Source organism: Rhipicephalus microplus, chromosome 2 (assembly GCF_043290135.1).
Source record: "Rhipicephalus microplus isolate Deutch F79 chromosome 2, USDA_Rmic, whole genome shotgun sequence".
In the NCBI taxonomy this organism is placed as follows: domain Eukaryota; kingdom Metazoa; phylum Arthropoda; class Arachnida; order Ixodida; family Ixodidae; genus Rhipicephalus; species Rhipicephalus microplus.
Window position 1 is genome coordinate 124185992 of NC_134701.1, and position 144179 is coordinate 124330170.

General features: G+C 47.7%; 1 protein-coding gene and 1 pseudogene across 1 annotated transcript; both read right to left on the reverse strand.

The window, feature by feature from the left end:
- Positions 1-2640: 2640 nt before the first annotated feature.
- LOC142785977 (uncharacterized) lies at positions 2641-74403 on the reverse strand. Its single transcript, XM_075883908.1, has 4 exons — positions 74264-74403; positions 25515-26091; positions 9771-9977; positions 2641-3405 (listed from the first exon to the last, which is right to left on the reverse strand). Exons 2-4 carry the CDS (start codon positions 26061-26063, stop codon positions 2662-2664), a joined length of 1500 nt encoding a protein of 499 aa, XP_075740023.1. The 5' UTR covers positions 26064-26091; positions 74264-74403; the 3' UTR covers positions 2641-2661.
- On the reverse strand, positions 46221-47599 carry LOC119169765 (uncharacterized; annotated as a pseudogene).
- Positions 74404-144179: the final 69776 nt, after the last annotated feature.

Consider the following 144179-nt stretch of genomic DNA (forward strand, 5'->3'; position numbering starts at 1 on the left):
ACGGCATTGCGTACTTCGTCCCATTGCTGTCGAGCTAGCGTTTCACTATGCTCATCTATCTGCCTATTAAGTTCAGCAATTTTTTTGCGTAGGCGTCGGTTTAGTTTCTGCGATTTCGATTGAGCCTGAACCGCGTTTTTAGCCTCCAGAAGGTGGGCTAATCGACTGTCCATGCGCTCTATCTCTCTTTCTGTCTTCACTTCCTTTGTGGAAGCAGCAACGTCTTCTTTGAGGCGAGTGATTAATTCGTTTAACGAGTTGTATTTATTCTCGTCTTGCTTTCTAATAGCTCTAAAAAGGTCCCAATCTGTGACGTGAAATTTTCTGAGCGGTGGTGACGAGATTCTTATCGCGAGGCTGGTAATGTAGTGATCACTACTAAGATTCTCTTGTAAGTTAGTCCATATGGGTTCCTCTGCATTCCTAACCATGGTAAAATCTGGTGTGGTATCCCTGCTGACCGAATTGCCTATTCTGGTGGGGTATCGTGGATCAGTGACCAATGTTAGACCACAAGAGCCAGCCCGTGTCCACTCCTAAAGCCGGAGCCACCGCGTCCAGGTTTGTCAATGGTCACTCAGCCGTCAACGAGTTGGTCAGACCGAACTGATATCTCGCGCTACTTCGCCACTCAACCGTGTTCGAACTGAATAGCTTGCTTTAGTTAATTAACCCGAACTTCAGTTGCCGGTCAGCACTCACGCCGGTGCTAAAAGGAGCAACCTCGTACCATACAAAATCTCGAGTGATCGGTTCACTAGAGATATGAAATAAGCTCCAGTCTCCTTCAGAGCATAGTGCACCGTAATCAATTTCTCAGAACGCGTGAGCTCCGACGAGAACTGCCAGCGCATGCAACACAAGTTTACTTACGCTGTACTGTGCACCATCCGTGCCTGTCGGTTGTCTCTTTCGGGCATTCTCATGCGAGTCGCTGGAACTTCACTGCTGGCATCAACGCCTTCGCCTTCATACACATTTGAAGTATGGCACTACAACACAACACAACCTACCAGCCTTCTGTAGAGGCGCAATCACAAACGCAGGACGTTTCGCGCGCAGAGTAAGATACCGGGCAAGCGCGACATTACCAGCACCCGAAGGGAAGCTGAGAAAATGCATACCCGCGAATTTTTCTTCCAGGCCAGAAACGAGCGCAAGTGCTTAAGGCTGAACTTTACCAGCCGATTTGTATCGTCGCTGAACTTCTCGTTTCTCGCATTCAGTGTCACTTCCCGAACTTTGCTGAGCGTGTTCCTTCCTAGCAATGGGAAGTCACCCCCTTGAAATACACTGCCTTCACATGCTGGTGGGTACGCCGTAAGGTAACGCCGTAAAGTAAAAACGCCGTAAGGTAACGCTTTATAGGTGTTCTCTGCTAACGCTTGATGATTACTTCTTGAAAGATGACGCTTGCCTCGGTGCCCACTCGAAAAGTGGCGAAAGGGCTACAGCATGCCGAGGAAACGGTTCTTAGCTGTATAGCTTTGCACTGCCTCAATACGACTAGTGTGCTGAAAAAAACTCCTGAAGACCGATCGGAGCATAATGTACGCTATGCGCCGAAACCGCGATTCATGACAACGACACTGGTCTTTACGTGTTTAACGTAACGTGTCCGTTCGTGTCTGTTTAACGTGTCCGTTCTCTCTACACCAGGAGTTGCAGGACAACGAGACTAGACCACATTTGCTGATGAAGCCATAGAAACCAGGCGCTAACTATGCCTTTCCTTCAGTTAGTAAATGCTAATTGAAGTTCCAACCTCTCTGGCCAGAAATGTTTCCCTGGCCATTCCAAATATCAAGACAGAGCTCTCTGCAAGACACGTGCGAAGGCTGCAGTCAATTTGAAGTGATCCATATTCATCATCTTAGCATAACTCACTGAATAAATCAGCGACTTGTGTATTGATGCGAAATACTTCAGGGTGAGGAAATATGTGGAACCTCATTTTAAATAAACCAGGACCTCTAGTACGAAAAACTTAGTGTGATTTCAAGGGAGAAAGCGCACACGATAGCCTGTCGAAAACCATGTGTAATCGTTTCATGTTACGTTTAAGCACACCATAATCTCTTTTACCGATGTCTCTGTGAGAATTAGGGATGAATGGACATGAGCGGCAGCAAAATATTTTTTAGTAAGACTCCCAAGAAGTCAACCCATGAATTAAGTCGTTGAACATGTGAAGAATCTTCTGAATAATGTAAATAGGGGGTAGTATAATAAATATAATACATAGCACAATGTTTGGCGAATTAAACGAAAAATGAAAACAAATGCCGAAACATCGATCTTTTCACCACAGCTTTGGCATGCGGTTTGATTGCATCCATTGAGATGTTATATGTATTGATGCTCTAAACTATATACATATATGATAGGTGTAACATTAAAGGAAACACTCTTGGGTGTAATTTGCGAACGTACGCCTCCAGTACACCTGAAAATGACAAATGGGTGTACAAAAGGTCTAATTGCATAAGTTACACTCGTTTGGATAAGTTTGGCAGAAATAATAGGTGTAAGATGGGTGATTTATTGAAAAATCTATCCTTAAGTATGTGAAATGGTTTGCAGCGTGTGCCCTTCAGGAACTCAAGAGAATGAACGAAAATAGCAGTTTGCCATGTTGCGAGAAGTGCTAACAATGTGTGCTTAACAAATGCTGCACGAGAAGTCACCAGAGTGACCGATCAAGTTGCTGGCTACTGCGCTTGCCGCTTGTAAGCGGCTTGGTACGTTCGTGCCATGAACCGCACAGAAGACGCAAGCATCCCGCGAGTAAAACACGCGGCCACGCGGAACGTAGTAGTTCTCGAAAAACAGCTTCAGGTCGTAGCTGTCCGTAGCTAGATGCCGCAGTGCAGGTAGCGCCCTCAACACGTTGTGTAGCGACTCTGGCTCGAGCGCCATTGCGCGCACTGAGATGTCCGTGGACAGCCGCAGTTCTTCGAGACATGGGAAATGTGCGCGTTTCCGAACGCATAGGTGCAGAAACTGGCAGCAGCTTCGATCGTTGTATAACTGCACCTTGCGAAGCCTGCCACAGGTGGCCAAGAAGAGCGAGTCGAAGACGGCATCGGCCATGCGGATGTATAGTTCGATACTTTCGAGTTCTGGGAACGCACCGGCTTCCACGGGGCAGTCAGATGGGTCCCACTTGCAGTAGGCGAGACGAAGGCTTCTGACTTTCGGACACAACGCGGCGATGGTCGAGAGCCGCACACCACCGCAGTACTCTAAAGCAAGCTTTCCGAGTCGCGGCCAGTTTCCTAGGAGCTGTTGAAGTTTTGAATCAACGTTGGCCCAGGCGACTGGAGGAGCGAGTGCGACCAACAGAGTGTCGACGTGCTGGAACGCCGCTATCTTGTCCAGGGCTTCAACCGATCTTGTGAGCACCTGCGAAAATAATGCCGTTGTTGTAATATTTCAGTAGATTAGACAGCATGCGGGCACAATCACTAGGAGCACCCGTGAGCTTCGCCTTCAAGAGTACAACGCAGTAGCATAATTAGGCCTAGTGCGCATCGCCTTCCCAAATGTCGGTTTACTTTTAGTTCTTCGTGCATGCATGCCTCAATCATGCTGTAAGGAAACGACTGACCTTGCGTGTAACATTAGTCCGTCCAAAGTATCCTTCAATGTCTACTGCAAGTACAGTAGGCATTGTATACATTGCATACGGGGCTAATTACAGTGTAGTGGAGTGGACCTACTACGCCATAATTATTCTATTTGCGAATCATTGAAAGGTTCACTATGCATTCGAAAGGCAACACACGAAGCTATGCACTTTTACTTTGTAAATGTTTTGTTTACGACGACGAATAAATATATTAGAGCTTTTGTAATGAGTGGGCCTTGAATACCCACTTGTTGGCAGTATACATGTCTTGACACCTGGCCCGATTCTACATTTCTCGCATGCAATATTACATGTGTTAATTTAACCGTTTCACATGACACAAAAAGCAGCGATTTTCCGGCTGCGAATTCGCTCGCAGCGAAAAAAAAGGGCAGTTCGCTCCCACCGCAGCGGTCCGCGGCAAGCTTCCAACATGTTGGAAATATTCGCTCCGATCGCAGCGGCGAGAGCTATTTTTGGTCGAGACCAGTCGAAATAGGGCTAGTCCGGCCAAGCCGACGAGGTTGAGTCGACGTGTTTGTTTTCGTATTTGCCGATGCTGTGCAAAATGAATTCTGACTGGAAAGTTTTCCTGAATGACGAAATAAGCAAGCCCTTCGTTACCGTTCACGGTAACATTATGATACCATAATGTACATATTAATACATTACATTTGTGTCTGTCACAATGAATGGTGTCAAGAACTCACCGCTCCAGTCGCAGAGCGAAAATCGCGGACCGTTCGCGGTCCATGTAAAACGAAACCGCCATTAGCGACGATTGCGAACAACGCGAATGGAGCGAACGGAACGATTTCTTTTGCTGCAATCGCGGCATGTGAAACAGCCTTAACAGCCATTCCGCCACATGACATTCGTATAGTTTTTAGCGTTAAAGGGCCACTCACCAGGCTTGACAATTTTGAGCTGACAAGCGCAATGCGTAGATGAGGCGTTCATGATCACGTCTACCGACATTTGCAACGTTACGCGCCGCGGAAACGGGTCAAATTTCAAGATGAACGCTGCTCCTCCTTTTTGCGGGCGCGCGCCCAGAGAATGAGGGCATGACGTGCGCGTATGAATGGCCCTACGTACACGGCAATGCAGTAACGTTGGTCCTCTACGTAGAGACGACTCTGCTCTGACGTTGTCAGCACTATACCACGTGACATGGCAAAAATTATTTAACACGGCATGTGTAGTTTATGTAATTTTTCGCTTGAAAATATCAATAAAACTCTAGATAAATAATGAGACGCAATAAGAGAATGTAAGCGTCCTTTTCCCGTTTTTCTCCCGCGAACTGCAACGAGATGCGGGGCTAATGTGCGTTCGTGTCCCCGCGGTCAGAGCACGGAGCAGACGTGCGCCGTGGAACGCTCCTACACATTTGCGCACTCATTGTGCTAATCTATTCTACCGCGTCGAAGCCAGCGTTTTCAAACCATTCCGCAGAAACAGGCAGTAGACCTCAAAACAGCGCTGATAAAAAAAATGGCAGCATATCCACGGGGTGAATGATGGAGAGTGGGGCAAAGCATGCGTCCATCCATTCGTTCTTGCTTCCGTCCGTCCATGCGTCTGCGTCTGTGTGACCGTCCGTGCGTCCATCCGCCCGTCCGTGCGTGTGTATATTCGTGCGTCCACACGTCCATCCGTGCGTCCGTCCCTGTGTTCGTCCATGCATCCGCCCCTGCGTCCGTCCATGCATCCATCTATCCGTGCATCCATCCATGCATCCATCCATGCATCTGTCTGTGTGTCTGTTCGTTCATGAAGTAAACACTCCAAGTACCACCATCTCGCATCTTTTCATCATATATTCCCCATATAGAAGCACTGCCATCCAGCGGACATTTCAGAGACTGAACAAGAGGTGGCACACGCACACTTTCTCACGGCTTGCGCTTCGGGTCTACTTCCCACCTCTAACCACCTCGAGTTCATGGTATAGGCTAGTTCACTGTATTCATGGCAACGCGGCCCAACGCTCGCTACACCTTTCTAAAACCAAGGAGGTTACGCCCAGCGAGTATAACCTGGCAACCCTTTCTTGTCAGATAATGCTGAATGTACATGCCAATGGCTGCTAATAGGGAATGAGAGGCAGGAGAGTTCGGCTTTTAGTTAACGCGCACGCTGCGAATTTTCGATTGTTCAACAACGCACAGGAGAAATCTTCCTCCGGCGCCACCTTGCAGGTCAAAACGTAAGACTGGTTACGCACTACAACGAGGGACGAACAGGGGTCGCTTTAAGAAGTTTCGCCCCTAAAGAAAAAAAAACACCGCTCGCGTGCACGGGGGTTTGACTTGTTCGGGTACATCATGCGCACGTGATCTCTTGGTCGGAAACCGGGTATAGTAGGGAAAGGATTTGGCTTGTGAAGGCTACGCGGAGGAGCGGCAAGAGATTCAAGCTCGCCTCCACTCATCCTCGTTCCGCACCGTTCTAAAAAAGTTTTCTCAGCTCGTAATGAACCGATAAAGAAAATGTGGCAAAATATTCCGTATCGGACACCCAACAACTTCTATGGTCTAACTAAAATTTCGTATGGGGCCTGGTGAGTGACCCTTTAAAGAGCTCGTTTCACAGAAATTCTGGCGTTGGCGTCGTTGGTTGTGAGCGAAAAATCAGCCATCTTGGCGTGAGCCAAAAATCGAGAAAGATGCAAATAAAATAAACAATTAAAATTTCGTGTCTTTTGAGGGGGTTCCAACCCGCGGTTAGCGGGTCTTCTAAAATTTCATAATAGTCTGTTTACACAACTAATCCTCTCGTTTATCTAAAAAATAGGCATTCCCAACTCTTAAAAAAGCAATGACATAAAATTTACTCATGTCAAGACTTTTGCGTCAGCGAGTAGCTATAGACCTCGTAGCAGCGATTCGTGACCTAAAACGCAACTGAGGGATGAATTACTATCACTTTTATTGAGTTACATCACTGGTATCTAGCACTTTTCAAAACGGCCGGCAATCCCGCCATTTTTAGCGCTGGGTGCACCAGCAGTGGCGCTACCTCGCGGTCACCTCCAGATCACGCTTCAGCTGACCACTTCTCCACAGAAAAGAGTGACATCAGGCTCAGCTGCTTCGCAAACATTTCGTGTGCTAGGCGCACACATTCAGTCATGCCTTGTCAACTGCATTGCTGTCGTCACCCTACAAAGTGTGGACTCGGGTTCAATACGATAGTCTGGAGCTTGGAATCTCCGCAATTCGCGATGTCGCGAATTATTTTTTGCTTCGATTGACCTTTTGCAGAACAGTGATTTTGAAATAGATGCCGTTTCAAGCAGCAATGCAGAGGTGCCCGAGGATGCACGCTTCTGCCATGTTCGCTCGTGTGTCTCAGTTAGCTATATTGGTGTGTTTTGGCGTGAAAAGCATTCAGGTATACACAGAGGAGTCAATGCATGTAGCTATTGCGAATGAGCATCAGCGGAGAAACAGAATACGTTTCCTGCTTGTCAGGTTCCTTTTTGCGCCTCCAGATGGCCCCACCCATCCAGCCTCTCGCGATTAACATGGTATTACCACTTTTACGTGGACGCCAAGTCTACAGATGAATTAAAATTCAACGATACCTGCGTGTTACTTGTTAGCGATATCTTGCTACACGCTGTTTCACTTTTGATAGCTTGTGGTCGTATTTATGTGTAACACATACGTGACATGAAAAGATAACCTCATTGCGTTTTTCTGTGCTTCGAACTAGACGACTGCAACTCACAACGATTCCCCGACATGCTGCCCAATATTCATGCTGTTTTCTTTCGCTGTCCAATAAAGGTTGTTTTTATCTTGATAATTTCAAGAAATAATTCGAACCGGTGCGACGAAGATCAGACGCGATGAGCGAGTGGATTTCGGCGCTTCGGTGCCAGTCGGCGCTACAGTAAAAACGCTCGGATCGTTCACGTCATCGCTACTAGGGCATCATCACTCAGGATAGTATTTGTGCAATGTATCACACCGAACACGTAGCACTAGTGTCGATGTCACAGGGCAGTCTATTTCCCGTTTTTTCTCCTTAGCTTTTCTACGCTGTTTGACATCAAACTAAAAAAAATGCCGCCATATCCACGAAGTGAATGATGATGAGTGGGCGAAGCTCCGGAGGTAAACCTGGTAAACCATGAATCCTCCGTACATTTTGCCCACTCGATTTTATTGCAACGCTCCCCCTAGCGTACGTCGCCGCACTATATCGAACGATGACACGCGCCATATGTGGCATCATTCATATCTTATAACACCTCGCATCTTTCATAATCAACTACACGTACCGCCGTCTAGTTTATAACGTCTTGCATCTTTTGGACGGACGGACGGTTGGACGGATGGATGGACGGACGGATGGATGGATGGACGGATGGATGGATGGACGGACGGACGGACGGATGGACGGATGGATGGATGGATGGATGGATGGATGGACGGACGGACGGACGGATGGACGGATGGATATGGCTGTACCCTTTAGATCGGGCGGTGGCTAGCGTAATACTTAGAACTGAACGAGAGGTGGCTACATACAGGGGACGCACAGCCCACGCCTTAAGGAGCTTCGCTCCTAATAACTTCGACGCGACAGATGCCGTTCAAATTAGGCCAAGAAGGGCTATGGATATCAAGCGATCGAATGATGAGCACATCTCGATCTTGAAATTTGATGTCAGCGCTCCTTTAAAGGCGAAGCTTGAGGGTCCCACAACTTGAGGGTCCCACAAAATACAGCATGTCGCATTTCGCGCCGGTTGCCGTCGGGCCGCGCCGACGGACGCTTGTCGCGCTTGCCGTCAGACTATAGAGTGCTAGCGTTTCGCTAATGTAGCGTCACTGTGCCCAGCGTGCGCGTGCGTCAACGCTACATTAGAGTATATAGGGCCCTTCATGATGCGCTGCACATATACCAAATTCGGTGTTACGTAACATCAATGGATGACGAAATATATGACTGGTGGAAACATGATAATCTTGACACGCGTGTCATGTAAGAACATGACAACATACCACGCTCATAGCGCGCTCGCGGGCGTTTCGCTAGCTGTACATACACTAAATTTTGGTATCACGTGACGTCAATTGATGAAAAAGGTAAACAACACATCCAAACATGACAATCATGACACGGAAGTCGTGTGCGGCCTAATTTACTTCCACCTCGTAACGCTGTTCTGATTTTAAGCGACATCTGAACCGTTCTTACTCGTGCTTCGCATATCATCGATTCCCACTGAACGTGAAATCTGCCCTTTTTTTCAATTCAGTTTCGAAGAAGAGGGCAACTGAATGCCACGCCAATGACCAGGTTTAGATTTTCGCTCGAGTCAGAATATTTTTATAAGTTATTTTATTGGAATCTTTTCCCATTTTTCGCTGACGGACATGATATTTCGCTCACAACCAAGGAGGCCGACACCGCAATTTCCGCGAAACGAGCTCCTTAAAGCTATTGTGTTAATACTGAAATTACTGAGAACGAAATGGCTATCGTTCAATTGTCGCATACTATGCAGGTGCTGTATTTCACTTAACGCAAAGGGTGTCTCCTAGAGATACTGACGATGTTTACACCTTTTATCCTTTATATGGAAGTAAGATATCTGGAAAGTATAGAAGAAATGATTCCATCCTCATCCTTTTCTATTTATCATTACGCTTTTCTCACAGGCACCTCGGGGACACCCTGTTATTATAACGGCATTTTGCAGTCAGTTGTGGCTGGAAAGCTTACACCGGGTCGTGACGTCACAACGCAATGTGTGGTCATGTAGTGGCAATAGAGTGTGATCGTTTATTTACGTTCCGTTTCGCTGCTTTGACTGCTACGTCTCTAAACATGTCCTGACGAGTTGCAACAAACATGTGCAAGGTGGAGCGATCGCAGGAATATCGATAGCAGAAGTGCGACGTTACAGTATGAAATAACCTTTGCAACAAAGTGAGACCGACTCTTTGAAATGTAACGTTACAGTGGCTCGACTCGCGAGCCAGAGAAGTGCTTCGCATTTGCAATAGAATTGTTCAAAATGGTCACCTAAAAAAGAAATCATGACGCGTCACTTGCAGATGCCGAAGGCATGTTGAGGAATTCAAGCGTTACCAAAATTTGGAGACATGGTGCACACCTCTAAGTCTTCGACGAGCGGGAATGTGCTCCCAGCGAGGGCGACGTCATCTGGTCCCGCCGGTGCCGTCTCCCCGCAGGTGCCACCGACCTCAGCGTACAGTGCGAGGTGCGTGAAATCATTCGCGGTCGAATACGTCCTCGGTATCGGCAAAGCGTCCAGCAGCAAGAAGGCCTCCAGGACCACGTGGGAGTCAATGCGCCGAAGCTGCGGAGTTGCACATATACTTGATTGTTATTATCATTAATATTATTACTATTATTATTATTATTGTGATAGCGATCATATGAACACTTTCGGCTGCATTTTGCCGCCAGCGTCGGCGTCGCCGTAACTCGCCGTATATGTATACGTACCTATATACATGAAAACGTGAGAAGGAAAAAAACCCCAGAAAATGACCTTGGCGCGCGGAATTGAACTTGGGCCCTCTGAATAGTGAGTGCGAGGCGTTACCACTGCGCCACCAAAAAGCACGCCCTTCAACGTTCAAGCAAGAAGCTATTTATATCTACGGCTTACCGCTGGTGACAGGCATACCGGGGGGGGGGGACTATCACGTTTTCAGCATTACTAACAAGATGGCGCAATGAGCGCGCGTCGCCACATCGTCACAACGCGGTGGCGCGCGCTCTCATTTCCCACACGTACTTAGCCCCGCTGAGAAGAGAGGGTGGACTCAGTCGCGCGCTTTTATCTCATGGTGGGGAAGATCGTACGTGTTGGCTGGCCTTTCACTTTCACCGGAACAATTCTGTTGTAATTACCAGGCACACAAAGGTCACTGGAATTGTTGCACAGCCTCCGTTTGCGAAAAGGGCTGCTTTTCACACACAGCGAAGTAACAAGTGAGACGCTTATCTGCGTTCATCTGTACCTGTGAGTACGTTTCGTGCATCATTTGGACGTGAGAAACGCGGGGCACGTTTCGATCTGCTTTCTATTCTGCACGTAACTTTCTAATTTGTTGCTACCGCGTTCATTGCTTCGCCTTTGCAGCTATGCTGTGGCTTTTTATCATTATTATTATTATTATTATTATTATTATTATTATTATTATTATTATTAATATTATTATTATTATTATTATTATTATTATTATTATTATTATTATTATTATTATTATTATTACGAAGATGAGTCCGGACATTACTGCTACGGATATAAAAACACATTACTGCAATTTATCTGTCTCACATCTCTTTCCGGCGCCTTCAAACTAAAGAAATGAAAAATAAAACATTAATCGCATCAATGTAGTTCAAGAGAGGACTGGCCTGGACCCTGCTCCCGGACTCAGTTGGATTGCAATGCAATACGTGCCCGTTCCACGAGTGTCCACTGGTCCTCGAGAGCTGGGCTCGACAAACGCTCCCCCCACCCTCCCAAGTTGGCTGCGTTGTTTGCGTGATGCTTCTATTAGACTGGCAGGACCAAGCCATGTGAAACAGGTCAGCGCTACTGTCACAGAATTCACACGTATTGCACTGAATTGTTCTGGGTCTATTTTGGTCATTATGACCGGGCTCCTGTGCGACATGATTTGGAGCCTGCGCAGACAGGTCTACTCGGCTTTAGCAAGCCCCTCAGTGGGATGAAGCAAAGTTCCTCTTCGTAGGCGATATAGTTGCAGTATACTGTAACGAACAAATACAGCGCCGGAAGCTAAAACAGCTGTTTATTAATGGCGAACTTGTGCCCGTCAACTAAATACACAAAGGTTGTCAGCTCGCTAGTCAAAACCTTGTCAACTTCTTCTCTTGCGTCTCGCCTCGAGCTGCTCCTCGAAAAACCACCAGCGTTCTTTTTACAGCACGTGGTGTTGTGACACGTGCAGCCAGCGTTGCATGGCGCGTTTAGCTTGGCGCGTTTGGCTTGTCAGTTAGTGTGGCAGGATTCATAAGAGCAGGAAGCGGCGCAAGACTTCGGTAGGTGCCTAACAACACGCGGCATTAGTCCCCCTCCCGAAATGCATCGTCCCAATGCGTACGCGGACGTCGAACACTTTTGTAAAGGAGTATTTATCTGATGTTTGAGCACATTTATCAGTTGTCTCGTTCAGTGCCTTTCGTAGTACGGTTTCATTCGAACTACATGTACGACTTCTGGGCGATTCCTGCGTCTGGTTGAGCACACTTGCCCTTCAGGAATTCGTAGCTTCGCCTGCCTAACCAGCGAAGTACTTTGTAAGGGCCGAAATAGCGCCGCATCAGTTTTTCCGATAGGCCAGGTGCACGTATAGGCGTCCACACCCACACTTTGTCTCCGTACTGTACATCTCTCCGCTTCAGATCATAGCGACTTGCGTCGAAGCTTTGTTGCAAAGTGATACGATGTCTTGCCGATTGCCATGCCTCTTTTGCCATTTCTATGTAGTCGCTGATGTGTGGGTCACTCTCATTCGAATCGTTGACAGGTAACATCGCGTCTAAGGTCGTTGTGACCGTCCGACCATAAACAAGTTGAAATAGCGTGAAGTGTGTCGTTTCTTGTACTGCGGTATTGTACGCAATCGTAGCATAAGGCAAAATACTGTCCCATGTCTGGTGCTTAACGTCCACATACATCGAGATCATGTCGGCGAGAGTTTTATTGAGCCTTTCGGTTAATCCGTTTGTTTGCGGATGGTATGCTGTAGTCCTTCTATAGTCGGTGGGGGTGTGCTTCATAACAGACTGCATCAAACGGGCAGTAAATGCTGTTCCTTTGTCTGTAATGACAACCTGCGGTGCGCCATGTCGTAGTACAATCTGAATGAAGAAAAACTGGTCTACTTCGTTCGCCGTTCCTTTCGCGAGAGGTGATGTCTCAGCATATCGAGTCATGTAGTCTGTTGCTACAACAATCCAGCGCTTTCCCCATGAAGAGAGAGGAAATGGACCAAGAAAATCCATTCCCACTTGCTGAAATGGCCCTCTTGGTGGCTATATTGGTTGCAACAGACCCGCTGGTTTCGATGGTGGTATTTTGCGTCTCTGGCAATCCCGGCATGACTTAACATAATGGTGCACCGAATCCCTTAATTTTGGCCAATAATACTTCCGGCGAATTCTGGCCAAAGTGCGAGTACTACCCATATGGCCAGCCGATGGGTCGTCATGACACGCTTCTAAGATTTCTGCTCGCATTGATGATGGTGCAAGAAGCAGAAACGTCTCACCGGTGTTTACGAAGTTGCGCTTGTATAGGACGTCGTTCCGGAGGACATAGGATGTCAAACCACGGACGAAAACTCGTGGTACCTTAATTCGGTGACCCTCCAAGTATTGGATAAGCGGGCGTAGTTCCGGGTCCATTCGCTGAAGACGAGCCATCTCCGACACATTCAGAACTCCAAGAAATGTGATGTCTTGTTCTTGGTCAGATGATGGAGACTCAACAGGTGCACGAGACAGGCAATCCGCGTCATAGTGCTTGAGACCGGACTTGTAGACCACAGTGATGTCATGTTCCTGCAGACACAGGCTCCATCTAGCAAGTCTTCTTGAAGGGTCCTTGATGTTTGCCAGCCAACACAACGAATGATGATCACTGATTGCTCGAAACGGTCTGCCGTAGAGGTATGGGCGAAACTTGCTGATGGATCATATAACTGCGAGTCACTTTTTCTCTGTCACTGAGTAATTGGACTCAGCATTCGATAGAGTGCGGCTCGCGTAAACAATGACCTTTTCTTCTCCATTCTGCCACTGAACGAGGATGGCACCGAGACCAACGTTACTCGCGTCGGTATGTATGTTTGTATCGGCCTCTTTGTCAAAATGGGCAAGAATTGGAGGAGTCTGCAAACGGCGTCGCAACTCTGAGAAAGCCGCTTCTTGTTCTTCCCGCCAAGAGAATGTTACACTTTCTTTCGTTAGCCGTGTCAAAGGCTCAGTGACCTTAGCAAAGTTTTCAACAAAGCGTCTGCAGTTGGCACATAGTCCCAGGAATCGTCTGACGGCCTTTTTGTCTTGCGGTTTCGGAAAATTTTCAACTGCTGCAATCTTTTCCGGGTCTGGGCGGACGCTTTCCGCACTATGTACCCGAGGAACCGAAGCTGACGAAATCGAAAGTGACACTTTTCAGGTTTGATGGTCAGTGCTGCCACGCGAATGGCATCCAGTACCATTCTCAGTCGGTGGATGTGCTGCTCGAAGGTAGAAGAAAAAACCACTACATCGTCAAGGTAGACGGACACGATGGCCACTTGAGTCCAGAGAGCATACTGTCCACCATCCTCTGGAAGGTAGCGGGAGCAGAGCACAAACCGAAAGGGAGCACTTTGAACTCGTATAGTCCGTCTGGGGTCATGAACGCCGTCTTCTCGCGATGTCGTTGGTCCACCTCGATCTGCCAATATGCACTTTTCAAGTTCAATGATGAAAAGAATTGATCATTGCGTAACTTATCCAAGGCATTATCGATCCGTAGAAGTGGCTAAACGTCACGCTTTGTGACTTGGTTCAGCTTTCTGTAGTCAACGCGAAACCGCAGTGTTGTCCTTCTTTTTGACTAGCACTACCGGTGATGCCCACGGACTGTTGGATGGCTGGATTACATCATCGTTGAGCATTTCCTGCGTTTGGTTCTTGATGGCTTCCCTTTCTTTTGGTGCTACTTGTTATGGGCACTGATGCACATGTCTCACGTGTTCTTCGACCATGATACGGTGCTTTGCGACGGGAGTACGTCCGACTTTCGACAAAGTGGAGAAGCACTCGGCAAACTCTCTGATGAGGTCAGCAATCTGTTGCTTCGGAGATGACGAGAGCTGTCTGTCAATGTCTACATACTGGAGTACGTTATCTGCTGTCTCTGAAGCTTTATCAGAAGTGCAAACATCTGAGATTTGCACGCACTCATGCAGCGATGCTACGGATGTTCCCTTCGCAACATGCTGAAGTTCATTTCGAAAGTTAGTTAATAGGCCATACGCACATTCATCACGAAGGCTCACCAGGTCTCTTGCCACGCGTAGTCCTTTTTCTAGTAGCAGTCCGATGTTTCCGTCCGCTAATCCGTCACAGTCACGGAGAACTTCACTCCTCACAAGAACCGTCACACTGGAACGTGGCGGCACGGTTACATCTTCGTCCACAATGCGGAGAGGTAGAACGATTGGTTTCTCCGCATGACAGAAGGTGACGGAATTTTCCGTAGAAAACAAAACCTGGGATTCTTGCAAGTCGATGACTGCATTGTTTGTTTGCAAAAAGTCCATGCCTATAACAGTTCCCGGGAACACTCAGGAAGCACAATAAAGCTGCCGACATACACAAATCCTGTTATTCCTATCCTTGCGGTGCGTAACCCCACGGGACTAACTAAGTGCCCTCCAGTGGTACGTATCTGAGGTCCGGTCCATTCAGTCATCACCTTCTTAAGCTTCTTTGCGAGAGCATTACTGACAATGGAATAGTCTGCACCAGTGTCTATTAGCGCAAAGGCCTCTACGTCGTCGATCGTGACTAATATCTCGGAGGTAAAGTCGCTACTACTGCACTTGTCCGTCGTTGCGCAACTGCCACCGCTCTGTCGGGCTAACAATGGAGGGTCTTCAGTTGTCAGCGTATCAGCGGCCTCACCTCCAGAGGTCGCTGGCTCTAGTTTTCCAGCCGCGGGCTAGGTGAACGTGATCTTCGGAGATTTGATGACGGACGAGGACTCGGCGACCGATAGCGCATCGGTGCTGTCGAACGCGACTCCCGTTGTTGCGTGTCTTGAGGTGAATAGCGTGAAGACAAGTCTTCTTCGATTTCGTAGAGCCGTTTACCGTTCCGTGGGCATGATGCATTGACTGGAAAACCACGCAGTCCCGCTCAACGATACTGGCACGCCTGGTAAAGGCGACCTGCTTCTCCGCAGTGGTAGCAAAGGGGCCGCCGGTCTACAGTGCGCCATACATCGCTCTTACGTGGTCTTGCTTCCGGCATTGGTAGCGGCGTACTCGGAGAAAACGTCGGAGGCATCACAGCAGTCACAGCCGTCCGATTCTTGCGTCCGAGGTTCTGTCGTGCAGCTTGCGCGTACGACAAGTGAAGCGGAGGCTCCGGTTGTGCGCGCTGTAGTACCTGAGGTTGTGGTTGAAGAACCGCTTGCCGCACTTCTTCGCGCACAACGTCGGCAAGTGAGGACATCACTGGATGAGCTTGAGTAATTTGTATTTTTTGAAGTTCTTCCCTTACGACAGCCCTCACCACTTCACGCAAGAGGTCAATGTTACTCGTGAGGGTTGTCGACGCCGCGTTAACAGATGAGACACTTACGTCCCTGTTGTATTGGCGCACGCGCTGCTGCAGGGTCTTTTCTATTCTTGTCGCCTCTGATCTGAACTCGGCAAGAGAGCGGGGTGGATTACGCACTATGCCTGCAAAAAGCTCATCCTTCACTCCACGCATCAGGTGCCGCAACTTCTTTTCCTCAGCCATGTTCGGGTCGGCCCGGCGGAACAGTCGGGACATGTCTTCAATGTACATGGCGACGCTCTCGTTGTTACGTTGGTTTCGCGTCTGAAGAGCGGCCTCTGCTTTTTATGTGCGGTCCGTGTTTGGTTACGTAGCAAGAAACGCTCTTCGAGAGTCGTCCCACGACAATAGGGAAGCTTCGTGGTTTTCGAACCACGTACGCGCCGAATTTTGCAGTGCCACGTAGACGTAGCGTATTTTTCTGTCTTCGTTCCAACCGTTCAGTTTGGCAACGCGTTCGAAACCGTCGAGCCAGCCCTCGGAATCCTCGAAAATATCACCGTGAAATACCTCTGGTATGCGGGGCAGGTCCAAGACGATATGAGATGGAAATGAAGTCGCTTGTGTAGCCATTGCAGGAGCTCCGGAATTTACGTCTTCCACTGGTCTCGAAGAATCGAAGAGGGCACCAAACTCGGGCTGCTCACCTCGTAGGCGACAACTCGTGCGTTGGTGTACGGAAGTCCACAGCGCTGGCTCCAACCTTCGGGGTTCTGGGCTATGTTCCCTATACTGAGATGGGCTTGGAATCATACGCAGCATCCCCACCAGTTCGTAACGAACAAATACAGCGCCGGAAGCTAAAACAGCTATTTATTAATGGCGAACTTGTGCCCGTCAACTATATACACAAAGGTTGTCAGCTCGCTAATCAAAACCTCGTCAACTTCTTCTCTTGCGTCTCGCCTCGAGCTGCTCCTCGAAAAACCGCCAGCGTTCTTTTTCTAGCATGTGGTGTGGTGACACGTGCAGCCAGCGTTGCATGGCGCGTTTAGCTTGGCGCGTTTGGCTTGTCAGTTGGTGTGGCAGAATTCATAAGAGCAGAAAGCGGCGCAAGACTTCGGTAGGTGCCTAACAACATGCGGCAATATCTTATGTGTGTTGTACGTTTTAAAATACGTCAAGCAACACTGATGTATTGTCAAGTTGTATGTCGCATTTCTGTCAATGTATTTCTTTGTTTTCACTCCTGCATGGGCCCGAGAAGGACCTGCAGTATCTGTAAATAAATAAATAAATAAATAAATAAATAAATAAATAAATAAATAAATAAATAAATAAATAAATAAACAAACAAATAAATAAATAAAATTCATGGGTATGTTGTAGCCGGTATTCCTGGTTAAATGTCTTGGTCTGAGGGGTCGGCAGACAGAGCCCAGGGAAGGAATGCTTGGGCTGAGTTGTGTACTAGCTCGTTTCCAGCTACTCCCTGGTGACCTGGCACCAAGATGATGCACCCCGCCGCGGTGGTCTAGTGGCTAAGGTACTCGGCTGCTGACCCGCAGGTCGCGGGTTCGATTTCCGGCTGCGGTGGCTGCATTTCCAATGGAGGCGGAAATGTCGTAGGCCCGTGTTCTCAGATTTGGGTGCACGTTAAAGAACCCCGGGTGGTCAAAATTTCCGGAGCCCTCCACTACGGTGTCTCTCATAATCATATGGTGGTTTTAAGACGTTAAACCCCACAAATCATGGCACCAAGATGAGCTGCTTTTTCATGGTTTGTGCTCGTGCCTATTTCAAACCTATTCTTTCTACATCGTGATAGACGAGAAAACATTGCAGCGCCTGAACGACTCTGCGACGTGGCTTCTGGGATGCTTCTTCAAGCATTCTCGTGACATGCTACACAATAACTTGATTCATCCCTCCTAGCTAGTGGTTGATGTTGAAAATAACGGGAAACGTAGACATTTTCTACCAGAATGCTTATGGTCTGCGTACAGAGACAAAAGAGTTTCTCGCTAACGTTATTTCGTCTTCTTGTCCTTTTATCGGTATTTACGAAGCCTGGCTCCACCTGAAACTCCGTCTTTTGACATTTTTCCTCGACCTTCACCACCTTCAGCAGTGACCGAGACTTGAGTGCAACCAAACTGAAGGGCGGTGTCGGGCTGATTGCCAATAACAGTTCACTGAAATCCATTAGACGAAAAGACCTGAAAATTTTCGAAGAATCAATCTCGTTCGGAATCGGCATAGAACGCCGGGAAAATTTGTTGGTTGGATGTTTCTATTTACCACCCAGCATTTCCCTTGCTTCGCTACATGATTTTTAGAACGCTCGTTTGTGCTTAAAAAGATGTGTTTTATATTGTAGGCTTATAATCTTGAATCATTATCGTTTAAAAAAAATCAATACTTGGCCTCACACCTTAATCTAACACTGTTCATAGCTCCGCTATGCGGTTCACAGATTCCGTAGGTAAGTTTAAATCGCGGTAAGACAATACGCAAGAATATACAAACTCCCGCACACACCAAGCGCATCACCTGTGTGCGTGTTTATCCTCTCCTTCTCTTTTTCAAATTTTGAGAGACAAAAGCGCAGCATGTGCGCAGGTTAAGCGTTTGTTTAGAGATCAAATAAGGTATTGATTTTTTTGTATGCAGCATTTTCCGATAGTTCGTGTTCTCTCGATCATGGGCTTGGCTATCAGCCGTTTCTGATATGATCATCTCATCTATATCAACGTTTCTGGTCATCAGAGTGGTTAAGCGACATACACATAGTTATTTCGAACAGCGCAAAACCTGATGGGACCGCATAGCACAAGCGCTGACTTCCAACAAGATTTTGTAGAGCGAACGCGAACCATTTCCACGCGTGCTGTTGTGATGAGCTCGGTTTGAACTCCGAAACACTGTGAGCAATACTCGGTGCATGTGACGCCTCCGAATTCGAGAAGTTACTCGTTTGTAGTATATATTAGACCCTTTAAAAATCACTCTGGCAACATGGCTTTTCCTCCTTATCTTGTTCACTCGTGCAAGCTGGCGGACTGTGTGTACCAGTGACGCCGATGAGTGCTCCCTGCAGCTCACACGGACGCCGCTTGCGTTTGAAATTTGAAAAGGGTCTATTTTGTCAAGATTGCCCGCAGAACGCGAACACTTAAGATTACTCTACAACTTGCACGACCATCGGTGATAAAGCTGCAAAGTTCGACGTGTGACGTATAAAAGACGGTGCGTCTGAACGATGATCAGTTGATCGACGGTCGACGCACTGATCACCGCTATCAGCGCCAGTGGGTCGCTTCAATCTGTCTTTCTGTTTACCGGCCACAAGTAAGGCCGAAGAAATTGTTTCATTTTATACAAGCTGTCTCTTCCATCATCAGGGTGGCGACCTCGTAACAGCATATAGGCAGAAGAAGAAAAGCGATGACATGCGATAAGTACTATACGAAGGGTGACTAGACGTTGCAGGCTGTTGAAGGTTTCAATCGTGCAGATATCTGATTTTCTTGTTAAGTTACTGTCAAGTAATTGCACACCGAATTTTAATCAAGTCACCCTTATCAGAAAGCATGCGGACCAGCGGGACCAGCGCACGTGTGAGATTATTGAAGCAATCGCGATTATCAAGCGGGGTTCTTCTTGCATCAGTTCACCGTTCCCTTCATCGAGTTGCTTGACAAGGAATTCACATATATTCTGGATTACAAGCTTTAACAGCCAGTAACGTCTAGTCATCCTTACTATTATGTTTATCACGTGTGTTCTGTTGTGTAGTGTTCTTCTGCCTATATATTTCGAGTTCGCGCATTAAAATCCTGCTGCAAGTCAGCGGCTGAGTTGTGCAGTCCTATCACAGTGCCGCTTTTGCGCTTTTTTTTAATAACTCTATATCTCGCCATTTCCCGTTGCCATGTTTTATTGCTGTCTTGTCATGAACGTACCACCTTCATTTTGATTATAGAAGCTGAAGGGTTGCGCTGCTAAGCACGTGAATCCAGGTCCAGTTTCCGGCAAGGAAGAAGTGAAAAGTTCGGAGTGGGCGTTGCGCAATGCGAAATAAATAAATAAGTAAATAAACATCATATATCATGAATGCACGGGCCAGGCTCTGCATGCCCCCATTTTCCAGACAGGGCAAGGTATCCTAAATGTCCTTTTTTTCTTTGTAGCGTGCAATTAAACATCCCAAGTTCATCATTTCCCAAGCACCCCATTCTTAGATTGTACAACTATTTTATAGCTATGCAGTGATTCACTGCTAGTGTCGCACAGGGTAAGCCAAAGTTGGCTAGGCGAACGACTGACTGCGGGAGGAACTCTTGGACGACTCCTCCAAATGGGTGTGAGCCAATAACCCCAGGAGCATCAGTTACGTTCCGTTTTGGTTCTTTCCACTCGCCTCTCGCTTGTTGCGTGACATTTGCTGCTGCCGCCAAGGAAGCTGAAGACGAGAACTTTTCATCTGCTGGCACCTTGAGGAAACGACCGCTCCGACATCATCTGGATATAGAGACGTTTATTCATTTTTTTTCTCTCTTTTTTTCACTGTCCCTGCACCCCTGGTTTTATCCCCTGCCTCCCCATTCAACCACTCTTACAGTCCAATCGTAACGCACCACTCTTACAGTCCAATCGGAACGCACGGATGTGTCTCTCCTCGCCACAACCTCAAAGACCCACCGCCTCTTGCCCACTCATCGGTTCTCCGCCGTCGCTCAGGTTTTTTTTTCACACTGGTTCCCGGAATGATCGACGATGGGCGTTGCCAGGTCGTGGAAAAGCGCCTCCGAGTAAGTTCCCGCGATGCCGGGCTGACAGGCCATCAATACAATTGGCCCGTGCGCCAATGCCGTCGCCTCCGCTGATTCTGATTGTCCGGCGGACGCGTACGTGTACCTTCCACGTGTACCTTCCACGTGTACCTTCCACGTGTACCTTCCACGTGTACCGGCCACCTGCAGCCTGGCTTGGTCTCCTGTAAAGCGCCATAATTGAACCCCTTGGGGCACGGGAGCTGTCGCGTCCTTTGTGGCCAGCAGACAGTCATCGTCCCGCATTCCGGTGGCCCTGCTTCCTTGTTGGCGAGGGGTCGCCGGCCGCGGGGTGGGTAACATAAGGTATTCGGGGAACGCACGAAGTTCGAGCCCAACACCTCCCCTCCAACTGTGTTGCACTGTATCTATGACATGCGACACAAACACAACCGCATATGCACACATGTTCACTGGCTCGACACGTGAGGCACCAACTGTCACTCGTACCTCGTTGACTCCGTCGCGCGCACGCGCTAACAAAGCATATACTCCCCTTAACTCGCCGTCCCTTTTACGCGTCATCGTTAGGAGTCACTAACCGCGACATTGCGTCAGCATTAGCGTTTAGACACCCCTTTTTGTGTTCAATTTACAGGTTATACTTCTGTAGTGCCAACGCCCAGCGTGTCAGCCTAGCGCTCTGCGGAGTGGTTAGAGTCAGAAATTTGAGTGGGTTATGATCGGTAATCACCTTGATTTCAGCGTCAAACAGCCAAACATCCAACTTCCCCAGTGCCCAAATGATTGCATAAGCTTCCTTTCCTATTGTGGCCCATCGGGTCTGAGCCGGGCTTAGCTTCTTGCTCAGAAAAGCGATAGGGCGCTTCTTGCCCACCAGATTCTGCTGTGCCAGGCACGCACCAATGGCGTAATCGGGTGCATCTGTGGCGAGGAGAAATTCTTTCCGCGGGTCTGGTGCCTGCAACGCCGACGCCTGCACTAGACAGTTTTTCACCTTGTTTAAAGCTTCCTGCGCCTCTGCATTCCAAGGTAATTTCTGCGGAATACGTCGGCCAGTTAGGTTAGTCAGAGGCATAACGACTTTGGAGTACTCGGGCACGTAGTCCCTATAATAGATGGCTAGCCTTAAGAAACTACGAAGCTGTCCCTTTGTTTCGGGAGCCAGGATCTCCTTTATCGCCCTGACTTTCTCTGGATCGGCCCCGTGCTTGCCTGATCCCACAATATGCCCCAAAAATTTTACTTCTTGCTGTGCAAACCGACATTTGCTTAAGCTGAGCGTCAACCCTGTCTTCGCTAGGGACACAAGCCCCTTGTCTAAATGTTCCAGGTGCTCGTTCCAGTTCTCGGAGTATATCGCTACATCGTCAATGTAAGCGCAAGCATAATGTCTATGCTGAGCCAGTACACTATTGATGACCCTCTGATAGGTACTGGCGGCATTCTTTAACCCAAAGGACATCACTCTCTACGCGTACTGGCCTGAGGGAGTGGCAAAAGCAGTACAAACCTGCGCGTCCTCGTCGAGAGGTATTTGCCAGTAACCCCTTAACATGTCTAGCAGAGTTATGTACTTAGCCTTCGCTGTTAGTGCACGAAGGCATACCACCTCTGGCCATCTGGTATGTAAGTCTACGACACAAAGAGCATAGCGGTGACCTCTAGGCGAAGGGGGTACCATAGGACCGATGCAGTCCATGTTTACTGTCTGAAACGGCGCGCTGGGCCTGGCTAGGGGCTCTATCGGAACCCTATCTATCTGCCTCGTCGGCGATTTCACCTGGCATCCATGGCACGACCTACAGTACTCCTTTACATCTCTCGACATCTTCGGCCAGTAAAATGAGCTTTTCACTCGTTGTAGTGTTTTCCGCTCTCCTAAATGACCTGCCCATGGTGAATCGGGAGCCATTTTCAGCACTTCTTTGTGCCTGTGTGATGGTAGCACTAACTGTTTGCCGATGCGACCCGCGAGGTGTTCCTGGTGATAAAATAGCTCGTCTTGAACGAGCATGCCATGCGTTCCGGCCTTTGCCTGCGCCCAAGCATCTCGCAAAGCCGGGTCTGCTTCCTGAGCATCAAGAAACTCCTGTCGTTTGCTTTTGACCGGCTCGGAACCTTCGCTGTTGCTCTTCGCGGTTATGACGCCTGCCATCGCCCGTTGCTCCTCGCATGCCTCATCTGACAACTCTACTATAGCTTCGGTCTCCTCGACTGCTGAACACTCGTCTGACACTATGTCACGTTTAACTCTTTCCTCGAAAAGCTGTGCGTAATCGTTGGGCGTGATCAGCGCGTCGGTGCCGTCTAGCAGCTTATCTGTGATTGCACAAAGCACGGCCGACTGCACCGCCTCGGACATCACGTAAGGACTTCCTTCAGTAGCTATGAGCGGCACGTAAGCCAACTCAGCGGTTACCTGTTGCCCGAACGCTCCCGTCAACTTTATCTGCGAACCCGTACCAACACACTGAGGTACCACTGCCATTCTGATGACGCTCACCTCCGCTCCTGAGTCTACCACGGCGTTTAATGATCGACCTGAGCTCTTAAGCGTTACAGTTTCCAGTGAGGGTTGTTTCTGCTCTTTACGCTGCCACAACCTGTCTGACATTGCTATTTCTGACCCGAATGCAGAAGCCGCCACCCTCGCGACCCCTGGACCGTTTTGTTGTCCTGCTGGCCTAGTGCCTTGCCTTGCACCTGAGCCCTTATTGGGGCAATTCCTGGCAATGTGGTCGGCACCCTTACACTAAAAACATCGCCTTTTCCCGTTTCCTTCCGTGGGTGTATCTACCGCTGTTTTAGCTTTCTTTTACCACTCCTCTACATTTGCCTTCTTTTGTGCTGCCTTGCACTTTTCGCTCTCCTCGAATCTCTGGAGCATAACCACGCCACTGGGCAGCAAAAAGGACTCCTGTTGATTACAAATGACATGCGCTCTCCCTTCCGGGCTCAAACATTCTTTCAAGCAATCCGCGACGACTAGCTGCTTGAGTTCCTCGAACGTGCCTACTTTTGAACTCTGGACACAATAGTCGAAATAATTCTTAAGGCGTACGGCAAACTGATCCCAGGACTCCCTTTCTCCCTTTTTCGATCCCGCAAACAGCCTCTTGTACTCCGCCGCTGAAAGCCTGAGACCCTACAAAATGCTTGACTTAAGCTAACATAAGCATTGCGATCCTCTGCTGTAAGCCTGCACAGCAGCCCGCGTGCCCTTTCACTCAACTGTGGCAAAACTAGCCCGGCCCACCATTCGCTCGGAACTTCATACGACTCGAGCGTTGCCTCAACATCCTCGAACCACATTGGCGCAAGCGCCTCTTGGTTCAGCATTGGTGCCAGTACACCCTTTAACAAGCTTGCGAATTTCAGTCGCCTGTCTTCCTCTGACCTTCCGCCAAGCGCTACGCTGTCATCGCTCTCGTCGGACTCTGCCCCATTACGGGCTCGTAGCCGCTGGCTTTCCAGAATCAAGCGCTGCTTCTCCGTTTCCGCCTCAGCAATTTTGAATTGAAGCTGGAGCAGCACTAGCTGCTGTTCCGACGCCGTATCTGACGTGCCACTACCATGACCCCCCGTGCCGCTGTCAGCGACTCCCAACGCCTGCAAGTTTTCTGCCCCGTCCCCGTTCATTTCCGAGTTGTCCCTTTCTCTGTCTTGCAAGTTTTAATGCTTTGTCATCGCCTGCGCCCAACAGAAAATCAAGAGGTAGTCGCCTGAAGTAGCTTTGCGATGCGCTCTTCCTCCTCGGAATCCGGTGGACTAGCCTTGCTTCGTTGATCCCGCAGCGTGGTAGTCAGTTGAAGGTGGTTGTCGTCAGTCTCGGCCGATGTCGCTCCCCGCTGTCCTCCTCAGTTTAGCCATGCAGTTCCTGCCGACTGCGCCAGTTACGTTCCGTTTTGGTTCATTCCACTCGCCTCTCGCTTGTTGCGCGACATTTGCTGCTGCCGCCAAGGAAGCCGAAGACGAGAACTTTTCATCTGCTGGCACCTTGAGGAAACGACCGCTCCGACATCATCTGGATATAGAGACATTTATTCGTTTTTTTTCTCTCTTTTTTTCACTGTCCCTGCACCCCTGGTTTTATCCCCTGCCTCCCCATTCAACCACTCTTACAGTCTAATCGTAACGCACCACTCTTACAGTCCAATCGGAACGCACGGATGTGTATCTCCTCGCCACAACCTTGAAGACCCACCGCCTCTTGCCCACTCATCGGTTCTCCGCCGTCGCTCAGGTTTCTTTCACACCGGTTCCCGGAATGATCGACGTTGAGCGTTGCCAGGTCGTGGAAAAGCGCCTCCGAGTAAGTTTCCGCGATGCCGGGCTGACAGGCCATCAATACAATTGGCCCGTGCGCCAATGCCGTCGCCTCCGCTCATTCTGATTGTCCGGCGCACGCGTACGTGTACCTTCCACGTGTACCTTCCACGTGTACCGGCCACCTGCAGCCTGGCTTGGTCTCCTGTAAGGCGCCATAATTGAACCCCTTGGGGCACGGGAGTTGTCGCGTCCTTTGCGGCCAGCAGACAGTCATCGTCCCGCATTCCGGGGGCCCTGCTTCCTTGTTGACGAGGGGTCGCCGGCCGCGGGGTGGGTAACATAAGGTATTCAGGGAACGCATGAAGTTCGAGCCCAACAGCATCATTATCATAATTGCAGGAGAGAACCTTGTACGTCTTTCTAGTTTATAGCATGCATTAGCCAAGTGCCTTAGCCGACGGTCATTAAGGCGCCTTGCTAAAAACACTGCGCCGAATTGCATTACTTACCTGAGGGCACATCCGCAAGAGCTCTGCCACGGCTTCTTTCGAAAATATGAGGCCTACACCACCAAGACTTTCCACGTTACCAAGCAGATGCGTGAGTTGACTAGGCTGAGCCATCAGTGGCGATGAGTGGTCTGCGGTCACCAACTCGTGCCGGTGTATTCCCAATTCGTGCCTGCAGAGGTCGTGAGGCAGGGCGAGAACTCTGATGTTTGGGAAGGCACGAACGAGCGCATGAGCCTGATTTTTGTTGTGGACGATGCACAACTCTTCAGCACCCCTGAGCAGCCTGGCCGCTGCGGTGCGGAACTGTTCTGAGGACTCGAAGGACTCGCAGCCAGCGAAAAGGGCGCGCGACACTTTGGCCTTTCGACACAAAACACTGCTCGCCGCTACCAGCGAACGTTGGTTCGTGATCAGAGAGTCGTTTTCAAGCTTGCACCCTTCCGGCAGTGACACTCCGGGCGGCCATGGCTCCGCGAGCTTCGCGACGATGCGGTCTTCGGCGAGGAGCAGTTTCCAGGTTTCCCCGAACTGGGCGACTCGATCCATGGTTTCACGCGTGTATCGGGGGCTTCACCTGGAAATCAGAGAAACAGTAGCAGTTGTAGGCACCAGTGACGCTTAAGTTTTCATTGTAGCCCTAATTCAATCCGTATTGACTATGAGTTACGTACAGTAAAGCGTATCCGAAAAGCACAGCAAGTGAAAGCACACCAAACTTGCATCAGTGTCCAGTGTCTTGTAACGCATCGAACGATGAAACTAATTCAAGTATAGGACCGGTCAGCTGCTTCCAACTTCAAAGTAGGTGCCTAACGCCGTGGTTGGCACGACGAGGATGTTGAGGAATCTGGTGGTGAAAAACTGGAGACGACCATCATAGCATATTGCAGTTTCTTCTTTGGTATTGCGAAACTTTTTTAAAGATTAGCGGTAGTGGTGATGAAACGCAAACGGAAAGCAAGGTAGGTTAGATGAACTGAGTAGAGGTTCCTGTATAAGTTAGAAGCGTTGTGGTTTGGACTAGTTGGTATGACATGACGTTTGTTACAGCGCGAGATCAGATGACGACAAAAAGATAAGAAGACGAGCGCTACTCTTGTTCTTTTGTCGTCATCTGATCTCGCGCTATACTAATCGTTCATGTATAAATTTTATAATGCGTAAATATAACGCACATGAGTGAGAGAGAGAGAGATTGTGGTTATAAAAGGGAAAAAAAGAGAAAAGTGAGCCCCATAACTGTGTGCATCTGGCGCGACACCTCAACAGTAGCTCACAAGAGATGGAGGAAGGAGGGATTAAAAGAAGAGGATTAAAGGTATATATATATATATATATATATATATATATATATATATATATATATATATATATATATATATATATATATATATATATATATATATATATATATATATATATATATATAAGAGAGAGAGAGAGAGAGAGAAATGTGCAGGGACAGCGAGTGACGACAGAAGTAAAGAGGAGATAGGAAAGATGAAACATGAGTTCGAGGACGGGCACCACTGGCGAGAGCTCTTGTCGGCAACAGGAGATGGCGTAGTGCTATTCCAGTCGGCCAGAGCAGCGCTGTCATCGTCGTAGGGGACCGGAGGCAGGAAATGGCGTAAGACCAACCCAGTCGGCCAGAGCTGTGCTGTCGTTGGAGATCGCGAGAGCACAACCGGTCGGCACGGAATCCAGTGAGCGAGATGTTTGCACATGAGTGACAGACGACACAGCTGAGGTGTTGCAGTGCCTCACTCGTCGACCATATATCTCAAAGAAAGTGAGAGCTCAGGAACGTACACAGAGATAGTTTTCATGTAGGCAGCACAGATTTCTATAAAAACACTGCGCCCATAGCGCTCCCGTCGTTTTCGAACACGTGGAGGGAGAAATACTTCGCCGCTGCTGAAATGACTGTTGCGACTAATTAACTGAACCTATTAACTTTCAGTTTGAGAGTTCAGCGTAAGTCTTTACGTAGAACTTTCAAGGTCATGCCAATTCGTGGCATACCTATTTTTTTAACAGTGACACAAGTTACGCGTACTTTGACATACTCGTCCTAGAATTTCAAGGGCGAAATCTAAAGTGATCGCGTCCAGCTCGCACGAAGCGCAACCTGCCTGTAGCGTCAGAATGGAGAGAGAGCGAGAAGAAACATTTATTTCAAGTACATTCATTTATTTCGAGTGGGCATGGCGAAATGCACCAAGCAGCAATGCTTACCAAGCTCTGTCACTTCGTTATGCAGGCAATCCTTCTCGGAGGCTTGTTCTTCGAGCCCACCAGCTATCAAGAGCCCGTGTTTTCCCCGGAAATCAACTTATCTCAGCGAGCCACACCATTCATCACAGCTACACCAGTGCACGTGTGGTTCAACTTCCCTGCCGTCACCGACGACGTGGCGCTACGCTCTGTGACGTCATCATCGTTGGCACCTATAAACTCCGGCCCTCAGCGGTTCAACTTCAGTGGGCATGGCGAAATGCACCAAGCAGCAATGCTTACCAAGCTTTGTCACTTCGTTATGCAGGTTGGTTGTACGCATTCTTCTGTTTATTCAAGCAACAGGTTCTTGGTTGTTGTGCCATGCCCACGCACCTGCCTCGGTATTTTATACGACTGTTTTTTTGTGTGCAAACTTATGCTCTGTGGCGATATTGAGTCAAACCCTGGACCCGATATTCAAAAAATACTAGATAAGGTTTTGGAAGGCCAGAAAGAATTTCTGAAGAGTGTCTCTGATATAAAATCGGAACAAAACGCCCAACGGGAAACATTCACAGCTGTCCTTCAAAAAGTTTCTAACATAGAAACGCTTCTTAACACCATGAACAAATCTACTTGCAAGATCGATAACTTTGATACAAGTTTAAATGAACTAAAAACATCGGTAGCACATCAGTCGGAGAAGATAGCCGATATTGAAGACCGTAGTCGGCGATCAAACCTAATAGTGTACGGCCTCACTGAAAAACCCAACGAAACTGAGGCCGTCTTAAGAAAAGAAGTAGTGGATGAACTGTTTTGTAAAAAACCTAATGTATCCTGCAACTCGATTGGTCGTATACATAGACTCGGTAGACAAGCTGGAAATCGTCCCGTAATCATGTATCTTCAGGACTTCACGGAAAAACAAGAAATATTAAAAAACGCAAAAAACTCAAAGGAACTGAAATCTACATTCAAAACGATTACTCCCGTTGCACACTGCGTCGACGTAAACTACTGTGGGAAAGTGGAAAAATTGACAAAGCAAAAGGGAAAAAGCCATATCTTGTACACGAGAAGTTACGAATCGATGACGACACTTTTATGTGGGACGATAGCAAGAACATGCGCGTGAAGGTTTTAACCGTTTCAAAGCCGACACCTGTTTCAAGCACAGTTAGTGCATGACAAGCCCTTCGCCGATGTAATCAAAATTTGCGCCTCCTTAATATTAATGCTCAAAGCATTGTTAACAAAACTGTGGAACTCGAAAGTATCTTGTTAACCTACGCACCCCACATCACCGTTCTTACGGAAACTTGGTTAAACGATAATCATTCTGATGAAGATATCGTACCCGAAAGCTACAAAATAATTAGACGAGATAGACCGAATAGAGGTGGTGGTGTCGCTGTTGTCTTGAATACTCACACAACCACTATTCTTTTAGATCAAATAGAAGATCATGAAAGCTTATGCCTACAGTCAAACGTTTTTGGAAATAAAATTATCTTAATTGCCGTTTACCGTCCCCCGTCTTCAGAAGTAGAATTTTTAAGCAAGCTTTATGATTACTCACTCAAGCATTTCAAAAACCACTTGATTATTGCCGGTGATTTTAATCTCCCGAATATCAACTGGGCTAAGTTACGCTCTCCATGCTTTAGCGATCAAGTTGTTTTTGATATTATGTTGACGTGTGATCTTGATCAAGCAGTAGGAACTCCAACACGCGTTCAGGAAAACACGGCATTCATTCTTGATCTCGTTTTTCATAGTAAAAGTTTCTCCAATGTATATGTATCTGTAGAAGATGGTCTGTCCGACCATAAGCTTGTACTTTTCTCATGTTCTGTAGTAGATCTATCTGACCAGGTGCCCTTACAGCGAAAAATGTTTAAAGACTTTAGTAGGGCTAATGATGAATCTATTCTCGACTATCTTGATTTGTCTTTTGACGTTTTTTCAGGCAATGATGCTAATTATCTGTGGAAAAAGTTCCGGTCGCTGTGTGAGTTTTGCCTCGAAACCTTCATTCCAAACAAAGCTAAAAAGTCAAACCACAGAAATCCTTGGATAACCAGAGAAATTATTCATTTAACGCGCAAGGTTAAGAAAACGAAAAGGCGGCAACCGAAAGGCCCGCTGCTTCAAAAGTTAAAAGATACACTTGCTAATAATATACGCGCAGCTAAACTTCATTACTTCTCAGTGACCCTGCCACAGTTTCTAAAAAGTGATCCGGCAAAATTCTGGCGCAAACTTCAGCCTAGGAAACAAAAATCAGTCGAATGTATTAAGCTCGGAGACGAGATTATTCGAGATTCTAAGCAAATCGCGATTGAGTTTAACCGCTATTTCCACTCAGTGTTTTCTGACCCGTCCGTGTGTGCCAATTCAAATGATAACGGTATTAAGGTTGATCCAGATTTCATAACATTTGAAGGCATATTTGCCATGCTTCTTAATATCAAATCTAAAACATCATGTGGCCCAGACAACATCCCTAATGTATTTCTTCGTCGCTACGCCAAGTCACTTGCACGTTTCCTGGTTGAAATTTTTCGCTCGTCCTTGTCGCAAGGCATTGTCCCGAAAGACTGGCTCATCGCCCGGGTGGTCCCAGTGTTTAAAAAAGGAGATAATGTCATCGTAACAAACTATAGGCCCATATCACTAACTGTGTCGTGTTGTAAACTCATGGAGCACATTATTTCAAACTACATTTTGAACTTCTTAGATGAGCGTAATCTTCTGTCACCATTTCATCATGGGTTCGTAAGGGCCTTTCTACCACTACTCAGCTTATCACTTCTATTCATTCGTTCTCTGCTGTAATTGACAAATCAGGCCAAACCGACGTAGTTTTCATAGATTTCAGTAAAGCCTTCGACAGAATTTCCCATTCAAAGTTAATTTTCAAGCTTAATTTACTGGGTCTTCCATCTACAATCGTAAACTGGATAAAATCTTACCTGCATTCCCGCGTTCAATTTGTAGATATAAATGGCTCTCATTCAGACTTCCTTCCTGTTAACTCCGGCGTCCCCCAGGGAAGTGTTCTGGGACCATTACTTTTCCTCATTTATATTAACGATGTAGTATCATGTGTTAAAGAAGGCGTTGAAATACGATTATTTGCAGATGACTGTTTGTTATCCCGCACAGTTAATTCTTCTAATGATCAGCAAATTCTAAACGATAGCCTTGACGCAATAAATAATTGGTGCGACCTTTGGCACATGAAACTAAATACTCAGAAAACCGTATTTATGCGTATTACTAACAAAAAGCAACCATATGAACATCAGTACACAACCAATGGTCTTCCTATCTCGCGAACTGATAGCTTTAAATATCTTGGCGTTACAATTACTAGTAATCAAACATGGTCCTCCCACATTCTTAAAGTATGCGCCTCAGCACGACGAAAACTAGGCTTACTAAGACATAAACTGAAAAATTCGCCTGTGAACATAAAGCTTCTTGCGTATAACTCAATAGTACGACCATGCTTTGAATACGCATGCATAGTCTGGGATCCACATACTACAAAAGACATTGACAATCTCGAAAAAATCCAAAGATTAGCCGTCCGCTTCATTTACAACCGATACCGTCGTTATGACTCCCCGACAGAACTAATGCAGATGAATAAAATCCCTACTTTGGAATCTCGACGCAAAATGAATAGGCTAAAATTTCTTTTCCAATTATCACACGGGAATATCAGACTCGAAACATCGGCCTTCCTGACTCCGTTATTATCGCGTCCCACCAGAAATTACCATTCTGCAAAGTTCTCGCCTATCACAGCGCGCACTAACAATTTTAAGTATTCTTTTTTTCCCCGCACTATAACCGACTGGACTAACCTCCCGCATGAAATTCTTTCATCTGACAATGTGCGTAAATCTATTGATCAAATGTTTGACTTGTAAAAGTTTGTATAATTATTTTACAGTGTTTTCAAAATATTTTGTATTGTCCTGTTTATTGTTTTTACCTCGCCAAAGATTGTATAATTGTTCTAACGGCTCTGTAACACCCCCACTCCTGCTTGGGCCCATTTGTGGCCTGCAGTATTGTATAAATAAAATATAAATAAATAAGAAAAATAAATAAATAAATTTGCATCCATCGAGAAAGACAGGACAGGACGCTTTGGCGTCTGCCCGCGTTCATCCCCCTAGCCATCGGCCAGCACCCCTTGGGACTCGGTGGCGTGATCGACTCTGATGACTTTCCGTTGTTCTTCGGCGTTGTGGCTGCGTAATAAGACCTCCCAGTATCATACGTTTCTGCTTTTACTACCCGTGACAAAGAAGAGACGAAATTTGAATGAAAGCGCGCCGCGGCTGTATCTTTACGAAAAAAAATGGCAGCATATCCACGGAGTGAATGATGGATAGTGGGGCGAAGCATCTGTCCGTTTATTCGTTCTTGCTTCCGTCCATCCATGCGCGCGTCAGTGTGGCCACCCGTGCATTCATACGCCCGTCCGAGCGTGCGTCTGTTCGTGCGTCCGCACGTTCATCTGAGCATCCATCCCTGCTTTCGTCTATGCATCCGCTCCAGCGTCCATCCAAGCGTCCATCCGTCCGTGCAGCCATCCGTGCGTCCGTCCGTTCATCTGTCTGTGTTTCCGTTCGTCCACCTATTCAACATCCAAGTACAACCATCTCGCATCATTTCATCATATATTCCACATATAGAAGCACCTCTAGCGGTCATTCCAAGGACTGAACGAGAGGAGGCACACACAAACTTTCTTACGGCCTGCGCTTCGTGTCTACTTCCCACCTTTAACCACCTCGGGTGATGGTATAAACTAGTTCACTGTATTCATGGCACTGCGGCCCAACGCTCGCTAAACCTTTCTAAAACCTAAGAGGTTACGCCCAGCGAGTATAACGTAGCAACCCTTTCTTGTCTCCTGTGCGTTGTTGAACAAAAAAAAGTCGCAGTGTGCGCGTTGACTAAAAGCCGAATTCTCCTGTCTCTCATTCCCCCTTAGCAGCCACCGGCATGTACATTGAGCACTATCTTTTATTGTTCAACAACGCACAGAAGAAATCGCTCACTGGCACCACCTTGGAGGTCAAAATGTTATACTTGTTACACACTGCTACAATGGCTACGAGGGACGAACAGGTGCCGATATAAGGAGCTTCGCCCCTAAAAATGACCGTGGTTTCCCGAGTGGTAACACTGGTTAGTATGCGGAGCATATATGTTGAACTGCGATAAATGTGGTTTTAATTTGCGACATTCGTGTGTGTTATGAATGAACACGAGTGAACCTGCACGCACGTATGCTGCGAAAGACGACGTTTATTGATGAGACACTTTGGGTATTTTGAGTAAGATGGCTTTATGGTCCGTAAAGTGAAGGGTGAGTGGGTCTGGTTCCAGCGGTCGAAGGTCGAAATTTGCAAAGACGTGGTCGATGCACGTCCCGCGAACCGTGGTCGGATGATGTTTGACGTCGTGCGTTGCTCGTTTCAGCGAGTGCCGTGACTCCATGTAGTAAACCACCCAATCGTCCTTGATGACGTCGACGTTGAAGTCGCCAACTATCACAAAGGGTCGTCGTTGCGGTCGTTGTTTTAGATATTTTCCACGGCTTCGTCGACGTACTTCTCCACGGCGGCACGCGATAGGTTGGGCGCGAGGTACATCGTCATGACGTCGACTCCGCAGACGCTAGCGACGCAGTGCTCGCTGTTGGCGTGTTGTTGAGCGCCGAGCCGCAGGTGCAGGTCTTCGACAAAGTCAATGTCATCACGCTTGACGTAAATTCCCACACCGCCCGCAGGTCGTTGGAACCCGTGCGTGCACGTGGCCGTAGCCTATCCCACGACGTCGACGTCATCGGTGGCGTTCCACGTCTCGGTGAAGCTAGGCGCGTTCACTCTGCGGAGTACGGGGTCTTGCACGACGCCAACCGCGTGAGCACCCAGCGGCCTGGTGTTGAGCAGTGCCAGGGTGAAGAGGGAATCGGAGTCAACGTCTTAGAGCACGCGAAAGTATCTTTGGGTGACTGTGTCCAGCCTCTGTTTCTGCAAACGTTCAAACGCGTCAGCAATGTTCTTGTCGACGTTTTCGCGCGCGTGATGAAAGTGGTGATCGCCGGCTTCGTTGGTGAAGTACAGGTTGTTGACATCGGTGCAACGGACCATGGCAACGTACACCAGCTTTTGTGGATGCGTCTTTGAGTATTCGTAGATGACTTCGGAGTAGGTGGCTCCCTGGGACTTGTGTACGGTAATGGCGTTGGCTTGCGCGACCGGAAACTGGCGCCGTTCGCAGGTAACGCCGGCCTTGCGGTCGATGGTCAGAGTGACTGTCTGTAGAGCGATGGGGAGCCACGCGTTGTCGACGACGTAGCCCTTGCACGTGGCTTCTTGTACGGCTCGTTTGGAACGTGCGCGCGCGATTCTTCAGACGGTGAGCACTTCAAACTGCAGCCACAGGTGGTTGATGAAGACGTTGTCGCCGTCGACGTGCTCGTAAAGTTCTAGCGTGCCGACGGCGCCGTTGCGAGCCTGTCCACCACGTCGATGTTGTGCGTGATCATGTACGGTCGGCCGACCACCAGCCGTATCTCGTGGGGCAGGTTTCCAAATTCAGCGGTAGACATCTTGGCGACATTGGTAGACATTACCAGCGACATCAGACGGGTAGCGACTGCACAAACCAACCGACGAAGGGCAGCGCGCCCCGACACTGTTATATATAGCAAGCGCCGGCTCCGGCCTGCGCATGCACGCGTTAGCATACAGCTGGCGCACGTAAAACTAAAGGTCGCGCGGTGCACGGAGGATAGAAGCGAGTGCAGCGCGCGCTGTATTGAGAGGAGGACGAAATGCACAGTGGCTGGCGGAGGAGGATGGAAGGCTGAGGACGGCGACGGCGCATGACTAGCCCCTAGTATAACATGCTACGCATGTGAAACGGATGAAGAGAAAGAAGCACGAGGTACGCGTGGGTAGAGTTCCTCGATGCGCGACCCGTGCGGGAGACAATAGAGAGTTTTAGTACTGCGTACGCTGCATACGTGGCGGCGTTGCGTACGTAAGGATGCCACGTTCTGCGTAGTGCGCATGCGCAGACCGCAACTCGCACGTATCGCGTTACGTACGCAGCCGCTACGTAGGCACGCATGAGATGCGTGCGTGCGTACGTATGAGCTGATCGCGCTGCTCTCGAACAAGTTTGCGAAAGCGCGAGATTTCGTTTTGCAAAATGGCGGCATCGAAGGCAAGCACCCACCGGCTCGGTGGCTTAAAATATGGCCATATTCTGGCTATAACACTTGGATTGGCTCACATTGGCTGTCGATAACACGTACTTCTATTCGGATATACCAGATGACGCAACACGCTTCACGCTCGTTACGTACGCGGGTACTACGGCGTACTAAAAGCCGATTAGTGGCAAACGACGCCACGTAACGCAGGGCGCTTGCGTGATGCGTACGTAGCGCCATTCCGTAGTACTAAAACTCGCTATTATCTTGGGGGCTCTGGCACGCGCAGAGGTGAATGGGGGATGCCAAGAGTAACACAGAAGAAGACGGTGGATGAACGGGCGTTCCGGGACTCGCCTTAGTAATGCAGTGCCTGAAGAGGCTACCCGAGCTGAGCTCCTTAGTTCCAGCCTCGGCGAGCTACCGTTTGTACCGGTAGGGGACTGTCATCCAGATGGTCAGGCAACATCACGCTGGGGTCGGAAGGGCACGCACAACAAACCATCGGTTTGACTACAGTTGCAGCGATGTGTGTGTGTCATTCCTCACATGGTGTCACATGTCTAACTCCCAAATCCGGTAAACATGGATAGCCTGCCCCCTCCACAAAAGAGAGAAAAAAACTCCATTATATCAATACACAGGTATGTGGTGGTGGCCCGGTGCGAGCCATTCCTCAGAAACACTAGGTAGGTTCCTTATTGCAGAAGCCCATTGGCGTCCAATGCGACTCGGGCTCGGTTGACCAGGGCCTTCTGGCTCGCCAGGTCAGAGCAGCCAAGCAGGGCCGCCTCCCAGTTCTCCCGGGTGGGGTTCAGTTGTGGGGTGAGGCGAGGGGTTGAGTGGCATGCCCACACCATATGGAAGATATCCGAAGACTCTCCGCACAGTGCGGGCGTTTTCCTGTACAGGCAGAATCAAGATATTCAAAAACTGCCGGGCACACCAGTGTTTTGGTGTACTTGCGCAGGTAGAGGTAAGGAGCCAAGTAGAGGACTCGACTGGTTACGAATGCATGCGCCAGCCGCAAGGCGTCTCTGCAGCATAACCCCCCGCGCTTGTTGGAAACCCGGCGGACAATATGGCCCACCTGGTTCCCCACCTTACGAAGTTTTGTCAATGTTGCATCAAAATTTTGTCAATGTGTATGCGATAAGCAAAGAAGTGCAGGACTAACTTTAAAGGGCCACTCACCAGGCGCCATACCGAATTTTAGTTAGACCGTGGAAGTTGTTGGGTGTCCGATGAGGAACATTTTTCAACAAAACGTTTTTGAGTCAGTTCCTTACGAGCTGAGAAAACTTTTTTTAGAAGCGGCGCGAAACGATGATGAGAGGAAGAGAGCTCGGAAACCTTGCCACTCCTCCGCGTAGCATTCGCAAGCCAAATCTTTTCCCTACCCTCTCCGGCATCCGACCAAGAGGTCACGTGCGCATGACGTGCACGAACCAGCCCAACCCCCGTGCTAGCGAGCGGTTTTTTTTAAATGCGAAGCATTTGTTAGCGAACTTCGGCGACTTTGAGCGTATCTATCTATCTATCTATCTATCTATCTATCTATCTATCTATCTATCTATCTATCTATCTATCTATCTATCTATCTATCTATCTATCTATCTATCTATCTATCTATCTATCTATCTATCTATCTATCTATCTATCTATCTATCTATCTATCTATCTATCTATCTATCTATCTATCTATCTATCTATCTGTCTGTCTGTCTGTCTGTCTGTCTGTCTGTCTGTCTGTCTGTCTGTCTGTCTGTCTGTCTGTCTGTCTGTCTGTCTGTCTATCTATCTATCTATCTATCTATCTATCTATCTATCTATCTATCTATCTATCTATCTATCTATCTATCTATCTATCTATCTATCTATCTATCTATCTATCTATCTATCTATCTAGCCACCTACGACTTTTAGTTTTGGCCGTTTCGATAATGGTATCAATACCAAACTTGTTATGACATAACATGACTGTATAAATAACGTATTTGACTAGCCATAACATGAAAATTATGAAATGTACGCCATGAATGTCATGCTTTACAATTCATGGTCCAGCAGCCCTTGCGGTGGTTACGTTCACACGGCATGTTGCAAAACTAGTATGGCATTACATGATTGCATGGTGAACAAGCGACAGACCCTAACAAGAAACTCATGACATGCGCGTCATGTAACAACATGACTACATGCCATACTCATGATGCGCTCGCGTCCGTTTCACTGGCGTCACATATACCTAATTTGGTATTAGGATACGTGAATGGATGACGAAGGCATGATACTGGTGCAAACATGATAAACATGAGATGCGTGCCATGTGTTAACATGACTACATGCTACGCTCATGATGCACTCGCGGCCGTTTCGATAGCTTCACATGTACCAAACTCGGTCTTCCGCGACGCGAACTGACGACATAGGTAAATGACACATCCAAACGTGAAAGTTACGACATGCGTGTCATGTAACGACATGACCTCAAGCCACACTCTTGACGCACTCGCGGCGGTTTCGCTATCTTTACACATCCGGACATGATAATCACGACAAGCGTGTCATGTAACAACATGACCAGATGCCACACTGATGATGCGCTGGCGTCCGTTTCGCTAGCTTCACATACGCCCAATTTGGCATTACGTGACGCCAATGAATAACGATGGTATGCGACTGGTGCAACCATAATAATCATGAGATGCGTGTCGTGTGAGAACATGACTTTATGCCACAGTCAAGGCGCCAATACATTTCGACAAGACACGGTGCGTGTGCTCGCCGGCGTTCATTTCGTCGCGTCACGCCGGCATTGCGACGCCAGGCGCCGGTCCACTCGAAGACGCGCGCCGCGCTGCGTTGCTTTGACGCATGCGCGTTTCAGGGCGTCCGGCGTCTCTCTGTCACGACGCGTGTTATGTAAGAACATTACAACATACCACGCTGATAGCGTGCTCGCGGCTCTTTCGCAAGCTCTATATATACTAGTTCGCTATCACGTGGCGTTAATAGATGACAAAGGTAAACGACACATCCAAACATTATAATCATGACACGGAAGTCATGTACCGCATCCTTAACCTTCGCCTCGTAACATTGCGCTGATTTTAAAGTGACGAATCAGCATTTACAATTCATGGTTCGCATATCATCGATTCCCACTGTACGTGAGGAGGAGGAAAAAACCTTTATTGATGCTGGCTGTGCCAGATATCCCTTATCCCCACCGGGCTGGTTGACATCCCTAGCCCGGGACGTCATTAGTCGAGGCCGCCACCCGAGCCCGCTAAACTATAGTTCGCTGTTCCTCTAGTGTTGAGCTATTGAGTAGTGTCGTCTCTCAGTCCTCTTTGGTGGGGTTGGGAAAGGGGGTTAATTTTTGGTTCAGACGGCAGGCCCAGACCATATGGTAAGTGTTGGCCACTTCTCTACAGTATTGGCACTGCCCGCTTATTTTTGCGTCGTAATATTTGAGTATGGCTGGACAGAGCAGCGTGTTTGTCTGTAGGCGCCGCAGGACGCGCTTCTCCGTTTTCGAGAGTCCCTTCGCTGGTGCGGGATACAAGCGGCGTTACTCAATGTAGTATTCTTTGATTTCTCGAAACCATGTTAAAGGTGTGGGACGTTCAGGTCTATCAGAAGAACGGCGAGTTTCCCGGGAAGTAAGCACGCGGGCCGCTGCATGTGCAGCCTCATTACCCTTTAGACTCTGATGTCCCGGAGTCTATATAAGACGTTTTGGGGTAGGATCGCGGTTTGTGGTGCTGAATTTTAAAAGTCTATTAGCCAATGAAGAGATTTCTCCTGCAAGATAGCTCTCGCAGGCTCTTCAAGAGTCTGTAACTATTTGTTTTGAGTTTGGATGAGATACTGCCAGTGCAATGGCCACCTCCTCCGCCTTAATTGAGCTTGTGGCTTTGAAAGTGAGACCGTCCACCTGCGTTCCTTGATGAATTACCGCCGCCGTGTAGTATCCCCTTGGTGACGGCCCGACCACATCTACGTAATAGAACCCATTACGGGAGCCAAGCCGTTGTTCAAGCGCCTCAGCGCGTGCTTGCCTTCTACCCTGGTGCGCCTCCCTGGTCATATTGCGGGGAAGCGGGGACACCCAGAGTTTTGTTCTCCAAAGTTCAGTGATACACTCCGCGTTTTCGATTTCGCATTCGTGCCGGATCAAGAGGTGGTCCAGTAGGCGCCGCCCGGGGGGCGTCTGCGTAAGATGCGTATATTGATTTGTAAGGTCGGCTTCTTGGAGCTCTTGTATAGAGTTAAAGACTCCCAATGCAGAGAGTGTCTGATTTGAAGTGCTGATGGGTAAATCAAGTGCGCACTTAATTACTTTCTTAAGAATAGCATCGACTCTGTGCTCTTCGTGTTTAGTCATTCGTAAGTACGGTATTGAATACTATACATGAGATCTGCCCTTTTTTTGTTAACCAGTGTTGTTTTGAATTCTACTGCCTGTTTCTGCGGGATGGTTTGGAAACGCTGGCTTATACGCAGTAAAATAGATGAGCACAATGAATGCGCGAACACATAGGAGCGTTCCATGGGGTCACGAACGCATGTGAAACGCCAGCACATTAGCCCCACATCTCGTTGCAATTCACGGAGAAAGAGAGAGAGAGAAAACAATTTTTGAATGAAGCTTGTGAGTGTAGGTGGGAAGGTCCCTTATTCCAGGAACCCTCTGGCTTGGACAGCCCACCGAGCACGAGCGACGAGTTGACGCTGCTCAACCAGGTCCGGCTGGGAGATCGCAGCCTCCCACGCTTCACTGAGGAGGTTTGGTCCGCATCTGGTGCTGCTGCTCGTAGTCTTGGGACGCTTACTTTGCACTGCAGTAGGAGATGCGCCAGAGTGTCTGCCACATTGCAGTGAGGGCAGATGTAGCTGTGCAACGTTGGCCTTATATGGTGCAATAGTACGCCGTGGGTGAACGTGTTGCTTTGAAGACGCCTATAGTCAGTCCCTTCGTCTCTTTGAGCCAATAATGTTGCAGTAATGCATGGTACGTTAGTGGTATGGCTTCTCTTGCCTCCGATTCTGTTGTTGAGTGGGAGGTGCCTCGGATCTCGTATGGGAATGCCCGGTTGACGCATTCGCGGGCTGCGGTGTGTGCCGCTTCATTTCCCTCGAGACCTTCATGACCCGGAATCCACACGGTGGATGTGTAGGGAGGAGCATTGTCCATGCGCTTCAGTAGCCTAATCACCACCATGGAGACCCTGCCTTTCAGGTAGTTCCGTGCCGCTGTTTGCGAGTCGGTAAAGACCACGATGGGATCCTCACTCGTCTGGGTGGCGAGTGCTATAGCAGCCTCTGCAGCTGTTGCCACACGTTTGGCGAGGATAGTTGCCGATGCCAGTACCGCGTCCTTGTAATCTGCGACGGTAATCGCGAAGGCATTACGTCCCGGATATTTGGCTGCGTCCACGTATCGCGCCTGTGGGTAATTGCCATGCTTTTTCCGGATCATTTTAATCCTGGCGAGCCGTCTCTCTCGGTGATATTGAGGGTGCATGTTTCGAGGGATCTGCTGAATTTCAAGGCTTTCTCGCAGCTGTGACGGTTTTTTGCCTTTGCGTTCTTCGTTGGGTTCTAGGGTGGTCTGGTATCCTGTGCGTCGAAGGACGGCTTGCCCTGTGAGTGACAGCTTGGGTCTCTCGACCTGGTTGATGAAGTGTGCTTCGGTGAGTTCTCCCCACGTCTTCACGGAGAAAAAAATGAAAAAAAGAACGCTCACATTCTCTCAATGCGTCTCATTATTTATCTAGAGATTTATTGATCTCTTCAAGCAACAAATACATAATGTACGCATGTTTTGTTAAACAATTTTCGCCATGTCACGTGCCACTGTTGGCAACGCCAGAGCCTAATCGTCTACGTAGAGGACCAAAGTCACTTCATTGCCGTGTACGTAGGGCCATTCATACGCGCGCGTCATGCCCTCGTTCTCTAGGCGCGCGCCCGCAAAAGGAAGGGGCGAGCAGCGTTCATTTTGAAATTTGACCCAATTCCGCGGCGCATAGCGTTGCAAGTTTTGCCAGACGTGATCATGAATGCCTTGTCTACACATTGCGCTTGTCAGCTCGAAATTGTCAAACCTAGTGAGTGGCCCTTTAAACAAGGAGAAATGGGTATTAGCTACACAGAAAGTGAATTTTCTGGGTGACCGCATAAGCAATGATGGCATTAAACCAGACCATGACCTTACCAGCTGTATTAGCAGCATGCCTGTACTTCGTGCAAGCAGGAAGTACCGGGAGTAGTAGACTATTTTAAAAAATTTCTTCCGAATTTCCAGAAGAAAACAGAGGCTTTGAGGTCCTTGATAAAGAGGGAAATTGCGTTTGTATGGGAGGCTCCACATGATGCCGAATCGAGAAATTTATTGAATATGCTACCATCACCTGTTTTAGCGGTTTTTTGTCCACGAGAAGCCGTTGCCGGCTCGCAGGGCCCCTGCCTTTCGAGTGCCCCGAGGACCTGCTGGACGGCCCAGAGGTGTTCTTCCTGCTCGTAGCTCTTCGCGGCTTCCTCGAGCCGCGACAGGATATTGTTCTTCATCTTGCTTTTTCTGGGTGTTTCATACAGTCCCACAAGATGTGCGTGTGATCCACCGTCTCGCTCCGGCAGATCTTGCACTTGCCGGTCGTGTATGTCTCGGGGTACATGCGGTGCTTCAGTGCAGGGCTCAGTAGCGATCCTGTCTGGAGCTAGCAGTAGTACCACCTCCACTCGATCCAGCCGCGGGTGCGCGAATGGGAAAGTTCTTCGAGCCAGGTAATAGGACTTCGTAATGTCGTGATAGTCCGCCATGTGGTCCTTGGCTTCGAACCACGTTGGGCAGTTTGTCGCTGGGGCGTGGTTGGTTAACGCTCGCGCCGCTGCGCGTGCCGTCTCGTTGTGGCTTTCACAATTGCATTCCGACATGTCCCGCGTGCGCCGGGAACCACCTAATTTTTATTTTAGGGGCGAAGCTCCTTATAGCGGCACCCCTTCGTCCCTCGGAGTCGTAGTAGTAGTGTGTATCAAGTGTTACATTTTGACCTCCAAGGCGGTTCCGGTGGGAGATTTCTTCTGTGCGTTGTTGAACAATAAAAAAAATTCGCCGCGTGCACGTTACTATAGGGCGAAGGCTCCTGTCTCTCATTCCCAATTAGCAGCCATGGGCATGTACATTGAGCACTATCTGACAAGAAAGGGTTGCTACGTTATACTGGCTGGTTGTAACCTCCTTAGTTTTAAAAAAGTTTAGCCACCATTTAGCCGCAGTGCATTGAATACAGTGAACAAGTATATACCATGAACCCGAGGTGGTTAAAGGTGGGAAGTAGACACGAAGCGCATGTCGTAAGAAAGTGTGCGTGTGCCAAATCCGAATTCTCCTGTCTCTAATTTTCCATAGCCGCCATTGGCATGTACATGTAGCACTATCTGACAAGAAAGGCTTGCTACATTATACTCGCTGGGCGTAACCTCCTTGGTTTTAGAAAAGTTTAGCGAGCGTTGGGCCGCAGTGCCATGAATACAGTTAACTAGTATATACCACGAACTCGAGGTGCTTAAAGGTAGAAAGTAGACCCGGAGCGCAAGCCGAAAGAAAGTGTGCATGTGCCACTTCTCGTTTAGTCCTTGGAATGTCCGCTGCATGGTGGTGCTTCTATATGAAAAGATGCGAGATGGTGGTACTTGGAGTGTTGAATAGATGGACAAACGGACACACAGAGAGATGCATGGATGGACGCATGAATTGACGCAGGGGTGGATGCATGGAGGATCACAGGGACGGACACACGAAAAGACGCACGCACGGACGGGTGGATGGACGCATGGACAGTCACACAGACGGACGCATGGATTGACAGAAGCAAGAACGAATGGACAGACGAATGCTTCGCCCCACTCTCCATCATTCACTCCATGGATATGCTGCCAATTTTTTTTTCTTTGGCCGCACGCAATATACGCTTGGCCTCTCTACAGATTTGGTCATTCGCGAAGTTTCGCACCGGCTGTCTAGAGCCACTGAGCACCGTGTCGAAGGCAGTGTCGGCGGCGATGGCCAGGGCAGTGGCCTCCTCCTCCGCTTGTTCCGCTCTGGAATTTTTCACGCTCGATACCGTCCTTGTTGCGCCGGTCGACGCCTCGATGACGACCGCTGCGAATGTGTTTTGTTAATATTCAGCCGCGTCCACGTACCTCGCGCGTGCGTCGTTGGCGTGCAGGTCGATGATAGCCTTGGCTATCACCGCCCTTCTTCCCTTGTTGGGAACAAAGAGCGAGATTAATGTTCAGGATTCATGTTCTTCGGAATGGGGTTCGTTCTAATCTGGCGTCGGACTACTTAGGGAACGGGGAGCTTCATTTCTGCTTTGTTCGAGCATCCTATACCACGATCCTCCAGGATCGTCCTCCCGGCTTTGGTCGCAGACAGCCGCTCCAGTTGAGCGGTTCGTTGCACTTCGGCTATTTATTTTCTCGAGCGTGTTGTGTATCCCAAGCTGTAAGAGGCGGGTCGTGCTCGTGGACTCGAATAGTCCCAGTGCCGTCTTGCACGCTCTTGTGGTTACGGCATTGATTTTGTTGCATTCGTGCGGGTCGAGCCCCAGATTGTCTTGCTATCGGGGGCGCTGCCACCCCCGTCGATGATTTCGTATTTGAGCTGCAGCATCGCGTTCTGCGTGCACAGGTGCTGTCTGAAGCCGATTACCGTTGCCTGGTACATCTCTTCCCTTTCCAGGTAGTCTTGCCACCAGTTAAGAACGACGTGCTCCAGCACCCTGCCCAAGCAGGATGTGAGCGAGATGGGCCGGAGGTTGTCCGCATCTGTTGGATTCTCCGGCTAAGGAATCAGAATGGTCTTGGCTGTCTTCCACTGCTTCGGCAGCGCATCCTCTCTCCAGCAATGGTTGAAGTGTTTTGCTAGGTTCTCAATCGAGTCATCGCCTAGGTTCTTAAGCGCCTTGTTCGTGACGTGGTCTGAGCCAGCCGCCGACCAGCTGTAGAGGTCATGCAGAGCCGCGCAGACCTCATCGACGTCGATATAACGATAGAGCTTCACGTTGGGTAGGCCGCCGTATGGCGCGTGTCGCTCCGTGGGTGTAGTTGGCAGGTGTTGTTGATGCGCCTGGTGACTTCATCAGCACCGTGTACCGAGACCACACGATGTATAAGCTTGGTGAGCCTGCCCATTTAGTGCGACTTGGTCTTGGTTTCGTCTAGTAGGTGTCACAGCAGGTTCCCCTTCTTCCCGTTGTGCACATGTTCATCTGCTGCGTTGCAGATCTCGTTCTACTGTTGCGCACATAGCGCTCGGCAGGGATCTTCGATCGAACAGTTGAGCTCTGCTACTTTCTTTCTCAGCCTGTGGTTTAGCCATTGCTTTTTCTAGCGATTGAGTATCGACTGTTTTGCTTCGATGAGATGCGCTAGCCGGCTGTCTACTTTGTCGACCTCCACGTTCGTTTCAATTACTTTGGTCGCTTAGCGTACGCTCTTGGCGATTCCGGCCGTCCATGAGTTGATGTCTTCGATCTCGTCGTCATCGTCTCTCTCCTGGTTTGTGGTGTCTCGGAAGGCATCCCAGTCTATTTATTTGTGTGTTATGTTGCTGTTGTATTTCGGTATGCCGATTTCCACAATGGTGGGGTCGCTATTGAAGTCGGTCCTCGTACTTTTCCAAGTGATCGCACCACAAACATCGTTCTTGACGAACGTGAGGTCCGGAGTGGTGTCGCGGGACACTGAGTTGCCGATTCTCGTCGGATGCGTCCGATCTGTGATGAGCGTAAAGTTCTGTGGCGTCTTTGTACAGGCCGCGGCCCTATGCGGTGTACTTGTTGTAGCCCCAGGCTGGGTTCATTGTGTTGAAATTACCGCGCGCAATCAGCGTGTTGCAACCTGCTGCGGTGCTTGCTCTTTCAAACAATGTCTTGAATTTCTGCTTTCTTTTCGATAGGTTGCTGTAGACGTTGAGCAGAAGCAGGCTTCCCTTTCTCTTCGTGCCCGGGATGACTTCGGTGAGAGTGCGCTCAACCTTGATAGTGTTGTGCAGCTCGTGTTCAACGAACGTGAGTTTCTTCCCGATCAAGGGGCACAGGTCTCTGCCATCAGGCGGGCCCTTGTGCACTCTGTAGCCGGGGAGTGTCGGTGTGTCGGTGAGTGTCTCTTGTAGTAGTATCCCACCCGGCTTACGCGCGGTGCGTGTGATGGGCTGCTGGATGACTGACTTTTCCTCTCTAAGCCACGAAAGTTCCACTACCGCACTGTTACGCCTGTTGCTCATGTGCTGGAGCCGATGATTGCGTTGGCGTGTATGGGGTTTCTTGGTTCGGTGGCTGTAGTGAGAAGAGGGGCGCAGACGTCAGGTGGCTCACGATCGGCTGCAGGGTCTTTTCGATGTAGGCATATCTGTTCGTGTTCTCTGCTTTGTAGGCATCCACTGTTTGTTTCTATGCAGTTATATCTCCGATGTTCGCCACGATTATCTGTTAATTTTGGTTAATCTCTAGGAATTTCGCTTCTAAATCGTCCTTGCGTTCGTTTTCTTTTAGAGTGAAAGCTGTTATGAGAGTGCAACTCGGGTCACACGCCACCGTAGTTGTCCGCCGCCGCTGCCACCGCCACCGCCGCTGTCCGTATCCACATTTCACGAAATTAGAAAAAAATCTGGCACGAATGACACATTGGGGCTCGAACCCTGGTTGGCTGGGTGCCAGCCCAGTATTCTACCACTGCGCTACGCCAGTGCTTGAGAGTTTTTGCAAGCTTGCCTTAGGCAGGCTTGATGTCGGGAAAGCAATCGCGTCAATATGACAAATAGAGCGTTTTAAAACAGCAAAAGACCAACTTGTCGTCGCACAATGCAAATAGCGTAACGAATGGGTCGTACAATGCTCCAGCCCATTACAAAAGCTTGTTATTGTTGACCTGTTAACTGTTGGGCATACCCACTTCAGGCATAATTTCAAATCGTCGTCAGCCACTGCATGAACAATTCACACAAGATTTCTTGCAAGTGTTCAGCGTATACCACACTTCTCAGAAGAATAACGAAAAATAGTACAGCGAATGCCAGCCTACTACCAAAAAATTTATTATAATGCCATAGTGGATATCAAGGAAGTGTGCTTGCCGTGGTTACCCAATGTGTGCTTAGAAAAAGCTCTTAAAGGCCACTCTTCTTCTAGCTTTCGCTGTGACTGTGCAGCGCCTTACGCGCAGGCCTGGCGTTTTTGCTTGCGCTTGGCCTCGAACGCTCGCTTACTCAGTACTGGTTCCTCTAGGGCTATCTCCTGGCTCTTCATGATAATTTTCTCGGTCTTGCTTGTGCTTGGCATGGGTCTCTGTGGAGGCTCGTTGTTGGATAGTAGCAGCTTACAGATTTCAGCGATCTCTTTTTTGAGGTTGTTTATTGTGGTTCGCAGCTCCGCGTTCTCTTGCTTAGGGTCTCGTTGACTCAATTGTCTCATCTTGTCCATATCGTTTTTCTTCCTGGCTTCGGTGATTTTTCCGCCCGCTCCTTGTATTGTTGTCTTTTGCTGCATCGGGCCAGTCGGCCAGTCCCCTCGCTCACGTTATGCTAACCTTTTCTTGTTGAGACTTTTCTCGCTGCTGTCTCTAGATTTTGGCGCGCAATTTTTCGATGGGGTCCTTGACTTTCACGCAACTGGCGGCTTTTCGAGCGGCAGAAAATTGTTTTCCGACGGCGGCTGGCGTTTGGCCTGTCGTCGCATTCATTGTCGCCTGCGCACAACGTAGGGCATCTTGTATTTTGCCTTGCATGTTCGATCTCCAGTCGAGTTTTACCCCCACACAGCTTACATTTTGGGGTACATCTATAGTCGTCATTGGGCTTCGCAAGCCCGCAGGCTAGGAATGTCTTAATTGTAGGTACCCAAAGTACCAACGTCGGTACCTTCATCAGTACCCAAAGTACCGACGAAGTTTGGTACTCTGGGGGCTTGAAACACCACGATCGCGCTGGTCTTGCTGCCGATCATCTTTGCGCCAGCCGCTAGCGGGTTCCTCTCGTTAACAATATACTATCTAGCTCTTCAGCGTTCGCTTCCACAAGTATGCCTCTGATGACGCCCTTCACGGTGCCGTGAGGTGCCGTGTGATATGCACCGACTTAGTAGGATTTTCCTTGAATAGAGATTTCCTTGATCTTAGCATACCTTGCCGCGTTGTCTTCGTTTGGTGTACTGACGACCATAATATTTTGTTGCGTGTTGGGGCAGATGGTGTCGGCAGTGGTCTTCTCATTCATAATCTTGGCCGCGGTGAGTATAGCCATGGCGACGGTGGTGGTACCGATCTTAACGATGTCCAGTCCCCCTCTGGGTCTGACATTTATCTTGCTCTCTTCCAACGGCATGGCTGGCATGCGTGCGGCCTTGATGACCGAGGCTCTCACGTTCTTCTTCAATTTAGATTTCGGGCTTGCCTGACTTACATCGGGTCCGTTGGAAACGCCCCTGGTGGGGCCCCGCCGGCGCAGTCTCGACATACGCTTCCCCACGAGTGTCCATCCGGCTTCGTTGTGGTATCCCTCTGGGGTTATCTCTTCTCCTTGATTTTGAATGCACATTTGGTTGTCAACAATCACTGGTGTCCGAGCGGATGCCTCCATCTCAGAGCTGACGAGTGGCTGCCACCGAAGAGTACGGCAGGCGGCGGCCGGTGTTAGGCCCAGCGCACGCGGAGCATGCCTAGGCCTCGCAGTCCTTCGCACGGCGGTGGTAGACGAAGTCCCGAAGTTTGACACAAAAAGCGTGACTTTGGTCCGAGGTAACTATAGCCCTGCGTAATTGATTAGCAATGACTGAGCCGATGCGAACACGTCTGCTCGCCTCGGCGATCGCAGAGTGATTTGTAGCACCGAGGTCAAGTACGCCCAGACTGAGAATGCGACGCTTGCTGCAACGTTTGCTTGTGAACGCTTTAGGGACTTCTTAGTGGGCTACAAAGTCTTCGTCGAGACGGTCCATCGGCCACTCGTTGCAATTGGGAAGCAAAACTTATGTGAGATGTCGTTTCGGCAGATCAGTGACGCTTTAGTTATTTTTATTTTTTGAGACTGATTTAGAGTTTTATTCATCTACTTTTGTATGCAGTATATGAAATGACGGTTGTGTCAAACCTTTTTGCAGTCATGAGCTCATTCCGCTTGCTCAAGCAAACCATGCCGGGCGCTATGTACATTGAGACAAACACAGACGCATGCCACGTGCGCTGAAATTCATCATTCGAAGATGAATATTTCCTGAGGATGGAGGGAGGGGTGGAGCTATTTGAGAAAAAATTGCCCCATATCACATATACGGGTCATTTCTGAAGGTACTTTGCTGCCCAGATTTTGAAATTACGTCGACACCGCTCTTAAAAATTACTCAAATCTTGGCGACAATTATCAAATAGAATTTTTGTTTCGCGGTGATGTTGTAAAGCAAGGTGAACGCATGGGATGCCTCATGAGAACAATGCCTTGAACCGGTCATGCTATGTATAGCTCACAAACATATTTAATAAGTTTTGTATTGAAGGTATACAGGAACGATGGATCCGATGCCTCAACGTTATCTTCTTTATTTCCCGATACCACGCGCTCATCGTAGTCTTCCTTCATATGTACAACACTTACCCGGCTGATTAAAAAAAACTATAGCTTGCGTAGCTCATAGTACTTCAATGGAGCATTTTTTTCCTCGTTGGCTCTTCCATGATGGCTGGCCGGACATTTTGTTCTGCAGTGAAGATGGTTCCAACGGCACTCCGCCGTGGCGGTCTAGTGGCTAAGGTACTCGGCTGCTGACCCGCAGGTCATGGGATCAAATTCTGACTGTGGCGGCTGCATTTCCGATGGAGGCGGAAATGTTGTACGCCCGTGCGTTCAAATTTGGGACGACGTTAAGGAACCCCAGGTGGTCGAAATTTCTGGAGCCCTCCTCTACGACGTCTCTCATATTCATATGGTGGTTTTGGGACGTTAAACCCCCGAATGTCATCATCATCATCACCACCATCATGGTTCTAACGGCAGTGAAGATGGTTCCAACTGCAGTGAATATGGTTCGTTTGTTTGGGTTCCTTGCCGTGGCGTAGGTGGACAGTCGCCGTGTTGTTCACTCGCAGGTGCGCTACCTTGAAAAGGTTCATCCTATGAGGGCAGATTTCAATTTAGAATTCCAGGTCGACTACTTGTCAGCTTCTCCGCGGCTTCTGCGTGTACTGCGTGAAACTTGGAAGAGTTCCATACGCGGCCGTCTTCCAAAAGAAACGAGGCTGGCCCTCGTTACTTAAAGATTTTCTTCGGTTCCGAAAAATGCGAGAATATTTTTTCATGAGCAGATGGCTTTCTCCCACAAACGTAGTCACCGACGGAAAAGTTTCTGGTCCGAGCTCCACGGCGACAGTCAGTGTAAAGTTTGGAAAAAGCTTGCTTTTGTTGGACACGCTGACGCAGCCGTTTTATCGACTGTGCTGGATTTTCGTGAAATGAAGAATCGGGTAATCCAAGAATGCTTAAGCGAGTTCGTAACACCCTCAGTAGACAACAAGGTAACAAGGGCACTATGGTCAGTTCGCAAAACTGACCATAGTGCCAAATTCGCAAAACGAAGGGGCGACCCCTAGAAGTACGCGTGCCAGTGTTCACTAGCCCAAGCACAAGCTAAGTATTCGAGTTCGCCTGTAGAATATGTTTTTGTGGGCTCAAGGTCCGGGAGGCAAAGGCAACCGTCTGTAGACTTCATTCGCTTTCTTGTTGTATCACAGAGCCTAGCCCATATCCCAAGGCCTCGGTCGTGACGATGACGTGAAAGTTCGCATCAAAGCAATGTAGAACCTTGCAAGTTGTCAGCAGCTATTTCAAATGAACGAAACTTTCTTCGGCAGCTGACATCCAAGCAAATGGTTCGTTGCCTCGGAGCAATGCCCGTAGAGGTTCCATAGCATCCGAAAACTGGGTAACGAACTTTGTGTGAAATCCCGCCAGGCCAAGCAGGGAACAAAGTTAATTTATGTTTGAAGGCACCAGAGCTTCTTTCATCGCTTGGATAGATGACGTTAGCGGAAAGAGTCCTTTGCCATTCACAACATGTCCCAGGAACGTGAGCTTCGTGACGTCGAAATCGCACTTGTGATTTAGTCTCGGGCCTGCTTTAGAAAGTCGCTGCAAAACGTTGCGAAGGTTTGCAAGATGGTCTTCTAGAGAACGGCCATAGACGATGATGTCGTCTATGTAAAAAAAGTACACCTTTGCACCCTTTCTGTATGAGATACATCATTTTCTGCAACGCCGACGGCGCTGAAGCCAAGCCGAAGCATACTATTTTGAAGCGAAAAAGCCCGTCGTGCGTAATGAAAGTAGTCAGATCACCACTTGCAGGATCGAGTTTAACCCTTTCAGCTCTGAATTTATTTTGGAAGGATAAACTTTTTGTGCGCGTTTTTCTCGTAGTTAGGACCTCAGAAGACCACAAGCAAAAAAAATTGAGCCACTGGTACAAGCATTTTTGGATTAATTAACGTGGCATCAAAGTAGGTGTTTAGGGCCCAGTGATTGGAAAATAAAAGTTATAATGGCTTCCTTTCTTCTGACAATCAATGGTGTACAGAAAATGGAACCAACGTCTTACTTTTCATCCGAATACTCACTGAAACAGCTTCAGTACGTCGTCCCGAAAATGGCGCTTAACCGCCTCAACTTACGCGCCTCGGCTTCACGGAACACTTCGGTCGCGCTTCTTCTTTGTGGCTGCTACCTCCACAAACGTGCCGCAATATTGGTGTCAATTGCAGTGGGAATAATTGAAGAACTATGCTCTCAAGATTGAGTAGTTTTGGTTACGTTTCCGAGGTACTAGGGGAAATGTTGTGCGGTGGTGTCAATTAACACCGCCAGTGCCAAAAGGGTTAAGTTGACGGTAAGCATACGCCAAATCCAGCTTCGAGAATCGCTTAGCGCCAACTAAGCTGTGCAACAGCTCATCTGTCTGTGGTAGTGGAAAGCTTGATTATTGGTATGTGGGGTTTAACATCCCAAAATCACCATATAATTGAGAGACACCGTAGTGGAGGGCTCCAGAAATTTAATTTCAACCACCTGTGGTTCTTTTACGTGCGCCCACATCTGAGAATACGAGCCTACATCATTTCCGCCTTCATCGGGAATGCAGTCGCCGCAGCCGGGATTAAATATCGTGACCTGCGCGTCAGCAGCCGAGTACCTTAGCCACTAGACTACCGCGGTGGGGCGTGGTAGTGGAAAGCTATACACAATTATAGCTTTATTAGGCTGTCGCAGATCAACACCTATTCGTATTGAGCCATCCTTTTTCTGAATAACCACTATAGGAAAACCACTGAGAGGCATCGACGGGCTCGATTGTGCCTGGAGCTTCAAGTTTCTGCAGCTCAGGTGACACCTGCTCACGTAGGGTAAATGGCAGCCGTCGTAATTTGCTGGCAATGGTGGTGGTGGCAATGGAATGGACTCACGAACCTTAACTTTGTGTTTGAATCCTTTGGCAAGTCCGAGCTGTTAGTCAAAGAGATGCTCATACTCTGAACAACTCAGTTGGCAATGTATATAGGAGTGCTGGAGGACAATGCAAGGCACTGAAGTGATTTACCTTCAATTTTCATCTGTAGTGGCGCAATGGCGTCTAAGTCCAATACAGTGGTGCCTTTAGATACAAAATACATCAAAATAGAAGCAGTTCTGTCTTGAAACGCAGCTGAATCGACAAAACATCCTCGAACTCTTATTTTGGACTTGTAGTAGTCAAAAAGCTGCACTGAGTTCGACTTCAGAGGTCAAGTGCTTGCAAAAAACGGACGATAGAGTTCTTCAGCCAAAATAGGGAAAGAAGATTGAGTATCAACTAGAAACAAGATAGCGTGACCTTTCACTGCGTTGGATGCGTAAATGCCATGCTTGTGTCCCTTGACCACACAAACTGTTTTGCCGCTTCACTGAAAGCTAGTGTCGTCATCGTCATCAACTTCTCAAACTTTCACAGAGTATCCAGACGACCTGCACATAACGTCTAACTGCCCAATCTTCTCGCAGCGACGACATCTGTGCCGGCAAGCTTTACATGCAGGATTATTTGCAAGGTGATCAGCCACCCCTCAAAGATAACAAGCTTGAAAGTTGGCGGTGCCTTGTACAGTATAACCCCTTGCTTTGCATTTAGCACAACATGTGCATTGCTTTCTTTGTTCTGGAGGCAAAGAAGAGCTTTGCGCCTTTTCAACGTGGCAAACTGAAGCGTCATCGCAAAATTCTTTAACTTGGCTCACGGTTTGTTCGTACTGGTTAGCGAATGTAATAGCTCGTGAGATCGTCAGTGAGGAGCCTTCAAAATGTAAACGCTCACGTAACTGACGATTCGTAGTCTTCGAGACGAGCTGATCACGTAATATTTCATCAGCGAGACTTCCAAATTAACAAGCAGTGATGAGAATTCGCAAATCAGTGATGTATTCATCCACTGTCTTACCTACATGCTGAGCACGGGGACTGAACCGTTGTCGAGCCACGATGATATTGACTGAACGGTTGAAATGGTCCGAAAGCAATGCAATTTTAGAATCATATACACATCGTTTGTCGAGCCAGTGTCAGCTGTACTCGAAGAGCTGGGAAGTGCAGCGGTAGCATAGCCCGACTGCAAGCCCATTGGCTTCAATGTGAAAAAAAGCCGCTGCCCCTAATGCCAGGACAGGTGAGCAGGATCGCTTTCTGGTGGTCGGCTAGAGATCTGAAGCTCCAGAAGCCACCACGTACGTCTGAAAGGCCTGCTTCCACTGGTCCCATGGGACAGCCGGACGACCAGGCGAAGGCAGGAAAGGTGGTGGTAATCCCAAAAGGCTCATTGTGATGATGCAGCAGAAATCAGCAGGAACGTTGTTCTTGCATGGGTTGAAATCTCGTGGCCAATATGTTGCATTTAGAATATACAGGAACGATGCGTCCGATGCTTTAACATCATCCTTTTTATTTCCTAATACCACGCACTCATACCTCATCTTCTTTCCTATATACAACAATCAGAAAATGAGAAATGTGTGGCCAAGATTGTGACGTGCGAGGCGGGGGCAGCAGCCGAGAGCCTCGTGGGCAGCGTGTTTGAGACCACTGGTTCAAAGCTACACCCGTTGCAAAGCCCTGGGACATAATTATTAATCCCCAAAGGCGTCAACAAAGTGTGCAACTGCTATAGGTATGCGCATTGTAGTACGGACGCATTGTGGGTATACCTCGCTATATTACACAGTGGTCATTATGCCACAATTCATCATCAACAGCCAATGCCACTCGCGCAAACTTACTTAGTGGCATGGTTGAAACGTCCACCGAGAAACGAAGCCTAAAGAGATGTAAACGGCGCTAGATTACGCTATAGCGTCCCGTTTCTGAGCGCAACGCTCAGCAAGTGTCCGCGACACGAGCATGGGTCTCTACGGGCGCGTGTAGCGTGTGACAGCCATAGGTCGGAGAACTCACTCATGAGTTGACCCACTCGGACTCAGGTCGAGCCGTGAGTAGGCTGAGTGAGTGCGGTCGAGTAATGTTTTGATGAGCTTGAGTCTGAGTGAGTCCGGCTGAATAAGATTTTTGTGAGCGCAAGCCCGAGTGAGTTCGGCTCAGAAAAATTTCAGGTAGTCCGAGTCCGAGTGAGTCCGAAGCTCAGAATATATTTTATGACTGAGCGTGAGTGAGTTCTATAGCTTTTGCCGACCTGTGGTGAGAGCACTGTTTTTTCTTCCAAGCATATTCGGGCGAGAACTTCTTTCCGGCTCTGCGGTCGTTGTAATAAAGGTATTCTTGGAATAGAAACCGTAATGATATAAAAGGCATAACAAAACATGAAATTAGGCAAAATTGTGCATAGCTAATAGACAGTTTTTGAGCGCAAAAACAAGACATTCACGAAACGAGATAAACTATAGACGGGTGCTTCTTGTCACATTTTGTCTGTCTCGCTTTTGAGAAAGTTTTTGTTTCTGCGCTCAAAATTATCCCCTTAAGTGCGAAGGGGCGGGGAAAATAAGCTCTTATTTAGACAGCTAAACGATGCCGTAAGATCCAATGCCTATTGGATATGATGATATCAGAACACACGTACGACCATAATGACTAACAAAAATTACTTAATTTCACTGAAAGATAACGAGAGCTGGGATCCTGGCGGAGCAGATCTCAACCACGCGCCTCTTTTAGAACTAATGTTGTTATGAGATTATACAACTCGGGTCAAGCGCAGTTGTCCACCGCCGCTGCTGCCACCGCCGGTGTCCGTAACCACATCGCACCATTGACACAGTAAGGCTTGAACCCGGGTCCGCTGGGTGCAAGCCCAGTATTCTGCCACTGAGCTACGCTCGTTTTTCCCCTCTTATTGTATTCTTGACAACAGGTCAAGTTAATCTGACAATCACACATGAGACGCATTTCTTGTGTGTTAACGCATCAAACAAAGATAGTAAATCTTCAACGCAGTCGGTAGTCTTACACACATCTCGCACCTTGATACACTCAGAAACACTCACGAACAAATAGAACTCTTACATCACAGTGTCTGGACAATAACATACTTCGCCAAACCGAATGATGACCAAGTAAGAAAATAATGTCCAAGTGTTGCACAGAACTATCACAAGGCAAAAAACGGATTCCTTGTGGAGTAAGAGGTAAATATGCTTTAAAGCCCTTTGTAAAATGTCGCAAAAGAAAATAGCATTCTTACAATCAATAAATACATGTTCAATGATCTCAGTTTTTTTACACAGGAGATAGCTGCTTCCACATGGTACATACATCCCTCTCTCTTCAAGCCACATTTTCACTTGCAAGGTTCCCGTATGAAGCTTGAAAGAGAATGTTTAAACATTGGGTGGTGTCCACATGTTTTTCACTCGCTTTAGTACGTCTTGTCTATATGATTTTTTATAGTTTGAACAGTAAAGACGCACAGGAAAAACATCCTCTATGAAGTCTTTCATAAGGCGCTTCCTTTTCACTTTAGTTAGGTAATATTTCGAAAGCCTGGCCCTTAAGAAACGATATGACAACACAACTTCGCGCAAGAACGGTGACAAGGTGTGTCGTTCTCCTCTGTCTGAAGATAAAAAGAAGTGAGGCATGCGGTGTAATAGCGTTGTTTGAAATAAAGAACACAAAAAAGCGTCTCTCTGGTCCCTTATTTGCAGGAAACGTGATATTACTGGTTAAGAAACATATGGCACAAAGATAGCCCTCCTTGCTTAAAACGCCGAAACAAGTTCGTTCTAGATGTTCGCTCCCACGTAGAGCTCTAGATGATCGTGGCGAATATCCTGTGGATTTTATTAATTCTTTTACGCGTACAACTGAATACTTGTAAAAGGTACATAAGTTTAGCAGCCAGAAACGCGTTACATACAGCTGACCAAGAAAAAACTGATAAGTCACGACCACCCAATCCTTCGGCTGTCGCACGCAGTTCTTCCACCCTTTCATGCCAAAACGCTTCACTGCCTTGATACCTGTCCAATGGTGCCCCTATGTAACGACTTGGTGTTGTGAGCCACTGAATACTTCCAAAGGAACTGGGCGTTAGGTCCCAATTACCATGCCACAAAACAATGCCTTCTTTCTTTGTTCATTAAGCTTCCACTCGTGTCACAAAACCTTTCAGTGATTCCCAATAACGAAGCGACTCTCTATCAACATAAAAAAATGGCAATATCGCCAGCGTTTGCCAAAACACGCCCTTCACATGACTGCAACCTGAAACCTTTAACCCCTGCGTGGTGAATTACTTTCCGATAGTGGTTCTAAAAATAGAGCAAAAAAGCAAAGGTTTTAAAGGACACCCCTGGTACACGGAAGAAAGTACTTGTATACGCTGTGAGAGTTCTCCATTTACAATTAAATTTGTGGTTGAACTTTTGGATGCTAATCTAATACCTTTACATATGATCGCACCAAGGCCAACGTACTCAGCAAGCGTGAAGGGTATATTATGTGGAACGATGTCGAAAGCCTTGGTTAGAGCAATTCGTAACATGGCTCCTTTCAGAAGTGCAGCGTCACAATACTCCCAAATGCTCCTGGCGACATGAATATTTGTGAATATGCTCCTACGCTTGATGCCGCAAGTCTGATGCGGCCCGACCAACTTGTATACAAATCCTTGCAACGTCCTAGCCAGAACTTTCATAAACACCTTATAATCTAGTTTTGCTAGCGTGATTGGCCTGTATCCTGTCACTTTGCGTAAAACATGTTGCTCTTTTCTTTTAGGAATCGGTACAGTGTGCGCACGATTAAACGATGGAGGCAGAGTTCCTCGATCTTACTCTGAAGAAACGTCGTACAACGCTGCGGCCATATCCTCATTGAACTCCTTGTAAAAGGCAGCACTGATACCATCTGGACCGGGAGATTTTCCCATGCCAAGATTATTTATGCCCTCCTAATTATCTCGTATACTAATAGACATGTCAAATAAATGTGTGCCCTCAGCATTAAGCATCAGCATTTCTATCAAGAACTCATCTGCAAAACCCGGCTTCTTTGGCTCACAATAAGCAAACAATTATTGATAATAGCTTTCAAAAGCTTTCATGATACCTTTATGTTCTCTCAATACTTTACCATTCAATTCTATCTCTGATATGCCGTGAGCTCGAGCGTATGCCTTTTCATCTGAGAGGGCACGCTTTGTAGGGGCTTCACCCACAAGGTATCTGTCAGCTCTTGCGCGCATAATTGCGCCTTTATATTTATCCTCTTCAAGACATTCAATTCTGTTTTTGACAACCTGCAGCTGATGTTTAAATAAGCCCGGGTTTCCTGCTTCAATTTTCACCAAACCATTGAGCTCCACCCGGAGCTCGCGTTCCTGTTTTCAAGCTTGGTACTGCAAGTGACAACCACACTCTATTGCCATCATTTTTATCCTTTGCTTTAATAGTTCCCATTTTTCCGTGGCACTCATTTCTGCGTTTTTGAAAAAAAAAATCTCGATTTCCTTCTTTGTCTTATCAACAAACCCTTCATGCGTAATTATCTTAGTATTCAGTTTCCATGTTTCCCATACAACCTTTTTTTTGCACTTACGACCTATCTCAAACGAGACTAAGCAATGATCACTGAAGGAAACAGCATAAACGTCATAGCTCTGATAAAAACTCTGACATAGCTCCGATTGTCAGAACAATCATATGCTCGATCTAGTCGTGCGTGACTAGAGCCTTGAAAATGTGTGAAGTGTTGGTGACTATTACCCTTCGCAAACAGAGCCACGTCATGCAAAAAGAACTTATTAAGGTTATCTCTATGCAAATCAATGCTTTCATTACTTAATTTAGCAATATACGTACAATATTATTGGGCCAGAACACAATTGAAGTCGCCAGACGGAATTACCCATCTCTGACATTCAAAGTACGCTTGCATTTCACGGAAAAACAAACATCTGTCTCTCAAATTTGTAGGTGCGTATGCACAGATAACTCTCAATTTAGTGTTCCCGTAACAAAAGTCACATAAAATGAAACGCCCATGTAATCAAGCCCTGGTGAACTTATCTACTACAATACGAAGCGAGTTCTTGACAAAAAATAATACATCCGGCTGATGCTCCCACTGCATGGCTCACACACGCATTGTACCACAATGAAAATTCTGATACCAAGCTATCGGTCGCGTCCTCAGTACTAACTTTAGTCACCCGGACCGCGAGCAAGTCAAGGTCTTTTTCTTGCATCAAGTGTTTCAACTGGTACTGTTTGCGACGCGCTCCTAGACCACGTACATTCAGCGTACCAATGCGTAAAGGCACAGTCATGCTAGCCATGTTGATGACAAGGATGAAACTACAATACTGCGCTTACCGTGTCTCGTACACCGTGCAGTGGGAAAACCGGGGTCTTACGCGTCTCGATTCTGTCCCCGAAACGGCGACGATGACGCCGAATGGGTTTCGAGGGCATATTTTAGATGCGGAGCATCTAATACTCGAGGCTTGTAGTGCGGCGCCGTCTGCAAGCTTCCTCCTCCTTCTTCCACCATCTGTGCATCCCTTCCTCCTCTACACACCGCGCGCGCTTCACTCCTCCACCATCTGTGCACCCTTCCTCCTCTACATTCCGCGTGCGCTTTTCCTCTTCACGAACATTCGCTAGCTGTATAATGTAGCGCGCATGCGCCGTCACGCTTCGAGAACATCGGCAGCTGACGCGCGCGCATGCGCCGTCGCGCTTCGAGAACATCGGCAGCTGACGCGCGCGCATGCGCCGTTGCGCTTCTCCTCCTTCTCGAACATTCGACAGCTGACAGTGCATGCGCCGTCGCGCTGTATATATACTCAAGGTCGGCGCTCGCTCGCTCAGTTGCCGCTCGTCGGTTGGTTTGTACGGCGCGTCGACGTCCAAGGTCGCGGTGAAATGAATTCCAACGAATCCACAAACACAATGATCGACGTCCCTTCGACCAGCGCCGCCCTTTCGCATACGTGTGTACGTGTTCACTCATTTAACACCCCCTCCTACAACCACGTTAACCAATTTAGCCATCGACCCAAGTAAGTCGCAATTTAACACCCCATTTCACAACCACGTTAACCAATTTAGCCATCGACCCAAGTAAGTCGCACTTTAACACCCCGTTAACCAATTATATGCTCCGCATCCTCCTCAGTGTTCCCCCGAGGGAAGCTGCGGGCATTTTTTTTTTACTCTTAGCGCCCGTGACGCGATGCCACAGACGCTCCGGGCGTTTCAGGTTGCGTTTGGTGCTTTCCACTTGGGTACGCTTACCGCGTCCCACAGTCGCTTCCGGAGACTTTGCGCTGGCTGGTGCATGTGACTTGTTGGCAAACTTGCCTTAGACAGGCTTGATGTCGGGAAAGCAATCACGTCAATACGACTTATAAAGCGTTTTACAACAGCGAAAGAACAACCAGTTGTAACACAATGCGAGTGGGCCGTCCAATGCCCCCAACCTATCACAAAAGCTTGTTCTTGTTCAGCTGTTAACTGTGCTTGCTTGCTTGCTTGATCTTTTCTTTTGTGGCTCTCACCCACTAAGGGGAATTGACCAAGAAGCCGGTGGTTAATGCTAGTCAATACCTTTAGGTCCATACTAGGGGAATAACATTACTTTGTTTTGACTGTGAAGTTCATTTGGCACAATGTAAAAAAAAGGGGGGGGAGGAGTGAAATAATAAAATCTGTTGAATATTTGAGGTGGATTGGTTATATGAAATCCTTCTGAAGGTTAAATCATTACAGTGTAACAGCTAAATATTAAATGGTAGATTGGCTAGTAAAAATTGAGAGCTGATCAATGGCTCAGCAAGGTAATCTTCTTGTATTACATCGGAATTCACAGAGAGCCCCACAGATGTTCCTGTCGCTGTGTCCTACTGAAGCGGCCCCAAAAGACTAAATATTAGGCGTAGTAAGTGATATTCCTAGTTTTTTTATTGAAAATTCGAAGCAATTTTTTCATGTGAGAAGTAAATGGTGAGAAGTAAATGGTTTTCATGTGAGAAGCAAATGTGAGACATGTGAGAAGTAAATGGTCGATATGTTCAAGTTCGTTACAGCTTGAGCACAGAAGGGATGGCACCAGACCAGACCTCTTTAAGTAGAAATTAGGAGGTTGCATACGGCAACATAATTTTGTTATAGAGACTTACAATTTACGCGTGGAACACCATTTATTATTTCATGCGAAGTGCAGCTGCGTGAAATCTGGATTCGGTATCGTAATTTTTGATGAGTCTTCAAGAAGGGAAAGTTTTCTGAACCTCACTGCTGTTACATAAGCTGTAGGAGGCATGATTGGCACAATCGGAAGATCAAGGGATGTTCGCGCCAGTGTGTCAGCCATCTCACTTATAAATATACTACGATGGCCTGGCACCCATATCATTCGCACTAGACGAATGTTTGCTGGTATTAATGATTTAAAAGTTTATAGTACTGCTGATGCCAATGACGATGATGAAAATTAGCACACGGAACACGAGTCAGTCACTATCACAGCTGTTGAATAAGTCGCAGGATGCTTACAAAGAGCTAGTATAACGGGCGTTAATTCCGCTTCAAATATTGGTGTATAATCTGGGAGGCGTAATGAAAATGACCAGAATAATGAGAGAGAAAAAATACCCACACCTGCTTCTCGCCACTCATAGATGCATCCGTTGCAATTACTAAATTAGTACTTAATTGAGAGAGGTGTTCTTATAGTAAGCAAATCAAATATTTAGGGGGCAAATGTTTAGCGTTCATGGGGAAGATATTGTCAAATTTTATTTGCACTTGGCCGATTGGTTTGACAGATGGTGTGATCTCGAATATATTAACATTTAAAGCATCTAGAAGTGTTTGAACAAATAGCACTTGGGGTTTATATACATGGGACCAATGCTCATTGAAAAAGACACCAGGCTCGGCAAAAAATCCAAACTGTCGCCTTCTTAAAGTGGATTCAGAAAATTTTAAATAGGTTTTTACTGTTAAAATACGAAATCTGCAAGCAACAGTGGGTATCCGAGCTTCTTGATAGAAAACATTGTTTGCTGTGAATTTTGGCACACCTAAACAACTATGAAGAGCTTCCCGCTCTAAGAGAATGAAGGGGTTTATTTTGTATGCTGGTCCACCATAGAATAGTACACATCCGAATTCAAGAATCGGACGAACGTACATGCGATAAATCATGATCAGCGTATCTCTGCGAAGACCGGAACGGAGGCGGCCAAGCCTACCTATCATCCCAACAGCGCATGTAGCCTTAATTTTAATATGTTCAATGTGATCACGCCAGCTCAGTTTTTGATCGTACAATACACCCAGATATTTAGTACAGTTAACTTGGGGAATTATTTCTTGATAGTACTGAACGTAAATAGTAACTGGTACGTCCAATAGAAAAACTATTATAGCACTTTTGGTTACGTTCAGATTCATATGAGTTTTCTGAAACCAGGTTTCCAATGTTGCCAAATAAAACTGTAAGTCGAATGTAGTAAATGAATATCACAGTCAGATGCAAAAAACGCAATATCATCTGCATATACATATACTTGTACCTTATCACTCAGTGGTATTGAACTTAACAAAATGTTAAAGAGCACTGGCGATAGAGCAGAGCACTGAGGAACACATCTAGTTTGGCTATATTTCGGTGTGGAAACACCTCGTTGGAAGCAATAAAATTTTCTGTCTTTTGAAAATTCGTAAATCCAATTTGTTATGCACTGCGGGAACGTTAGCTCTTTTACGGCATTGATAAGAATAGCATGTTCAACACTATCATATGCCTTGGCTAAATAAAGGGTTACTAGGGCCGCATATTGTCGTCTGTGGCGAGCAAGCTTTATACGAGCCTCTAAATCAACGTGCGCCCACCATATAGAGTAACCTGATCTAAATCCAATCTGGCACACACTGAGTATTGCATTATCTGTTATGAACTTCATAATTCTAATGTAAAGTATTCTTTCTATTAACTTAACTACATGTGATGTTAAAGCGATTGGTCCAATGTTACTTATCTGCATTCCTAGTCCCTGTTTTTTAAGAAGCGGTATTATTTTTGCAAGTCTCCAGCCAGGAGGTATCCAAGTATTTTCAAGTGAATGGTTGACAACGTTAAGAAGGTCTTCAGGAGAGATGTCGAATAATATTTTTAACATTCCTGAAGTGACGCCATCTGGTCCAGGACCTGTGTTTGGCAGAATACGAACGACGTGAGCAAGTTCATCCCTACTTACTTCAATAAAATTATTTCCGAATGAAGGTTTTACAAACTTTATTTGAATTATTGATGTAAATCTCTTCTCTAATCCTAATGCAGTTTCAGTTAATGTATCATCCAACTTGTTTGGAGAAAAAATTAACTGAGTCAATATTTACCGGTGCTGTAATAGCTTTACGATTACGGAGAAATCTGAATAGAGCTTTCTTGTTGCCGCTCTTGGATAGATAGCTATACCGTTTTTCTTCATAATCGTCTTTCGCTAACAAAACTATTGTCTTAAACGTAGGTTTAGCAAATAAATAATTTCTCCAATTTGTAGGACATTGGTTGGTAAGGAGTTTTTTTCCCATGACGCTTTGCGGCGTCTATAATCTCTAGAACAATCCAGATTCCACAAGGCAGATATGAATTTTCCTTTTGTTGAAGATATACTGAACTGTGATTTTTTAATTGTACACTTTAGAGTGAAACAAAGGCTCATAGCTTTCATATTTGATTCCATACTGGGCAAGGAAGACAACGTTGACTGTATATTCTTTTAAATTTAGAGTAGTTTACAAAACTTTGCAGCCTGCGATCTACCGTCACTAAAGAAATGCTGAATTCAAATACCAGAGGGCAGTGATCGCTACTTGTAGCGGTATCAAGAACAGTTCAAGACGATATTGTCACATTTGAGCTAGCAAATTTAAGATCTAAAACGGACCTCGAATTAAATCGAAGGAATGTGGGAACTCTAGAATTCAAACAAATAAGGTTATTCCGATTAGCCCAGTCCCACAACCGTTTTCCTGATGAATCAGTGCGGAATCCCCACGACACGTGATGGGAATTGAAGTCTCCCGCAAATAGTATACTGTTTCTGCAAAAACTCAGTCACATCAAGGGCTCTTTCATCTTGTATTCTAGCTGGAAAATAGTTTCTGACTATAGATAGTGGCACGCATCCGGGAAAGTGAACTTCCATAACCAATACTTCATAATCGTGTGATATTTGTTTGTAAACTAAGTGTGCTTTGTGGAAAACTTTGCATGAGATGAAAAAAATTAATCCTCCACCACGCGAGTCTCTGTCCAGTCGAAAGCACTGATAGTTATTTAGACAGAAGTTTTGATCAGCAGACAGCCAAGTTTCTTGTAGCATTATGACGTCTGGAGATTGTTGAGAAATTAGGTATAATAAGTCTGTAGTTGCAGAGAGAATTTAAAGGCAGTTTCATTGAAATACTCTAAGGCACCCTATGATGATAAACAAGCAGTAGCAGCTGCTTGACCTAAAATACTGTCTATTAAGAAGTCTGCTTTAGTCCTAGGTTCCTCCACACTCTCTTTTATTTTTGGATGAGAAGAATTATTGAATTTGCTAGTAGGGGATCTGGTGCGCTGCAAAAGACGAGCATTCATATCTACATCCCGACTACTTATTGATTCTGAATCAGATATACCTTCCTGCTCAGTTGTGTTAGATCTGGAAGGCCTTGCCTCATTATCGATAGAGGCATCTGACTGATGTTCGGCAGGCTTATTGATTGAGGCACTAGGGGGTTGGATACGCTTAGTTATTCGATCAGATACGCGCGACATTTGTGAATCTATAATATTATTGAGTGAGTCGGACAGATTCAGTAAAAGTTTTCTAATACTTTTTCTACGGCCTTTTCTACCATAGTTGAAATATACTGAGAAAGTGATGCATCTATAGCAACAGGTGGAAGAGCTGCTATGCCGACATAACCGTTGTTCCTGCTTTGAATTTCTGCCATTGCTTCTCTACGAGAGCATCGTCTCCTTTCAATGATTTCAATAACCTAAAGCTCATTTGATCTTGTAGGGCAGTTAGGATCGTCTGCAGCGAGATTTTCCTTGCACAAGCAGCATGTCTGATTGTCTGATTGGTACTCAGCAGTACTATGACCAGCCCCGTATATGGCCCCGCATATGCGGCATCGAGTGTCCGATCGACAACCTTTAGTACTGCGTCCAAAGCGCCAGCATTTCGCACATTGGAACGGACGGGGAGCTAAAGCTTCGACACTATAGATCAGCGACCATGCCTTGATCTCCGAAGGGCAATCCGTTCCAGCGAATGTGGCAATGACAGTTTCAGTGGGAACTTTCTGTTTGTTCTCCTGTTTGGTACAGCGGTAAACAGAAATAACACATGCGGGAGAAAGATGTCCAAGACTACTGCTGGGCTTAGACTTGCATCTACCCCCCGAACCAATCGTTTGCAGCAAGCTAGATGACGTGGGATAAAAGAGCTCACCGGATCTGATGCAAAAGTAGTGCACTTCAGACGGTCTTGGATACAAGCCTTGTCTGGTGAGCAGCATAGTATCCCCCCGTGTCCAAACTGACGAACCTCTGTTATCAGTAGAGAGTGGGGAGTGGTCGCACGAAGTTCCGTTTGAATTGTCTTGGGATTCTTCATACGAATGAACCCACCGGTTGTCGGCGCCAAAGCGACAGGAACGCTACGGTTTCCATTGCGGAGAAACAACTCCAGGGGCAGATATTAAAGGAGAACAGAGGCTGACCAGAGGGTAGGCCTCTGGCCCGGAGAAGAAACAGTCATGAAATAAGATGAAGTTGCACCTAGCAATGCACTCGACACAGTTGCGGAACAAGAGGTAGATCTAATAAAATAAAAGTAATCGGTTGCTACTTCACCGCAAGCCTGAAGATGGAACAAGGAACGTTGGGACCTGCAAAGCTGTAGCACGCAGCAATGGCGCCCTTCAATGGCGTTGCAGCAGAGACCGCCTTGCCTCACCAGCGAACGCAAGCTGTGGCACATACCCACTTCAGGCATAATTTCTCATCGTCGTCAGCCACTGCACGAACGATTGGCACAAACTTCCTTGCAAGTGTTTATCGGATACCACACTTCTCAGAAGAATGAAAAATAGCATAGCGAATGCCGGCCTACTATCCAAAAATTTGTTGTTAATGCCCTAGTGGGTATCAAGCAAGTGTGCTTGCAGTAGTTGCCCGATGAGTGTTTTGAAAAGGCTCTGAAAGGCCACTCTTCTAGCTTTTGCTGTGACTGTGTTGCGCCTTCCGCGCAGGCCTGGCGTTTTTCTTTTCACATTGCCTTCGAGATTCGCTGGAGCAATATGTGTCACAGTCGATGGTTCTGGTTAGAGTTTAAGACTAATATTAAGGCGAAAGCCTTAGCTCATCAAACGAGAAAGGTGACCGTCTGCGTCAACATGAACGAAAGTGATCACGTGATCAAACATTACGGCTCAATGACGTCATCACGACGTCACAGATCGTCAAAGTTTGTGGCATCATCACGAGGTCACATGACTCCTCGAGGAAGATGCATGCACTACCGGGCCACGCTCAGCCGCGAAAAATCCGCTTTGTACCAAACCAGCATGCTTCCAGTCGCACACCCAGGAGCGTGGTCGTGCTGTCCAGTGCGCGCGCCATCTGATGAGATCTTCTTAATCGGGTGCAGCAACACATTTAAGGCGAACACTTTTAATGACTAATACTCGCGCCCAACCATCCCTCCGACCGTGGCCTGGAATGGCGCCATCTGCGGTCTCTCCCCCACACACTTTCTAAGCAATTACGTGAAGGTAGAGTAAATCTATGTGGTCGCGAGTGCAAGCACGGTCATGTGGCGGCTTCCCGTGGTGGTAGCGGTAACTGTGCAGCTCACGACGTGAACTTCGAGACGGCGGGTGCACAAGCTGCGCGCCCGCCATATCGGAGGCCATGCTCACGCTGCTCAAATCTGCCAAAACACCGTGGACAGTCGTGCGAGTTTATGCCATCATTTTACTGAGGGAACGATTGCTAAATGACTAACTATCGGTTGCGAGTTACAAGCCACGAGCTGTTAATATTTGGCTGAAGTGTTCTCACGAGTTTCGATTACTGATCGGAAACTTTTTCTGACCGCGCTAAAAAGTGCTAAGAGGCCCCTTTAAGCTACAACGTTTTACTGAACGTGAAAGTGACAGAGAATTTGAAGTTTCTCAATCGCCACATGTGGCCGTACCTCATCGCCAGAGAGGGACAACATTCGTACGCTTCATGCATGGTCTCGTGGTCTGAACCCAAGATTTTATTTCCGCAGTCGCGCCCAAATGTTTTCTGGTTATTCCCACGAATTCTTTTGCGTTTAGTGAACCTCTTGAACATTCGCCCCGTCGCTATTTTGATTACACATTAATTGCGTTTTGTCTTAGCATATGCTCCAAGTGTAATTTGCTAGTCAGTTTTATTGATTTCGGGGAGCTACACGAGATTCATCTGACAATGAATTCGGTACACTGAAGTATTTATCCAATTATAACGCACCCCCGACTCCAACGCGCACCTGAATTACGTGACCCCAATACCAAAACAAAAAATACAGGTAAGGGGCAGTTTAAACGTCTGCACCCGAATCTAACGTGCATGCGATTCGAAGGTCTGTTTTTACAAAAAAAAAAAAAGATGCGCGCTGGAATTCGGAAAACACGTTGGTTTAACTTTATGTGGCGAGCGCTCACATGACGTAGTTCTTCACACATAGAAACATGTATTGCACCTACCTGGAAAGATGTCGATCTTTTTTTGTGTGATGTGAAAATAAAGGTGGCCAACGAGAAGTCCTGCAGCCGCGATGACTACGTTGTCATGATTTTGGGTACTAACCCAAAAGAGCTGGTTGGATTCCGGCCACAGCTGTCGCATTTAGACGGCGGTGGTGGTGAAAACATTTAATAACCATTAAATGGTTACAGAGAGGTGATTGGATTGGGGCCTTATTGGCCTCCTACCCTCACAGCACTAGGTGGAACCCCTATTCCGGGGCTCCATTGGCAAGCAACGCCGCCCGCGCCCGTTGAACCAGAGCCTCTTGGGCCTTCAGGTCTTGACAGCCGAGCAGGGCCGCCTCCCAGTCCTCTCTCGTGGGATTGGGGTTGGGGGGGATAGATGGATTAGACTGGCACGCCCAGACGATGTGAAAGGTGTCAGCCACCTCACCACAGAACTGGCACGTGCCATCAAAGGATGAATTGAAATGTTTTAGCACCGCCGGGCACAGTACAGTATTGGTAAACAGTTTTAAGAGGAGGCGCTCGTCAGCGCGATGCAGTCCCTTACAAGGGTCTGGATAGCGCCGGTGCTTCTCCTTGTAGTAATTGGTAATATCTTTGAATGAAAGGGCCTAATTGTCTGATTGCGAGTAGGCTTCCAAAGACAGGGAGATAGCCCGGGAAGAGAGTGCGCGGGTGGCCTGATCGGCCTGTTCATTACCCCTGAGTCCTTGGTGACCGGGTGCCCAAACCAGATTTCGCGGAGTTGGATTAACGTATCGGCAGCTAGGTTCCAGTATGCGCTGAGCAAGCGGTGAAGCCCACACTAGCTGATAGTTCCGACAGGCCCCTCGTGAGTCGGTGATGATATGTTTAGAAGAGGGATAGGTGAGAGCCAGAGCGATGGCAATCTCCTCCGCGTGTGTTGCGCTGTAGGCTTTGAAAGAGAGCCCGTTTACGGTGTTTGCGTTGTGTATGACTGCGGCAGTATACCACCCCCCATGGTGCGGACCGGCAACGTCCACGTGGCACACGTGTTCCTCTTGACCAAAGTGTCGCTGTAACGCTTCCGCGCGCGCCTGGCGGCGACCACTGTGGTTTTCTTTGGACATGTTGCGTGGAAGGGGTCAGACCCGGAGGGCACGTCTCCAAGGTTCTGGCACTCTCACCCTTTCCTCAATATAGTAATCGTGTTTGATGTGTATTCGGTCCAAGAGGCGGCGACCGGAATGGGTCTGTGCAAGGCGCGTGTATTGGTTAACGAGGTGGGCTTCTCGAAGTTCCCGGTAGGTATTCACCACGCCTAGGGCCAGAAGTCTCTGGTTGGACGTGGTGATAGGGAGGTCGAGAGCCCGCTTGATAACTTTACGGTGGATGACCTCGAGTTGATCATCCTCGTGTTTGCGTAGGTGCAAGTAGGGAGTCGAGTAGAGTATTCTACTCGTTACGAAAGCATGGACAAGCCGCATTGCATCCCTGCTTCGTAATCCGCCCCGCTTGTTGGAGACCCGGCGGACCATACGGCCCACCTGGTCTCCCACCGTGCGAAGTTTGGCTATTGTAGTGTCGGCCTTGCGTTGGTGGTGTATGAAGAGGCCAAGGACGCGGATCTCCTTGGCCTCACGGATCGGTCCCAAGGGAAGACTGATATGGAGCTGAGTTGTGTCCTGAGGGGAGGGACGTACGTGCACAAATTCTGACTTAGCCGGGGCACACTGGAGTCCGCAGTAGGTTGCGTAGTCGTCGACTACAGTCGCTGCTGCTTGCAGGCATGACTCCATGTGACCCAGGCTACCTTGCGTGGCCCAGATCGTGATATCATCCGCGTAAAGAGCGTGATGTATCCCTGGTAAAGAAGCCAATTTGGGGGGAAGATGAAGCATGGCTATATTAAATAGGAGGGGAGAGAGGACCGCGCCTTGAGGAGTTCCCCTCGAGCCGATGACGTAAGGCCCATGTTCCTCATCTTGTATGCGTATGTAGGCTTGACGGTCTGTAAGAAACTGTCTAACATAATTGAATGTTTTATAACCACAGTTGGTCTGACTGAGGTGGTCAAGGATTACCTCATGCTTCACGTGGTCGAATGCCCCTTTAAGATCCAAGGCCAGGACTACCTTGTCATTGTGGGGGCATTCAACAGGATCTAATATGTCATGGTGGAGCTGTAGAAGTATATCCTGGGCTGACTTCTGAGGGCGGAATCCAAACATGGTGTCCGCAAAAGTGTGCTGTGTTTCTAGAAACTCGGAGAGTCTGTCGCGCACCATCGTTTCCATCAGCTTGCCGACACAAGACGTGAGGGAGATGGGGCGAAGGTTCTCCACGTCAATAGGTTTACCTGCCTTCGGGATGAAGGTCACGAGAGCTGATTTCCATTCAAGAGGGAGAGGAGTTTCTCCATCCCAAATGCTATTGATGTATTTGAGGAGCGTGGCGTAGGCTGCGTCGGGAAGATTGGCCAACAGTTTGACCGTAACCTGGTCACGCCCTGGTACAGTGCCACGCTTCATCTTGCGTAAGGCCGCCTGGAGGTCGTGGAGCTGGAACGGGGTGTCCAACTGCGTGTTCTTTTTGCCTGCGTAGGAGTATGCGGCCGTCCGGGGGTCCTTGGTGGTGCACAGGTATCGGTCCGTGAGCGTGTTTGCCAGCTGTGTTGTCGTTCCTGTAAAGTTGTGCATGACCTTATGTAAGTGACGTTGAGTTTCCGTGCGTGTTTGTGTTGGATCGATGAGAGCGCGAAACAGGCGCCACGTGTTGCGACCAGACATCTAGCGTGCAGCCGTGTTGCACCTGTCCAACCAGTTAGTGTCGGCTAGCTGAGCAGCATATTCCGCAGCTTGCTCCGTGAGTTCTAGGATGCGTTTCTTGAGGTGTCTGTTATGTTTCTGTTTTTTACATCGTTTGGTGAGGCTGCGGCGGGCCTGCCAAAGATGGAGAAGGTGGTTGTCCACGTCCGTTTGAGTTTCCGTGAGCTGTATCAGCTGTTCGTGTTGTTTCAGTGTAGACGTCAGTGATTTAGACCAGGTGTCGTATCCCGACTGGAGAGGGTCTACAATAGGTAGAGTAGTGCGGAAAGTTGTCCAGTCTGGGATACGAGCTTGTGTAAGTGGGCGTTTTAAGGGACGCATGTACACGGTTGTGTTTAATACACAATGATCACTACCGAGAGTGTCCTGTGTGTTCAGCCAGTCGGCATGGCGTATGTTGCGTGTAATTGTGAGGTCCGGGCAAGTATCTCGTTGAACAGAGTTGCCTACACGTGTTGGGCTGGCGGGATCAGTGTGGAGGGTGAGTCCAAGTGTAGAAAGAAGTTCCGCAAGCTTCCTTCCACGCGTGTCCTCTCGTGGGTAACCCCATAACCTGCTTGGGGCATTGATGTCGCCGACGATCAGGAGGGGGTCCCGTCCTGCCACCTGCATAGCTTGTGTGAAAGTTGCGCTGAACGTGACGTTCTTAAGCTTTGGGGGACAGTAAATGTTTAAAATATGAACAGGTGGGTCAGATCGCCTTATAGGCAGCACCGACACCATCGTGTATGGGAAAGGCGGTGTTGTGGGGAGTGTGACTTCCTGGGCAGTATATTGCTTGTGAACAAGTATACATGTCTCCGGGTTGTGTTGAAATGTAGTGTAATTTGTGAGTTTGACGTCCGTGCCGGGTTCCTGAAGGGCAACCACGGCAACGAGGAACTTAAAGGTCTCAAGATAGAGGCGGAAATGAGCCCGCTTCTTGTGGTTCTTGAGACCTCTGCAGTTCAACTGTGTTAGTAACAACGGCTGAGTTGCTCTGGCTCGCGACCTAGGGTTGGAGGCCATGTTCGGAGATAGAGGGTGGGGTTGTGTTGTTAAGATTACTCAGTTCACTAGCACCCTGTGCTGACGTACTGGAGTCTTCAGAAAAGTCCGGCTCATCTGGAGTCACTCTGTTAAATTTTGAGGGGCGATTAACGTCCCTAATTGGCCCTACGTGCTTGAGGACGCGTGGATTGTCTTGTATCCACTTTTGGATAATGTGAGTTACTGTTTGTGTCACCTGTGCGATGACAGTCTCCATATGACGTGCGTTGGTGTCGTGGATAATTTTGGGGAGGTCGGCCAATTGTGTTTCTATTGCATTCACCTGGGTCTCCAGGGCCGCGACGCGACTCTCTACAGTAGTAGGAATCTCCCTGTCTGTTATATTTTCCTCTTCGTCGCTCAACGAGGGCTTAGTAGTGAGATTGGTTCTGAGCGAGTCAAGTTCGCTGGCTAGTTTTTCATTCTGAGATCGCAAAAGGGCGAGCTCATGCCTGAGTTTTTGTGTTTCGGTAGTGCTTGTGGCAGAAGAAGGTGGAGAGGAGATAGAGGAGGGAGAGGAGGCGACCTCCACCCAACTGCCTACCTTGGGTTGGTTGCGTGCAGCGTTGCCAGATGGAGCGCCGAAAGCTGGAGATTCCGCCGCGCCAGGTGGTAGCGTTGCCGTTGCTGCTTTGCCAGGAATTGGCGCTTTGCCAGTTGACCGGCGCTTTGGTTTTGTTGGGGTCCCCGATGTCCTGGACCCTGGTTGCTGAAGCCTGATGAATTTTTCAGTGCATTCGCGGGAGCTGGTGAGGTGCGGACCCTCGCAAACTATGCACGTTGGGTTGCATTCGGGGGGGGGCCATCCCCTCAGGACCAGCGCCCACGTTTTGGCCACAAAGGCTGCATCTTTCGGTGACCGGGTTGGGACAGATATCCGCCCGGTGCCCCAGTGCACCACAGCGGTAGCACGCTGGCACTGTCTTTTTGTACTCCCTGACGGGAGTCAGTTCTGCGTTATAGTGGACGAAACTCGGAACGTTCCTTCCCGCGAAAGTCAACACAGCTACGTTGGAGTTCCCCAGCTTGCGCGCATAGACTAGTTCACCGCCACGCCACTGCACACTATGTTTCAGAGACGCACTGGTTTCGAGGTTGTGCACAGAAATCACGCCGCGACACACATCACCGGTGAGCTTGAGGTGACCGCGAAGCGGCAGCGGTCCTTTGCTGGTGTTGATTTGAAAGTCCGACAGCAGTTTCTGAACCACCTCGTTATTCTGCGTGCCACAGATGATGATGTTTTGCTCCCAATTGGGAGAAATGGTGATGTCATTCATGTGCTGCCTTCCAATGAGTTGGGAAATGGCAGCGCCGAGCTCACCTTGTTGAAACGCTGCCTTGAGGGCTACTGTGATGCGTGGCTTGAGCACGATCACGTACTCGCCAGGATTCATCCTGACCGTTGGTTTCGGCGTCCACTTGGAGACTGGTGAAGTCTTTTGTGGAGCTTTAGGAGATGGAGCGCGAGCGTCTCCAGTGGCTGAATTGTTGAGAGGAGTTTTCAGTGCAGACGCTCCTTCCGCGTTTCTTCGGCGGCGATGCCGACCCTCGACGAGTTGAAAAATGTCAGCTTGCTCCGCCGAAATGGTGGATGGGCCGTCGTCTGATGGATTTGTCGGGATATACGACCACGACAGAATCGTAGGGTCGTAGCCACGTTGTTCAGGCAGCGCCATGTTGAGGTAGACGGCGGCGAATCTCTAGGGATTCGTGTACTGTGCAACTTCAATGCACGCGTAAGAACACTGGATGGTGCAGTGTCGTAAGCACTTAAATCATTTTGGCGTGCATCATAACCATTACGTACTTTGGACACGTAAGACTGCTAATGTTAATAAGACTTAATTGCACAACAGAGGCATAGTCGGAATTTTTTTGGGGGAGTGTGTGCGTGGGGGGGGGGAAGCAAATGGTCAGATTTTGTCACTGTTGTCATGGCACTGTATGCAATGGCGAAAAAAATTTCGGGGGGGGGGGGAGAAAGGCCCCTGGGGTGCCACCCCCCGGCTACGCCACTGGTGCACGATTGTCAGCACGGTGGTGACAAACGGGAAGCCTGCTTTTCGTGCTGTTTAATATGCAGCTTGTTGCATGAAGACGAACTTTTTGTTTCTATCGCTGTTGGGCATACTTCGCCTGTTTATCGGCAGGCTGAAATTGCTGTACGCGGAGTCCGTGCAACAGCTACTGGATGTTCCATGTCCAGTGCTTGCATACCTTCAGCAGGGGCCATAACTGGATTGTCTACAGTAAAATAGGATGTGCCTGAAATTTCGCGTTCACGACCACGAATGCATGGCGGACGACGCGTCATTGATTCCCTAATTTAGAGACAAGATCGAGACCGACCTCTTATTTGCACAGCTGCGCACAGAACGTGCCTCGACTTCTGCTCCGTGCCGTTCATTCCGTTAATTAAAACGGCCAACATCGCCCCCGCATTCGCAAAATTCACCACGGACGACACAGAGCCCTCATGGGGAAAGCAAAACTACGGGGGCAAATTTCTCTGCCAAATCTGGCAGCTGTCTGGCAACACTGATCCCTAAATTTAACAACTGACTTATGCAACGCCAAACAGAACTTTGCCAATTATTCTAGTTTTAGTTCTGAAAGCGGTAGGTTTGGGCGCGTAGATTTTTGGCGTATTGTTTTTGAGAGTTGGCACTACCCCCCCCCCAAAAAAAAGAGAGTGAGAGAGAGAGAAGGAACTAAAAAGATAACGAAAACACAGAAGGCTTTTGTAGTCCTCTTAGCTCCACATCTAGCTCTGGGCTGTGCTATAATTCTTGTAAACTTTACACAATGCATTCACAACTATCAGTAAGTGCGATGGCACCACCCGGTGGGGGCACCGTAATTGTCTTCATGCGCAGGTAGGGCCTTTTTTTTTTTACACAACGCGTTACCATATAAGCATGACCGGTATCTAACTACGACCACGTCTCCAGAAGCACGAGCAGCTCGCAAGTTTTAAAGGTTTGTTGACTTTTTGTTAGTGCCTACAGCAGTCCTGTAGCCAGAATTTTTCTATTCGGGGGGGGGGGGGGGGAGAGGGATGTTGATGGCCGTGACTTTTCTAAAGAAAAACACCTGTTTCCACTGTTTATTTTCGGTAAAACAACCCCTAGTCAAAATTTCCCAAGGGGGTGCTAGACCCCCCCCCCCCCCCTTTCTGGCTGCGGGACTCTTTTCAAAGTCACGTGAAACAAATGACTACGAATATGCAAGAGGAGCAACGCAAAGAGTGCGCACCTCGTGTGAAATGCACGCGCCAACTGATACCGTCGCTCTTTAACATCTCTTCTTACATACGCATACAAACACAAGCGTATCGAAGCTACGCTTGCATTCTCCAACAGCCGGGTTAGTGTCCACGGCGGGTGTTAGTTGGTCTGCCTGGCCGACAGAGCGTGAGTACGTGCACGGTTTTGACATTTCAGATGCGTTCATAGCAGTTACAGTTTCAGGATCAACACAGAAGCCCTATCGATACCGGCTACTACCGCCGTTCCGTTCGAGTTTGTTAAGAACGCTTTAACGCTATCTTAACACATGTACACACCAGCTCTATACAGCCTTTCTGTGTGAATCGCATCCACCTCAAACTTAATCGTAGTTATTTAGCTAATCAGGTATGTAACTGCAAACTAGCAAACATTCATTCTGGTTCACGTTATCAGGATCACTTCACCTATTTGAACGCCCGGGACATCGCAAACAAGCACGCACACATTGCTCACAATTCGAAGAATAGTTTTAAAACTGCCACAACACTTGAAGACCGGCAGCAGAAAACAATGTGCATTTTATACAGCGACAAACCACATTATCTATCTCATCGAGGTTATTCAGTCACATGTCACGCGGTTACTTTGCTCCGTTTTGAAAACCTAGCGTAGTTCTGACAATAGAGGAATTGGTAAAAAGAGTCAACGCAAAATACACAGCTTACCGTGGTCTTTCGTGCGGTACGGTGATCCAATAGAACTCATCAATCTCGCAGTCGAGGTTCTAACTAAATAAACAGAAAGAATGTCGACGTTTCCCGCGCGACGATGCGCATGCGACCACGGCGATAACCAACACAGAACACCTACCATAAACTCGGCACTCGGTGCAGAGGGACGAGCCAGCCTTGAAGTGAGAGCCGAAGGTTTCGCGTTTAGGTGGCCGCGACAACAGATTGGAATGTGTCTGGGCCCATGGAGATGTGAAAAGTGAGGGCCGCGTCTGCTGCCACCGGGTGGCACGAACCAAAACGCTCGGTTCACCCAATAGCCGCTTAAAATCGGCTTGACTTGGCTTAACAAGTATGAATAGACGGTGACAAAATCGCTGTGTTGGACATTTTTTGGAGACGTTTTGGTGGTGAAAACGAAAGGTCTACCGTAAGGTTCCTCACTAACTTGTGAGGATCTTCACCGTGCGGTGATTATTTGTCCGTGGTCTTGGCTTGGTCGGGAGCAAGAAGGATTAAAGAAAAATTGCTGGAGTGGAAGCTCCCGCAATGCCTTGCCAGCAGAAGTGAAGCCACCTTTTGCCACTGCCAAGATGGCGGAAACATGCTCTTTTCTGGTAGCGGCCACTTGAAGATCAAGTGGCTTTGATATGTTAAGTAAATGCTACGTTAGTTCTATATTAAAAGATAGTTGTTCCCGACGAAATAACACACAGAAAGGAGTATGGATGACTGAATATTCAAATAACTCTGCCTCCAACTAGAGGCTCACTAAAGAAAACTAGTGACTGTAAGACGCACTTGGAGCACTATGTGACCCAAAAAAGTTCCCACATTAAACTCGTTGAGCGTGCGAGGGAAACGCTTCGTTTTTAATCGCTGAACGGTGATAATTTATCACGCCCCTAGTAAGATGGCCGTCACAGCCGCCATCTTGCCAGGGGAATGGCTTCACTTTTGCTCAATCATTTCCACTCCAGCAATTTTTTAATCCTCCTTGGTCGGGAGCTGTATGCATTCGCGAGACCCGCCTCTGCGCATGGATACGTGGCTTCGTTCTGTAATACTTTCTATAAGCAATGTGGTAACGACTTGCCCGAGCATGAACACCGTGTGTTATGTTAATTGTGGATGTATGCCGTACGTGTATTTCGGTAAGTGAGTCGTGTTTCCCTTACCCGGAGCTTGGCCTTCGAGATGGCGGGCGCACGGCGGGTTTCTCTCTGGCCGTCCCAATTCGCACGCAGAACGTTATTCGAGAGGGGGCCATGGTCCGCTCTTTTCTCCGCACCGCGGCGCTCTTTCTTTCGCTCGAAAAGGCTGCCACGCCGGTGAAGCTTCGAAAAGGTCGAAAAGGCTCTTTCGGTCGAAAAGGCTGCCGCGTTGGTGAAGCTTCTATGTGGCGAGAAAAAAAAGAATTTTGCGCTTTTATATAGCATTGTGTTCGTTTGGGAATGTCGGGTGAAGGAGTACGAGAAGCAAAGTCAATGCTGATGCGTTTTATTTTCAAATGGGGTTTTTATTTTGCTTTAAATTGGCGGCGCCCATATTAGAGCAGTTAAAATTGCGATGCCTCAGCAAGACATCCGCAGGTGCTCGAAACTATACTTCGAAGTTCGCGGGCTGTATAGTAAGAGGGGGGCACCGGCGAATAAGAAAGAAAAATGGCAGCCCGATCTGCAAGCGAGGTCAGAAGAGTGCCACGTTCTACGTCCGTGGATTACTTTTTATATGCGAAGCATTTCTTAGCGAACTTCGGCGACTTTGAGCGTATCTATCTATCTATCTATCTATCTATCTATCTATCTATCTATCTATCTATCTATCTATCTATCTATCTATCTATCTATCTATCTATCTATCTATCTATCTATCTATCTATCTATCTATCTATCTATCTATCTATCTATCTATCTATCTATCTATCTATCTATCTATCTATCTATCTATCTATCTATCTATCTATCTATCTATCTATCTATCTATCTATCTATCTATCTATCTATCTATCTATCCGCCTACGACTTACAGCTCTCCTGGCCATTTCATTATTGGTATTGTGGGCATTTAGTATAACAATCTTCTTCAGCCCCGCCGTGGTGGTCTAGTGGCTAAGGTACTCGGCTGCTGACCCGCAGGGCGCAGGTTCGAATCCCGGCTGCGGCGGCTGCATTTCCGATGGAGGCGGAAATGTTGTAGCCCCTTGTGCTCAGATTTTGGTGCACGTTAAAGAACCCCAGGTGGTCTAAATTTCCGGAGCCCTCCACTACGGCGTCTCTCATAATCATATAGTGGTTTTGGGACGTTAAACCCAACATATCAATCAACAATCTTCTTCATCTGTACATTATCATCATTAAAATGTGTTGCTCATGCATCTTCATCGTTGTCACGTAGCATCATCATCTTGGTTCGTTCATCTCAGCTGTCGGCTGCCGGTTCCTCGGGCCTAATAAAGGTGTTCCAAACCAAGACTTCATACGTGGTGGAGCGTGCTGTTAGATCCCCCGTCATCCTATCGACCACTCTACCCCCTGGAGCTACGTTCAGGTCGCCGCTTGGGCCAGGTGTCCGGAAATATGTCGCACCAAGAGGAGGTCGGTGCTGCAGCTGTTCCCACTCCGCCACCGCGTGCCGCGCCTTTTCACGTCATTAACAGCCTCCAGCGTGAGCCCCATCCCTTCGCTGGTATGCGCGGGGAAGATGTGGAGGAATGGCTGGACGATTTCGAACGTGTCGGCGCTGCTAACCAGTGGGATAACACCTACAAACTCGATCACGAGTCACTATACCTCACGGGTGTCGCGAAGACGTGGTTCCTCAACCACTTCATCGACATCCCCGACTGGTCAGCCTTCAAAGATCAGCTTCGCCATGTCTTTGGCACACCGCTGTTCGTTCAGCTCTCGCAAAGAAAGCTGTCGCGACTCGGAAACAGCACATCGGGGAGTCGTACACATCCTACATCGAGGATGTCCTTTTACTTTGCCGCCGGGTTGACACCCCAATGACAGAGTCAGACAAGGTACGCCAGCTTCTTAAAAGGGATTGCACCCGTCGCATTCAATGCCCTTGCAATCCAGAATCTGGCTACCGTTGCTGACGTTGCGACAACCTGTCAGCGCCTCGAAGAACTTGAGCCTATGTGCCTACAACCAGACAGTCACGCGGCCCGTATTACGGCGGATCCAAACCTACGAGACACAATAAGGGTGATTATACCCGAAGAGTTAGAATCAATGGGATTCACACTACCTTCAGTGTGTCCCATTCAGTCTTCTTCAACGTCATTGCGGGATGTCATCAGGGAGGAGCTCACGTCCATGACCCACATGGCCCACTACCAGCGGCTCCCCTCAGCGTTTACGCAATCACTTTGCACAGTACACCCTCGGAGTCCACGTCTACGGCGGTTTCCTCTCTCGCCACTATGGGCCAGCTGCCTTCGGGCGACCCGCACGATTTTTCTTCTCGATAGCTGGCTGACCCATACTGTCGACGTATTATACGCTACCTCACTGGCAGTTCCCGTCCACCTAATGCGAGGCTCCGTTGCCAACTCTCGCAGTTTAAGCTGGAAAACTCGATGCTGTACCGCAAAATTTACCATCCTAACGGTCAGCGCTGGGTTTCCGTTCTACCCCGATCGCTTCGGTCCGAAGTCCTCAGAGCACTTCATGACCATTCGATGGCTGGTCACCTTGGTTACCACAAAACTTACGATCGCCTTCGAAGTCGGTTTTATTGGCCAGGTATTACCACTAGTGTAGCTCGGTGCGTTGGGTCCTCCACTACCTGCCAATGTAGAAAATTACCCACGTCTGCTCCAGCCGGTACACTACAGCCTCTTCCGTGCCCAGCCACACCATTCGAAGTTGTAGGTATCGATCTTTATGGCCCCCTTCCAGTCAGTGCTGCTGGAAACCGATGGATAGTAACAGCTGTTGACCATCTGACGCGCTACGCCGAGACGGCATCCGTCACTACCGGTTCAGCTTCTGAAATTGCTGATTTCATCCTCCGAGCCATTATACTGCGTCATGGTGCTCCACGTGTATTGCTCAGTGACCGTGGAAGGGCCTTCCTTTCACAACTAGTGAACGAACTTCTTCACGCCTCTGGCACAACTCACAAGACTGCCTCTAGTTATCATCCCCAAACTAACGGCCTCACTGAGCGGTTCTACCGCACTCTTGCTGACATGATCGCCCCCTACATTCAACCAGACCACAAGAACTGGGATGTAGTTCTACCATTTGTCACTTTCGCCTACAATACGGCTATTCAGCGGACAACCGGCTATTCACCATTTTACCTAGTTTATGGACGCTCCCCTACTTCTTTCCTGGACGTCTCTTTCTTTACCTGCCACGCGGATTCATCTCCATCCTCTTCAGAGGAATACGTTTACGGCTCGCAGAGAGCCGCCAACGTGCTCGTATTAACACCGAAGCCCGACAGCAAGACAGAAAGCTGGTTTATGATAAATCGCATCGTGCTGTATCCTTTCAACCTGGAGACGAAGTGCTCCTTTTGACGCCTATTCGCACACCTGGTTTGTGCGACAAATTCCAGCCACAGTTTATCGGGCCGTACACAGTTCTTGAAGAAACTTTACAAGTGAATTATCGCGTGACGCCACTTGTAGCCCCAGCAGATCGCCGTTATCGAACTACTGAGGTCGTCCATGTCTCCCGTATGAAGCCCTTCATGCGACGTTTTTTGTCCCCTTGACTTGCCGCGGCCAGGCTGGCCGCTTTCACGTGGGGAGAATTAGTGTGGGCATTTAGTATACCAATCCTCTTCATCTGTACATTATCATCATTATAATGTGTTGCTCCATGCATCCTCATCGTTGTCACGTAGCATCATCATCTTGGTTCGTTCATCTCAGCTGTCGGCTGCCGGTTCCTCGGGCCTAATAAAGGTGTTCCAAACTAAGACTTTCTAGTATCAATACCGAATGTGGTATGGCATAACGTGACTGTATGACGAGCATAACTCACTAGTCATAACATGACTATCATGGCAATTGTCATGAATGTCATGATTTACATTTTATGGTCTTGCTGCTCTTGCAGTGGTTACGTTCACATGACGTGCTGCAAAATTGGCATAGTATGGCATGACTGCATGGCGAACACAAGTGACAGACGCTAACGTGGAAATCATGATATACATGTCATGTAAGTCATGAGTCAGGAATACGTGCCACACTGATGATGCTCTCACGGACATTTCGCTAGCTTCACATACACCAAATTTGGTATTACGGGACGTGAATGGATGACGAAGGTACGTGACTGGTGCAAACATGATAATAATGAAATGCCTGCCATGTAACAACATGACTACATGCTACGCTCATGATGCGCTCGCGGCCGTTTCGCAAGCTTAACATGTACCAAATTCGGTATTACGTCACGCGAACGGATGACAGATGTAAATGACACGTGCAAACGTTTTAATCATGACATGCGTCTCATGTAACAACATCACTACATGCCACACTCAAGGCGCCAATACACTTCAACCTGACCCGGCCTGCGTTTGCGCCGTCGTTCGTTTCGTCGAGTCACGCAGGCAATGCCACGCCAGGCGCCGATTTGCCTGGCACATGCTCGCAGGCGCGTGCCGCGCTGCGTTGCTTTGACGCATGCGCGTTTGAGCGCGCCCGGCGTTTCTCCGTCATGAAGAGAGGCAGACGCGTTGCTGCCTGGGTAACGTCGTCGGCACGAAATTCAGCATGTCTCGTTTTGCGCCGGTTGCCACCGGGCCTCGCCGACATACGCTGATAGCACCTAGCGTCAGACTATAGAGTGCTTGAGTTTTGCTTTATAGCGTAGTGTCGCTGCGCCTAGCGTGTGTGCGCATCAACGCTACGTGCGCTTGCCACCGTTTCGCTAGCTTCACATATACTAAGTTTGGTATTACGGGACCTAAATGTACAACGAAGGTATGTGACTGGTGCAAAGATGATAATCATAAGGTGCGTGTCATGTAACAACATGACCACATGCCACGCTTATGATGCGCTCGTGCCGTTTCGCTAGCTTCACCTATACCAAGTTTGGTTTTACGGGCGTGAATGTACGACGAAGGTATGTGACTGGTGCAAAAATGGTAATTATGACAAGCGTGTCATGTAACAACGTCACCTCATACCACGCTCATGATGCGCTCGTGGCCGTTTCGCTAGCTCGACATATACGAAATTTGGTATTGCATGACATGAATAGACCACTAAGGTAAATGACACGTCCGAACATGATAATCATGATATGCGTGCCATGTAAAACATGATGACATGCTACGCTTATAGCGCGCTGGCGGCCGTTTCCATAGTCACCCATATACCAAATTTGGTATCACGTGACGTGAGTAAATCACAAAGGTAAATGATACGTTCAAACGAGGTAATCATCACATGGAAGTCATATAAGGCATAATTTACTTCCGCCTCGTAACGTCATGCTGATATTAAAGTGACATATCAGCCTTCTTCATTCCTGCTTCGCATATCATTGATTCTCTTTGTGCGGGGAATCTGCCATTCTTTTTTTACACTCGCGAGGCCAGTATTCCCAACGTTCATAGATACTTTTTCAGTTTCGGAAATCTCCGCTTCAACTTGCCCTGCCGCGGTGGTCTAGTGGCTAAAGTACACGGCTGCTGACCCACAGGTCGCGCTATCGAATCCCGGCCGCGGCGGCTGCATTTCCGATGGAGGCGGAAATGTGGGAGCAGGCGGCCGGCTGCAGTTCCCGCCACCGCGGCGCTGCAGATCAACTTTGCGCCAAGCAAACGAGGGTCGTCTGCTACATCTAGGCGCGGTGCAGCCGGTAAGCAGCGCTTACAAAAAAAAAAAAAAAAAAAACCGCAACTTCTTGGTTTAGGTACGAAGAGTATAACGTAGAGCCTAGATGCGTGTACGGCGTCTTTTCAGGTCCTTGGTGAAAACAATAGCTCGCGTAGCATGATGCTAGACGAGCGTTGGTGGAATAAAAAGCCGTTTTGCCGCCCTGAAACTTCTTGTTCTTCCGGGTAGTAGAAGCAAAATTTAGAGCACAGGTGTATCAGAAACGTTTTACCGAAGCCGCGGTAAAAGCTCTGACTCATCTGGTTCCAGCTTAGCTGTTTAGAAGCTATTTTTGCGAGTCTCAACATAGGAATCTTCGACGCTTTTCACATTAACTTTCGCAGCAAAGAGCACCTCGGCAGGCCGTACTCTAAAGAAAGTTGAAAACGAGCCATTGCTATAAAGTATCAGCCACATTTAAAATCCCACTGAAACGACGCTATGTTTCTGTTCAGCTTGTATATAAATTAGTGCACTTCCTTCTTCGGAAATATTCAGATTTATGGGTATCTGAGTGGATAGTACTTAGGATCATTAAAAAAAGGTAAAATGTAAAGTGCATAGCTAAATTAGTGTAAAGTGTAAAGTGTAAAAAATGTAAAAATGTAAAGTGCATAGCTAAATTCCTGTAACAATTCAGGCTTGTGAGAGGCAAATAAAGCATAATACAATCTGTTGTGTACCTATACTCATTCGGTCATTTTGCTCGTTGCATGATGGATGTACTATGAAGTAACACTCTCTGCACTGCAGGTAAATCTTCAACTGATGATGACGATGATGATGATCCTTGAATCATTGGCACCTACCCACTCTAGGGGATCGGCCATGAGTCGGGCGCATCATACATACTGGATTTATGAATAATATTTAGTAAGAGCTACAATATTTTCAGATAATGTTTTATTGTAACGCTAATTTTAAGTAATTGTAATTTTAGGTTGAACTATTTTGTGTAATCTCCCAAAGACTGAAGATATTTTGACTAGGAAGGCTGAATAAAGAATTGTTAGTAGTTGATAAACCTGATTGATGATTGATATGTGGTGTTTAACGTCCCAAAACCACCATATGATTATGAGGGACGCCGTAGTGGAGGGCTCCGGAAATTTCGACAACCTGGGGTTCTTTAACGTGCACCCAAATATGAACCCACGGGTGGGTGAATTGTGTTCGTCATACACTCATACCCTCTGATGCGTATTCCGGTACCCACCAACCTAATTAAGGAGGCGACCTCCAGATTGCTAAGACGTAGATGGTTAGAAACGGTTTTGGTTCTCGAAGTAATGCTTCTCATTCAAAATTCAAAGTGGTGAACTGCGTGCATGATGACAAGGCTCTAAATACTAAACGCATAGGAAAGAGCCTCATTATAGCGTAATTTAAAACACTGGATCTGCCAAAGATATTCGCATTTTTGTGTTAATGCTTATGCTCTGTATAAATCAATCTCTATATCAAGGCCGTGCTGTTAAAGGTTAGAGTTCACTTTGTGGGGATCTGAGGCGCGCTCGCTACCATTTCGCGGGCATTCCCGCCGTTGGCCACTCCCTTCCCTTCTCTCGTTGCTCTGGGAACGGCGATCGGCGATAGATGGCGCCAGGCGCGGGCACAGCACGTGTTTTTAGGGGTTGCGAGAATGAGCGAGACCGAGTCACGTGCGTGCCGGAAAAAAACCTCTCAATGCTGACATCTCTAGGGAAGTTTCCCTAGATCTAGAGGAACTAGTATTTAGGGGAAAAGGAAAATTTCTCAACACGTAGGGAAATTTTTTGCTTCCACGTGAAGCAAGCGCATTGATGGAGGGACGTCCCGCGCACAACCTCTTTTTTGTTCCTTATTCCACTTTCTTTTTTACACCCCTCTACACTCACCCAAAAGCGCAGTGCCTTTCCCAGGAGTGGTATTGAGGGGTGCAAGGGGGGATGGGGCTGGTCACCATCCCCAACGCTGTGTCAGCGCTCTCCCCCCCCCCCCCCCCCACTTCATTGCGATTCATTCTGTGAAGTCCCTGTTCAACATCGATTGCTAGAATCCCGGTTTGAATCAAGAAAAAGGTGCTCTCACTCGAGCCCGCCAAGTATATGTATGTTTTCCTTTACACCAACTTCCCATTTTTTCGCCTTTCAGCCATGGCGTTATTTCTTTGGTTTGTTTTTTTATTGGTTTCCCTTCTTTGTGAGCGCTGTCACGTTGCTAGTGAGCTGGCCCGTGGAGCCATGTGATTCCGCCTAGGTCATCAAAATTTCTCTGAATAGAGCAGCCAGAACAATAGGCTGCATGTATGTGGTTACTTGCACAGCTAAAGAAAAGGTCCTGGTGGAAGAATGCAAGGATATAATTGGAACGAATATGTGGTAGTCAACATTTCTAATAAACATATATTTTCGTTACCAATTCAGCAGGTTGCGAGGGATGAACTGCCACACGGAATAATATGCTGCCATGGTTAAAACTAGTTTTCGTCACAATATTCTGCATGAGATATTATGACAAAGATTGAGAGTGACGTTTTTCAAGACATTGTTTATATATTAAGTAAGTGTGCATCACTTCATGTCTTATATGAACACCACCAAGCATTTTCTGTGGGCGAGTTGCAAAATAACAGAATTGACTAATTTTTCAAAGCAAGCTCACCGGAATATTTCACGTACTGGGCTTTATATGCTCGTTCTAGATGTATTATTATTATTATTAATATTATTATTATTATTATTATTATTATTATTATTATTATTATTATTATTATTATTATTATTATTATTATTATTATTATTATTATTATTATTATTATTATTATTATTATTATTATTATTATTATTATGTAACTTGCACGCTATTACAGGTGCACTGTAGTGTAGTGTAAGATTTCCGTGTTTTGCATTGAGCAGCTAGCGGTGTGCTTAAGTATTATTTTGATAATTTATTCCATCTTCAACATTAGTGCAATGCCTTTTTCTTGGTGACTTCTATAAAATACTCCTATGCTACATGTCTTCCCCCCACCCACCGCTAAATGTGATTACCGCTTACCTTTGTGATCTCATGCTATAAAATGTTTAAAGCTTTTGAATTTGTGCTGCGACAGTGTATATTTTCAAACGAATGCACTAATATATTATAAAAGTGAACTTGGAAGTCGTTTTCCACAGCTCAAACACGTATTAGTCTTCAAACAACTGCGTTCCGTGAAAATCTACGGAAATCAAGAGAATTGTTTCACTCCAGAGAGAGAAAAAGTGGCTCCGCAGGTTGGCAGCACTGGAGCCTCTTCTCCGTTGGCCAGCGCTCGGTAAGCACGTGGTTTTCCTTCATCCGTGTCCCCTTTGAGAATAGCCGGACTATAGTGCCTAGAATTCTAGGTGCTATAGCCGGACTGTACCTTGCCTGGGTGCCTAGGCATCCCCGGTGGGCGTGTTTACTCGAGTATTAGCTTCGGTACCCTACGTTAAGCCAACAGCGGTGCCCAGTGCTTGAAGTGGTCGCACCACGCCAAGCCGCACTTGCCGTAGGCCTACGCGTAAGAGGTTTGCCCTAACTCTCGCGACCAGGCCCAGTGGCCGGTCGCGAGTGTTTCAGATTGGGTTTCGGAAACACAGGAGGTTGGAAGACAATCTGTTCTCACTGACGCAGTGCATCGAAATATCGGAAAAGGAACACAGGCCCCTGTGGCTAGCATTTTGGGATATCAAGGGAGCGTACGATAGCGTGATTCAAGAGGAATTGTGGGGAATACTGGACAGACTAGGCGTGGAACATGTAGTCACTAATCTTTTAAAGGACATCTATTAAGGTAACAAGGTAGTTATAAAGTGGGAAAAACAGGCATCCAAGCCTGCAGAGGTAAAACGGGGGTTTAGGCAGGGGTGTTCCCTGTCACCCTTATTATTCATGAAGTACCTACAAGGATTAGAGGCCAAATTAGAGGGAACTGGACTGGGCTTCAACCTTTCTTTCGTCAAACAAGGAAAACTCATTGAACAGGCACTACCAGCATCGATTTACGCAGATGATATAGTGCTAATGGCCGACATCAAGGAAGATTTGCAGAGATTGGTGGACATCTGCGGTAATGTGGTAGATAGGTCAGATTTCAGATTCAGTAAGGAAAAATCAGCAGTCATGATATTTAATGACAATGAAGGTAGTGAGCTTAGAATACAGAAGGTCACGCTAGAGATAACAGATAAATACAAATATCTGGGCGTATGGATAAGCAATGGGGCCGAGTACCTAAAAGAACACGAAATATACGTGACGACTAAAGGTAACAGGAATGCAGCGGTAATGAAAAACAGGGCACTGTGGAATCACAACAGGTATGATGTTGTCAGAGGAATATGGACAGGGGTCATGGTTCCTGGTCTGACGTTCGGCAATGCGGTCTTGTGCATGAGATCAGAAGTTCAAGCAAGATTAGAAGTTAAGCAACGTGGAATAGGTAGGCTTGCCTTAGGAGCTCACAGGAATACATCAAATCAGGGAAGGTGATATGGCATGGACATCATTTGAGGGCAGGGAAGCTAGCAGCAAGATAAAATTTGAGAAGCGATTGAGAGGCATGGGGGAGGAGCGTTGGGCTAGGAAGGTATTCAGCTACTTGTACATGAAGAAAGTCGATACAAAATGGTAGAAGCGAACCACAAAATTGACTGGTAAATACTTAGAAAACAGCAGGGGGCCAAACCAAAAAAAAATTATTGGTTAAGAAGAAGGTGAAGGAAGCTGAGACCGATATGTGGAGAATTGTCATGATGAAGAAGTTCGCACTAGAGGTCTATCGAAATTTGAAGCAGGAAATTGCCAAGGAAAGGATCTATGATAATACTCGGGGTAGTTCTCTACTGTTTGAGGCGACGACGGGAGTATTGAGAACCAAGACATATCGTGCCAAATACGAAGGGGTAGACATGGTATGCAGTGCGTGTGGAGAGGAAGAGGAAACTTCCGAACACTTGATAATGTTCTGTAAAGGGCTTCACCCTATAGTTCAGGATGATGGCACAGAGTTTTTCAAAGCACCGGCGCTTAGGGACCGGGAGGGCAAAATAGACTTTAAGCGTGTAGAATTAGCTAGGAGGAGGTTATATGATTGGTGGCTAAAGTCAAGGCACGAGTGAAAATTAAACGCTTCATTGCAAAGTGCGAATCCTCAACCTCACTTTTTAAAAGGAAAAAAAATAAATCTAGTTTTTGGTTCATTAAGTATTACGGCTTGGTGGCGCTAGCCACCGCCCGATCAAAAGCTAGGGTACAGCCATATCCATCGATTCATCGACCTTTTCCCGACCGGCGTCTCAAAGCTCGCCATTGCCAGCTGCGACGTGTTCGCGGTCTCCCGTTTATCGTGAACGTACGCTTGCGGGAGCCTTTGCTCTCCGAGTCCCGGGACCGGACCTTGTACTGTTGTTGGGGGCGTCGCCAAAGGTCATAAAGTGTTTGTGTGTTGCTGTTAATCAAACACTGTCTGTTCTTCCGCGCCGCGCTAAGCGCTTTGTTAGTTGAGCGTGCGCGGAGTGATGCGCTACACGTGAATAGGTGACGGAGACGCAGTGCTGTGGCTCGCTGAGCCTACATAAACCCGCGGTGATCTTCCGCTACGGTGAGTAGCGAGGTCACTACAACTCATAACGTCGCGTCATTAAGGAGGCCTCATGACACACAGAGTCATTCAGGATTGAAGGGCACGTTTACAGAAGAAAGCTGTTCCGAAAAATTAATTTGAGCGCAAACACACGACACATTCACGCACGCGCACACCCAGGCATCAAACACGCCCAGCGTTCACTTCCATAGCATAAGGCTTGAATATATACATGAAGCACATGCGTGTATTAACGTCGGCAGCATACACTCTGAAGACGTACAGTTTATCACCTCACAGCCTAGAAAAAAGAAAGCCGTAATACGCTCTATTAAAACTCAGATTGCTTGCGTTTCTCTGCGCTAGAAATCGGGTCATCGCTCCGACAGGCGCGATGAGCATGAATATACATCGGAAGCCGCCATTGGTGGCCCTTCACGGAGGGGAGTGACTTTTGGGGTACAGCAAGTAACTGTGGCCCCCGAGGTGAGATTCATCTGCGTTTCGGGGGTATTCCGCTCTGGAACAATTTGGTCATTCAACGTGTTCGGTCCGGCGTTTAGAAGCAAGTGTACGCTTATAGGCTTCGCCACCCCAGAAGATGTGGAAAACTTCGACCGGTCGCCCTGCACTCTAGAAGAGAAGCCACTAGTTGAAAAGAGCGCCAGGACAGCTGCGTCGCTTTCCCCTTGGCCACAGGTACGACTGACGTCGTCGTCAATGGCCTCAGTGCCAGGCTGCTGGGATGCAGGGAGTATTCCCACCCTGGCCATAACGTTCGAAAGGTGCCGGTCGCTAAAGATCGTCGCACTCGTCTGGTAGGGTAAGGTAGACGAATCAATGCCGTCGGTGTCACGACATGCTAGGAATAGTAATGGAATATCGGGACTTCTCGTTTTACCTGCGCTCACGCTCCTATCAGTTCTGAATACGTCGTTGGTCGAAGCCACGGGTGACGCAGTCCGCTCGGCTTGCATGCCTACTTCTTCAGTGGCTTGGCTCAAATTTCCCAATGAAAACGATGGAGGAGCGTTTTGAGTGGACGCCGTTGCTGTCGTGAACATGGCAGAAGACGCGCTTGGAAACATTTATGGTGCTATATGCGCCATTTGTGCTTGGGATGCCTTGGTTTCGCTACTTCATGCAACGTTCAACCAGTCCTTCGACGAGGCTGACAACATAAGTGTAGTGCGCTTGATTTCAATATTCGCGGAGTCTTGTTCAGAAACAACGCATTCTGCAGCGTCATTAATTTCGGAGATTCGTTCCTGTGAGGCACAGAGATCGTGTTTTAGTTCAGTGACAGGTAGTGCCATAGTCGGGGCAGATGACACGTCTGTGATTTCGATGCCATTATTGTGTTGATTTTCTTTGGTCTTTCGAGGCAGCACCGCTGGTGGCCCGATGATAGCCTCCCGCTTTTCTGAGCCGACGCTTTTATGCGATTCCTGCGGCGAACGCCTTCGCATTTCTTCGGAGGTCCCTCGGCAATCAGACACCTTCTGCTGCTCGTCATCTGAGAGTGCCGCCTTCAACATGGCTGCACCTGAGACTTCGCGACTGTCGGCAACTGTAGGAGTATCTGCAGCTGTCTTCGATATGGCGTGTCTCTCAGATTGGTCTGCGATGGCGTTGCAATATCCGCTTGCCGACGGCGCAGGCGTCCGTGTAGCGACGCCCGACCAGAAGCGAGACCAGCAGCATGAAGGAGATGCTGCTGGAATGTGTGACATCAAGTCACCTCGCCATTTTTTGTTATAGGTGGTCGCTGATACTGTAGGCAAAGAGCTGCATGTGCAAGCCATGACATCGTTTGATCCATCATTGATCCCACCTGTACGACTGCCATCGACGTCTGATGGAATGGTAGCGTGAAACTCAGACCGTGACTTCGACGTGTGCTTCATGATAGCAAACGGGCTTCGAGGCAGCGGATGCTCGAAGTGGACGTGACTCGGTGCACCGCGTTCCACCGGCACAGGGCAGCCTTCGGAGAGGTGAAGACGGGAGCAGAACTGCGATGTAACAGTTAAAATGGGTTCTCTTTTAGGTGACTTGTAAAAATAGAAAAAAAGGGCAGTGTCTATGAGGTATAGGTGCGAAAATATCCACGCTATACAAACTTTCGTTCTTTCGCGTGGTTTTGATTCAAACTTTTCAAGCCTTCTAGGATATCTATATATTTAGTGTAACCTCCCTGCTTTTCCTTGCGTCTTTCTCTCTCTCTCTCTCTCTATTGGGAATCTGAATATAAGTGAATGTGGCGTACTCGCAGAATGAATTGCAGCAGCCTCTGCTGTAGTGAAGACTAATCTGTATATCAGCATACTGAGACACACTCAAGGAAAGCACCAAGCTCGAAATTGGCAGGTGGCAACTGCTTCAAATTGTGAAAGCAAGACAGAGGCCACTCACGTTTCAGTCGCTGGGACCCTACGATTACGTCAAGTACAGTACAAAATACACAATGCACACTGTGCCCAGGCTGCATTATTGCGCGTGCATAACGAGAGTGGCCGAAGTGTTCATCTGCACATATGTTTTGAGCAACTGGAACTTGAGCAGAAACTGTGCTTACTCGCTCCATTGAACCGGATCGGCGAATTATCCCCGTTGTTGGCTCCGTAGGCTGGGTCTCACCATCCAGCATTCCATTTGTGTCATTGCGCTTCGCCGAAGCAGAGTGGAGTGTCTCTCCTTCGCCAGAGAAGGGTACCTTGGTGCGCAGAGGCACTAGTGGGGCCTGAATCTCCACACGGTGCAGCACTTCTGTGATTACCTGGGAAGAAGCAAATCACTTGACAGTAAAAATTTATGATTCAGGCTGTTAACCTGCAAACCATTCCTCTAGCACAGACATCGAAAAATACTGCCGAAGTTTGTTTATACTGTTGTGGGATTGCGGCTATCTTTATGTGGGGTGGTACGAAGAAGAGGACGACGACGTGTTCGGTGTCGAAAATACACAACGGCTGCCATCTTGACTGCTGGACTATTTTTCTACTATCAAGTAGTAAATACGTTCGCAACATTTTGGTGGAGGTGCTGGGTACGACGCAAGACGGAACTTCGCAGCGGACGTGTTCTCGACAGCCCAACCATGTCAACGGAAACCAATTCTGCCACTCTTGTTTCAGCCGCGACTCCGGCACAGTCTGTACAGCTGGTCGTACTGACGCAACTGTGCGACCCTGTCAACTTCTGCGGCACCGACGACGTTGACGACTGAATCGCGAAGTTTCATTGGTTTGCAGCGGGATACTGGTGGGACCCTACAATAATGCTCGCCAACGTTGGCTTCTATTTCCACGAAACAGAAGGCGCGTGGTTCGAGGCTCATTAAGCTTACATAGGCAGCTGAGATGCTTGCAAACAGAAGCTTCGTGATCTATATCGTAAAGCCATCGCATGCCAGCGGGCCGCTTGTAAAGAAGTCTTGTTGAACACAAACTACGATCGAATCCTATGTTAAGTATACATCCTTGACGTTCTCGCCCTTTGCCGTAGTGTGGATTCCAACATGATTGAGGAAGAAATTTGCTCAAAGGGATCGCGGATGTTTTCAACTTACTCGTGTTTAAGGATTGTTCAACCATTGACGATATTATCAAAGAGAGCCACCGATTCGAAGAGCTGAAGAGTCGTGGAGTCACCAAGAATATTTTGCGACTTCCGAACACAGCCGCTACTTCATCGTGTGAGGACCTTCAGTCGCACGGGTACAACGGAAAAAACATCGCTAAGATTTCAACCAAGACCGAAAACATGATCAGGTTGATTAATAGGATTTCGAACAGAAGGGTGGAGGGACTCAGAGAGGGCAATCCACTGAGGCTCTTTCATGCATTCCTCATGAGTCACATAACGTACGTTGTTGCCATGCGCTCTTGGTATCCATTCGAAAAGAAGAAGCTGGAAACTCTGATAAAAAAAAAAACGTAACGAGGGTGTTGGGCAACCCCGTGCGAACAAGCACTGAACGGCTTATGCAGCTAGGAGTTCATAACACCCTAGATGAGATCATTGAAGCCCAAGAGACTGCACAGCTGATGCGCCTGTCGTCTACGCTGGCTAGTAGGAAGATTCTGTCCGTCCTAGGCCTCAGTCCGGCGCTCGTAGAGGATAACCATCTTCAACTACCGGATGAACAGCGTACTGCCATCCAGGTCTCTCCGTTTCCGCGGAACGTCCATCCTCAGCCCAACGTAGGAAGACGCCGGGCTATGACCATCACACTTCTGAAGAACATCAGGAACGATCCTCATTCAGTGTGTTTTGTCGATGCCGCTCAGTATGGTCGCTCAGCTAGTTTCTCTGTTATTTCCGTCAATCATATGGGTTCTATTATCAATGCTGCGTCAGTTAGGGACTCAACTCCCTCAAGAGCCGAACAGTTGGCTGTAGCCCTTGCCCTTTTGGTCACCGACTTAAGGTCAGTTGTCAAGGCTGTCGCCTCTGGTTCCGTCTGTACTGAAGTATTTATTCTACTTGAAAATAGTACTTTCTCCACATACCATTACCTGGTTTCCTGCACATCTCGAACCCCTACTGGACTCTCAAGTAAACCTGAACGACACGCTCACTCTCGGGCGCGCGCATTAACCGTCCGCGCTGGGGAGGACGTAGGTCCGCAGGTTCGCAGTGAGATGTTCAGGGACGCTTTATGCTTACATTCAGCGAAGTGGCTAAACACTACCAGTTGAGTAGGCGGTCATTCGCTCCTCCGCACAAAAAGTTGTCTAGAGCTCATGCCAATACGTTTAGAATGCTCCAGACCAGGTCCTATCCAAGCATATTTTCTTCAGAATAGTCTCCTCAGAGGCTTTTGACTCTACTTGTCCTGATTGTGTGGAGGTTAGTGACTTACAGGGGCGCTACAGCTGCGCCAATTGCGCCATTTTGATACAATTTCATTTCTTTGAGCCACGCTGCGCCAAAACCCTAAAATTTGTTGAAATTGCGCCACGCTGCGCCTAAATGGTCGACTAGCCACAAAATTTCTCAGCTGCGCTAATTTTAATGGGAAATAAATGCTCTGTTGGCAACCTTTACAAGACATTATTCAATTCAATCCAGTTGCCCGGACGCTGTGCGGGCGAACATTGTATCACAGCCTCCTAGATTTCTCTTGCCTGTGCTAAGTGACTAAGCACATATGCTCTGGCAGTGCCCCTCACTACGGGGCTCAAGTTGGCTCACAGGAGAAGATTGGGACTCTGCCTTACGAAGCTCAGAGTTGCTGCCATAACTACGGACTGTCCAGAGAGCCCACGATGCGGCGGTGAGGCTAGGCCTCCCCGTTCCTACGTGGGAGCGGCCCGCGACATTGCTCTAAGTAAGCCGCGTTTCTCAGGACCCAATAAAGTTCTTTGTCTGTCTGTCAGTCGACGTAACAACAACCACCGGCCTCTGCAGTATGTCACTCGTGACGATGGACCATACAATCGCGCTCCTGGGACATCAGTCCGCCGTTCCAGCCATTCGCCATCCCCGCATGACCGTCACTGTAAGCCACCTCAGCACCGTCACTATTCGTCGCCCCGCCCTACTGGACACCCTACTTTAGGAAATTCAGCAATGCAGCTCCCGGAGGTGACGCTGCATTGAACTGCTGACCTGAAAACCCTCTGCTGACCCTGACTACAGACCAGAACCTGCTTGATGTTGAAGTGGATGGCCTTCCTGTTATTGCTATCATTGACACCGACGCACATATTTCAATTCTTAACTCTGACCTCTGTGCAAGGTTAAGCAAGGTCCTTACACCGCCCGAGTTTCTATTCGTACGTGTCGCTATTGGAGCGACTCCGTCTGTGCTCGGAATGTGCACCCCACGTGTGCGGTTCGCCGACCGCCAGACATCCATTCTGTTTTATGTTCTCGCTCATTGTCCTCATGATGTCATCCTCGGACTACATTTTGTTGCCTCACCACTCCGCTGTAATTGACTACTCAGCCGGCGTCGTGCAACTTGACTTGCCTGCGGCCCCCAACGCGTCAAAGATCGTCCAGAACAAGCTTTCGTGGGCTGCGTTTGCTCGTCTCCCACCACAAGCCTTAACTTGTATCATTGTTGAACCATATCCCAGTGTGCCGGATGGGGATTACGTGGTCTCTCCCATTCCCGGTGTTTTACTGGCCCGCAACGTTTCCTCTCCGTACACTGTTTTAACTGTTACAGTGATCAATGCGTGCCTTCCTTTTCTGAACTTCGGACTCGGCCCTCAAGTCATACCATAAGGCATCGTTCTCGCCACTCTCTCACCGTCGAACGAGTGCCAGATCTTACCAGTGTCACGTGAACTGGCCGTAGTCATCCCACCGAACTCGCATAGCACTGGCGCAGCCACATCTACACCATACAACAACGTAAGCAAAATGATTGCCTCAGACCTGTTGCCGTCTTAAGCCAAAGACTTCAGTGATTTCCTCACGACCTATTCGAACATATTTGAATTTGAAGGTAGGCCCTTAAGTTAAATCTTGGAAGTTAAACACCGCATAGATACAAGTGATGCAGCTCCAATTCACAGGCGTCCCTATCGAGTGTCACCATCGGAGCACCAAGTTATTCCACAGGAGGTTAATAAGATGCTCACAAAAGGCATCTTAGAGCGCTCTTCGAGTCCGGGGGTGTCCCCTGTAGTATTAGTTAAAAAGAAAGAAAATACCTTGCGTTTTGGGTTGACTATTGGCATTTAAATAAAGTCATCAAAAAGGATGTCTACCCACTTCCTCGTGTTGATGATGCCCTAGATTGCCTTCATGGTGCAAGCTATTTTTCTTCGATAGACTTACGCTCAGGTTACTGGCAAGTCGCCGTGAACGACCTCGACCGTGAGAAGATCGCCTTTGTAACGCCTGATGGTCTCTACCAATTCAAGGTAATGCCGTAGGGCTTGTGCAATGCGCCGGCCACGTTTGAGCGGATGATGGACACGCTTTTGCGCAGCTTTAAGTGGTCTATCTGCCTGTTATATCTGGACGACGTGATAGTGTTTGCCCCAACTTTTGAGTCTCACCTCGAGCGACTTTCCTCCATTATTTCAGTACTTTTTGAGGCTGGGCTCCAACCTAATTCTTTCAAATGCCATTTTGGGCATTGCTAAGTTACTCTTCTAGGACATCTCGTTGACTCATCCAGCATCAGCCCCGATCCCGGGAAAGTTCGCGCTGTTCTCGATTTTATCATACCGACTTGTGGTAAGACGTTCGAAGTTTTGTGGGCCTATGCTCATATTTCCGACAATTCCTCAAAAAATTTGCAGAGGTCACACGCCCACTCACTGATCTTCTGAAGGAAGACGTGCAATTGGAGTGGGGTTTCGATCAAGCAACGACTTTTTCCCGGCTCATTACACTTCTGACCACGCCATCAATTCTTGCCCACCTCGACCCGTCCGCTCCAACCGAGGTCTGCACTGATGCTAGTGGCTACAGTATTGGCGAGGTGTTAGCCCAGCGTTCATCCGGTCATGATCAAGTTCTTGCGTATGCCAGCCGGCTCTTTTTTCCTGTCGAACGCAATTACCCTATTACTGAGCGCGAGTGCCTGGTGCTTGTATGGGCAATTAGTAAATTCCGCCCCTATTTATATTGCCTGCCTTGCACCGTTACCACTGACCATCATGCTCTATGCTGGCTTTCAGCCCTCAAAGATCCAACAGGGCGCCTTGCTCGTTGGGCTCTGCACCTTCAGAAATTCACATACACAGTGGTTCGCTAGTCCGGCCGTTTATACCAAGACGCCGACTGCCTCTCTCGGTACACCGGTGACGCTCCAGATATCGTAACGGACGACGCGCCCATCTGTATTTCCTCACTCTCCACTTTCGGGAACATAGGATGTGAGCAATGGCGTGACGCGTCCCTACGAGATCGAATCGACCACCTGAATATTGGGTCTACAGACAGTTCGCTTCAAATGTTCATCATCATGGACGGCATCTTATACCACCGCAATATGCACCCCGTGGGATATGAACCACTACTTGTAGTACCCACTCATCTGCACTTGACCGTACAATATGTTCGAAACAATGTGTTTTTGAAGATATGCCCCTTCGTCCAGAAAGTACTTCTCCACGATTACCTAGACAGGTAAACTTGAAAACTAGCAAGCTATGCACGTACTGCATTTTATCCTCACCCGTGCAACAGGCCACTATTACAAGCTGTCAAACTAGAAATTACCAATTACGTAAAAAAACTAAGAATGTAATAATGATTACAACTACTAACCGCTGTCATGCTCTATAGGCGTAGAAGTTGTAAGACCTGTCGCCCGACCGAACTAAAAGGCCTCCGTGTTTGCAGCAAAATTGTAACTTTCTTTACTGACTGATGCTCATTACTCCCGGTGTTTCTTTCGTAATTGCACAGTGGCTGTGGGAAAACTGCATGTGACAACAGCCTTGCGGGGCTTATGCAGCCATATCTAAAAGTTAACAACGTTCGCTTTTAGAATTATTCTACAGGTTTAAATAAGTAGTGCACGCCAGGCCGCATAAATCCAGCTGGTAGCTTGTGTGACAGTAGGGCTAACATAGTTTAAAGTACAGTTAACAAGATTGCATCGGCAAATACCAACCCTTGGACATGAATTGTGTTCGCTCATGCATGTAAAGATGATATATAATCAGGTATGGCCTGTAAGCATTCGAAAGGAGAAACTCCCTGGATATGATGGTTGTTTTCTGTGACATGTCAAGACACGGGTAATTTATATTTCGCCCGAGAGTGAAAGCGTGTTTTGCTTTTGCATGTCGATAGAAACCTTCTTCCTTGTAAACATGTCGATGCATTACTGTGTGTCATGTTAGTTGGTTAATTGCAGTTTTATCAATAGCTGACAGTTTCTAGTGTGTTAAAGATAACCTTTGTGAGCAGTTTTATTCTGTACTTTTGTATTAGCCGCTGAATTTATTGCATGAGTAGTGACACTAATATATCAGCTGCTCGAAAGAGGTGGAGGTCTTGGTAAGAGGGATTACGCGCCACTTTCACCTTGTCATTTGAGCAAACCGCCATTTGCTTTGCTAAACATGAATTGCCATAAAACATTTTACAAACCGGTTATCGCGTTTTTCGCGGGACGTGCGAGTGCGGGTCCTGTGAAATGGCGTAGTCGACCGCGCACAGTACCGTCTTTAAATTCTTAAACGCTTGTGGGATGCCATGAATCAATCCCTTATGCTTTTTGTAACGCTGGTGGGAAGCCATTAATTTAATGCTTTTGGCTTCTCTGCGAACGCATTTAGAACACTGTTTAATGCATTTGGCGTCAATAACGCGCTTCAAACTCTCTTTATACAGTGCCTTTGGCTTCTAGAACTCCTGTGGTACACCGGGGGGGGGGGGGGGGGAGACTGACAATTTAAAATGTTTTGCCAGGCTTCCACGCGTGTTGCTGTTGCCCGATTTTCGTGCCGACACAGGGTGAATCAAGCCTTTACTTTGTCTTTACTTAAATAGAAACTTAGACCTATAGAACCGAACCCTGAGGTACTTCGCAGTTAATGTTTCTGTTGGATGAATCAAATGTGACCAATTATTTATGTTGCGGGAAGTGTTCTACCGCAGGTCGCGCTTGTACAAATTCAGTGTGCCTGCAGCATGAAGTGGTTGATTGAAGATGAAAATACGCAATTTTCTGCGACCCTTGCGGGAACAGGGCTCAGCGCGTTCGGCGTACCTGCAGTTGGCTCGAGGTGGTCCTGCGGAAGCGTATAGACCTCCTCTGAGGCGCCGGGCGGAAGGTGTTGGCAGCGGGTGGCACCAGTCGGCTGTTGGCGGTGCGAGCGCGGTGCAGCTTCGCCAAGAAGGACAAGCGGCGGGGCTCCGAATCGGCCCGGGACGACTGTCCCGAGCCAGCAGTCTTGTCCTTGTAGAACGAAGGCGTGGCTACAGGTGGCCCGCGTTCAGACGACCCGCACTCCTCGCTGGCTCGCTGACGGTCAGATGAACAAGGAAATCACTCATTTCACAACGAGCAGCTCACACATACATTGAATACGTTCGTAATTGGTGGAAAAGCAAGCGTCCAGTTATGAAGGAACCGGCAATCGCTTTTTACTATTGGTTTAATATGCGGAAAAGCGGGAGACCAGTTCATTTTACCGTTAACTGCAAGAATTGCGTCCGAGTCTCGAAGGTGAGAGCCGCATGTGCATGCGAGCTCGATCCGCCTCAGCTAAACATAGTGCACGCATGCTCATGAGCACTCTCAATGCACACCATTCGCAAAACGAGCGCATTTAATCTAATGTCCTGCGATGAATAGAAGAGCTGGCAAAGACGGCTGAGTTGAAGCTTTTAACGCTGTATTTACCAGTTCTGTTGAATACAGCGTTAATACTGTATTGAACAGAATCAAACGACAGGTATCCCTCTCAGCCACTTCCGCTATTTTTGTGACCACCTGCGAGAATACATTTTTGCGTTGATAGCACGTGACTCCATCATGAGTCACGGAGCTCCGGAGCCCTGATCACAAATCTTTGAGCAACCACAAAGGCATTCCGAAGTTATCGGCAAGGGCCGGCGTAAAGAGAGCGCTGTGTGAACCAACCGCCTAAACAACTACCCAGTTTCACTCCGGCGATCACTGTTTGCGGTTGGAGCATATTTCACAGACAGCTAGGGGAGGCATTACGCGAGCATTTGTCGTGTTTCACGAGAAACGTTGATCCACACGCTACAACAAGCGCCGCGTATACGGCAAACCTTGCAAAGCTGCGCCATAAAGGACAAAATCAATAATCAGTATGCCACGTTGGTCGCCTTAGGACGGTAGAGTTTAACACATTAGGAATGATGTATAGACGGACCGAATAAGAGCGAAACGCTGCATACACAGCTAGTAATATTTCTAGAACGCGTTTGTGCCTAACGTGTCACGTTCACGGAAAGGGGAAATTGTGGTTCACCCACCAGGTCACGGCAAGCTATGGTGGCCGATATATGGCTGTTTGAGCTGTGCCTCCAGCTGTTTGTTGCCTTGTGAGTAAGATCACAGCATATCCACAGAATGAATGATGATGAGTGGGGCGAAGCGGCCTTCAGCCTGTCTGTCCGTTCGTTCTTGCTTCCGTCTGTCCGCGCGACCATCTGTGCCTCCGTCCATCCGTGCGTCCGTCCATGCGTCTGTCCGTCCGTTCGCGCGTCCACCCGTTTGTTCGTCCGTGCGTCCGTCTCTGCATCCATTTCGTGAATACTCCAAGTACCGCCATCTCGCATCCCCTGTGACACATACCCACTCTAGAGCACGTTGGTGCTGCCCATCGTGTCACGTCCACGGAAAGGAGAAACTATTCGACCCTAAAGAGCTTCCCACCTAAAAAAATTATACCATCTCCTGCTAAAGAGAACCACGTGTAGATGCGAAGCAGTGGGTCCTTACGCTTACACTGGCGGCGGCGTTGACGCTGGCGCTCATCGCGGGTTGCGCAAGAGAAAAACCTGGAGAGGCAGAAAGCATGCACTGAAGACCAGTATTTTCTACTGGAACATGCCGATTGCTGCTAATGAGGAACGAGAGACAAAATTAACGCGCTAGTTGCGACTTTTTGTTCAACCGCGCAAAAGAGAAATCACCTGCCAGCACTTCTTCGGAAATAAATATTCAATGCCTATATATAAACGGGGTGGCCAGTGACCTGTTGTGCAGCACGAGGTTTTTGAAATCAAGTAACTCGCTAGCAGATGCTGCCTGTGTCGGCGTCGCAAGGGGAGAGAGGGGAGGAGAGGAGGGGCCGCGCATGGGTGATGGGGTTGTAAACGCCGCTGGGAGGGATGTCCAGAGGAGAGAGAGGGGGAGCGAGCGTTGGCTGCCGGATGCTGCCTGCGTGGGCGTTGCGAGGCGAGAGAGGGGAGGGGACGCACATGCGCACTAAAGGTGGTCACTCCGCACACCGGATTTAGCTCGCTCCTGAGAAGCTTCGCATCAAATGAGCGGGCTAAAGTGGACCAGAAAGCGCGCAATGGTGGGCTAGCTCATTCGATGAAATATGACAGCACCGATCAGTGTGATGCTTGGTATACATGGGGCTATAATTCAATGCATGCTTTAACAGTGAAGCTGTTTAAGCTATCCGTCATTTGCGTGCTATATCAAAAACTACCATAATCATAAACGGATATGGGCTACAGATATTGGCTAAATGGCACTACTCCCCACAGGTTCACTAACAACAAAGCTCAACTAATCGCTGCGAAGCGACGGTGGCGAGCCGAAGAGCTCGAGTACGTACAACGAGAGAACACGAGAGAAAGGAAAAAGCTGTGATGACTGCGGGAAAACCTCGTAGCGATGAAAGCCTTACGCCAATAACGACATGCCCTGTGGATCTATGACAGGCGCGAACGCTTCATATCAGCAAGAGTTTCTGTCTCCGGAGTTCTATACGTCTGCGTCGTGACTTTGGTTGTCTGTGGTTTAACTCTAATCTCTCTGCGTTAAGACTCGACGTGTAGATGCAAACTAGCAACATCTAGCTAAAGCCTTACAACCATATGCGTGGGCACCCGGGGGTGAGAGGGGACGCCCCCCCCCCCCCTCCTGGTCACTGAAAAGGGGACGTGCAAAGCCAGCCCTTGACATTGACTAATAGGATGGGATCAATGCAACTGGGATGCAACAATGGATGGGAGGGGGGTGCAGAAATTCAGCCCCATACACTGACTTCGTCCCGCCCCCGGCCTGAAAAAAACCCTGCTCACGCCTGTGCTTACAACGACCTATGAGCAACTGATAAACAACCTGAATCACCTATAGCTAATACCTAGTAACAATCTAGAATCAACCACATAATATTCATAATCACCCATTTTCGCTGTTTTATGCCTTGCGCAGCTTTATGCAAGCTTCACCAATTCTTTACTTTCGTAGTACGTCGATGAGCTACAGGCATGTTTTTGCAGGCATCAGGCACCATTTGCAGGCTCCAGGCATCACTTAATGGGTTGGACTTGTTCATCCAGAGATCACATGCGGCGTGATCACGCTCAAAATCAAGTACATCATGGGGTCGAACCAAATGGAGGCCAGCAATGTTCAAAATTAGGTGAAAGGGAACAAACGAGGTCTAAAATACGGTGAACAAGTGAAGTAATCAAGAAGTAACAGCAATATTTTACCCTTAAAAGAGCTAAAAACGCTTTGGAAACACGAGGCTGACACCCACGCGGCGAAGGAAAGGGTGCCACCACCTCACCAAGCGCACCATTGCTCCTCCCACTGGCGCTTTTTCGGGTGCCGTCGCCGCTACACCTGAAGAGCGAAACAAGGATGGCACTCACAGCAGACAACGCGTACCTCAACTGCCGTAACAAGCAGGAAGCCGACAAAGCCTAGCAAAAGGAAGCGCACTTGTAACATACCCAGTTTTCGCATATCTCTAATTATCAAGATTTTACTCGAGACGAGAAAACCCTGCATTTTTACCTGAAAAACAAACGTCATATATTGGTTTGCAAAAGAACCGGTTATAATTCTGCAAACTGGAATCGATGGGTGTCTGCGCTGAGCACTTCCTCAGGTTTCACAGCAGTGAAGCTGCATTCATCGCAGGATTTAGAAGTACACAAGTCGCTACATGTTTTTTTTTTTTTTTTGTACAGAACCCCACGCTGTTTCCAGGCCATGAAGCATAACTGCGGAAAAAGAAAATTAAGGCAGCTTCGCACTGTTCGGGTGAAGCCTGAAAAAAGTGCGAAGCTTACCGGCCCTATTTTTTTGTGCTTGTCGCGCCATACACCTCAGCGAAAATAGTATTTCACTCATCTGAGCCAAGATGTGTTCATGAGGCGTGCCGGGAGCCTATGTACCAATAAGGACCAACTGTGGTTCTTGCAACGTGCATATAAATCCGAGTGCCTGTGTCCTTGCTTTTCGTTTTGATCATGACGTGCTTGGTTGTCGCTTTTTTTTAGTTGTTATGGTTCCACTCATCAATTTCAGTCATAAACCAAGCAAATTTAAACAATAAAAGGCTTTGGTAGATATTACGGCCAAATGCCGCTTTCAAGAACGGGGTTCGGGCATGGTAATTACGAGGGCTTCTTTAGCGGGAAGGGCCGTTCGCCTCCCTTCGCGCACCATGGCCCTGAAACCTTACTTTCGCGTCTACGTCGGCTGCTAGTAAACCTCCTTTAGAATTTCTTGCACAGTGCTGCTACCCATCTGTCGCCATTGCTCATCACAACTTCTGTTTATAGCATATGCATATTTCCTGCTGCCTTTAAATACATAAGAACTACCCGTCAGCTAATGCTCATTCTCATTGCCGCACTGATGTCCGCGTCCCCTCACTCCTCTACCGCAGCCGTATACCCGCTAAACATTGTCTCACCTTTCCAGCGGAGTCATCAAGCACTGGCAACTCCAGCATTTCAGCTGCCACGTTCGCGGGTTCGGCCGCAGAAAACCGTGCAGACACGACGTGCATCGGTGCCGTTTCGGCGGTACGTTCCACATTCTCGGCAGAATAGGCGTCTTTCAGATACCCTGGAACATCCTTCGCTGCCGCCGCGCGCAAAGCCGGTCGCATGGGGAGCAGTTTGCCTGTGGAGTGTGCTCCCGCTAGAAGCGAAGCCGGCGTGGCCTGAGCGCTCCTCCTCATAATGACGGAATACTCGCGTTTCAGCGTGCGCTTGTCGCGGTGGTGGATCCTGTCCAGCTGGGGGACCTGCGTGACGTACGCAGCTAAGGACCACCATGGTTTCTCAGACGGTCGAAAGAGCAAGTAAATACTGCCACTTTTTTATCTCTTCGTTTACCCATTTGAGATAACGCCTTTTTTTATTGACACTGCCTATAGTCTCACCCTAGATCTTTGTCTGCTATCGTGCAAGCAAGCTCGAACTACTAAAGAAGAAATTGAGGCGTAGGTAGAGTAGCAATGCTGGTTATGCATTGCTGATTCGCAACATCGTTTTAAATGCGAAGCATTTCTTCGCGAACTTCGGCTACTTTGAGTCTATCTATCTATCTATCTATCTATCTATCTATCTATCTATCTATCTATCTATCTATCTATCTATCTATCTATCTATCTATCTATCTATCTATCTATCTATCTATCTATCTATCTATCTATCTATCTATCTATCTATCTATCTATCTATCTATCTATCTATCTATCTATCTATCTATCTATCTATCTATCTATCTATCTATCTATCTATCTATCTATCTAGCCACCTAAAACTTTTGGCTCTCCTGGCCGTTTCTATAAAGGTATCTATACCACACTTGGTACGGCGTAACATGATTGCATGAACAACATATTTCTCTTGTCATAACATGAAAATCATGACATGTATGTCATGAATGTCATGATTTATAATTCATGACCCTGCAGCTCTTGCAACGGTTTAGTTCGCATGGCATGTTGCAAAATTGGTAAGGTATGACATGATTGCATGGCGAACACAAGCGACAGACCCTAACGTGAAAATCAAGACATGCCTGTTATGTAACAACATGACTACATGCCACGCTAATGATGCGCTCGCGGCCGTTTTACTAACGCCCAATATACCAAATTTGTTATTACACTACGTGAATGGATGACGAAGGTATGTGACTGGTGCAAACATGATAATCATGAGATGCATGTCATGTAACGTGACTACATGTCACGCTGATGACGCGCTGGTGGCCGTTTCACTAGCTTCACTTATACCAAATTTGGTATTACGGGACGTGAATGGATGACGAAGGTACGATACTAGTGCAAACATGATAAACATGAGGTGCGTGTCATGTAACAGCATGACTACATGCCACACTGATGATGCACTCGTGTCCGTTTCATTAGCTTCATATATGCCCCATTCGGTATTACGTGATGACAATGGATGACGAAGGTATGTGACTGGAGCAAAGATGATAATCACGAGATGCGTGTCATGTGAGAACACGACTACAATCCACAGTCAAGGCGCAAATACATTTCGACGTGACACGGTGTGCGTGCTCACCGGCGTTCATTTCATCGCGTCAGGCCGGCGTTACCACACACGTCCCGCCCATCTTGCGTTGCTTTGACGCATGCACGTTTCAGCGCCTCCAGCGTCCCTCTGTCACGAAAAGAGGGAGACGCAGTGTTGTGTGGGTGACGCATCAGCGCAAAATGCAGCATGTCCCATTTCGCACTGGTTGCCATCGGGCCGCGCCGACGGACGCTAGTCACGCCTGGCGTCTCACGCTTTGCTAACGTAGCGTCGCTGTGCCTAGCGTGCGTGCGCGTCAGTGCTACAGTGAAGTACTTTGCGCCCTTCATGATGCGCTTGCGGCCATTTTGCTAGCTCCACTGATACTAAATTTGGTGTTACGTGACGTCAATGGATGGAGAAATATATGACTGGCGCAAACATGATAAACCTGACACGCGTGTCATGTAATAACATGACAACATACCACGCTCATAGCGTGCCCACGGCCGTTTCGCTAGCTCCACATGTACTGAATTTGGTATCAAGTGACGTGAATAGATGACGAAGGTAAACGACGCATCCAGACATGATAATTATAACGCGGAAGTCATTCGCGGTATAATTTACCTCTACCTCGTAACGTCGTGCTGATTTTAAAGTGACATATCAACATTCCTCATTCGCACTTCGCACTTTATCGATTTCCACTGTACGTGAGATCTGGCAATTTTTTTGTAGTTGAAGGCACCATTTAAGGCCCACTTAACCCTGCTACTAGTTTTCATCGTGGGCTTCTCTATAATAGTTTCCACTATGAGGAATTTAACATATCTATGGGAAATTCTTCAAGTGCATCTTTATGAACATCTATATGTGTCCTGTCACGTAACGTCAACGTCCTTCGAGATGTAAAAAACCGTGGCAGGGCAGTAATAACACAATGCCATTTATGCACTATGCTCGTGAGCATAGTGGAAATATGATTCCACGTTCGTCAATCGAGGTCCAGCAGTCTATAGGCCAATTGCAATACGAGCCCCGTGATGCTGCATCACGTGTCACAACTTCTGCGCCAGTAGGTACTACAATACTAGCCTTAGCGAAAAATTGCTTCTTTCCTAATGCGCAAACAGTAAGTAGGAAACAATACTGCTGATAATGGTAGCTATAATTAAACAATATGAAGAATACTGAATGCATCTGGAGCTTAACGGAACCACCTTGCTTCGTGATTACTGCTTATAACCGTCACTTCTCACGGTCTGATCGACCCCTCTTCTCTTGTGATGCTGACTTACCTTGAGGCTTGTGAGCATCTCGGCCAGGTTTTCAATGTCTGTGGAGGATGACGTGCTCTCTTCGTCTCGCACATCTCCGGCACGGTCTTCTGGTGGCACGATTACAGCACCTGTGCAAGTAAGAGAACGCCGTTAGAATGCATTTTCCAACTTTTAAAGAGCGGCACACCACATTGCTATCTCCACTGTGCTGTGTCAAAAAGAGAAAATGTGCATCATTGCGGGCTTGTTGGTATATTCTTAAATAAGAAAACTGCGCAAGGACAGGGCACACAAGAGCTCACAATACAATTCACTGTCTTTTGTGAATAAGTGAAACGTCCCTCGGTATCTTGCGTAAAAAAAAATCTACGCATATCCACAAAGTGAATGCTGATGATGGGGGGAAGCACTGATCATCATATCGTGAATAATTTGTCAAATTACAATGTTTGATAACTGCCCCCGCGCTCTCAGCTCGGGGCCAGAGTGATGGTGTTGCCGCTGCGCCGCTGCATGGAGCGCGTTACATTCGCTTTCTTCCATGGCTATCCATGGAGGCTGCATCTCTGCGAGGAGCAGGTGCATATATCAGTGACCCCTGGCGGCATGTGCTGTAACGGAGTTGACTGATACGGTCGGCTTTTGCACGGCGCTGAAGAGATAGATCACCTGTGCTTCGACTGTACGCTATGGCGTGGACTGATTGCAAACAGACGTGCATTGTGAGGTCCTGAGGTGCTGCGCACCCTAAAAAAAGACTAGAAAGAATGAACAGAAACAAGCTGGGTATATCCGCGAATTAAGCACACGAAAAAAAAACACAAAAGAACACAGGGAAGCGTTTGTCCCGCGTGGTTTTGTGTTTTTCTTCGTGTGCTTAAACCATAGTTATACCATGTATCTCAACCAACTAGCCCAATTAAGTGTCGATTCTCTTGCAAAAATATGCCGCTCTTGAGGCTCGCTCGGAAAACTAAATTTATGTACCTACACGAAGATCGGGATGCTTGCACCTTTAGCTTTTGTTAATATCTCGTGCAGGCAGACTGATATAACGGCGTGGTAATGTTTTAGCGCTAGCCGAGGGACAAAATACATAGTTTAGGTTTGCAGGTTGCACTCCCACAACTGGCTCATAAAACTCATCATTACCCGCCCACCTCCAGTGGCACAAACGGGGAGACGCCAGCTGCTTGTTTCCGCCATTTCATGCGTGGCTGTTTTTCGGGTGCATGGCCGGAGCCAGAGTGTTTTCAAACTCGTGCCAATGACTCCAGAATAAAAAAAAATGTAACTGTCCCACGATTGTGAGTTCGACATGTTTTCCTTAATAAACACGCCACATAGAAATAGTGTGAACAAGCACAGGCACCTTTGACCTTTGTCGTCTATGGTTTACTGAGTTATATCTTGTATACGAAAAAATGCTTGTAGTTAAGCGTCTTTTAATTGCGATGGTTTGGACTCGGACTGTTTCCAGTGTTTCAGCATGTAGGTGCATGAAGAGAGAAAAGAGAATATTGAAATGAAAAAAATGCCGCCATATCCACGAAGTGAATGATGATGAGTGGGCGAAGCTCCGGAGGTAAACCTGGTAAACCATGAATCCTCCGTACATTTTGCCCACTCGATTTTATTGCAACGCTCCCCCTAGCGTACGTCGCCGCACTATATCGAACGATGACACGCGCCATATGTGGCATCATTCCTATTTTATAACACCTCGCATCTTTCATAATCAACTACACGTACCGCCGTCTAGTTTATAACATCTTGCATCTTTTGGACGGACGGACGGACGGATGGACGGACGGACGGATGGACGGACGGATGGACGGATGGATGGATGGACGGATGGATGGATGGACGGACGGACGGACGGACGGACGGACGGGCGGACGGACGGGCGGACGGACGGGCGGACGGACGGACGGACGGGCGGACGGACGGACGGACGGACGGATGGATGGATGGATGGATGGATGGATGGATGGATGGATGGATGGATGGATGGATGGATGGATGGATGGATGGACGGACGGATGGACGGATGGACGGATGGATATGGCTGTACCCTTTAGATCGGGCGGTGGCTAGCGTAATACTTAGAACTGAACGAGAGGTGGCTACATACAGGGGACACAGCCCACGACTTAAGGAGCTTCGCTCCTAAAAACGCTGCACGGTTTCCGCACAAGGAGCTTCTCTTTCAAGAGCCCACTGAATGTTGTAGCTGGACGGACCTTATCGACGGTCAACAATTGGCCTCACGGCGAAGTCCAATTTGGAGAGTCGCCTCTCCCATGAAAAATATTCGAGTGTGTCAATTCCGCACAGCAGCTAATGCTTATGTAGAGCCAGTCTTATTACTACATAGATTATTTAGGAGTAGAATAGCAGTGGTTGTAGTGCAACTCGTCTGTATAAACAATTGTCACGAATTGTTGTACAAACAAACGCATTGTCACTTCTAGTTCTTCGCGATCGAACGCCTACACAATACTAGGCTCTCACAGTATCTTGCCAGTAAATCTTTTCTTCCGCTTGAATCTTGTGACCTTATTCCACAAATTGCTGTATAATCAACTGGCATTCTCATTTATTGCATCTGATCTTTTGCAGAATAATAATGTGACCAGGTTTGCGGCTAATGAAAATTTTCTTTTACCCACCACTCATACTAGTTATGGGCAAAAACTTCCGCTTTCAGTGCGATATTCTTCTGGAATTCTAGCATTAGGCATTGTACTTCATTTCATTTTGTTCAAAAAGTCCGTCAAAATCATTTTTTCGAATAACCATACTTGTGATCGTTTACCTGTTTGACTAGTTTGTTCTTCAGCTCTTTTTATACCATGTTGCGTGTTTTAGCTTGATTTATGACATAAAAGTGTATTTTGATGTCCGTATATTGTAAGAATTTTCTGTTGTGCTGTATAAGTTTTGCCGTCTTTTTGTATCGAGAACTCGAGGGTCCCACTAAAGTCTGGCTCTGGGACCCTCGTCTGTATATCCTAGATTTTGTAACTTGTTTTTTGGAAATTAATAAAACTTGAAACTTGAAAATTGTCCCATTCAAACAAGAGCAATGACTTTTTCAAGCAACGTGTGTTTGTTCAGTTCACGTAGGAGCAGTACTGGTCCCGCCGAAACGCCAGTTGCCCCCAAACAAGGTCGCGCGTGGGAAATATGCCGTAAATAGAGCTCTTAGCCGGAGATACATTTCTACCTTTGAGTAAGGACAACCTTGACATCGCTCCGGCTCGTTTGGTGACTCATGCCAGATGCGGATGGAAAATGAAGAAAAATGTGCTTCGCACACGCTCGGCCCGGCTTCTCAAGCCGCAGACCAATCTACCATGTTGGGATGGTACTTCCGTGCACCATGGTTTCTGGCGAGGAGCAAGTGCCGTTTAGGCAATGGTAGCACAGACTCGACTAGTAAAGAAGACGTCGTCGACGTTCAGACTCTCTTGTGAGGGCTGCTCAAGCTGAGGCCATACGTCAATGAAAAACGGTGGCTAGAGACTTGAGGGAGCACGATGTTTTCCCGGTTATATGCCTTCGTCTTTAATATATTTTCTACGCATAGAAGTTGAAGGAACAGTGCGAAGTCATGTGTACTCACGAAAAGCTGCGCTTACCATTATTGTCGCGATAGGAGCAAGGCTTAAATTTTTAGAGGAAATCTCTTAAAGCTCAACGTAAGACGTCGGATGTAGGCATAAAATCATTTGTGTCGTTGCTTGCCAATAACCAAGCCACAGTTGCGCACCTCTTGGGTCTAACCATGTCTGGACGCGCAAGCACCGACGAGCAGCAACCACCATGCCAAGCCCACACACGGAGATAGTCCGCGCAACAGCCGCGCTGGGTGTGCCTAGTGAGGCGCAAGCAGAGTACGAGAGACGAAAGGTCCATGCTTCTATCGCGGCGCCACAGTCGGGTTTGCACGTTAGTTTCTAGCACTGGAGTTCGAACATACTTGCATGGTCTGTGACAGGCTGTGTTTCGACACTACTTTGTCTATACCTAGGCTAGCATCAGCCCAGAAGGCCTAGTTAAGCCTCCGAAAATCGACCAGCTTCGCTGTTTCTTACGCTTTAGACGACAAGCGCTAACTTCCGTTTTTTAGATGCGAAGCAGCTTTTTTGACGAGCCTGTGTAACGTTGTCCCTCCGTGCGTCCGTGCGAACGCACCTCATTGTGCTCCCTTTGCCGCAGGTGTTGGAGCGGTGTGAAGTAGGTCACGTCGCAGCTGCGCGTTGACTTGACACTCACCTCGCAGTGCGCGCTGACGTCAATCTCTCCTTCGCCTACCGGGTGATAGCTGCAGCGCCCGCAGCTGCCCCCTCGTCCGTTCTTCCGCCACACCTGCCGCTACCCCCGCTTGCTACAACGTGGACTCGTAGGTTCACGCACAATATACCTGACGCGCCAGCCATCGGAAGACCTACGCTAGCCATCGCTTCAAACGAGTCCTCCAGCGCTCACCGCAGCACCCACGTTAGTGCCGTTCAACCTGTGACGCCACCCTTGCGTGACGCTATTGCTTCGGATCCTATCAGGGTTTCTTTTGGCAAGATGGTGTACATTTGTTTAGTTTTTATGTGCAGCGCGTACAACATTAGCATTAGCACGCGTCTAACGCGTGCTAATGCTAATGTTCCTGCCAAAGACGAGAGCCATTTACATTGAACGGCAAGCCGGGCTGCCAACCACGAAAACAATAGCGAAAAAAGGTATTGGCTTGAAACCCATGTATATGGCAAACTAATGCATAAACCTCATTATGCTCGAACAAGAAAATCAGCGCGGTATACAAACCATGTCTTTGAGAAGCAGTCGGGGACAGGCGTTTCAGTGAAGTCTGTGAGGAGGGCTGGACTTTCCACCGGGGCGAAGAGGACCGGAGTCTCGACAGGGTGGTGTGCACGTGCCGTTGCTCGACCATTCTGGTCACACGCTCTTCCTCGTGCACCACACGTTCCGCTTCGTTCAAAGGCAGCGGCGGCGGCACCCCGTCGCTCAGGGACGCGTCTTCCAGGGCAGCCGCCATGAACAACTCCAAAAGCAGGGCGTCTTCAACCTCCTACGTGCATGAATGATAGATGTGATGGGGTTGTTCTGAATATTTGAATTAATCGGACTTCGTTGCGGCATAGACCACAACGTTCTTTAGAAAGACGGTTAGGTTGCTTTGTTTTTTCTCACTTTACGAAAACAACACATGAACATGAAACACGCAGCATTCACTGATGATAACAAAACATCTTACAACCTATCTACAGGGCTCTAAGTAGACACACAAACAAGTCTAGTCCTACTATGACCAAAAGTCTCACCGGTGTGTGCGAGTATACTGAGGTGTCGAAGACGTCAAAAGCGAGCAGATACATGCACGGGGACGACGCGTCGTCAGAGGAATCCGGCGAAAAGCATGGCAACGCTCAGATGAAGATACTACGGGCCTGGTAGTGTCGAAGACAGGGCCGAGGAAGTCATGCAGTCTTCTGATCAGACGCGCGAACCAGGGACCACAGCCAAGCGCTCGGTCTAACGAGCGACAGTGGACCTGGTGGCTGCGGTAGCTTCCCGCTGGCTCCGTGACCATCGAATCTTGAGGTCAAGCGAAGCAAGCCGCTACACCTCTTCATCTCTGCCAGGCACTCGGGGCAAACCACGGCCTTGACGCTGGTGAACTACCTTTACCCTGATTCTCCACGAATGAACCGCCTTGTTCACTGCGTCACATTCCTCGAGTCGATTCCTCGGCTTCCCATTGGGCCTTTTTCGGGTGCCGTGTTTACAAGCCATTTGCCCCTGAAATTTTCGTGGGAACTCCTGTTTGGGCCACTTTCCTATTAAGTTGTGACGTAGCCCCCTTGTGCCGATATTCTTCATCATCGTCGTCACCTAGTGTGTTTGCGCGGGCACTGCTTGTCTTCTCACTTTTATTGTCGCGCACCCCTCCAAGACACTCGCCTTACGCGCGCACTGCACTCATCATAATGAAACCCTGGAGTCAGTGGCACGTGCCCCTCCCAAAGAAATTAACCGAAAAAGGGTTGTTCGAAATATATAAAAAAGTAAGCCGAATACAAAAGTTAGTTCGTAATCTGAAAAATAAAAGGAACAGCTTGGACACAGTATTTCGTAGTAGTTTCATAGTCAATGAAACATTTCTCTTACGATTACGATAGTGCTTATTGCCAATTCTGAGCGCGGATCTTGTTGGAACAAGGCCAAAGGTTCTTGAATTGTTGGTTTTGCGCAAGATATACTGACTACGCCGTGAATCACATTTGGTGAAGCAGTATCAAACTCCCTTGAGTAGGACAGCAGTCAATAGGCCATTAGTTTGTTCTGTTTTGAAAGTCTGCCCTTAGGTACATTTTTTTATTCAAAAATACTTATGTGGCTTTACTTCCTTTATAAAGTCAAGTAATGAATAATGTAAGGTCTATGAATCCAGTTGTCAAAGTCGGGTGGTCGGCCAGGCTTGATGCCTGTTTTACGGATGTGACGACGATGGCTTAATTGTGGACCCATACAAGTCCACAATAGATATGAGACAGTTACGTCATGCCAAATATGTGATGCCAGATGGCGCGGCGAGTGGCGATGCCAGCTGCAACGGTCACTAGACAACGTCTCAGCTCACGTTGTGGCCACCGGCCACAGCGAAACGGCCAGAACGTGGCGAATAAAGCTCTAGACGCAAAAAGAAAAAATAAGGGAGGGTGCCCTACCAATTCCTTGAAAGTGATGTCTTCTTCCGCTGCATCCGCTGCCCTCAGCATGGCACTGTGAATATCCGTCCTGGGCTGCGTCGCCTCCCTGCTGGATGAAGACTCCGGTGAGAGGAAAGAGAGCGCAATGGACGCCGTGTCCGAGAGAAGGTCCTCGTCAGCGTCCATGAAGGGAGAGCTCAGTCCGAGCACGTTGTTGACACCGATTGTCGGGCGGGACTGTCCCTGCGTCTCCCTGCAAAGGTTTAAGTGAAAATGCTGTTTAAAAAGGTTGCTGACGCCATAGGATGCATTGAATACACTTTAAATCTCGTTTATTCAGGTACGCTGGCGCTTGTAACGATGATCGTCACCAAGACTAGCACACAAGATCCGCTCGCAGGTTAAAAGGCCGTTTGAGGAATCAGGTCTTTAAGTTACTGCACGATGACAATTCAGTCTGGAACATACAAACCTTGATAGATAGATAGATAGATAGATAGATAGATAGATAGATAGATAGATAGATAGATAGATAGATAGATAGATAGATAGATAAATAGATAGATAGATAGATAGATAGATAGATAGATAGATAGATAGATAGATAGATAGATAGATAGATAGATAGATAGATAGATAGATAGATAGATAGATAGATAGATAGATAGATAGATAGATAGATAGATAGATAGTACAGAATGTGCAGAAGTGTGGGTGTGGCAATTATCTTGCTATGACCATTATTGCCACGGCATTGATTGATTTGTGGGGTTTAACGTCCCAAGACCACCATATAAATATGAGAGACACCGTAGTAATGGGCTCCGAAAATTTTGACCACTGCGAGTTTATTAACGTGCAGCCAAATATGAGTACACGGGCCAAGAGCATTTTCGCCTCCATCAAAAATGCAGCCGCCACCGCCACCGGGATTCGATCCCTCAACCAGCGGGTTAGCAGCCGAGTACCTTAGTCACTAGACCACCATGGCGCGGCTTTCTGTGGGATTGAACGTACATGCCATGGTCCTTGAAGTCCTGATATACCTATCTGAAAGAGGCTTGTGGTGAATGAACACCTCCTTAATTTCTTGTAAAAGCTCTTTGTGGTGCAATGTACTTTTTTGAACCTGGTTAACCATTACAATGAAATTGAAAATGGAATTTTAATGAGCAACTAGCATTGTCAATTTTCACAAAACTTTTGTTAGTTTATTGAATCGTTGGGCGGTGGGAATTCAGAAAAGCTTCATGTTTCCTTTCATCTTTTCGAATACGGCCGTTAATGCTTCTTAACGGAAATAAAAATATTACTTATATGTACATGAAGGAGCACTTACGCCGTATTTGAAAACAACAAACAGAATATGACACTTTTCAATATTCTCACCGCTTAACGACGCAATGAACTAAGTTTTGTGAAAATTTACAATGCCAACTGACTTCCCGGGTTTGCACATGAAAATAACATTTTCAGTCTCACTGTCAAGTGTCTAAGTGATATACAGAAACGCGTGACAGGTACTCCAGCAATCTGTATTAGTTTGATCTTGATAATTTCTTTTAGTACCACAGTATTGATCAGCACAGCTCCAGTACACTGTATGTACATGCACTAAAATTTCTAGGTGACAAAGCGCGTGCAGGTGTGGTAAGCTTTCTTTCCATTGTATGCACACTTTAGCTATTCAACAAGATCTTAAGACACTCTATTGCTTTGGGAGTAGAAGTATGCACACAGGTCTAAGATAAGTTTTTGTTTCAGTAATCACAGATTGGACCACTGTCTATTTATGTATACACGTTTGTGTGTCTATATTGTTACAGGGAGATGATAGAAAAATGGTGTATTTACAATATTTATGCTGTAACAGTAATCGGGTACAAACAACCAGGACGGCGAGAGCAGGAACCACCTATAGTCCCTTACTTCTTCCTCCGTGTAAGCACAACATAACATGCGCGCATGCACACACAGACTGACAAAAAGTCTGGGTGAGGATGATTAAAGTCCTTCCATCGCTGGATACGCCTATGCTCGGCAACTAACAACATCGACCAGTTTCTCTTGTGGAGAAACACACGAAGAAACGCTGTCACATTACGGATTTCGTTTTCTTAACGCTGCCGGACAACGGATGAGGACATTTTATAACCAATCCTGATAATTTCACAGTTAGTAGGAGGGCGAAATTGCTAGCAGTATGCAGTCATGAAAGTATCCATCACATGACGGCGTTGTTTGGTGGTTTTCTGCATCACCGCATCGGGTGCACTCTTTACCAGTAGTGATCCCTGTATATGCTTTCGTTATGCAACACTGAAATGAAAGAACCTTTGAGCGCGAACCTACTTATCTAGCATACGTGGTGCAGAGCGTAAACAAGAGAAATTTCGCACCTTTCGCTTTTGGCTGAACTACACCCCAAAGCCTGAGCTCACGAAAACGTTCCGCCTAAAGTTTCCGCGTGTATGTTCCTGGAAAGCATGCAGGCTAACTCTGTGAGTGAAAACGGCTGAACAAGCTCCACGCCTGCTCACGTCGTATACACATGACTACCTAGAATGCACAAAGAAGCCAGTAGAACTCACAAGCGCTGACTCAAGTCAATGAAAAAAAGAAATGTGTAGAGACCACTACTCGCTTGCATCTTCGCATGACATCGACTAAACGAACGAGTAGGATCTGCGGAATTTTTCATATTCCAAGCGTCTCAGCACCCTAGATTTCAACAAAGAACCGTTTAGTCGTAACATGCACGTCTTACCAATTCTTCTGTACGACATCTGCCGACAGATATGAGAACGTAGTGTGCTCATAAGTGACGCGTACCTCCTTTGCCCGGTGCTGTTGTGGATACCCGATGCCACAGGGTATGAGCTCGACGACGATATCGGCAGGGCCAACTTCTCCCGCTGATCTAGCTGCGTCAATCCCAAGCACGCTAGAGACAATGTCGGCGCTACGCTCTGCGAAAGCCATCGTGTCTCTGTCCTGAGCGAGCCTAATCTTATGCAGTTCCTCTGGGTGAGGTAACTGGCGGCGTCGGTGTCCTGTGAGGCCACCGGAGACAAAGGCGGTGGCAAGGTGTCAAGTACTTCACCCGATAGTAGCCCTAGCGATGAGGCTTTCTTCACATCGCCGGGTGAGTAAACGGGCAGTGACGGTGGAATAATACTTGAGGTGACCTCATTTCCGGGTTCATCGTGGTCTCCTGTCCTTTGGTCAGAGGCTAATGCCAGTGAAACATTGCCTTCATGAAGACTCCCACAACGGCTGTCCGATTGTGTATCCCATTCTATTGGCGATGAGAAAGTTCTACCACCGTCATTGCTATTTTCACTACCCTCGTTTTCTCGACGTGTCTCGCGCGTCTTGGAACTGCTGCTCGAGGCTAGGAGGAGTGGGCGGTCGTGGCGTCTCTGTGGGGGCTTGGATTGTAATGCAGCCGTCGGTGACACATTCTTATATTCACGTTGTACGCGTATAATGATGCCGTCATCGTCGTCGTCGTCGTCAGGCATGTTCTCAAGGTTTAAAGTCAGCAGTCTCTGCGCGAGCCATGCCGCAGAAAGCGAAGGCGGCTCATGCAGTGGGGAGCGTTTCAAGGGGAACGACTTCTGCAAAGCTGTCACTGGTGGTGGCTTGCAAATTCCAAACTCCCGCGTTACCTCGCTGACGTTTGTGCTCGAGGACGGTCTGCGAGGATCAGCTTTATGAGGGACGGCAGAGGTCTCTTGCCAGCGGTTCGGCGGCATGCGGATGATGCGGGGTAGGGGGGGAGTCACCCTACGGTTCCTCTCGCCGCTACGCGACACGGGCTGCTGCCCTTCCTTTGCGGGTGACACTGGTCGTACCGGAGACCTAGCTGTGGTCTTCGGCCGATTCTGGTGCCATGGTCTTTCAGAATCACGTTCGTCTTCATCCTGTTTACTACCACGGAACAGCCTGCGTAGGAACGTCGTACGCGCACATCGGTGTGATACGATGATTTTATTAATGCGCAAAGACGAAACATCGAGTGTATCAATCAAAGCGCCATTAGGGCATTTATTTGGACGTATGGGAGAGGCCTGGGTTCAACAGCGTATTTATTTATTGCATATGAAACCTTTCGTTATAGAACCTTTGTATACAAGCATTGAACGCGAGTGCGAGTTTGCCATCCGATTCTCTAATCAAGCTTATCCAATTAATATGTTTTGGCATCCAAACAAAAAGCGTGTTGCTTCCTTCATTCCTTTTAATTACAATAGTGACGTCAGTATACCGAGTGTCAAGTCAGCCCTCGGTTTCGGTACTATACCTTGGAGCAGTAAAATCAGCCAGCGGTGTCTTTTACAAAAGCTCTATTAAAGTTTCCTCGTGTACAAACAAAAACATTATCATCTTAGTCGTGGTTTTCTCGCACTCATTTTAACCATCTCCAAATACGATGATTGCATGAATCATTCAAGTGAGTGCTATGGTGTACGACTGAATTGCGGGATTGTTTGCCCGATTGAATTTTCATTTATCAATATTCATTTTGGCTATAGTTGGTAGTGCAAGCTTGCACAACACTGTATACTCAAAAAACGAGATCTAAATATATTTCAACCGATTTATCATGTTTAGCACCCACTTAGCGTATGTGTTAGCATTTACAATTCTACTCTTCCTATCATTTATTATTGCAGTTTTTTCTGCATTACCTCCCAGAAGTTCTACTTGAGGTGCCATTGCTATATTGATTCACTCTTGTTACCATACCGCGGCTTGCGTTGAATGATGTCTTTTTCTTACATTTTCTTTTGCACTCACGTTTGTCTTTAGATGTTCGCATGAAAATATTCAGGCGCAAGACCCCGTCAGTGTGTTAGCATCGCTAGCTCAAGCGTAAGGAAGAGAGTCGGGGAATGAGGTTCAGTGTTATGACCATGGATACGACTACGAGTGCTCCCGTTCGCGTGGAGTCGGCCGCCCAAGTATACTGGACTTCGGTCCGGCTTGCAAATGTTCTAGAAAATATTTCAGAGTTCTTTTGGGGGGGGGGGGGGCGGGGAAGGGGTAGTTATTAGACTTTCCATTATGTTTGTTTAACTTCATGTGCCAAATATTTCCGCCCAACCAAGGTGTTACTGTCGTGAAGATACACTACTTCGAGTATTCCATGTTCTACTTTTTTTTAAATATACATGCGAAAATGAGGACCTTTGATTCATCTGCAGATCACGCACTGAAGCTCACAAAATTTAATAGCTGAAGTATAAAATCTGAAATTATTGATTTTTAGTTGATTATTTTGCACTTGTTAAGGCACATTTACAAAGTTATATTGATTGCCTTTGTTTCCAAGCACGCTTGCGATCCGTAAATTATGAAATCATAGTGACCTATATTTTCTTTTTTTTGTGTCCACTTGTCCAACAAAAGTGTAATGTCGTTTCTTTAGTATGTTGCTTCCATAATAAAATGACATATTTATGGTTATATTGTAGTGCCACCATCACCATCATCATTTCTCAATCACCACGCCGCGCCTCTCGCGCAGCTGATGCTAGCTCGAGCTGCGCGAGGATCAGAACAAGCTAGCGCACCTGGCGGTTCGGACGTGGACAGCGACCGCGGCTCCGCTTCAGGCGTGGAATAAAGTGGCGAGAGAACGACACGACTACGTTGGCCGCCGTCCCGTCTTCCTCTCGCCGCTACATTGGTGACCCGGAGAACACGCCCTTCGCCGAGCGGCCCGCTGCCATGTTCCCACAACTCTGCCCGCCAGTGCCGCCGTTCCAATCGACCTACCTCAAGGTATGGTTCATGCAGCTCAATGCCGTTCTTGCGCTGAATGGCGTCACGGACCAGCCGCTGATGCACGCCATTCTTCAAGACGCCCTTCCGGTAGAGTTTCGTCATCTCTCTGGCACTTCAACCTCCAGCCAGCAGCCTTACGATGACCTCTGCTCTGCGGTGCTTGCCAGCTGTGGCCTCACCTACCACCCGCTGCCGTTTACCCGCGACTTTCAGGTTTTCCCTGCGTCGCAGCGTGCTGGACCCTCCGGCCCGAAGCTCTCATCTGGCCGCAACCTAACTTCCCCGACAACGTCTCACTCCACCTTGGGTCCGGCCACTAGCGCAGTGAGTCTCCCACCCGGTCACAGATCCGACGAGGTTCTTGAAGTCGTTCCTGCTGCCGACAACCTGTCCACCACGCAGTGCGTTTTTTCAAAGTCTTCGGCCGATGGACCACGGACACACAAACAAGCGACCAGCGCTGCACTACTACCACCGAGCTACGCGGCCATGCTCTAGTCAGCACAAGCCTGGCAGCCTCAATTCGACCCGCCACTGCCCCCGTTCCAGACCTCTCACCTAGAGTCGTGGTTCGAGGAGTTTGCGGCAGCCTTGTATCACAACGGCATCTGGATCCAAGAGCTCATGTACGAGGTATTGGAATACCATCTTCCACATGACCTCAAACACCACCTCACATACTTCTCCTGGAGCCCTCGCCCGTACGATCACTTGCGAGATGCCGTGCTCAAGTTTACGGCCTTAAACAAGCTCCTCCTCCCAAAAATGACACAACTGCACCTGGCTCATCACCTTCCAGGACGCCTCTCGCCCCTCAGCCAGTCCAGACCATTCCCCTGCCGGCAACTGGCCACATAGATTCGACACCGGCCGCTGCCCCGTGCACCGTCGCATTCGCTGCAGAGACTTGGTCGGCTGAACTGTCTGTCCCGGACAATTCGACGACCTCAGCTGGGCCAGCTGACCTTCCTGCAGACTCCCCGCATGTCCCGGCACCTGTGGAGGCCCACGACACCACTCACACTATGGACCCAGAGCCCGCTGTGACACTGCACGCCATCAGTTTCCCCTGCACACCGGTGCCTGCTGCTCAAAACCTCGTGGACTGCCAGCACCTACTAACATCATCCTCGATGTGTCCTACAGAAGTTCAAGCCCCTGAGCATGCACGGCTGAACGTGTATGATGCTGTGACCATGTCAGGAAATCCCGAGGGCCGCACGCCTGGCTCACCACAGGTGGAGCACACCGTGCATGCCCCAACAGATGCGCAGTTAAACCATCCACCTACCACTACGTACGCGTGCTTGAGCATTTCAACGCCGTCGACGGCCCATGACAACTGTGACACCACATACCCGCCGCTCGATCTCGCATCACCAAACGTCGGTTCTAGCTCGAACAACGCGACGACTCATCGGCGTACGCCTGCGCGTTACACATCGTCAAAGGTCGGAAAAAGCAATCTATCAGTGCCCTCTGAGCCGGCTCGTTATCACTGTAAACCATGTCGCACTTCATCGGTCCAAAGCGCACCGTTTCCAACTTATCTGCATCCTACTCGGCCGACCAGGCGGCCGCCGCAGCCGGTAATGTGCCACCGGAAGCGACGGTACCAGCACGGTAAACACCCTACCAGGGTTGACCGCACTCCCCGTCGACGTTCCCACCAGCTCCCACAAGGAAGTAACACTAGACCCTCTGGACTGGCCGTACTACGCTCACGCTACAGTCCATCTTTTAAGCATCAGTGTCCGAGTGCGCGCGACAATCGACTGCACCGAAACGGCCCGTGTGTGTTCTCGGCCCTTGACCATTTTTCGCCTTGTCGTTGGTACTCGCTATCGACAAAAGTGTCTCTTCATTACGACCCTCGCCCGCTCCTTCCAACAGCGTGCCTGCGTAGCCACCCTCGTCCGCTGCGCCATTCCCAGTGTCGCCCGCCAGAAACCCGCTGCTTACCGATGGCCCATCAACGTTGACAACCTGGACTTTCCAAATGAACACTTCATGGATTGTCGTTCATGTATATAGCATTTGTCGCTCTCTTTCTTTTTTTCATATGCCTTCAAATCGCACAAAGCACTAGGGGGGGGGGAGCCCTGTAGTGCCACCATCACCATCATCATTTCTCAATCACCGCGCCGCGCCTCTCGCGCAGCTGATGCTAGCTCGAGCTGCGCGAGGATCAGAACAAGCTAGCGCACCTGGCGGTTCGGACGTGGACAGCGACCGCGGCTCCGCTTCAGGCGTGGAATAAAGTGGCGAGAGAACGACACGACTACGTTGGCCGCCGTCCCGTCTTCCTCTCTCGCTACAATATTATAAATATATCGCCAGCCTACAATTTTCATCCCACAAAGATTCCAGGTGCTCGCAAGCACGTCTTTCTCACAAGCTGAATCTTAGGCGGAGAAAAGCTTCGACTTTTATGCAAAAAACTGCTACTTCAAATTATAGCGCTGTGAGTTTTCAATAACTATCTCGACAATTGTACTGTATTAAGCCAATACGCTGTTTGAATGATGAATGCCTGGTAAATTTACACGTATACATACAAGTAAATATTTCCAGTTCTTCTAAAGCTTCGTAATGAGAGTCTATGCATACGTGAGCGCCAAAGTTTCTTATAGAGCTTTTCGTGGGCAATCTATTGCCAAAGTGTAAGTGTAAGCACACTGTATCACGTTTAAATGTTGCGAAACTTCGACGGGCAGGTAACATATATTGCGAGAGATTGACGACAGAAAAATACCTCCGGGAGATGAAGATGAGCGCAATTCCCAAAGTGATAACGAGTAATACTGCAGCTACGTTGACCGCCGTCCCGTCTTCCTCTCTCGCTACAATATTATAAATATATCGCCAGCCTACAATTTTCATCCCACAAAGATTCCAGGTGCTCGCAAGCACGTCTTCCTCACAAGCTGAATCTTAGGCGGAGAAAAGTTTCGACTTTTATGCAAAAAACTGCTACTTCAAATTATAGCGCTGTGAGTTTTCAATAACTATCTCGACAATTGTACTGTATTAAGCCAATACGCTGTTTGAATGATGAATGCCTGGTAAATTTACACGTATACATACAAGTAAATATTTCCAGTTCTTCTAAAGCTTCGTAATGAGAGTCTATGCATACGTGAGCGCCAAAGTTTCTTATAGAGCTTTTCGTGGGCAATCTATTGCCAAAGTGTAAGTGTAAGCACACTGTATCACGTTTAAATGTTGCGAAACTTCGACGGGCAGGTAACATATATTGCGAGAGATTGACGGCAGAAAAATACCTCCGGGAGATGAAGATGAGCGCAATTCCCAAAGTGATAACGAGTAATACTGCAGCCGGTGCAGCCGAAGCAATCATTTTGCTTACTGATGGACTGGCTGCGAACGAAAACAAAAAAAGAATAGCAGTCTTAGTTTCATACGTTAAAGAACATTAACACTGGAAGCGGTACCTGTGCGTTTGGAATCATCAAACAACCCCAGAAGTCACAATTGCACAGCCAAAATCCACTGCTAGAATCCCCCCCCCCCCCCAATAACAAAAATTCAACAGATTCCACTTACCTTGGGAATCGATGGTATATGGTATGCGCATGCGCACGGAATGGGACTCTGTTGTAATTTTCTTATTGGGCAAAACGTCATAAAGCGGCGCTATAGCCTTTCCACAATGGCACCGTTGTAAGGGAGAAATAACACGCAATGCCAGTATCGTAGGCTGGCTGTTATTATTCTGACCTCGTTCTCCTCGTCTTCGTAGTCACCAAACGAGCCCCCTGGCGCGAACGTTGCTGCTTTCTTTTATACTATGTAGTACAAGTGCACGAACAGACGTACGTCAAACAGTCGCACGTATTTTTTTATAACAACTTGTTTACAGTAGCGTAACGCCCCACCACGCTGGTCCAGTGGCTAAGCTACTTGGCTGCGGACCCGCAGGTCGCGCGCGGGATCAAATCCCGGCTGCGGTGGCTGTGTTTTCGATGGAGGCGAAAGTGCTGTAGGCCCGTGTGCTCAGATTTGGGTGCACGCTAAAGGATCCCAGGTGGTCGAAATTTCCGGAGCCCTCCACTACGGCGTCTCTCATAATCATGGTGGTTTTGGGACGTTACACCCCACAAATCAATCAATGTTCAACAGTAGCGTAACGATGCCAACAGCAAGTTGGATATTCGCAACACCAGAAGCGGTAAGCTCATATGAAGCGCCGTTGCTCATAAGAATGGCAGCATCGGACATTGCTACATAAATGAACTTCAGCAGATGGTGCCTAAATACAATTGACGTTAGCCCGACGACGTGACGGCTGTGTCATAGGACTACATATGTAATGTTTATAAAATTGGATAGCCCGCACTCCAACCAGAATTGGCGTTTCACGAGCATTAGGGCCTATTTGAAAAGTAATTCCGAGACCAAGCGGGGCTTTGTTGTAGAATACTTCATTGTCACGCAAAATGCTGAGGTTCGATTCCTGCTGGGACACTGAAATTTATCATTTGCATTCATCGGGTCAACTCTGCCGGTGTCAGATTTCTCTTAATACTCAGGCGTTAAAATTACCCACGTGTGTTCTCGCCGTTCCTGGGTAACTATATAGTGTGAATCATGTGTGGCATATACTCGCATACCAGTGGCACATACCCACCCGTGGGGATGTACGTGCGCCGCTGTCCAGCGGAAAGGGTTTGACGATGTACGTGATGGAATTATGACATTGTTCATATCATGAACATATCATGTATTCTTCACATTATGTTACCCTCCCATACTTATTTTGGTTCACGCCGAAGGGGTGATCATGAGAGCACCGAGACTTAAGCGGCTAGATAGAGATAGATCGACGCTGTTTGGTAGAATATATACATTTATGTAATTTTTGCCCTCGTCGATTGCACAGCTACTGAGCGCGAGCAAGAAATAGAGTAATCGGGATATTGTCCCCATTAAAAACTTTGCCCACGAAAAAGGGTTGCACATATCATGCAGACGAAAGTAACATGCAGCGCACTGGGCCAGTGTTTGGACATGATAACTATACGTCATAAAAATACTGCAGGGCTAATATGAGCATCACACGCATTCTTTATACAACTACCGATTTCAATGCAACAGACGATGATTGCCTTCTCCCGACAACAACAAAAAAATGGCCCCGTATCTGCATGCTACACTGCCAATGTCGTCGAAAAATGATAGTCTTGCGTCTGGAAAGAGTGAACAAAACGTTTATTTCATTTTCTGCGCAAGAAAATCAGTGAATACTATTCTGGGGGCGCTGCGTTAAGAGTTTCTCGAGCGTGCAGCGTAGGCGAACGAGCGCTACAAGTCACGTCACACGTGAGACATGAGCGCCATCTGGCAGTTATCTTGGAAAACAAAGCGCGCACGCGGTGTGCGCGCTCGTCTCGGAGGTGTTAAAGTGTAGAACGCAAGGCGATAAGTAGGTGCCACCACCGTGTCGTCTTAGCAAAGCGTTGAACACACTTGTCTTTCGTGCAAGCGTTGCATGCTCAGCGCACCATGATAAACGCTACGGTCCTTAGAATTGCTTGTGTATGTCTTGTCTAGCAAAATATGTACATACATAATACGGACGTGTTGCTATGGCGCCTCAAATATGCGCAATAATTGTTTTTTAATTGACAATCGCGCAAGTATGAACGCTGAACCTTGAGCATTATTGGTGGGCGCTGTGGATGGGGTCGGCCGTTCAGGGTATCAGCTGGTCACTCTGATGTCTGTTAGGGTGCCGTTAACGGTGGACAGAGTCTGAATGTTTTGCTTCGAAGGTCCTCAAGAAAGACTATGGCCTTTGAAAATGTCATGCTCCTTCACTTTTTCACAATAACAACATGGACATCTAAGGTGGAGAACATAATAATAATAATAATAATAATAATAATAATAATAATAATAATAATAATAATAATAATAATAATAATAATAATAATAATAATAATAATAATAATATCACGAATAATAATACTTGTGGCTCTCCACCCCAAAACCATTGTATGATTATGCGATACGCAGTAGTGGAGGGCTCCAGAAAATTTTGGCCATCTGGTGTTTATTAACGGGCGCTGACATCGCCGCACAGTACACTGGCCACTTCGCCTCCATCTAAATGCCACCGCCGTGGCCGCGATCGAGCCCGCAACCTCCGGGAAAGTGAACAAGTTAGAAAGGTAAACAGTGGTCCATCTAAGTATAACTTCTGGAGTAGTCACATTGCGCATACTCAGACAACCCACATAAAAACACCGAACAAGTGTGACCGTGTTCTGTGCATTGTCTTCTATATAGTCTTTTGCAGTGGCGCCTTTCTTTTGTTAACAACATATAATGGTACTGATTATTCATGAACACATAAATAAGAGATATACACGAACCTCTCTCGAGAGGTATTCATGAAAGGAATACAAAATGAGTAGAAGCGAAACAAGGGAGAGGTGAGGTAAAAAAGAAAAGTCTGACATATTGCATTAGGTATGCATAAGGTCAAGGACATCAGCGGTACAGCTTTTGTTCATGACATAAGTACTGTTGCACGATTTCTAGCGGCGTATACGTTCGCGTAATCACTGACACCTGGCACAATGCCCGTACACTCACGCCTCCTTGCACACTTACGCTCGAGGCACTGTCCGTTCCTTCGCAGCACGAACGGCGCAGGGCAGTAGCAGAGAGAGTCGACGCAGCGCATGTTGGCGTTCAGGTGGCTGCACTCTTGGTGGAAGCGGCACGACTCGTACAGAGCCTTCACTGCATATACGTAGAGACACGGTTGAGTTCAAACACCTCTTTGTTAGTGGTGTCCACCATTTCAACTCCCGGCTAGTAATCTCTGACTCTCTGACAATTTACGAGAGAAACGGGTGCCGAGTAACACTAGCTTTCGCGATTATGTTTCTATGGACTTAGGGTCTCACTATAGTGGTGACTTTTCGCCGTAGTGGCAAACTTGAGAGGATAGTGTGGTGACCTAAAACCATGAATAGTGATTCCACAATACGAACTTTTGAATATTTTCAACTTAGGTTTAGACTTAGTTGTGCATTCTATGAGCAGTCCCTTTTCAACAAATGAGCGACCAACACTTTTTCTATTTTTATTGGTTTTAGAACCGCAAATAGAACGCACACTTTATAATTCATATCAATAGCTTCTCATGGTGTTGAGAGTGATGTCACTAGCATTGATAAAAACCTCAATATAGTTTAGGCTTTCAGGATGCTACTGTATTCTACGGAGGCTATGCGAAAAGGGCAATTTATATTACTTGGCACACCACGCATATCTAGAGCAGCGACATTCCTGGCGAAATTTGAAGAAAAAGGGGCGACTTTAAGCGACTTTTTGCTCTTCCTTTGGCGACATTGACTCGAAAGTCTCGGTCTCACTCGACCCGCTTCTCTTTCCCAAGTGAATGTGACGCTATCAGCCGACATGAGCTCTCTTGAGACGGTCGACATACCTGACAGGCAGGTGCCCACTCCTTGAACCTCGACCCTGACGGGAGTTACGGGGGCGCATGCGCACAGCCACTCCTGGCAGGTCAGGCCCCGCGTCGCTATGCAGTCGCTATCGTGGGCGCACGGAAGGCCCACTCCTCGAGGCGCAATGTCTGGGGGGGATTATGTCCCAATGAATTGACTGAATCGCTTAACGGGTCTATTTATTGAATTGCTTATTATAAACTGAGTTATTTGTTTTTATAGGATCCTCTAACGCTTCACCTATAATTTTTTATGTTCAGTTAACAATGCAAAGTGATGCTATTCGTCTTGAGAAAGTCGCATAGGTTTTTTCTGTACATATATTCATGGAAGAATGAGCCAGGTGGCGCTAAGTTCTCACCTTGTCCGTCGGTGGTCACCTTTGCCGTCGTATTCTCCCGTGTCATGGGTGAAACGGGAATATCGACTGTTGCAGCATCGTACGCATACGGTGACCTGTGCCAAAATACAGGTGGGAGGACGTTAAATACATAGTAATCAATGCGTCGTAACTCGAAACTATAAGGCATTTCATTACACTCCCCGTGTATTGGCACGCGCGCTTGCTTCTTGTTATGTGATCATATTTCATCCACATAAAAATGTTACCATCATTACGCACAAGCTGCGCCGCTATGTTTGGGAAAATTAGAAAACATTTTAGATGTTGCTGATAAGATTGCACACATATCGTGAGCTGCTGAGTTTTTTCTAGAGTTAACTTGAACCCCCGTGATAACTTTTTTGATTGGTAATGCACAAAAAACGAGTTCCGCCAGCAATTAGATTAGTCGATGCCACACATGCTTGCTCCCCGTTATCACTGTACAGTGGTTGTTCCTTGCATCTGCATTGGGTTTATGCATTGCTAGACAAAATTTCGCCTATAAAACGTTTTATCTCTGTCTGATTGTACTTTTTTTTGCCGTCGAGATCGCGTGACAAGTGGAGGTGACGCTTTGCTCATGTTCCCGACGCCACTACGAAGCAGTGATCCCAGCCCAAGCCACCATGAATACGCTGTCACCTCGGATCGTCGAACTAGCCACAGAAAGCACTGACTTACACCACAATAAAGGCCCCTTTCCGACCACACCCGGCATCCCACCATTAATATAGGCGATTTTACATTCCAACACCAAGATACGAGTATGAGAGACGCAGTGGTGGAGAGCTGCGGAAATTTCAACCATGTGGTGCTAATAACGTGCAGAGTACGCGTGCTTCTGCCATTTCGCCTCCATCGAAATGTGACCACCACCGCCGGGATCGAGCACATGCCATTCGGATCAGTAGCCGAGCACTGTGACCATTGCACCCCAAGGCCACGATTCGACAGCTGTGACGATGACCCTACGTCCGTACTGCTGCAGTGACCGAGTCACAGTTTTCAATAATTGGACCAACGGAGATAGGTTATGCCATATTTGTTACTGCTGAGAGCAACGCTAACACACGGTTCAGAAACTTAGAGGCCATGCTGACAACCTGGGACCTTTTTTGAGCCGCATTCCTCGACTCCTTCACGGACGTCGTCTACAAAAAAGACCTAAAACCTTGTTGGAAATGCAATACAACTACAGCTTCCGAACGAAAACATCGGCATGCGAAAGGATGACTCGACTTTTCCGGCATGCTGACGCCGCCATGTCTGAGGGAATAAACGTGACAGCTTCAGCACGAGGCTGAAGGATTAAATGCGATATCAGCACATCGAGCTGTTCTACGAAGTAAGCCCAAAATATTTAGGAACCATACGAAATGAATTGAACAAGGCTGATTCTGTTTGAATTGACAGTAGTGCATTATCCACAGAATCTAAACAGATGCTGTGAATGTTTAGCAGCATGACATCCAACAGGAGTCAAAGTCGAAGTTCGGTATCGAGAAACGTGACAAGCCGCTGGCTTTCAAGTCGCATTGTACATTAACGTTGAAGTCTCCAGTGACTATCGTCAGCATATTCTGTAGAAACATTGCACGGAAGTTGTGCAGCAACAAGTTCATGACGTAAGTCCGCAAGGTTCATGTTGACTTGTACACTGTTGGGATGACGAAGCCGTGCGATGTTTTTAATAGCGCAAGCGTCATCAGAACTCATCTGGGCCAGCGAGTTTAGTTTGTGTATCTAGAGTGATAGTGGCTGTGTCATTTCAACGGGAAGCGAATTCACAGGCACTGTACTTCATGCGAGTGATTTTCGCTGCTGCTTCAGAGTGAAAGTGGAGCCAGAGACATTTTGGAATGCCCCTTTCATCCAACTGTATGTGCTCCAGCGAGCTCACCTCTCCGTTGATCCGAGAGTGTTGAAGAGTGAGGGGTTACTGGTTCGAATCTGTGATGGCTGCATTGAATTTTTTTCTTCTGATTCATTTTTGTCGAGCCTTTTATAGATATATATACAAGCTTATACATATCTGGGGCATGACGGCGATTGCAAAAATCAGCTTAAAGTGTCCGTATAATCACTATCGCAATAAAAAGGTTCACTCCCTCATGTTCACTCCATCAAAAAGGTTCACTCCCTCAAAAGTGAAGAATGAACTCTTCTTTAACCTTGCACACAAAATATCCAAGATGCTAACAAAAAAAATGGACCATCTTTCGAGCGGAACCCTAATAGGATTCGAAGCTGCAGCGGTGCGCATGGCATTGACACACTTGAAATGGGCGTCGATGTGGGTGCTGGAATAACGGTTTGGAGCGAAACTCGGTGTAGCGTTTACTCGAGTAAACGTTTGTTTGAATCGCATGACATGGAAGATGGGTTGGGTTTCATGTAAGATACATCACAGATAAACGAGCTGAAAAAGTAGACAGATTTAGTTGCGTGTCCGCAGCAGCGTATAGACGCAGCCTCCCTATTCGAATGGCTGGCAGGCTGCATCCGCACGGCTGCTGCGGATGCACAATCTGTCTATAAGGGAGTTTTAAAATAGCGCACCGCGAGCCCTTGTGGGGCGATCGCTGCCACTGCGCATGCGTCGTAACGCGAGTCGGCGTTCGCGGCCCGCGCACAGAAAATCTGAAATAGCATGCGGCGATCGCGTCCCGCATGTGGCCCGAAAGCGCTGGTTTCGAGGTTACGGTGTCGCTGCGATCGTGCGTTGTGGTTTGCAGCAGGGCAAACGCTATTGTAAATTTCATATGGCGCCTGCTAAGCCCGCAGCGCTTGCAAACGGTATTCTAAAGCTCCCTAGTATTGCCACTCGACGTGCGGTCGAGCGTCGCGGGTAGTGGAGAGGCCGAAGGAAGAGAGACGTGTGTTGCGGGTGGGTGGAGGGGCCGGAAGCTGCTGCGGATGAGGAAGAGAGCGATGTCAATGCGCAGCAGCGACAAGACCTACTTGGCACTGCTCCAACACCTGCGGCGAGGGGTTTGGTGCGGACGTACGGGACAGCGTTACACTGGCTAGTCATTGAGCTGCTTCGTATCTAAAACATTACACCATCTCCAAATAAAGGATACCAGGAGTAGCATGCAAAGCAGCGGATGGATCAACTTACAGTTCCACTCCTCATGGGCACCTCACCCGATGTTAACGCGTTCTTGCGGTGGAGCCCACTATGGCATTGGGGAACGAGATTATGCAGGCGTGCGATGAACGCATGTGCTCCTGCATGGCGTGGCGATGAAACCATGTGGTGAACTCCAAGAAGAGTTAGGGACGAGTAACGACAACAGTAACTGCAGTGAACTACAGCCCGACGCCACCACATGATTGCTGCAAGAGTGTAAGGGGTCGCGCACCATCGGATTGAACTCCGCCACAAGCTGCTTTGCATCTAACAATGGTAGGAAGGGGCAGGTGGAAGCTGTGCTGGCAGGGGCTGTGCGCTTGCGCCGCTGTTTCGAGAAGCGGACTTGTCTTATCTAATGCCTTACAAAGATGCTAACGGAGTGTATTTTGGGTACAGAAAAGGCGCTATAAATGTATGCACACGAGACAAAACAACCACCACATGCTCACAAGAAGCGCTGTAAAGCGACGAGCTGTGCGAGGCATCACATCGGCCGTGTTAGAGTAGCAGCGAGAAGTGTCGCCTTCAGCGCAGCATCCTGTCGATTCGATTGCTGACGTCGCACGCCGTGAAATTCAGTACATCACTGGGTGTAGCTGAAGCAGTGCCACCCGAGCCTTAAGTGATGAGTTGCGCTGCTGCAGTTTACTGCAACGATCCTTCACGCCTGCGTCAAGACGCCGCTTTCTACTCTCACCGACGCCTGTAAGCCAGTGCTACCCTCCTAATAGCGCCGACTCCTGGCTTGCCCCTGAACACCACCCTTTCTGTTACCACTGTGAGGAAGCCGGCCACATCCACCGGCACTGCCAGTGCCATGAGACGGGCCTAACTTCTGCTCACGGCCGGGCTAGAGGAGCGGCCCGCAAAATGCGCGCGTGCCGCTCCTCCAGCCTGGCCGTGTTCCACTATCAATGACCCAAGGCAGTGCAACAGTTTATCCGTTTGTGCGCTTTTTACAGATGGTTTAATTGTCAAGGAATTTTCCCTCATCATGAAGCTATTGCTTCTTTTAAAGTGGACGTAGAGTTCGAATGGGGAACGCCGCAAGTGGAAGTATCCCAAGAACTGAAGCAACGCTTGTAACGACTTGGCTATTGAGGACGTAAACGATCACCAAGTTTTGTGGTCGTTAATTCTTCTTTTCATCCTTGTCTCAGTAGTTGCGTTGCGGTTTATCGTGTGGCGCAGAATCCTCTTGTCGTAATGCAATACAGAAGCCGAAAATAGTGATAACTTAACAAGATACGCGTTTTCATTAATCGTGAATAAACATTCTTGCGATTGTGACGCTCATAAATAGTCCACAAAAATACCCGATTGTGACCAGATTGAGCTTGCATTGCCCGTGGACGGATACGTCCGCTTTGTAATTGTTTCTGTTTCTTCGGAAGCAGCAGAAATACGCGAAGTAAGGATTGTGTATCGAGGGGGATATAGATAAGGGAACACTGAAGTGGTTATCCCGCTCTAGCTCTTGCCCCAATGACGAATCTGGCGATGCTTTTGTCGTGGTACAAAAAAAACAGCTGCCTGCGCTTGCGTATGTACTTGGCATTTGGGAACAACTTACACGACATCTCCAAATGCTCCATTCGTCTGTTCAGGCCGCAGAAGATATGCCGCCGTGGTGAGCAGCTCGCTTATGAGAAACTGCATCGAAGGATACAGCGTGGAGTCAAGGAAGAGGCAGCATTCACAAAGGAAACCATTCCATAGGTAATTCGCGTGTCGCTTCGCAGTTTACTTACGAAGAGGCGAGAGCAGCACAGCATGTCCGTCGTTTCGTCCTTGTTGCTGTTGTTGTTCACCTATGTTAGTGGCGCATACCCACTATGGGGGATTGGCCAAGAATCGAGTGGTTTTAAAAATTACTGTTCAGATTTGGAATAATTGAGGTATAACAGAAAGATTACCCATAGCCTAGGAAAGTGTGGTGCTTAATGTAATGCATACAAATATTTATATAAACGAATTTATTAATAGAATAGAGCAATTATATGATTTTATACGTACATAACTATGTGGACATGTTAGGATAATGAAAATGGTTAATTAGTCAACCTATTAGTTTCATCAATATAGTCCCGGACGGCCGCGCATACTGTCGCATTAGAGGAACCAGAAATGAAAGCTCCAAAAGACAAAATGACAGGCACAGATAAGTCCATAGCAATACCACGTAAAATTATTTCTAAAAGGGTTTTTCGTAATGTGTTAAACCGCCTGCAGGTCAAAAAGAAGTGATCTATTGTTTCCACGTCATCACAGAATGTGCACAGTGGCGAAGGTGCCTCAGCAGACCTGTGTTTATAGAAATTTAGATTTGGTACCCGGCAACGCAGCCTTGTGATAGCTACTTCTTATTTTCGAGTGCGGCAAAAGTCTCTTCACCAGGGATATAATAAATGGCGATATTCTGTATAGTTTGTTAGTGCTGAACCTTTAAAGACTTCCTTAAGCGCACGTCTGCGGAATCGAGCAGCAGTCACATAAGCGGATGACGGACAGAGCGGTAGAATTGATTCGCTGATTGACGACTTAGATAAGGAGTCGGCTATTTCATTTATAAACAAACCTTTATGTCCAGGCGCCCAAACTAATCGTACTTTTCTCAAATGCGCAGGTACAAGTGCACGGAACGCCTTTGTTACGTGATTATCAGCACCAACAGAAAGTGCCGCACAGAGAGATAGGGAATGTGTAATTATGTTTCGTCCTTCTTCACAGGCGAGCAGCACAATGAGAATGGTGATCATCACTAAGTAGTGCACGCACCCACAACGAAGAAGTTGCGGTGCCAAAACATGGCGCACATCTACGCGCGGTACTGATCAAACTGAAGCCTGATAAAACGTGCGCAGAAGATTAATACATCAGCCTGGAATACGATTTCAATAGCAAATTACTGGTATAGTTGTAATTTATTGTATTAACGCGATAGCGTTAGAGAGCTCGTGTCGCAGAAATCCCGCCGTCGGCGTCGGCACCTTTGGGTGTGAGCAAAAAAGCAAGTTACAGATATCCGCAGCAGGCCGCCACTTGTCCACGCGTGCGCGCGCGATCACACTGAAAAATCCGCGCACTCGAAGAAAAAGAGTGCTCAAGGTCACGAGGCGTAGGTGACGTAGTTCCTTTGTCATGCCTCCCTTCCTGTTTAGCTTCCAGCGCTTTCGTCGGGACGAGAGAATAAATAATGCAATTGCAGCATGCGACGAACCTTTGTAATTCCACTCGCACTGGACGGATTCTTAAAATTTTTGTAGCGTTGAATTTGTGAGGCAATAAGCTTTCCTAGTGAATTCATTCCATGGTTACTTAAAAAAGTGTATCAGGGCCCCTTTTACGCATTCTGTTCGACAGGTGTCACGACAAAAACGAGCCCATTCGGCGATTTGTAGGCGCATCTGGGAGGCCTCAAATACGTCGAAAAAGTCGGAGATAGCGCAGCCATCACCGCTAAAAATACACAGCAACTTTCAAACAGCTCTAAAAATGGACAACTATGTGCATCTAGCGGAAAACATATCATGCCTTTCCTGAGGCGTTGATCAAGCAAACAGCTAACGCTAGATAATGCGCTGCTATCTAAGAGGCATTGTGGGACTCTTTATGGCTTCCGAGATTAGAGGTCATGCAAATCTTGTTTTAGATCAAAAACCTATATTTACCATTCGCGCACGCACTGGTACGATCTACTGTCTGCGCGCGCGTGTGTGTATGTAACAAAACATAGTAACTGGTTGATGGGCTCACTAGCGGCCGGATTTCACTATTCAGTTCAACTTTTAAAGGCGAAGCTTAAGGGTCCCCCAATTTTTGTGTATATTTGCCATTCCATTTTTTTATTTTTTAAAGTCACCTAATATTTTTCGAATAACCTTTTAAATTTTCGACTACGCATTCTTGGCCAACCCTGATATGTGGGTACGTGTCATAGGTAGAAAGAAACATAAAACAAAACAAAACGGGCATCTTAGATTAAATAAAGTGTCAAAAGGCGTTCTAGGTGTGACAGTCGTCAGATGGTAGAGCACGGCAGTGAGAAGTAACACACAGTCAGTCAGTCAGTCAGTCAGTCAGTCAGTCAGTCAGTCAGTCAGTCAGTCAGTCAGTCAACAAACTTTATTTGAGTCCCAAGGAACTTCAGAGTCGTAGTTGCGGGTCGCGCCCACGTTGGGGCCGGAAGACCATGGCCCTCCGCCCGTTCGCGGGCCTTTTGGACAGTCCTTAGTTGTTTATGGAGACCACGGAGGAAGGAAAGGTAAGGAAAGACCCTGACGTCACTCGTTGTGAAGCCGCGATGAAGCCGGAAGTCGGCCATATTGACTAGGCAAATTCTCCTCTCTTGTTTACATATGAATGCGAAGCAGAAGGCGCGACTCCATCTCCGGCTCGGAAAACACGTGGGCTGCGCAGCGCGTGTGTCGTGACGATCCGAAACTAATGGAACTGGGCTCATCACTCTGAGCCAGCAGGACACCTTCAGCAAAATCGCTTCATCCGAGTAATAACAGGGAGTAACAGCTCGCCGACAACGAAGCAACTACGAGAGAACGCGCGCTAGATGCACTGACAACGGCGAGTGCTTTCACGTCATTAATTCAGCAACTGTACAGACAACACGATCGGTCGTGCGCCTTCTACGGTTGCATTCCGCCACGCGGCCGACGCAGCGTCCTGCCACTGTGTCCGTGTTCCGCCTGAAAATCACCGGCGTCAGCATTCTGCGACCGTGGTGACTGAGCCCGGTGCTAGTGACAGTTGAACGTGGTTGCTGTTACGTTGAGATTACATGCAATGCTGGTGGAGAGTGTACCAAGCGGAACAGAAATAGGTGTTTTAATACGCACATGCAAGTTGTTACTGTACACATACAACACGAAACTACGTATGTGCACATGGTCCTCACGGCGTCTTGCTGAGCTCAACAGCGCCATCTGTCGTCACAAGCAGGAGCACTGCTCAACCGTCACTGACCTGCAAGGCGTTCGTCGTCATTGAGCTTCGTCATGGTGCCCAACGCAATTTCGCTGAACACTAACTGCTTCATCCGCGCAATCCGCCGCACGACACGTGGATATGCACTTGTTCTACGCACTGTTGAAACCCCGTGATGAACAAAGGGATTTGTAAACGTTGCTAAGAGTAATGTAACAGCCAGGAGAACACTGCGTAACCAATAACGCGGCGCAGAGCACAGATATTGTCCGCCATGGCTCAGCACGAGACCTAGGGAGGCACACATTCCGCCGCCAGCCACGGCCGCTCACTGCTAGACCAGCTCCACTGCGCAACACGTAACCATAGCAACGCCGCCATTGTGTCTAGTGAATATGGCCGCCATGATGTCATTTCCGCCACACTTTTTACGCCCTGCGCCGGCTGGGCATGCCCTCTTCTTACCTTTTTCCTTCCTCCGTGATGGAGACCATCACTTCGGAGGGCTTACTTCTGGTCCTCTTATTTATTATTGCGATAGCAAATATATGGACACTCTCAGCTGAATTTTGCTGCCGGCGTCGGCGTGGGCATCGCCGTCACTCACAATGTATGTATACGTATCTATATATATTAAAATGCAAGAAAGAAAAAATCAAGAAAAAACTCCGGCACGCAGAATCGAACTCGGAACTTCGGAAACATGAGTGCGAGGCCTTAACCACAGAGATACGGAGGAGCACGTCTGTCAATGTTCCAACATCAACCCATTTATATCTACAACTTGCCACTGGTGACAGGCATGTCAGGAGGGGGAGGGGGCTATGTGTTTTCAGCATTACCAAGATGGCGCAATGAGGGCGCGTCGTCACATCGTCACGACGCCGCAATGCGCGCTTTCGTGTGCCACGCGTACTTTGCCCCACCGAGAGGAGAGGTGGACGCTCAATCGCGCACCTTTATCTCATGGTGGGGAGGATCGTACGTTTTGACTGGCCTTCGGCTTTCACCGGAACGATTCTGCCGTGGTTATCGGGCGCACAAAGGTCACAGCAATCATTGCACAGTCTCCATTTGCGAAAAGAGCGCGCTTTTCAGACACAGCAAAGTAACAACTAAGATGCTTATTTGCGTTCATGTGTACCTGTGAGTACGATTCGTGCGTTATTTGCGCGTGAGAAGCACGGGGCACGTTTCGATCTGCTTGCCACTTTGCGCTTCATCTTCCAATTTGTTGCCATCGCGTTCATTGCTTCGCCTTTGCGGCAAAGCTGAGACTTTTTTAAAAGAGGCATTCAGTAACACTGTTGTGATCAGCATCCCTGACATTGCGCTGCTTGGACGTGAGACGGTTGTGGGACAGCGCTCCTAGAGGTGAACCACAAGTGACAGCGACAAGCAAGCCATACTTGAAATTTCGCCGTGCAGCCACCTCCCCTCGTAGAAACCTGTGAACTTACCCGACCGACTGATGACCTATGAAGGGCTCTTTCCAGTCCAAACGGCTTAAAAAAGAGTAGTTATCTCTGTACGTTTTTCATCGTCGGAGTGCCTAGATAATAAAGCAAGCGACTGAGATCCGTATTCGAGTGCGTGCTCACGTTTTCCGCCATGTCACCGATTCCGCAAACCATGGTCTGCTTGCGCCGCATACCCATCACCGCAACTGACTGCCGAGTTCACTTCCACGTAGGACTCAACGTCTTCGTGCTTTGCCGTGTCATGCGTCGTGTGCAGTGTTTTCTCCCTTGCCATAGAACGAACTGGGCGTCCCTGTTCACTCTTTCCTGAGTCGGAAAGGATGCGGCGTTTCACCTTCCCCTTTCGGGGGCGGAGGTGAATATGAAAATTTTCATTGGACTTTCCTGGCCTCCATTGTTTGTTTTTTTTGGCAGGGAATCCTGGGAAGGCCAGGACACAAAATGCGAGCGCTGAGATGCTTCCGACAAGCTCTCACAAGCTCCGAGAAGCTCACAGAAGCTTGAGGGCTTCCAGGATGCTAACCGCATCTTGTAGCAACACGCTTTCTGTAAATAATGTAAATAAAAGTTACTGATAGCAGCTCCCGGCTCCTCTCCTCGACATCTCTCCGATACTCTGACTGGCTCTGGTCCTCGGGGCAGACCCCCGTACACATCAACACACGGAACTGCACCGGAACAAAGGCTTTATCACCAACTTGTTGGCCACTTCTTTTCAAGTCACATATACTGCCCATTGCTGTCCAGTACAACAATTTCTCCCGGGGTAAAAGGAGCCGTCCCGGTGACTTATGGGTATCAAAGCACAAACGGCTCGCAGCAACGCTTTAAACGTTTGACGTGCACGATTTCGCACTGCCGGCGGCGCTTGTACGAAGGTGGTTCTAAGAGTTCAACGATATAATTCATGGGAGACGTTTGCTTTACCGTGCACACGGTAGGAACCTTGATACTTCCAAACGAATTTCGGTGTCAATGCATGGCTTGTGGCCGACGCCCAGAGCCGCACTAGTTAGCCAGGATCATAATATGCAGGCGCGACGGCATAATCTTGGCAGGGCTTCTGACGTTGCTGGTCCTCAGATGCCATCGTGCGTGAGAGCTTTCGGCATGCTTCTGCGTGGGCAGCAGTTTCAGACAGGAGTGTAGGTTTCGTGGCATTAGCGGTATACGGAAAAATAGTATGCATTGTTAAGGACGGCTCACGCCCATAAAACAGAAAGAGGGGGGAAGGATTCCGTGGTGTCTTGCGTTTCATTATTATAGGCATATGTTAGAAATGGGAGAGCATGGTCCCAACTGCTGTGGTCAGACGTGACAATCATGGACAACACGTCGCCATGAATTCTCTAGAAACGTTCACTTACCCCATTTGTATGCGTGTGATATGCTGTTGTGCGGCTAATGATACGGCATTTGATACGGTGAATGATACGGAACCTAAAGATAAATTTTTACACGTTTAAGTAGCATGCGTTAGGCAAGCAAAGGTGGCATTGGGGCCGCTAAACGGCGAGGAAGGTCCTTGCGACGTTGGTACATCAGGCAATAGCGTACATAGTGACGGACGAAGTGGTACATGTCGCGCCTCTAATGGGAAGGCATAGGCCTTCGAAAGTCTGAAGTACACTTGCATGCGTGCACCGTGGTTCATCGTGAAACACCGCACAGATTTCCGAGCGGAGATGCCGAGGAACGTCGAGCAACCATTTTAGGCCGTCCGTAAAGAGTTACGGAGGTGTAAAAGTACATCGCGAACGGAGAAGTGGTGTGCTTGACGACGCAATACCCGGCTGGCAGGAGGTATATATGGCTTTTGCAGAACGGTGAACATAGAAACAATCCATCATGAGTCCTTCTTCTGCTCTAAAACCATGCTCGAGCAGACATGGAGAGGACTGGGCTAGCAAAGTATTAGAGGAATTGGTCTAACCACGTAATGGGAAGTGAGACAAGGCGTCTGCGTCGAAGTGTTTTCTGCCGCGATGGTAGAGCATGCGAATGTTGTATTCCAGTAGCCGTAGCGCCCGTCCAGAGAGACGGCCCGAATGCTATTTCAAGGAAGAAAGCCAGCACAGAAAACGGTGGTCCGTTATTACGTCAAACAGGCGGCCATACGAAGGTTGTATAACGCCACGTTTGAGCATGTCTTCTACGTGCTCGTCGATGACTCAGCGCTCCGTTGCGGACACGCGATATGGCCGTTGACGCAATGGTGCATGATCTATGGTTTCGATGTGGTGGACAACAGTGGAAGTGCGGCCTAAGCGAGCCTGTAGGAGGTCGAATGACGTACGAAAGTGGTCGAGGAGCATGGCCAGCTGGGTGTGCTGGTAGGATGTGAGGTTTGGGTCAATGCACCGAGAAAATGGTATAGGTCAAGTGATGGTGGCGCAGGAAGAACGTTAACGTTCACGACGTCAACCTGCAGAGGAGCGGAGTCACAAGGCACATGATAGACAAAGCTTGAGTAAAGGTCGTCAGCATGACCAAAGCACTCAGCGTGGCGCAGGTTGAGTGGGCACGGAGACATGTTAGAAACATTAAGTGCGCTGACACCCTGTTGAACTGGTGAGGAGGGCAAAATGAAATAGCAAATGGTGACGGTGGCGTAGCTCGCTTAGACGGCGTGAAAAGAACGGTAGTGTCGTAAAAGGCAGCACAGGAGATCGGAACAGAAGCGGACGAAAAAGAAAGAAAGAAAGTGTCTGTGGCCTCTAACACTTGACTAGAAATGGCTGAGGAATCTTCTGCAATGTTGCCACCGAATGGAGACTGTGAAAGTTCTTCGTGGGCGTAATCCATCACGGCATAATGAGATGACAGGAAGTCCCATCGGATGCCGGCTGCGGTGGCTGCATTTTAGATGGAGGCGAAAATGATGTAGGAACGTGTATGTGCTCAGATTTGGGCACACGTTAAAGAACCCTAGGTGGTCGAAATTTACGAGCCTTCCACTACGGCGTTTCGCATAATCATATGGTGGTTTGAAGAAGTTAAACCCCACATAGCTACCTACGCGGAAGTCCCATCCTAAGATCATGGCATGAGAGCATCAAGGCAGAATGATGAACTCAATAAGTCAGTGAGTTAAAGAATGCCGTCTATAAAAAATACGAACAGTGCATTTTACCAAGTGATCGTTTGGCTCGGCGCTAGCGGTACAAGACGAAAGTGCTGAAAATGGCGTGGGGACTTCGCGGGGCTTAAAATGAAGCTGGTCGGAAATCACTGATACCGCTGCTTGATAGCACAGTTGTTGCCTCTGGGACTGCGTTCATCCCTTTTACTCTTAGGGAGCTTCACGTCGGTGAATGAGCGGCGACGGGGAACGCCGACGAGGAGACGAAGACAGTCGTGTTCCGAAAGCTTAGGAAGCAACCGGCGCGGCGTCGAAGTGCCGAGCGTCAGTATCAGAGTGGAAGGCGTTGTCGGGACAACAGATTTCTGGCCGCACAGAGTCGAGAGAATACGATGCACACCGGCGGCAAAACCGTGCTATGTGACCAGCGCAGCCACATGAGAAACAGATGGGCCATTTGTCAGGTGTGCGCCATGGGTTGAAAACAGGGGCCACAGATTAAGCGAAATATTGCCGAGCAAGACGATGAGGCTGCAATGGTGGACAGTAGGCTCTTTGGGTGTAGTTTGCAGCCGAAGGTAAAGAAGGAAAAGAGGTCGTAGGCACGTATGGCACTGTCGGAGAGGGTGGTCTTGACGAAGCAATGGCGGCAGCTTAAGTTAGGGGAGCTGTCACGGAAAATAGTTGATGAGCAACAGGTACGACGTCTGCCACTTGCTCATATATGACCTGCCGGATGTCAGGAGTCAAGAATGACTCGGACGCTTGGGTCACTGGCTGAAGAGACAGTTGACATGTGACATCTCGAACAAATTGGTTGACTTGGTTGAGAAATGAGTCAGAGGGAGCAGCTCAGGAACTGTTAGTCAGCGCCACAAGCGTGCTATTTGATACGAGATCTCGGCGCGTAGAAAGTTGTTGCATACGTATTTCCTCATAGCTCTGACAAAGAGTTGTTACTTTGTTCATCGTCTGACGATTCTTCGCTAGGAGCGTTTGGAAGGCGTCGTCCTCTATGCCCTTCATAATGTTCTTTATCTGCTCCTATTCGGTCATATTGGTGTTAATGCGACGGCAAAGGTCAACTGCATCTTCAGTGTAGCTTGTGAAGCGTTCACCCCTTTGTTGGGCATGGTGCGAAGCTGCTGCTCGAACCGAAGCTTGCGGACGGCAGAGCACGAGAATACATCTTAAAGCTTAGTCTTGAGTGCCGCCCAGACAGGAAACTACAATTCATGATTGTGGAACCAAGCATTGGCTACTCCAGAAAGGTAGAAGCTGACGTATCTGAACTTATCTGCGTCATTTGACCTATTGGTCACACTAACTATGTCGTACAATGCCAACGATTGTCGACGTCCTGATCTTCAGTTCCATTGAAAATCGGAGGATCTCGCTGGCGTGGCGTACCTGAACAGAAGACGGCAGGGGATGCCTGGGGATACCTTCTCGGCCCAGCGTTTTCAGGCATGATGGGCATGGAGGGAAGTTTCCGCTATCAGAATTCCAGCTCTGCAAATACCCCGCACCTCCACCAAATGTTAAGAGGTGCTCTAGCTGACGAAGTCGCCAGATGGTAGAGCAGGGCAGCGAGAAGTAACACACAGGACTGCCCCGGGACAAAGGCTTTATTTGATGATGATGATAACGATGATGATCACCTAAATGCATGGCTCACTCTCACTCTGGTCGATTGGTCAGGAAACGAGTAATTAAATAGAGGATCACATAATAATTGTAAATCTAATCAATTAAGAAACGGTTAGAAGAAATTAAAGTTCATTAATTATAAGATTTGCTATCAAAACCACCTTGATTCGGTCAAGAATCTCTTTACAGCAAGACAGATATCCTGTTGACCATGACCTGATGAGGAGGCTCCCAAGGAGAGAATATTAGAAACAAAGAAATCCAATCTAATTCGAATAAAAGACGCTTTAAGAATGTTTTTCTCAGTAACTTGAAGCGACTATGGGATAAAGAATAATGCTTGATTGTTTCATCCTTGTTACGCAATGAGTAAAGAGGGGAAGGATCCAGACCAGCTCTGTGCATAGAATAATTTAGCTTTGGAACTATACAGCGTAATTTTGTTAAAATGACTCCTCTTTGCGTGTTCAACAGAACTTTCTACACCAAAAGAACAAGAGGTATCGATATTCGCTGAGGTGAGTGATTAATGTTTTACGATAGTCTTGAATTATGGCACGCCTTCGAAGTCTGTTACGTATTATGAGTGCTGTTGTGAGAAAAGCTTAATGTACTGCACCATTGAGAGCGGCTTTCGCCTTTGTCCGCCCATTCAGTCATTTTATCCTTTTCTTTACCGGATCCCAGATCAATCTGTTAAAAGTTATATGTGTATAGGGATGAGTAAATGAAACATGCGTGATCACTATTGGAAGCAAGAGCCGAACACAAAGATGACGAGTCTGTAACTATGGCCACACTTGAGGCAGGCGGGCTGAGCTTTGTCAATGCCATTATCACCGCCATATATTCTGCCGAAAATACTTAAAAGAAATCGGGAATTATTAATGAGAAGGACCAGTTGAAGGTCTCAGAAAAAATGTCAATACCAGGTTTCTCTTCGAATTATGAGGCATGTGTAGCTGTGATATTTACTTTATTCATCTCCCCTGAATGTTGTTGCAAAAGGCGATTGAAGAACTGTGAAAACAAATCTTTTCCATGATTTGGATATATATCGTCAGAAATGATTTCGAGATTCTGCCTTGCATTGGTAATGGGAGGTATTTTGCAAAGATTAACATCTAATTGACCATTGTACGTATTCCACTTGTGGGGTCTCAAACCGAGGCCAATAGGATAAAAAAAGTAAATCTGGCTGGTGCATAAAAGCAATATTTAGCTTTATAGGACACTAACAAAACTTCAGAAATGTTAGTACCGTTACTATTCTAAATCTTCACAAAAGAGAGGGCAAACTTGCCTCTAAGTCGACGAATCCAAGACATAACCATAGGGCCTTTCTTTTGAGGACCACCAGAGGACGCAATTTATAGGCTGGTGCACCCGAGTAGAAAACACACCCAATGTCTAAAACGGGACGCACGTACATTTTGTATATCATAATTAATGAATCTCTCTGCATCCCCGATCTACTGTTGCAAAGCCTTCATGGTTCTCCTAGAGCCCGTACTCCTTTCTTGGCTATGTATTCGAAGTGTGTATGCCACAGGAATTTGTTAGCATAAACTACTCCCAGATATTTTACCGAGACCACTTGAAGTATATTCTGCAGGTTGCAAGTTAGCCTGATAGTAACTGGGGTATCCAAAGGGAAAGCTTTAATTGCGCTTCTTTTAACATGAATACATAAATGAATAGCCTTTAATCAATGTTCTATTGCGCACATACATATATGTCTGTAAGCAAGTATATAACAAATGTATATTAGTGCCTGAAGCGAAAAAGGCTCTGTCGTCTGCATGTACATATATGTGTACTTCATCATGGCGGGGAATTGTGCTTAGTAATATATTAAAAATAACATGCGCTGTACTTGCTTCCTGAGGAACTCCTCGTGACTGTAAATAGGTATTGGAGGACTGACCATTTAGTGACCCATAAAACACCCTTCTATTTACGAACTCACTAAACCATCTCATCATATAATAAGGGAAGTCACGATATTTTAATTGATCCAATAATATTTCATGTTTTACGCTATAGTAGACTTTTGAAATATGCAATGTTACCAGGGCTGCTAATTGTCTGCGACAGCGCGCTCGTTTGATTCGGCTCTCCAAGTCCAGATGGGCATGCCAAATAGAGGATCCAGGTCTAAAACCAATTTAGAAGGGGCTCAGAATTTATTTGTCTTCTACTAATTCAATGAGACGAGCATAAAGATTTTTTTCTATTAATTTAATAATAAGAGAAGTTAGCGCAATGGGTCTAATATTGTCCAGGGTGTATCTTGCGCAGCTGTTTTTAAGAACTAGAAATATTTTAGCAGTTTTACAAGTAAAAGAAATCCATGAGCACTTTGCAGAATGGTTAATAAAATATCATGAGCCTCATTGAGAAGAATTTTTAGCGTTTTTGTAGTTAATCTATAAACACTTGGTGAAGAATTTGAAAGTCCTTGCATAGCCGTGGTCATCTCAGTCATTGATATCTGACTGAAATCATGACTGTGTTTTACATTTAGTGTGAGGCGACAGGAGAGATTAGAATCTGTTTTCTAGATTATTGGCTATATTGTTTACCATTTGTTTGATTTCTTCGTCAGTTAAGACTGAGGAATCTGTTTGGACTATGAAAAATTTTTCTACTGCGGATAAATTTGAAATAAGTGCTTTTATGTTTGGCTTTCGCGTGTTTTCATATTCAAATATAGTTTAGTCTAAGATTTCGGTGTATCGAAAATATAAATAACAATGCATTAAAAGTGTCAAGATGGAAAATTCTTGAGGAGCGCTGAAAATTCTTGCGATTAAAGTATTTCCATTCGATATTTCGCGATGATGTTCGCATGAACAAAAGTGAAATGACCCCTACACCACCCAGCGGACGAAATTTAGTTGATGTGAGGAAGTTGTGCTCCAGTCTACAACGAACACGCAGCCGTGAGAATTTTTCGTAACGGTGCAGTAATAGCGACACACGTTTGATGATCGAAACGCCACGATCGCTTCTTTCCCCCTTTCCTACGCTAACCTCTTCCAAAACCACTTGGCCCCTCCTCGCTGAGTCAGCTGACTGCCCCTCCTCATCCAAAGCCACCTAGAACAAATTCTAGGAGGCGCTGCCTCATCTCGCGCGGTATACGTCACCGCTGACGTACTGTAAGAGACAGCGTCTACTTCCGGTTGCGTCGATCCGCCACTACGAGGCCCCTGCTTTACGTCAACTGTATTGTGTCTGTCATCTAGGTGCACTGATTGTTGACTAACCGCTGTAGCTGTCGTGCCGGCCCGTGCCCCTACGCTAGTGACTTGGCGGTTGCATTACGCGCCGCAGATGTCGATCGCAAGCGGCAACACGACCAAGAACAGCAAGGTGCGCGGGAGCAGCTGTTTGCAGAGTGACCGGATGTCGTCGGTTGTCGTTCGGCCAATCGCAAGCAACGAAATTGGTTACGTCATCGAGTTTCACTGGTGATGTCACACATATCAGTAGCGGGAATGGCAGGGACCGGAAAGGAGAAGCTATTGTTTTTGTTTTCGAAATTGTGGTGCGCTCGAAATTGTAGGGGCCCTTTAATACATGATTGAGCGCATAGTACGTGTCACATAGAAATAATCCCTCGAAAAAATTTACGAGGTCCGATGTCGTGCTGGTTTTATTGCTAATTATTTTTTACTTTCACTAATCGTGAATGGAATGAGTTGGATGCGTGTGTTGTCGATCTTACAGTCGATATGCCTTTATATCGTTACAGCAAGATGTGTGTTTTTAGTGATTGCGCAGGCACTGTGGTGCGAATGTCTGCCTCTTTCGAATTTACAGCTGGGTCTTTTTTTAACACCCTACAATAATGCCCACTTGGATGACGTAGGTTGTACTAGAGCACCGCCCGGCACGAGCCCGGCCCGCCCGAGCCCGGCCAGGTGCTCTTACATACGGCCCGTGCCCGGCCCGAGAGGCTTGAGCCCGGCCCGGCCCTGCCTATTTCAGCCAGTTATTCCTTGAACACAAACGAGGCACTGTCCACTCTGCGGTTATTGTGAAGATACTTTCCTTACAGAAGATATATTCTAGTGCATGCTTTGGAACTTCTTTGAGTGTCACGACTTTTCACTGGTATACCCTGTGTGCTTTTGGTTAATTACGCCTGCCATTAACACTCTTGAGAAATAATTGCCGGGTAATATAAAATAATTTTAGTCAAAGTTGGCTGTCTTATGTACGCAGGACTAACCATACAATCTTAATTTGGATTTTCAAAAAAAAAACGATTACAAAATATTTACTACCGCCGTGAAGTGGTGAAAGCGACAGACGTTGATAGTTTGAGTCTACATAAATTGCGTGCGAGTCAGGTCCGTTTAGTAAAAGTAACACGTCTCCCGCAAATGAAATTTATTCTGCCATGCAATTAAGAAAAGAAACACGCTGTGTAGGTATACTTCTTGGGGGAATACACCAGGCTGGGCAGCGTTGTTGTTGACTCCTCGTCCAGTCAACAACGTACACTATGTTTACGAGCTCAAAACAAGAAGGTTATTTTCCCAACCCTTCTTCCCCGAGCGGCCGCCACCGCAGTTCCATAATCTTCAAAGCGAGCCACACACGTTAGCAAGCAAGCCACCGTCCTCGTTGTTCCCTGAAGATGCCTTTAGTCGTGTTCTTGTGACAGCCTTCGATTTTTGAAAATGTTATGTTTTTGTGAGAAGATCTCTCTGGAGCCTTTACAGGCACTAAGCGCAGTGCCATCTACAACATGGCGTGCATTACTGTCTAGTGCTGTCGCCCAAAAGATCTTGGCTCCTACCCACAAAGGCGATTGGCCACACTGTACTTTAAGTTAAAAATGGGAATACAATGCTTGTTAGAAGAGAGAGAAATCAGATAAGAACGAAATATATAATAAAGTACATAAAAAGAAAAAAGTGAGAAAGGCAAAAGGATTAAAAAAGCCAGATTTTAAAGATAGCAAAAAAGAAGAAAGGAGACAAAGAATTCTATTTATCTGGCAGTACTACTAGCAACCTATCCTTCCGGTTGCCTGAATGAATTTATGTAGCTCGGACAGAATAGAACTGCGGCCCGCACCCAAGTGACTGGCTCCAAAAAATAAAAGGATGCCAGTCCCAGCATAAGAATCGGCCCCTCGAGAATCATTTGGCTGAGTGCTCAGCACTGCACCAATTTTTAGGAGGTGTTCACTTCACGAGGTTGGGTGTTCCTGATTTAGTATTTGCTCCTTTTTTCCTTCGCCGTGACATGGGGCTGTGCCACATCACATGTCGTTTTCTGGTGGATGAGTTGTGGCTGGTTGTGGCACAGACAAGGGTTTTGTCAGGCTAGTGTGTGTACTGGGTCGGGTCATGGCTGATACCGCAGAAACTACGTTATTTCCTGTGGGTGCGCGGTTCTCTGATTCGGAAAGCGCACTTAAGCATTTAGCGTCACCAAATGTTTGAGAGCACGTGATCTCACGACCATGCCACCACCAGAGCTTGCGACAGTCCACCGCGATAGGGCGCTAAATATCGATCACAATTCAGTTCAGTTCGGACTGGCACGGTGGATGGACGTGTTGTTTGAGCGCTCCCAATCGACTTCGCAGATAAGTGGTTTTGCATGTTTTGAGCTTCCCTTTATAGTTATAAGGCAGCAGTTAAAATTTTTGTAGCAC

Coding starts and splice junctions, on each gene's coding strand:
- LOC142785977 (XM_075883908.1), bottom strand. CDS start 26,063: ATGGATCGAGTCGCCCAGTTCGGGGAAACCTGGAAACTGCTCCTCGCC. Junction 9,978..25,514: donor TCTTGCGGATGTGCCCTCAG/GTAAGTAATGCA, acceptor GCAACTCCGCAG/CTTCGGCGCATTGACTCCCA. Junction 3,406..9,770: donor CGCTCGTCGAAGACTTAGAG/GTGTGCACCATG, acceptor TTATTTTCGCAG/GTGCTCACAAGATCGGTTGA.